The sequence below is a fragment of the Cheilinus undulatus genome, linkage group 23 (genome assembly GCF_018320785.1).
Source record: "Cheilinus undulatus linkage group 23, ASM1832078v1, whole genome shotgun sequence".
Lineage (NCBI taxonomy): Eukaryota > Metazoa > Chordata > Actinopteri > Labriformes > Labridae > Cheilinus > Cheilinus undulatus.
In genome coordinates, this window is record NC_054887.1 from 31,349,123 (window position 1) to 31,479,027 (window position 129,905).

At 40.7% G+C, this 129,905-nt stretch overlaps 4 protein-coding genes across 7 annotated transcripts; 1 reads left to right on the forward strand and 3 right to left on the reverse strand.

Moving 5' to 3' along the window:
• Positions 1-253: 253 nt before the first annotated feature.
• On the reverse strand, positions 254-66,136 carry shank3b (SH3 and multiple ankyrin repeat domains 3b). Of its 3 annotated transcripts, XM_041781284.1 has the most exons (26): positions 65,733-66,136; positions 38,511-38,682; positions 38,121-38,324; positions 33,977-34,048; positions 32,573-32,681; positions 32,111-32,262; positions 30,146-30,275; positions 29,911-29,948; positions 29,696-29,812; positions 29,466-29,543; positions 24,363-24,429; positions 24,003-24,222; positions 21,286-21,461; positions 21,087-21,200; positions 20,874-20,949; positions 18,591-18,673; positions 15,531-15,655; positions 15,280-15,412; positions 12,866-12,946; positions 9,726-9,856; positions 9,549-9,642; positions 8,815-9,420; positions 8,420-8,707; positions 4,767-6,063; positions 2,514-2,557; positions 1,862-1,967 (listed from the first exon to the last, which is right to left on the reverse strand). In XM_041781284.1, the coding sequence occupies exons 2-25, from the start codon at positions 38,676-38,678 to the stop codon at positions 2,527-2,529; spliced, it is 4,590 nt and encodes a 1,529-aa protein (XP_041637218.1). In that variant the 5' UTR covers positions 38,679-38,682; positions 65,733-66,136; the 3' UTR covers positions 1,862-1,967; positions 2,514-2,526. The 3 variants fall into 3 exon arrangements, with proteins under 3 accessions (XP_041637217.1, XP_041637216.1, XP_041637218.1); XM_041781283.1 differs by lacking the exon at positions 2,514-2,557 and having other exon boundaries at positions 254-1,967; positions 24,003-24,219; XM_041781282.1 differs by lacking the exon at positions 2,514-2,557 and having other exon boundaries at positions 254-1,967.
• A 32,144-nt stretch (positions 66,137-98,280) lies between these two features.
• On the reverse strand, positions 98,281-104,107 carry LOC121505596. 2 transcript variants are annotated; one of them, XM_041781050.1, is made up of 6 exons: positions 103,888-104,107; positions 103,050-103,209; positions 101,861-101,962; positions 101,299-101,424; positions 100,371-100,412; positions 98,281-98,668 (listed from the first exon to the last, which is right to left on the reverse strand). In XM_041781050.1, the coding sequence occupies exons 1-6, from the start codon at positions 104,073-104,075 to the stop codon at positions 98,570-98,572; spliced, it is 717 nt and encodes a 238-aa protein (XP_041636984.1). In that variant the 5' UTR covers positions 104,076-104,107; the 3' UTR covers positions 98,281-98,569. The 2 variants fall into 2 exon arrangements, with proteins under 2 accessions (XP_041636984.1, XP_041636983.1); XM_041781049.1 differs by having other exon boundaries at positions 103,050-103,212; positions 103,888-104,104.
• A 1,552-nt stretch (positions 104,108-105,659) lies between these two features.
• LOC121505783 (bestrophin-3-like) lies at positions 105,660-120,512 on the forward strand. The gene is made up of 14 exons (XM_041781336.1): positions 105,660-105,793; positions 105,875-106,037; positions 108,150-108,244; positions 109,738-109,825; positions 112,059-112,204; positions 112,696-112,850; positions 114,442-114,519; positions 114,609-114,761; positions 114,991-115,071; positions 116,120-116,271; positions 116,506-116,596; positions 116,860-116,978; positions 119,031-119,306; positions 119,454-120,512. The coding sequence occupies exons 2-14, from the start codon at positions 105,886-105,888 to the stop codon at positions 119,833-119,835; spliced, it is 1,968 nt and encodes a 655-aa protein (XP_041637270.1). The 5' UTR covers positions 105,660-105,793; positions 105,875-105,885; the 3' UTR covers positions 119,836-120,512.
• Positions 120,513-122,924: 2,412 nt separating this feature from the next.
• Positions 122,925-127,749, reverse strand: nots (nothepsin). Its single transcript, XM_041781337.1, has 9 exons — positions 127,665-127,749; positions 127,350-127,530; positions 126,844-126,961; positions 126,581-126,699; positions 124,261-124,460; positions 124,036-124,161; positions 123,703-123,847; positions 123,515-123,613; positions 122,925-123,279 (listed from the first exon to the last, which is right to left on the reverse strand). Exons 1-9 carry the CDS (start codon positions 127,724-127,726, stop codon positions 123,103-123,105), a joined length of 1,227 nt encoding a protein of 408 aa, XP_041637271.1. The 5' UTR covers positions 127,727-127,749; the 3' UTR covers positions 122,925-123,102.
• Positions 127,750-129,905: the final 2,156 nt, after the last annotated feature.

Below are 129,905 nucleotides of genomic sequence, written 5' to 3' on the forward strand. Positions count from 1 at the left end.
TAATATTACAAGAAAAAGTCCTAATATTACGAGTATAAAATATTACAAGAAAAACAGTCTGCCGCGGCGCCGCGGATTCTGATCATAATTTGATGCTGATGTGCCAAAAGATGAAGTATTTCCTTATTTGTGAAACCGAATAGTATAGCTTCATAAGATGCTCAACATTGCTCATTTTAACGGAGGCGGCGCCCCGGCAGACTGTCTTTCTTGTAATATTTTATTCGCGTAATATTATTACTTTATTCTCGTAATGTCAAACAAAAAAATTACATTTTTTTTTTCTCTTCATGTGGCCCTAATACTCCGTTGTAATGGGGACATTAGGTATTAACAGTTTAATATATGGCAACAGGGCTGTATGGCAACACAGGGGTTAGGGTTGTTGCCTTGCCTCACAGAAAGAAGGTTTCTGGTTCAGAGCCGGTCAGGATCTTTCGTTGCTGAGTTTGAATGTGTTGGTTCTCTCCAGGGACTCCGGCCTTCTCCCACAACCACAGACACACTCGTTAGGTTAATTGGTGGCTTTAAATTGACAGTAGTTGTGATTTTGAGTGTGCATGGCTGATGTCTCAAAATGTCAGCCCTGCAATTGACTGGCAGCCAATCTAGGGTAGACCATGCGTCTCGCCAAATGACAGCTGGGATAGGCTCCTCATACTCCCTAATGTATCTTTGTCTTTATTCTTCCACATAGGTTGGGTTCATTAAAGTAATCAAGTCAAATCAAATATCCTAACAAGTCTGTCAAATTGAGGAGTATTTATTATTGTTTAGGGAAGGATTCCAGCGTGACAGATCTTGTGTAATAGTAAGGCCACGGCTTGACATAGGGTCAGCTGACTGCTCTCTAAAGTCAAGTTGCTGCCAATCTGCACCTCCATTCAGATTCTAATTGTTGCTAATTAGACGCTCTTCAAGTTTGAAAACAGAAATGATGGTTTTTCTCAGGAAATGTTTAGGATTTCATGTTGTGTAGAAAAGCTCTATCATTTCAAAAGTTTTTAGTCCCTAAAGACAAAATGGCATGGGGATCAGCCAACCTAGGTTCCACTTAATGGCCAGTTTGGGGCTGAAAGTTTTTATGGTATGAACTTTGTGGTCTAGAGTAAATTAAACCAAGGTCAAACTAAATTTTCAAAGTCTACAATAAAGCCAGAACTTACACTGGACTCAGACTTTTGTGCTACAGGTGTATTAGGGTTGATCAAAGAGCTGATGAGCCAAAAATGTCACCAAGACCACTCAGAGAGCTTGGCTCCACGTTGGTAAAAAGGTCTAAAGATTGAGTCACTGCTAAGATATCCTAGTCAAAGAGATGGCCTAGTGTTATGAGGTCACAGTTCAGGATTTCTAGAGGTTATTGGGCACAGATGAGGGGTCAAGTGGAACCATCTAGAAGCTGTCTGAGTGCCCTCTCGATGTTGATCCGATGTCCCAGTCTGGTGACGCCCAGCTCCATGTAGTCGTCTTTGGCGAGGGCGGGAAGATGGGACCCTTCGATCTCATGCTCCTGGAAGCGCTGGCGGTGTTCGGCTAGGCCAATGCTCTCCAGCCAATCACCCACGTCATACTTATTCCACAAGTTGAGAGGCCGCTGCCTCCATGGCCGGAGAGCTAACAAGGGCCCGCTGAGGACTGGGGAGGGGCAGGGGGAGGCGTGAGGGGACGGCGAGGGTGAGCGGGACCTGGTTCTTGCGCTGGCACTTCGCATCACAAAACGGACTTCCTTCGGTTCTGAGGGGAGACTTAGACTGGACGACTTCAAGATGGTTAAACCTCGACCCGAGCTGAGGTCTGGCCTTTCAGAACCGGAGGAAGTGTGTCCCATTGGCCTTTCAGATGGGGAGGGAGAAGGGGAGGGGCTCCGGCGAGTGACAGGGTAGCGGCTTCCTGGTCGGACTGTGTAGCTGGCCCCGTATCCTCGCTGGGAGATTGTGTGGAGTTCACCAAGACTGGAGAACAACCTGCAACACAACAAACAGCATACAACTGACCTAGACATGCTTACCAAAGTCATCAGTTCATGTTTTTACTGATGGACTGTTCGCCAAGACTGTCCTGAGAGTTACTGATAAATATTGACGGACAGTCAGCACCCTGTACTTTTCAGGCACATGCAGTTTATCATGACAGACGACTGAACTGAACTCTTTTGATTTTATTTTTGGTTGTGCAACAGAAACCCTTGTTTCCAGTAGAAGTTATCATCTCTGTCTCAAGATGTCTGAAGTAGACTGCAGAATATTACTTAAGAAGTTGACAGGCACCAGTTGTATTGCTCCTTTAACAGTGCCATGCTTACCACGTGTTAAGAAAAGTAAGAGTTAAGAATCTCATCAGGTCAGTAGACCAGCCTATTTGGCTTCTTTTTACCAGATTAAAGGTTTTATTCCAAAAGTTAAGTGAAGATAATTTCAGACACTTAGTTGTTAGTCATCTGGGAAGAAGGTGCATGTTAGTAAGCTGTTAGCAGCTTAAAACATCCATTAGCAATAACAAGAAGTGTTTACCAGAGATAAAAACCTACGATTTACTCTCTCCTCTGTCCACACATCTGGAACAACACAAACAACATTTTCTGTTACAATCACACACACTCCTACTCAGTCAGTACATTTACATGCTCAGTAAAGTCAAGCTATTAGGATAGCTACTGGACTACACTGATTTAACTAAACTGCTGTCACCCCTGTATAGAAGTATGAAGGTGTACAGGAACACTAATCCATTATTTTTTTAAAAACACACAACATTTTTGATCTTATAAAGTTGGGAATTTTGGAGGAACCTAACTCAGAATTTTGAGTAAATTTACAGGACATTATAAAGTCGAAAATTCATGAGAAATGAAACCCAAAACACTTGTTGGATCAGAGTCGTCTTCTAGATACAGCCATCATGTTTTCTTCTAAATAGCCCCAGTTTACAGCCATGCCTCTTTAAATTAGATGCTTATGAGTTTAATTTAACTGGGCTGTCAACTGCAGAACTTGTCGAAGGCAAATGGCTCCATCTGGCATGATTCTCCTCTATGCAATTGGATATTTGTGACAAACCTGGGATGCCAGATAGACTGTTTCTTATATCCATTGTATGGATATATTTCACATTCATTTTGAAAAACTCCCATACAAAATGTTTGGGAAGGGCGGGGCTTCACAAAAAATTCTAGGAAGGTTATTGGACGGATGATCTGTCCATCACATTCATTATGGACCAATCAGAGCAACAAGTCAGAATGAGGTAGTAGGCATGTGCAACTACAGCAGTACCTGAGCTTGACAGGACAATAGCTTGTGAACAGATGAGCTTGTTGGTGGATAAAACTCATGCCTAGGCCAGTAGGGATGTGCAAAAACATCTTCTCCACCGAGAGAAGCTTTCGGTGTGGCTCTTTGCTCTTGTTTTTATAAAGAAATGTGGCCCACTTCTGAAAAACCTGCTACTGTACTACAGCTACATCCACGCTAGTCGCTACACCGGCGGCAGTCATTATATATACCTGCTTCCAGTACAACTAAACCCGGCCAGTAAATATCGCAAACTCATGCAGAAGCAGGTTGGGAGAAGAGCGATAAACATCTTTTCTGTCATGAAAAGCTTTCAGTGCTGTTCTTTGGTCTTTAATTCAGATAGAAATGTGGTCCAGTTCTGATTAAACTGGGGCTACACTATAGATACGTCCGAGCGAATCGCTACACTGGCAGCAGCCATTACTAATGGCTTCCAGCACTACGAAACTCATAGCTCCATAGCTATAGTCTGATACTCCTCGAATGATGCTGATTGGTCCAGTTTGTTCTCAGACCTGGCACAGTTGTTTCAGACTGGAGCTTTGCAGGATGGATTAGCCGGATGACGGACGTGGAATCTGGACAATCCATCTGCTTTGCAAGGTCAAAAATTCCAAGTAATGGTTCTTGTACATTTACGAGTTTTAAAAGTTGGAAATTTCAATTTTATCTTGCATAAGTTTACAACTTTTACACCAAAAACATGTCAAGTTTTTTGTTTGAAAATGAATGCATCCTCTCTATCTTTTTAATTATTTTTAGAGAAGCCCCGATATACCATCGTATACAAGCACCAGGGGAAAATCTAGTACAGGAAAAATATCTAGGCTCTAGGAACTACGCGGTGCAAAATCGATCCGGCCTACTTGATGGCCATGTCTGGCCCATGTATTTGAAACACAAGCACATGACCTAGTTAGATTTGATTAGATTTCTTTATTGTCATGGTACAAAACATACAATGGGATTCTGAAATTTTCTTCTGGTTGACCTTGCTTACAAGTTAGCAAACAGCTACCCAGTGATGTGTTTAACAGCTAAAATATGGGCGGTACACAGAAGGTCTGTACATTTCACACGTGCCCTATGCTCTACATTTATCAGCATAAACGTATTGCATGTCATCCCTCTAGTTTACAGAGATATCCGTGACTTGTGGCATGTTTTGCTTAGCATGTACACATTTCTTCTCTCAGTCAAAGCCAAGCAGAGAGGCTGCAGGGCATGCATAGAATACCCAGTCTAATTTAGGTCTGATTGAGGTGTATATATACAAGAGTTAGTCTATCTTCAACCACATGATGTAGGTGTTAGCCCCACTTTAAAAAACTCAATTTCAATCAGACTGGCATGTTTAGAAAGTCCAGTTTTAGTTCATTTTGATATTTCTAACTGCATGTAAACATACTGAGTGAAACTATTAAATCAGTATAACTGTAATAATTTAGAAAATAGAACAGTTCTACGTACCTGGCACCTCCTACTGGTGACCTCCGGCCTGGGTCCAGGGGACTTGGCTCCTCCCCGAGAGAGTGACTGTCTTTGTTGAGCAACTGCAGTCGGTTAGCAAGATCCAGTCCAGACCCTGCCCTACCACTCAGCTCCAGTGCTGACGCCGACCTGTTTGTCAGGTCTACAGCTGAACCAGATCCCTGACCTCCCAGTGCAGCTGGACGGCCTCCCCCTTCCTCTGGGCTGAGACCTCGTCGCTCATCCCCGCGGTCATCCCCACCGCCCCACAGCTTGGACCTCCTCTGGAACAGATAGCGCGGCTGACGGCCACCGCCACTGGTCGGGGAGGAACAGAGGGGGGAGGAGGGGGATGAGGAGGATGCAGCCGATGGGAGGAGCTCACTGTCCGAAGATTGCTTCAGCAGTGGGTCCCGTAGTGCAGAGCGGCCTCGGCCTATAGGGGAGCGAAGGCGTGGCTTGAGAGCTATTGGGGAGGTGGCAGGAGAGGAAGGGGAAGGTTGTGCAGCAGGAGGGGAGGTCGGGGAGGTTGGAGCTGGAGGGGAGGCCAAGGTTATGGAGGGTGGGAGCGAGCTAGGGGAGGTGCTTTCAAGGAGCCGCTCCTCTCCTCCCTCCTCATCATCTACTCGTCTAACCAGGGAGTCTGCACCCTCTCCTCCGCCTCCCTCCACTCCCCGTCGTGTAAATAAGGTGAGAGAGGATGGTGGAGGGGCGGGAGAAGTGGCAAAGGCTGGGGGTGGTGTTACTAAGCCAATTCTGCGGAGTTCCTCCCTTGTCTCCTCGTCGCTGGACGACAGTAATGCTGGAGGAAGAGTAACCGTGTAAGCCCCGCCGTCCTCCTCTGAGCTTCCCACCGTGAGACTGCGCCGCCGGTCAATCAGAGAAGGGTGAGTCTCGTTTGCCAGGGTTGGCAAGGGTGTGGGTCTCCAGCGCTCAGGAGAGGGACCAGCAGGTGAAGTCACTCCTCCCTCTGTTTCTGGACGCTCCACTTGTCCATCAGGGAATAAAGGCGGAGTTATACGTTTATGCCTCAGCTCTGGACTAGTCTGGGGAGTGGTGCGCTTGGTTCGCTGCTCAGGGCTTGTCTGAGGGGTGGTACGCTTGGATCTTGGCTCAGGGCTGCTCTGTGGGGTGGGGATAGGGGTGCGCTTGTGTCTACCCTCTGGACTTGCAGCTGGGGTGGGAATTGGTGTGGTGGAGGCAGAAACATGTTTGAGTCGAGGCTCTGGGCTTGGGGTGCGAGCAGTGAGGGCTCGTTCTCTCGCAGCAAGAGCCAGGGCGAGTGGAGATGAAGGGTCTGAAGAGAAAGGAGAAAACAATGTGGGAATTTGGGGTGAAGTATGTTCATGTTTCATTTGTTTAAAAAATTCAGGCACTGCTCTTGAGTTGATTTTCCAACATCTTGTAGGAGGTGTACATTACCTGTAGTGATTTCACATCATCTACTGCCCCTCTAAACAATGCAGAGCTACAAAGTCCTACCAGGGTTCTTCTTCTATTCTGAAGGGCAACTAAAGGCAGTGTTCCATAGTACTTCAATGCTGTGTCCTAGTACTCCTCCTACTTTGTGAATTAAGTCAAGGTAGGGTCCTAGGTTCTATTATTTTGTGGAGTAAACCAAGGGTGTGTCATAACGTCTCTTCCAGGCAATGTCCTGGCTTCTGATCTATTTTTAGGGGTACCCCAAGGCTGTGTTCTAGCTCCTCCTCCACTCGCTAAGTACCTCAAGACTATGTCCTAAGAACTGCTATTTCGTGGAGTACCTCAAGACTGTGGCCAAGATACTACTTTTTCATGAAGTACCTCGAGATTGTGTCCTAGGTCATACTATTTTGTGGAGTATCTCAAGGGTATGTCCTGGCTCCTCTCCTATTTTGTGGATTACCTCAAGCTTGTGTTCTTGATCTGACTAATTTGTGGAGTACCTCAAGGCATGCTCTTGCTTCTCTTCTTTTTGTGGAGAGCCCCAAGACTGTGTCCAGCTCATCTCCTATTGTGTGGAGTATCTCAAAGCTTTGTACAAGGCCTTTTTTTAATTTTTAGGAGTACCTCAAGGCTGTGTCCTAGTTCTCTTCTGTTTTGTGATGTACTGTGTGACTGTGTCCTGATTCCTCTCATTATGTGGAGTACTTCAAGGCTGTGTTCTAGCGTATCCTCTATTTTGAACAGCAAGGGAATGTCCTCTTCTTTTGTTATGAAGTCCCTCAAGATTGTGTCAAAACCCCTCCTCAAATCATTAGTACCTTAAGATTATGTCCTATAATGCTCCTTTATTTTGTGGTATACCTCAAGGCTCTGTCATAGCCCTTCTTCTATTATACTAAGTACCTCAAGTTTTTTTCTTTTTGTTGTTGAGCACATTAAGGGTATGTCCTTGCTTTTTGTCGACTCAGGGGAGTACCCCAAGGCTTTGGTCTAGTTCCTCCTCTATTTTGTTGAGTACCTAAAGGGTATGACCCTGCCCCGCTTCAATTTTATGGAGTTCTACAGAGTGCCTCCTAGCTTCTCTTCTGTTTTGTGAAGTACTGCAAGGCTGTGTCCTAGCTCTCCCTTTACTTTGTGTAGTACCTCAAGGCTGTGTAGTAGCTCCACTGCCATTTGGTGGAATACCTTAAGGCAGTGTCCTAGGTCCTCTCCTGTTTCTCGGAATAACTAACAGCTCTGCACAGGCTTCCTTTTCTTTTTTGTGGAGTACCTCAAGGCCATGTTCAAGATCTTCCTTCAACTGGAGATGTAATACAAGACCCTAACCTTAGTCATCCTATACTGTAAGGAACTGTTATATTATATTGCAATGTTAATCAATGCTTAATCATAGGTACTCAGTTGTGTGGTGTTACTCAGGGCTTGTACAAGACCCTCCTCCAGTTGCTGGTGTTCCTGGAGGCTATGCCATTGTCCTGTCCCTGGAGTACCTCAGGCACCACTCACTTTTGGTCCAGATGCCCTTTAGGGAGAGAGCTAACCTTCTGTCCTAAGCAAGTATTGCAATAATTTACATTCAGTACACTATTTTTTGGAGTTCCTTAGGGTTCTGTCCCGGCTCCTCTCTGGGTTGATGACCAAAGGACTCCGTCAGAAGAAGCCCATCCCTTAGAAGAGTTTCTTCATATTGTGTCAGGCACCGAGTGCCTTTTTATTTTGTGGTCTTCCAGGCCCCATCCTGGGTCTTCTTCGTATTTGTTTCTAAGCATGGTCCAAGGTCTTCCTCTGTTTTTGGAGTATTTCAATGTTTTACACATTCAAAAAATGTCTTTCATTTCTATGCAGATGAGACCAAACTTTACATGCCAACTCAAGGACCACAAAAAATAATTTGCTAAAACAATCAACCTGACACTCTTAGACAATAAAAAAGAGAAATATGGTTCTTACAAATTGCTAACCCAAGGTGGGAAATTAACTCACCTGGGACACCTTGGTGGAATAATGGCCTGAAGAGGTTCAACAAAGAGGTTTAATGATGTTGGTACCTCTTGGCCCAGGAACAATAGTACAGGGATTATCTGTAATTCCAACTTACTTACCCATCGACCAACTTTAGATTTAAACAGAAGTTATGCCTGAATCTTTCCCGAATCTTCCCAGAACTTGTTACCAACTTAAAAAGTATATCGACAATATCACAATAGATGGGGGGCTGCCAGACTGACCTAAAGGTTTCCCTGTCAGCGGATGGAGGAAGGTGTGAGGCGTTGGTGAGGGTGACAGGACCGGAGCTGGTGGGGGAAGCTCTCCAAGGTCGTCCATCGAGTGGCTCTGAGTCAAGAGAGGCGGAACCTGGTTTTCTGACCCAGAACCCTCCACAGACAGGAAGAGAGATGACCTGCGGCCCTGAACCCGAGCACGCTCCGACAGGACCTGCTGCTGGTACAGCTCCGCCCTACTTGGGGCTCCGGGGATTTCTAATTTTGAGGAATCGTGATCTTTCATTCCCAGTCCTGGAGAAAAAACATAAGGAGTTAGAGGAATAGAAGGAAAACAGCCTGTATGATTGAAATTACTTTCACAAGTATGGTAGGTTTTTGAAACCAAAGAGGATTCTAACCCTGCTCCTCAACAGGAAGCTGCTTCAACAAAGGTGACTTCCTCCTCTGTGGCTTTGACGGCGGAGCTTGCTGTCCAACATTAGCGTAAGGGTTTTCTATTGGCCGTCCCCGGCGGCGTGACAGTGGTGAGTGGCCAAGGGCGGGGCTAGTACTGTGAAGGGACAGGGTAGAGGTGTGCGTGGCAGTGTGAAGCGTGTGCGTGGCGGTGTGCGTGGCAGTGTGCAGCGTGTGCGTGGAGCCGTGTGCGTCAGTTTGTAACTGCGGCGGCATATCTTGCAGGATGATCATCGACCTCGCCTTCCTCTGTCGCTCGGCATGGGCGTGGCTCCTCGGTGGGGTATCAGAGATGTCCTGGAGCCTTGGCTCGGCCCCCGGCTTGAAGCTGGAGCGGGTCAGCCCATCACCTCTGGCTGGGGGAGGAGGGGGGAGGAAAGATGGTGGAGGGCCAGAGTCAAGGAGGAAGATGGAGGAGGTGGAGGAGGCAGAAGGAGGAGGAGGTGGAGCTGTTTGAGGAGGAGGGGGGATGAAGCTGTCCGTCAGCGAGGAGCTCCGTGGAAATCGACTTTCGTTGATTAGAGCCGTGATCCTGTCGTCTTCAGGTGTGCCTGTGGGGTAATTATTTATGCAGTCACATATTTACATTCTGTTTCTGTTTAACTGACATTAATTTGTGGAAGTCTTACTTTCACTTTGACATTTATTATTTGAATAACCAGATCCGTTGGAGTCTTACCAAAGCTTTTAGTTCTGGACATTCCCCTGGGTAAAGCCATTGTGCTCTTCTCTGGAGCTGAAGGAGGCACGAGACCCTGACGCTCAAACAAAGACTGAAAAAAAAAGAAGAACCATCAGATGTCTGAGAGGCATTACCTTACAACACAGTATTAAAGCTTTTAACAGTCTGTCTCACATTGATCTCAGCCTGTGTGATCCTGCGGCTTGTCGGTCTCTGTTTCACCGTTGCTGCTCTGAAGTCGTCCGTCGGGCGGGCCCTCAGAACGACCTCCTGCTGCCCCCCGGCTAACATCTCGTCCAGCTTCTCTGTAAGGAGGAGACACAGTAAAAAAAAACAACGTAAAGAAAAGTATGATCAGTGCAGGAGCACAAACTCAAGGCTGCACAGCATGACCACAACAGCAACATGACCAACTGTAAGTACACCATGGCAACAATACGACATCAGTTAGCAGGGCCGTAGCAACACTGAAGTCTGCAGATGGAGAGTATAAAGGTGCTGATTGTTTGCATTTATGTCTATGAAGTACAAATAAAGGAGCCCAATTCATTCTAGTTGGAGCCCTACCAACTCAAAGTCCAAGCATTTTAGCTTGAAAATGGCAAGATTTTATGGATTGTTTTCCGAATTCAGGTGTAATAAGAGTAAATTTAACTTTCTTAAAGGATCTGAAGGTGGTTTCAGGGCCAACAGCACAAACATGGACCCCTTTATTTAAAGGATTAAGCCTCAGAGTTATAGTACATTTACATGCACAGTTAAGTCAAGTTATGGTTAAAGCATGTCAAGGTCAACCCTTGTACTAGTACATGAGCTGCCAATTTATTGATAAAAGTTTGTTGTATGCACTACAAAAACCTCACAACAAAAACACAACTTTTAAGTTCTGCACATATTTGATGTATTCTGCACTTTAAATGGTGCAAATGGGATGAATGTTCTTCAGCTAGCTTATAGTGATATCAACAGCCAGACAACAAGGTGACTTTTGCAATGCTATACACTTTTGCTGTTCAACTTCACGGTAAAAGCCTGATGCAGAGATGGCAGAGCATGCTCTAAATACCTTGCCCAGCCTCGATTCTATTGTGGTACACACATGCAAGAGAGGAACAATCTCCTACTGCATCATCTACAGTAGGTGTATTAGCACGACTTTGAGAAATTCAGTTTAGTACTATTTCCATTCAGAAGACTTGGACTCACGCATGAGGCGATGGGTTTGCTGAGCAAGACAGTGCGGTGTTCCCGGTATCTGAGCATGCAGACAAAAGTCCAAGTCTTTTTGTCCTGGTTCCCCAGGTTAATTATACTTTTCTGAGCCTAGATGTCAACTGGTTTCCAGAGGCGCCAGTGGGACTCCTTTGCGACGACTTCTCTTCGGCGCATCTTTGAGTATCACTGGCAAAACCGTGCGTCTATGCTAACAATATATCAGGAGAGCGAGGGAAGGGTGCCTGATAAAGTAACAGCAGCTGTGCTTTTACAGGTACCTGGCGTGCTTTCCCATGCCTGATCCAGCTCACCACATACTCGATGCCCAGGACCCAGTGGGCTGGTCCAGATGCCGGGATGATGGCGTGCCTCATGGAGGAAGCAGCTTGGAAGATACCTGGAGAGATGGGGGCATGACCTTGGCACAGACCGGACGATGGCCATCAGGAGGCCAGAGCAGTATAGCACCAAGGTTGACGTGGTGAGATGCCAAACTGATGACGCACCATGACCACTATTCAACAAGACTGTAATTTCAGAGTCTTTCATCCATTTTCCATCTAGTTTGACACTCTTACCTGCCATCTATGACGTGTGTTGTGTGTTCTGGAGCTGGCCAATACGAATGAATTTGCTCCCTATCTCTGGATCGTCATGCACCAGAGTGACATCATAGAATTCCCTACACCTAATCTTTGTTTTCCCACCGAGATCTTCTGTTTACATAATGCAAAGCTAGCACGGCTACCTGGGCATTTTTTACATGTTCTCACATTTATAGTTGACATTCTATTTTAACAATATTCAGTCCATATGAACCTGGTGGAGCCAGGTCCAGTTCCATGGTGGTGCTTGTTGGTGGATAAATCTCATGCCGAGGGCTGCCAGGGGAAGTGCAAAAACATCTTCTCCACCAAGAAAAGATTTTAGCAGGTTCTTAGCTCACTATTTAATAAAGAAATGGGGTTTAGTTCTGACAAAATTGCAGCTGTACTTCAAGTTGGAGCTACACAGAAGGTGATTGGCCCAGTTCAGATATAACTGCCGCTATACTACAGCTACATCTGTGCTAATTGCTAAACAGGCTGCAGCCATTGCTATCGGCTTCTGGTACAACTAAACCCCGCCCATAGCTACCGCCTCAAATGACACTGATTGGTCTGATCATATCTGGCACATATGTTTCAGATTGGAGCTTTGTAAGATTGATTTGTCTGATGACGGACATGGAATCTGGACAATCCATCTGCTTTGCAAGGTTAACCCCATGGTACCCAGAAAGGGTTGCACTGCCCCTTAAAATCTATTGTTAGGACACCTCACAACCTCCCAGCAGAGAGTCTGGTATGTTTGAGTTTCCTTGCTGTCTTCTACGATTTGTTCTGTGACAGAGCAGGACGAACTGAAAGAAAAAAATGTTGGCAGGAAATAGCAGAGCAGTTCAGCAACCTGATGAGTAACTACCCTTAACATTAGTATCAAATTAGCATGGCATTCATCATAATATTTTAATAGACAAATTCAGAACAGTCTCTTCTTTCCAGGTGGAGTCTAGCCCCTCCCCTCTTCTTCCATCATCACACTGATCGAAAAAATTGTACCACCGTGTAGTCTACCATATTTGCCGGTCAAGTCATGGCACAGATTGGCTTCCTCTGGCATAGCAAACATCTTAACAGACAAAAACATCCTGCAAGCTGACCTCGGCTTAACACAATAGATTGACTTCCTCTACCTGCATGTTTTATGTACTATAATCAGAGAAATATCTCCGGTTAATCCTCCATCACTCATGTTCAGTGTCGCCAGCTACAGCCCCGGCTGTTACATCAATGCAACACAACTTACACCACTTAAAAAACATCATGACATCACTAAAACATCATGACATCACTACGACATCATGCCACGGGGCAAGCTTATTGGTCGCCGCAGTTTGACATCACATTTAAAATGCCAGTAGTAACATCATCGACCATCAGCATGTTGTGACTCACCGATGCGTCTCCTCCTGGCTGCAGACAAAGCAAAGGTCAACAACACACACTCCTACAGTTTGACTATACACTGCTCTATGTGTGCATGTTTGTTTGCTTTACCTATCTCCTCCAGGTCAGCGGTCATGGACTTGGATCGAAGTGTCAGCGAGGTGCTGGGAGCTCGTTTCGGTGGAGGAGGGGCTACAAGACAAGAGCCAATCAGATCACAGATCTAAAGTGAGCACAGATTAAATTTATGACTCTGGCCTTCTTATTTTGTTGATTATAACAAACAATATAAGTCAATCAGATAAATCAATCATACATAGAACAAGCTACAGTTCCAAAAAAGTTGGGATGTCATGGAAAATGTGAATAAAAGCAACACAAAGTGATTTGCATTTCATTTTCAACCCAAATCAATTAAATACAGCATAAAGCTAAGATATTTAATTCTAACTCACATTTTTTTGGAAATACATGCACATTCTGAATTTCATGCTTGCGACACATCCCAAATAGTTAGGACAGGGGCAAGGACAGGCTGAAAAGTGGTGGAATCCTCAAAAAAATGCCAGAAAATTCCCAATGGTAAGACTGTAATCAATGCAAAGTTCAAAAACAAGCCTTTGTGTTGGTGTGTGGGTGTATTAGTGCCCATAGCATGGGTCACTTCCACATCTGTGAAGGCAGCATTAACACTGAGTGGTAGAAACAAGTTTTGAAGCAACATGCTTCCATCCAGACAACATCTTATGCCGGGATGTCCCTACTTATTTCAGCGAGACAATGCCAAGTCACAGCCTTCTTTGAAGTCGTCGTGGTGTGGACCCACCTGTCAGCACCTGCTTCATCTATTAACATCATCCTTACTTCTATAATCATCACTGGCTCTGTTAATTTGAATCTAAAAACAATACTACTTTACTGCTATAATTATTAATATTGCATCGTTCTGCTTTCTATCAGTAATAACTGATATTACTAATTCTTCAAAATGGGAGATAAGTTCATGGCCATAAATTTGTTTTGAATCTGTTGTTTCTCTTGTCCCTCTCCTCTTCCTGCTTTTCTCCACCCCAACCCCTCCTTCTTCCCCTGTCCAGCCCCAGCGCAGCTCCAGTGAGGTCTGGTCTGCTCGACAGTCCTGCCCCTTAAGGAGCTAAATACTGCTCATGCTGTGCTCATGATGATTAATGCTGGTCTTTATTACTGTAGGCCACATCGGAGAGTGCTTTCTATATATCTATGCAAACACAGACTGATTGGTTGATTGACTGCTCCTGCCGAGTTACAACAGCATGGCTTCACTGTGAAAGAGGGCGGGGCCTTGACTGGCCTGCATGCAATCCATACCTGTCTCCCACTGAAAATGTACAGAGCAGTGTTAATTTTGGCAGCTGTTTTTAATTTTAGTCTTAGTTTTAGTCTTTAAATGAAATGAATTTTAGTTTTAGTCCCATTTTAGTCATTTTTACCCTTTTTAGTTTTAGTCTAGTTTTAGTCCATAAAAAGTCCTCACATTTTAGTCTTTACTTTTAGTCCAAGCATTTATTTTCTTGCCAAAATCTGGTACCAAATCATGTTAGTGTGTTCTCTGCACCCTGCCAAACCTGAGGTCCCTGCTTTCTACAGCTGAGAGGTAGAATAGATACAGATGCATTGTATTTTACAGATTTACCCACAGTGGAGAAATATCATGGATTTTGCGTGTCTGACGAAAACTACATTACATTTAAGTCTAGCTTTAGCCATTTTTACAAAAATTAAACTTAGTTTTTGTCAGTTTCAGTCATCACAGATCTACTTTTGTTAGTCTTAGTCTAGTTTTTGTCATGGAAAAAAAGGCTGTCGATGAATATTTTCAGTCATAGTTTTAGTTGACGAAATTAACACTGGTACAGAGCGTTATGAAGCACAAAATACAACAGAAACCCTCAGCCATTGAGCAAATAAAGATTTACATCAAGCAAGAATGGGAAGGAATTCAACTTTCTGTACTTCAACGATAAGTGTCGGCCTCCAGAGTGTTGCTGGGAAAAATGTGATATAATGCAGTGATAAGAATGCAGTCCAAACTTTTTTGGATAACATCACATTTGGAATGCTGTACATCTCCAAAAACAATACAGACTATCAGATTTATCTCTGAATATCTTTTATTGAATAAAGGCTGAAAATATTCAGTTTTTATTCATATATTACACACTGTCCCAACTTTTTTAGAACCACGGTTTCTTTATTTTGTGGGTTTTAGTTTAAGTCAATACTAACAATGCACAGACTAAGGACATCATTGATGGTATTGATAATAAATGATGATTATATAATGACATTTATTAAGCAGTGGAAGTAAGCAGTCGCCTCTTCTTGTCATGTTTTGTTATTGTTTTGGTTGAGAGCCCCCTGGTGGTTAAAACTGCATACCACATTTGATTTTTGGTAACACAGAAGTATGTTATCATGACTTTTAAAAATCCATGTTCCCTGTTGGCATTGAATGTAGTACATTAAAATAGACTGATGTTCTCTACCTTTCTTTCTGATCAGGTTGGTTTCAGATTTTCTTGAAACGGAGACGACCTTCATCAGCAGACGACTTCCTCCCTGACGGATCAGAGAGACGACCTGCCGGTGACCCACCTTCACCACGTCGGCTCCGTTCACCTGCGGAGAGAGAGACAGGAAGACAGAGAGGTGATATCAGATGATGAGAGGTGGATTTTTAAAGACACAAAAAATGCCTCAACTTCAATAATGCAACACAACAAAGTCAGGACTTTACCTCTATGAGGAAGTCTCCAGTCCTGAGCCCTGCCCTCCAGGCCACACCCCCTTGGTCTACTGACTCCAGATATTGCAGGGCGGGAAACGCAGGTGTCGGGGCGAACTCCTCGATTGGGGTCTCAGCTAGAAACAAATACACACAAGAAAACAACGGCTAGAAGATTAAACTTCCTCTAGATGTTTATAACAGCGGAGTCTCTCCAACATGACTGGAGTATGAACCACCTGCACAGGTGATGTGACCACAGGCACATTAGCCATAACTATAATGATATATGTGCAAGAGTACAAAACTCCATCAATCAATCAATCATTCAATCAAACTTTATTTATAAAGCGCTTTTCATACATAACATATAACTCAAAGTGCTTTACATAGACAAAATAAAAACATTCCCTCAAACCCACCCACCCCCACCTTTTGCTTAACATAGACAATTAGAGTCATTCCCTCACACCCACACACACGCAACCACCCTATCCCATTATGAACCACCCCACAGACAACAGTTACATGTGCACCCACTCACACACACTGTTTCACAAACACACACACACACACACACACACACACTAAAATAGTGGACATTAGGCTGAGTACAAGAGGCTGAGTACAGATGAACCAGTTGAGAAAGCACCATCAGAGGAGCCGTCTGCACCAGGAGCAGAGAGTCACCCACAGCTACAGGAACACCGACGCAGGACCCAGAGGAGGGATGAGGCAGAGACACCAAACCTCCACCAGGAACCCACGAGACAGACCCCTGCAGCCATAGCCGACCACCGCTCCTGGTGCAGAGGGCTCCATGACTTCAAGGACAGAAAATGTGACCGATCACCTCTCCAATCGTGGGAGGGCTTTATGATCATCAACTTAACGATAAGCTACATCTGCTGTAGTAACCACGAATCACAAGATTGCTCAAAGGTAATCAGATTAGCTTGCAAACTGGCCAGATGCTTGATACCAGAGCTGAAAGCCTGCTTGGGGATGGCCTCCCTTCCTCACCGCATCTAGGGGGTTTGGTTATAGAAAATAACAATTAGCAATTGCAAATAGCAATTGATTAGACGGGTGTTGGATGGTGCTGGTGTGACTTTCCAATTCATTCTGCAGAGCAAATTGCTCCCTCTCTAGTCAATCAGAGCAGCTCCACTGCCCACGCTCCAGTCCAGCACCGCCCCGCCCTGGAAGCACCACTCTGCTGCGCTTTGTTGGGGACACGCTACAGGTCTATTTTCAGCATTACTGTTAGAGAAGAGTTTTAATATTAATGTCATAGGTCATCTGACACCCACAATGCACCTCTCTGACACAATTTGCATCCCTAAAGTCCCGTTCAGACCAAAGATTTGCACAGTTAACAACGAGATTGTTTTAGAATGACACTTGTGATGGTCGCAGCCATCTTTACTGACCCGTTGTAGCTCAAAGCTGGCTTGTGTTGATGTTGCTTGCTATTCAGTTTGACAAATTGCAAAAAGCTTGATTTTGGATGTTGTAAGCAGATAATTGTGAAGTGAAAGAAGGAGGTTTGACAGGCTGTAACCGCCAACAAATATTTGTTAAAGTAGAAAATATTTCATGCTGTGAATTTTGGAAATAATTGCATTCATTTTCTGTTATTTTTTAGAAACTTCTACTGTCCCCTCCATCGTCTGTGCACATAAAGCAGGATTTGCAGCAGCATATGAGCAAATACATGAGAAAATAATGGTGTTAGGAGCTGAATTTGTCCATGGAAATAAATACTGTTATCAGCAGACAGTATCTTAGACTCTCTTGTGTTTATATGACAGTGAAGTTTTGCTGCCTGGGCGTCGGTTTAGCTCACCAGTCTCTGCGCATGTTTGGTGCATGTCTCCTACTCTCTGTCCAAAAAGCCTATAATATAATCTTAAAAAATCTGCCACACTACTGGGTAGATGACAAATCAAACAGTCACGAGCAGGAATCACACAGCAGTTAATGTGCAGTAGTGGAGAAACATCGCACACTTTAACTTTAATTTGAAAATGATGCATCGTGTCCTCCAGTTGCAGCAGGGTGAACAGGTCAGCTTTTCTAATGTTGCAGATCAGCTGTTTAAAGATCCACTAGTCCATGCCTGCACAAGCTTGAGCAAATCTTCAGCATGCAATTGACCTCATAAAAGAGCTGCTTTGTCAGCTGCAGCTTACTTTATATAAATGTTCTTTACATCTTCATGAACAGCAGATAGAGCATCATCTGAGAAAACACAGTCCTAGAACCGAGTCAGTATCTTCTTTAAGGGCTTTCCTTGATGACAACATGTCTTCCAGGGAGCATCAATTACCAAACGGGCATGTCTTTGACTGGAGGAGGGAGCTGAAGAGTCATATTACAGCCCACTCAAACATGAAAACTCCAAACAGAAAAGCTCTCGAAGATGGAAGGTTTGAACCAAAACTCTTCTTACTGTGAGACAAAAGTGCAGCTGTGACACTGCTGACCTGAAATCTGGTGAAGTCTGTTGTCTTGAAAAGTCCATTTTTAGTCTTTTTTGTGAGCTTGATGAGCGCTTACATGCATTCCTTAAACATGCCTACAAAGCCGCAGATGTGCAGGACCACTGAGGTTCGAACATTTGGATTTTGCCAGTTTGGCTCATGAGAATTATAGTTTTTTAAATGATGTCCAAACTAAAAAACTCTGATTAAACAGTACACTCGTGTGTTTCTGTGTTTAACAATCATTAAAGAAAGCTTTTAAAATTCAGAGTGCTCACAGAACCAGTGCATCCTCCCACACTTTTACTCCTTAACTCCTACAGAATTTCATCTTTGCTGAGATAAAGTCAGTTGTTGGTTTTTTTAAAACACCGAGCTGCATGTTGGAGCTCTGATAGGGAAACTGTGAGGCTCGGAGGATTCTTATGAAACAGCACAGCGAGGAGTTTTAAAGCTTTCTGCTTCCCCTCTGAAGACTTCACTCCATCTTAAATATCTTCCTTTTTTCTCAGCCCAACTCCTCCAAACACCCACCATTCCTCCATCCATCCATCCATCCATCCATCCACCCATCCATGCTTTCTACCTTTAGCTCCTCTGAGGACGAAGCCGAATCCCTCGCTCTCTCTCTTCTGCAGCACGGCTGTCTTTTCCTCGATCACGTAGTCACTGAAAAAACACACTTATCATTTTTCTGCAATTTATACATATGTAACAATAGTATGCATTTAAAAATAACAATGCAATCTAAACAGGTAGTAAATAGGCTAGAAGCACAGTGCTGCAGCTGGAACAGGCCTTAAAAATCCAGAGTTCATGACTGTAGTTTCAAAGGAATTCAGATCCACTACCATCATTATGAGCTGTTTTGAAAAAGTATTATGTGATTTAAGTGGCAAACTTTGCATGCAAAAAAATGCTTTAAAATATAAGACATGCAAAGAAACTCAAGGCTGGATTTGCTGCCAAGACCAAGACTGGCCCAACGTGGCCCCTGTTCTGCCTTTCAGACCAGCAGCGCTTCTTCGGGTTCTGGTTTTCAAACCTAATTTTTAACCAGCCAGTGTCTTCAAACTGAAAAAAGAAAATGGTTTGGAACCTGAAAAGTTGGTTCTCAGTTGGAGCCAAAATAGTTGGTTCTTCCTCGCAAACAGTGACATCATCAATGGGCGTGTCATATTCTAGGATGTGAAAACAAGTGGAAAACTCAGAAAAAAGTAGTCTGCTGAGGATACGAAATGTTCAGGTGAAGCTGGAGGGTAGAACAAGAAGAGCAAGTTAAACCCTGAACTTGGGAAACAGATGGTTCACCCGAAAGCCAGACCAAATAATCAATTAACTCAAAAAACTGAGGAAGGAAAGACTGGGGCAAAGTGGAGCTGGATGTGGTAATACATGTCCATCCTGTCCTTCTACTTTGGTGAACGTGGAATGGTTCACCAGAAAGTATCAAGGTTCTGACACTCCAGAACTGAGCCAGAGCCAGAACCGTGTCTGTCTGAAAGCACCAAATGTGGCCCCAACGTAGCCCAGAGCCAGATCTCCTCTGGTCAGACTTGAGAGGTTTCATAAATGTCAGACAAAGCAGCTTAGCTGCATTTTACCTTAGATTTTTTTTTTTTCCTATTTTTCTTGAAATAATGGTGCAGACCCACGGCACCACTTATGACCAGAGACGTGTTACCCAGCTCAAATGGTCACATTTCTCAGATTTAGTCAGTTCATGCCAAAGTTAATTTATAAAGCAGCTTAGGTTGACCAAAGTGCTCTACAGCCAAAAGACAATAAATTGATACAAGGAAAAATACCTAATAAAACACAAAATTAGAATTAAAAAACTTAAAGAATAAAACTGTTTAGAAAATATTAAGAACAAAGATAAAATCAGGAAATACATTTATTCCCTCGGTTGATCCCCTCAGGTGTGACAATGCAAGAGGTCATCCATTTAAAAATGTACTGATCTTGGCTTTGACCTGGGGACTCCAGAACATTCCCCTTGTCATCTTTAAATCATTTAAGTGTAGCTTTCTTTGTATGCTTCAGCTCATTGTCTTACTGGAAAATAAATCTCCCAAGCTGTAGTTCCTCCAGGATTTTCCCATACTCTGCCGCATTCATTTAACCCTCTACCTTTACAAGACATCCAGGGCTGGCTGCTGAGAAGCATCCCCACAGCATGATGCTGCCACCACTGTGCTTCACAGTGGGGATGGTGTGTTTTGGGGGATGTCAGTGGTTGGTGTCCGTCAAACATGGCGTCGTCTGATGCCCAAAAAGCTCCATTTTGGTCTCACCAAACCAAAGAACTTTCTTCTTCTTGACCATGGAGTCTCCCATATGCCTTTTGGTGAACTCTAGTCCAGATTGAATCTGAGTTTTCTTCAACAGTGTCTTTCTCTTTGCCACTCTCCCATAAAGCTCTGACTGGTGAAGAACCTGGCCAACAGTTATTGTCTGCAGAGTCTCTCCCATCTCAGCTGCTGAAGCTTGGAACTCCTTCAGAGGATGTTCAGAGCCTTGGAAATGTTTCTGTATCTATCCCCTGATGTAGACTTTTCAATAACCTTTTTTTCTGAGGTGCTCAGAGTGTTCTTTTGTCTTCATGGTGTAATGGTAACCAGGGATACTGATTAACCAGTTACTGGACCTTCTGGACACAGTGACCATGACTGATTTATAAAATCAAAAAGGGCATAAAACATCCAAGGGGGTCAATGCTTTTCATAGGCACTGTATGCAGAGTTACTTTTTACGTGTTCATTGGTTATTTAAGCAAGATAAACCAGAGTATAAGCAGTAATATTATTTCTATGAGGGTTAGTATCAATGTAAAGAACCTGCAAAGGATGTAATGATGGTGTTTTACCTGTAGGAGGTGTAGTTGTCATAGGATCCTACAGTATAATGTCTGAACAGTCTCTTGGTGCGGTCCTCCCTCGTTTCTAGAAAGTTCATGGACATACAGTTAATCATATTGAAATATAATACCACTTATATTAGCCACAGTCTTTAAAACTAATAAAAACATGTCCAGTGTTTTCTAGATAACTTTAAAAATGGTAAACTTGTGGTTATTTACCGAGTCTGGGGTCATATTGTCTCATCTGAACTTCCTCAACACATTCAGCAGGAAACCATCCAGTTCTTCCTTTAACGCTGCCCTCCCAGAATCCTCCTTCACCAATGGACAGGACTGTAGATCCACAACAGACAGGGTTACACTGAGCATTAGTTTTAATTTCATACAGATCGTGGTTTTATAATGACGACTGTGAGACCTTTGACTCTTTCCCCGCGGTGCAGCTGGATCTCTCCAGCCCCCTGTGGGACGTGGGAGCGGGTGGCGATGAAGGTACGTCCAGGTACGGCGCTGTACAGCCTCCTCTTTCTCATCTGGGGGGTTAAGGGAGGCGAGGAGGGGGGGCTGGTTTCAACATGGCCTCCACCGCTTGGGCTGCAGAGAGACAGATCAAAGATCATCTACCAAACTACACCTTCTCAAAGTCTTAATAAATTAAGAACTACGGACGCAAGCTCTGAAAATGTAAATACTGCTTAAACCACTCCAACAGGACTGTTACCAGCTTCAGTACAGCTGTTGTTGGATGTTCCCGCTTCAACTCATCATACTGCCAGTTAGAGCAGAAATGTTGCTAACAACAGCCATAATGTTTCAAATAACAGCTCCACTGTTGCCAACTACTTCTGATCTGATTCCAACAACTCCCGCCTACGGCCGATTTAAGACATCATATTGCCAAATGCAGAGTTTCTGCTGCCAACTAAAGCTGTAGTGTCACAAACTACAGCCATACTGTTGGCAACGAAAGCTGTACTGTTGCCAAATACGGCTGTAACACTGCCAACTGCAGCCATATTGTTTCAATACTTCAGTACAGTTACCATCGAAACAAGCAGTGTGTTTTCCAACAGCCAACTGTTTCCAACTGCATCAGAACCACTAAATCTATAGCCATACTGTTGTCATCAGTATCTGCAACTAAAGCCAGAACTAGGAAGCTACAGCCATACTGATGCCAACTCAAGAATTATTGTTGCCAAACAAAGCTATCCTGCTGCCAACAGAAGAAAAATATCACAAATTAAAAAATTACTGTTCAAATCTTCAGTCTTACTTTTTCCTTATTAATTCAAAATCAATCAACAGTCTCATTGTTGCCTACCACTGCCATACTGTTGCCAACTACAGTTGTACTGTTGCCAGCTACAGCCGTACTATTGCCAACTACAGCCATACTGTTACCAACTACAGCCAAACTGTTGCCAGCTACAGTTGTACTGTTGCCAACCACAGTTGTGCTGTTGCCAGCTACAGCCGTACTGTCAACTACATCCAAACTGTTGCCAGCTAGAGTTTTACTGTTGCCAGCTACAGCTATACTGTTACCAACTACAGTTGTACGGTTGCCAGCCACAGACGTACTGTTGCCAACTACAGCCATACTGTTACCAACTACAGCTGTACTGTTGCTAGCTACAGCCATACTGTTACCAACTACAGTTGTACGGTTGCCAGCTACAGCCATACTGTTGCCAACTACAGCCATACTGTTACCAACTACAGCTGTACTGTTGCCAGCTACAGCCATACTGTTGCCAACTACAGCCATACTTTTACCAACTACAGTTGTACTGTTGCCAGCTACAGCCATACTGTTTCCACAACAGCAATAATGTTGCCAACTACAGCCAAACTGTTGCCATCTACAGCTGTACTGTTGCTAGCTACAGCCAAACTGTTGCCAACTACAGTTGTACTGTTGCTAGCTACAGCCACACTGTTACCAACTACAGCTATACTTTCGTTGACAACAGTCTACCTGTTGCCAAGTACAGCTGTACCTTTGCTATACACACTCTGTTGCATAGTACATCCATTCTGTTGCCAGTCATTCTCCTACCAACTAAGATTGAACTGTTTATAAAATACCTGAACTATTGCCAACTACAGCCATAAGTTTTCCAACTACAGCATTCTTTTACCAGCTACATCTGTACAGTCACCATCTACAGCCAAAATTCTGCCAGCTACAGTCATACCATCGAAAACCTTAGCCATTCTGTTTTCATGTACAGCTATACTGTTACCTACTACAGCCATAATGTAACCATCAAAAGTCATACTTTTACTATCTACAGCCATACTTTTTCCATCTACAGCTATGCTTTTGCCAACTATAGCCATACTGTTGCCAACTACAGCCAGACTGTAGCTAACTACAGACTTACTGTTACCACCTACAGACATACGGTTACCATTTACAGTCATACTTTTGCCAACTACAGCCATACTGTTACCACTTACAGCAAAATTGTTATTAACTGCAGCCATACTGTTGCCTTACTGTTGCCAACAACATCCATACTGTTTCCAACTACTAACCCAGTGATGGCCGTACTGGTTTAAATACGGTCTTGCTGTTGCTATCTACAGCCCACTTCATACTGCACTGCCTCACAAACAAAGTCTTTGGTTGCCAAGAGAGGAAGTATTGTTGCCAACCAAAGACAATGCTGCCGTCTACAGCTGATACTCCAGCCACATTTCTGTCACTTTTTTCTGGCTTGCTGTTGCAGCGACAGCTTCACTCTGGCAAACTACTGTAGAAATGTAGCCATCTCAGCAGCGCTGTTGCCCAATAAAGTCAGATTGTTGCCAACTGTGGTTTTATTGTTTGAAATAAAAGTGTTACTGCAGCTAAACACTTGTGAACGGCCATACTGTTTCAAACAGCATTCTCCTTATTGCAAGCAACACCTGTACCATTCCAGTTAGACATACTGCCAACTCAAGTCAATCTTTCTGTCTTACCCTCACCAGTATGTATTTCATCTTTACCAGTAATAAGGCCAACTACACCAGTACTAATGTAGACCATTGGCCATAAAAGTAGACATTAGGATCTGATGTTTTAAACTCTGTGTAAATATTACATAACCTTATCTGTGTTTGTTTAGGTGTCTGTGTTCGTACCTGAGGCGGCGTGTGTGTCGTCGTAGCGAATGCGTGTGCGTGTCATGATGCGTCTCCAGGCTTTGGAGGGAGGGGCCAGGGGAGGAGGCGGGGCTTTCCAGAGCATTATCACTAGCTGAGCGAATCAAAGAGCGTGGTGAGGACAGACCGTTCCCAGCCGTCGTCCTGCTTACTCCTCGGCGCCGCTTTGTGTAGGATGGAGTTTCTCTAAAGGGAACTACTTAGACACATGAACACACAAATACACAAAGAGAAACGCACACAAACACACAAAGAGAGATTTAACATAGCCAGCTACAGTAACATGCACTATCACACAGACATCCTATTTAAATGTGTTTACACTTTGAGCCAACTCACCAACGTCAGAGGTTTTGTGGATCTTAATGATTTCTGCGAGATCAAAGTTCCCAGCAATTATCGCCACCTACACAGACACGCACACGACCACAGAGAGCGCTCATTTATTATCATAACACCAACAGATGGATCAGACATTGGGCTTTTATGCATATCCATTAAAAGGATGAGGCTGGCTTTGTGTTACACTTTTCGTATTGTGTTCTCTTTATGTGCTGACATTCCATCTGCCGCTCTCCATACAAAGCCCATTAAATCCTGCTGAATCCTTACAAATACCACATAAATATATAGAATTTAGCTTTTAAAAAGCTCAGTGAGTCCCTAAAAACCTTTCCTGAAGGAGAGGTTTTTATCAAATAAACAAGGGAACGTAAAGCATTAGTCAGGCACTGACTCAAACCCCAAGGATAAATCCATCCTAGTCTTTGAGTCAGACTGAAAACTGGCTCCACCAGTTTCTGTAACACTTCAATTCCCCAATACTCAGCTTTCAGGAGCACAAAGATTGACTAAATAAAAGATTTCTGCCACTTCAAAACTAAAAAGATCATTGCTTTAAATCAGTGGTTCTCAACTGCTGCCAACCGCGCATCTCAGTTTAATCAGATTTCTGTCTTTACAAAAAACAACTCTGGTTTCTGTCTGTTCATTCTGTTGACATCCACAAGTTAGCAGATTAGAGCCACACTGTTGCATTCAATATTCATAACATCCTCGACTATATTCTTGTTGATGCCAACAACATTGAAACTGAAGTCAACCCCACATTGTTGTCGACTTCAACCATACTGACGCAAACCACAGCCATAATGTTACCTACTACAGCAAAAAACCTTCACACTGTTTTGAACTGCATTCATACTGATGTAAACTACATTTATACTGTTGCAAACCACATTAATACTGTTGCTAACTACATCAAAACTGTTGCCAGCTACATTAAAACTGTTGCCAGCTACATTAAAACTGTTGCCAGCTACATTAAAACTGTTGCAAACTACATTCATACTGTAGCAAACAACATCCATACACTTTCAAACGTCATTTATACTGTTTTAAACTACAATCATACTATTTCAAACTATCTTAATACTAAGAAAAGCAATGAAAAAATTTCCTTTCATGATTTTAAAAAGGAGTAAAGTAAGGTATGTTATTTCATTTATCATGTTTGAGTTGTTGAAATTTCTTATTAAGAGGGATTTACCATAGACCAGTAGAGAACCACTGATTTAAATTATTATCTAACATATGACTGTACAAAAAAGTGCAACCACCAATCATTTCATCAGGTATACCTGTCAGCTGCTTGTTTAAGTGATTATCTAATCAGCCAATCACATGGCAGCAAACAGCTCATAAGGCTTGTAGAAAAGTTGAAGGTGATGTGCTAAAGTTTAAACCAAGCAACAGAATGGAAAAGAAAGGAGATTTACTGAATGTGCCATGGTTGCTGGTCTGAGTATTTCACAAACTGCTGATCCACTCAGATTTTCACACCATCACAACCATCTCCAGGGTTTACAGAGAATGGTGAGAAAAAGAGAAAAGGTCCAGTTACCCGGGAAAAAATGCCTCTTTGATAGCAGAGGTCAGAGGAAAATGACCGGACTGATTCAAGCTGAGAAAAAGGGCAAAAATAACTCCACTTGTCACAACCGAGGTATGCAGAGGAACGTCTCTGAATGCGCAGCACATCAAACTGTGAAGCTGCAGCAGCAGAAGACGACACTGGTGGCCAATCCTGCCAGCGTAGAACAGCACACTGAGAATAAAAGTCATAGAAGACTGGAACTATTTTGCCATAGCCTCAGTGACAGTAAATCTGTTGTCTTGAATATTTCAAATTCACTTTTTTTGCAGCTGCACTCTGTTTCAAATTAGTATTTTGCTATAAACTCTAACAGCAGAGCATCTGGAACGTGTGCAGGATTAGTGTCAGTGTAACTGTGTGCCTACGTTAAATAAATGCTGAATAATAAATAATATCGTTATGGCATAAATGATACCTGTCTATTCAAAATTATCAGTTTGAATTTATATGAATGACTGTTTTTGATAAGCATCAGCTTCCTTTCTTCTTTTGCTCTATAACTTTTCAAATCAACAAGGATATGCATGTCATGGCTCCCTCTGCTCCTCACTTAAATTAAAGTGAGAGCTGTGTTTGGTGGTAGGGGCAGAGCACACAGTGTACTATAAAGGAAAGTTTTTTTTTTCAGTGATCACATATGATGAAAAACTATAGACTAATAAATATAACACAGCATACATCACATGAATCATTTAACATCAATTATCTCGCTTTCTTGTGGGAAGATGGAAGCATGATTGAAATTAAAACTCAATTAACTGCAATTAGAGCCTCCATCATTTCTAATATTGAACTGATCTGAGTCCTCATCACTGTGAAGCAAAACAACTTGGTGAAAAAAACACAAACGTTTTATTTCTGCCTCCTAAAAAATGCAGAAACTGTCTGGTGTTTATTCCTTAAAGTTACATAACAGGTAGGGAAGGAATTGCTTTTCAAAAAAATAAAGAGCAGCTAATTGTAGGGTTCCACAAACAGACTAAAGTATTATTTGCACAGGATTAATATTACCTGTGGACCTCTGAAAACTTATGAATGATGTCAGAGTTTGGTGGGGTGCATTCACATGGGATAAATGGAGTCTGTAATGTTCTCAACATTTCTGAATGAAGCATAAGGATGCTGCATGGCTGCAGCATTGAAAATGCATGGAGTTTTAATTTCTAAAATTCATACAAAAAATGTTGTGCACATTGTGTTCTGCAGGGGATGTTTCCTGCACATTTCTTATGCATGCTGTTAATCAGAGTTCCTCATAGACAACATGCACTCAAGTGTTTTTTTCCTCCCTCGACATCTATATTTGAACAGTTTTAAATCTGTAGAAAGCTGTCCATGAATAGTAAAGTAGTGAAATATCTCCTCTGACTCTTCCATTATGTATTGAGGTCATGTAAGTCACCTGTGCGTATCTGCAGCCGATCTAACAGAGGAAGAGAGAAAGTCGAGCATCCCTCCCGTTGTCGTATGAGAATGGGGGACGTCTGAAGTTAAATACGTACCTCTCCGGTTACTTCTAACAGTTACTTCTATTCTGTGCTGTATAAATTTGGGATCATTATTCATCCACAACAGCCTTCCTCAGCTGTTTCAGCCTAACCACTGAATGTTGAACTACACATTTCCAATCATAAACTGTGTTATGCATGAAATGTACGGCTAAATAATACTGATATAAGATCAGGCACTTGCAAAGAGAGGCTGTAAGAAGCAGAGCAGAAGTGCTGTATGAAGAGAGCAGCAGTGCATGCTAATTTGGAGAGCAGAGTTTAAATGAAAAAGTTAGATAAAATAAAGTCTTTTTTTTACATAAGCTGGAATTAACAGAAAGAAAAGCATCATTCACAAACTATATGTGTCAAAACTTGTTAACAATCTCCTACACAGCCTCTACTATTTTACAATCATAAAAGGAGCAGAATAAGCCACACAGACTGCAGAAAATCATAATTACCACCCTAATAAAGATGCATTTAGCACAGGATTAGTAACCATGGACCTCTGTGTGCTGAAATATAGGTGGTAATTTGCCATGAAATTTTTACTCTGCAATACAAACACTGGTCGATTTGGACAGGATTGTTTTAGTGTATGTGTTTGGTAGCGAATGCCGCCTCCTTTTCGGTAGAGTGGCAAAGTGAAGTGGGACTAGTAGCAAGCATATAAGCGAGCAATTACGAAGCAGCGATACCTTAAAACCTTGTGTATGGAGGCGACCTTACGATGTATTAGAGTGGCGAGAGGAAAGGGGTGGAGCAAGAAACGCCACCCTAGGTTGCACTCTCCTGGCAGCTTTACAAATTTGTTGCGAACCACCATTAACTCAGAGAAGAAGAAGAAAAGAAAGTCCTATGGAGCTAAGTCCATGCCAAAAGTTTGTCTGGTTTAAAAAAAATTGATTGAAAAAACAATTTTGAAACTGGAAGTTTACGGTTTGATCCTGAATTAAAATTATTATTGCTATTATGAAAACATTTTCAATTTAAATATACCTCTGATTCAGCTCTGTAATTAATTTAATAAAATAACTTATTTTCATTTCTTACTCTTAAATATATTTCCATATTCGTCGTGTTTTATTTTTTTTAATTGCAGGTTTAATGTTTTCAGATTCAGATCTTTTTGTTTCACACTCAAATCTTCACATTCAGGTCATATTTTTTCAGGTTCAAACTTTTGGCGTTGGGGGCGTGGCCTCAACTGAGAATGGTGTGGAATCATGAGGGACAGCATAGCAAAGAAGGCTCTAAATACAGTTAAGAGTTTAAAATTAAAATAAATTATTTCATTAAAATAGTAACAGAGCTGAATCACGAGTATATTTAAATTGAAAAAAAAAAAGTTTCAGTTCAGTGTTTTTATTTTTTTAAATAAACGATCAAACTATAAACTTTCAGTTTCAATTTTTTTTTCAATTAAACATTTTTTTTCAATTTGAAATAAAAACTGGCATGGCTCCATAAAGCTAAATTTTAGGCTTTTATTGAAAAACGGTGCATATTTGTGAACCAGTCGAGTTATCAAGGACAATTTGAGCAACAACATGACACGTAAATCGAGACATACAGACAGACATGGCGCCATTATAGTAGTTAGATAACCAGAGGTCCCTAGGTAATCCTAATCACATGCGAATAGGGCATTATTCACTGAAAGGCAGAAACTGTAAATATTTTCCATGTTGTGATCAGCAGGATGCATGTGTTTATAATCTTCTGTTTCTTATTTTATTTTTCAATCATAACACTTGCAGGATAAAAGCGGTTCAAATGAGATTCTCAGGAGGAGGTCTGGACTCAGCCTTAGAGGTACAGAGGGTAGAGCCTCCTGAACTGGAACAGAGACTGGGAGCCAGGCCTTCTGGTCCAACATCAGTGCCTGACTTTATAAAAGCTCTACAGAATGAATGGGCACACATTCCTACAGAAACACTGTAGGATGCCTTCAAAGAAGAGTGGAGGCTGTTAGAGCTGCATATTAAAGTGTATATATTTGAATTCTTTTACCTGAAAGGCCGTCTGGTTGTTGTAGTTTTTGATGTCTTTATTTGCTCCTCTGAACAGCAGCACTCTGGCACAGCTGTCCTGCAGAAAACAACAGAAATGACACCATAACTTCCAACCTTTCTCCGTTAGAATGAAACTAAAACCACATGGACACTATCAAATAGAAATAATGTCACAGTAGCATGACTAAGCACAAAGATGTGTTGGATTTGTTGTTTTTGTTGTGTTACCTGGTTGTACAGAGCACACAGATGCAGAGCGGTGTTTCCCGACGCATTCTGGGAACTCATGTCCGCCCCGTAGAACAGCAGGTGCTCCAAGTGCTGCACGTTACCATAGCGACATGCCTGAATTCATACAAAAACACCCACAGAATCATCATGGTTTAGGGCCAGCGATTATCCCAGTGTATGTGTGAGGGTGTTTGTTTCAGTGTGTTTGTCACCTGGTGAATTTCCTGCCAGCCGTTCTCATCTGTCATCCCTGTAACCATGACAACAAGAGCGCTTTCAGTCAAGTGTTATTTCTCACAGAGACACAAACAGACATTAACAAATAACAAAAGCAGAAACACGCTAAAGTTTAAGGGTCGGCCGTGTTGTTATTATCACACAAACAGGTGTGGGAGGAACAATAGCAGCTGGATGTGAAACAGGATTGGGCCATGTGAGCCTCCGTACCGATGGTTGCGTGGTCCTGCAGCAGCAGCTCGCAGCAGTAGGGGGCGCCGCCCACGATGGCAGAGTGATAAAGAGGAGTGAGACCTCTGCTGTCCTTGTAGTCCGGAGACGCTCCGAGGTCCAGTAGAGTCTGGAAACACCCACAGAACAGAGAAACGCTGAGTGAGGACATTTAAAGAGGAGGACTGGTGATTAACAACCATAATTCCAAAAAAGTTGGGACACTGTGTAAGATGTAAACAAAAACAATCTCTTATAAACCAATATTTTATTCACAATAAAACATAAACAACATATCATATGATGAACTGAGACATTTCATGAAAACATTAGCTCATTTTGAATTTGATGGCAGCAAAATATCTCAAAAAAGTTGGGACAGGGCCATGTTTACCATTGCGTAGCATCCCCTCTTCTTTAAACAAAAGGCCTCAAAGGTAAGACCAGTTTCTGGACTTTAAGTGGAGGAATGTTGTCCCATTCTTGTCCAATGTAGAGTTCTAGCTGCTCAACAGTCCTGGGTCTTCTTTCATTTCTTATTCTTATGTTCCAAATGTCTTCTATTGGTGAAAGGTCTGGACTAGTAGAAGAGTTCAGAAACTAAACTCTTCTCCTGTGAAGCCATGCTGATGTGATGGATGTGGTATCTCCTTTCCTCTTTAGCCTCCAGCACTGGTTCCCAGTCTAGGGTCTGGGCCCCCCTGGGCAGGGTGCCAAAGATTTCAAGCAAGGCTTTTTCCTGTTTCAAGGTTGTCAAAATTAGATTTGGATATATTAACTAAATTGAATATAACCTATGTACTTACTGGATGGTTCATGAAAAGGTCGTTCTGTAGTGACAAATGTTAACAGGCCTGTTTTAGTGGGATTTTAACACTGAAAACATATAAAGTTGACACTACTTTTGGTCCTGGGGGGCTCACCATTTTTTATGAAACAAGCAGGGGGGTCCTCCGAGCAAAAAGCCTCAGAACAACTGATTTACAGGACACGGCATCCACAGTTTCCAGAAAGAACCTCAAATTTTTGATCCATCTGACCACGGAACAGTTTTCCATTCAGCCTTGGTCCATTGTAAATGAGCTTTGGCCCAGAGAAGATGGCGGTGTTTCTGGATCCTGTTCACATATGGCTTCTTGTTGACTTTAACTGTCATTTGTGGATGGTACGGCCAACTGGGTCAACCGACAATGATTTCTGGAAGTGTTCCTGAGCCCATGCAGTGATTTCAGTACAGAATCGTGTCTGTTTTGAATGCAGTGGCCCCTGAAGGCCCCTTCAGCCTCGTCCCACGCTCAGAGATTTCTCCAGATTCTCTGAATCTTTTGATGATTTTATGGACTGTAGATGGTAGAATATTTAAAGTCTTCCGAATTTTACATGGAGGAACATTTTCCTGAAATTGTTCCATAGTTTTGAGACATGCCTTTTGGCAGATTGATGAACCTCTGCCCATCTTTACTTCTAAAATGCTCCTTTTATACCCAGTCACATGACTGGCCTGCTGACAATTAACCCAATTAGCTGCAAAATGATCCTCCAGCTTTTTTCATTAGTACTGCTTACTTTTCAGCCTCAGATCATCAAAAGCCATCATATTTAAAATGAGCTTCTTGAAATGGTAAAATTTCTCAGTTTCAACATCTGATATGTTGTTTACATTTTATTGTGAAAAATATAGGATTGCATTCTTTTTTTAATTTACATTTTGCACAGTGTACCAACTATTTTGGAATTGGAGTTGTACGATCTGTTGCCCCTCAGATGCATGAATAGGACATACTTCCATCAGGGGTTCCTATAATGTTTTCTTGTTGCAGGTTGAATAAATGCAGTCATGTCTTTAGTTTCTGAACCTATAGATTGTTCAGACATGCGGCCTGTGTTCAATATTCTACGATGACTCATCAGGTAAAGGAATATAAGAATAAGACCACTATAGAAAAGAGCCGTGTTGTTCCTCACAGTGAGAGAGGTGCTGTTCCTGCAGAGGACGGCCCGGTGCAGAGCCGTGATCCCGTCCCGGGTCCTGAAGTCCAGGTGAGCTCCTCCATTGCGGAGGACTTTAATCAAATCGCAGCTCTCCTCCAGCTGGACGGCCAGAGTCAGAGGACACTCTGGGACACAAATAACCGAGACACGGAGGTTATTACTGCTCCAAAATAAGAACACATCACAGGAAATAAAAGAAATATGTGGGACTGAGGACACGGGGTCATGGCGGCGGTGATTCGACTAGGGATGTGGAGGTTTTAATTACCTGAGGAGGAATTTTAAGAACACAATTATGCATTCATTTACATAATGGCTTTTTAAAGGTTATTTTTGATGTTTGGCTCCAGAAATATATATTTAAAAAGTATCTTAAGAACAAAACGTATCATATTAGCATATTGTTTGGATATTTGTGCGTGTGTCTGTGCTCACCTCCACTGTCTGAGTCATGGAAGTTGGGGTCCAGGCCTTTTTCTAACCATTTTGAAACTTTCTCCACATTCTTCTGATGAACATGTTCCATAAAGCGCTTTAAGTTTGCCTGAAAAATGCATTTACTAAATTTAATACTTCAATTCAGCCTTTATTGTCATTGCACAAAAAGTACAACGAAATTATCCGTGCATCCTGAATGATTAAGATTAAAATACACAGATAAAAATAAATATAATAAAATAGGATATACATACACATCACTTTCATCTCCACACAGACATTAAATAAAATTCATAGAAAAATAATAAAACGATATAAAAAATAATTATGATAAGATAGATAATAACAGAGCATTAATGTGAAGAAAAAGTGCACCTCTAACAGCAAAATCTCTTTAATATACAAGTCAGAGTGGAAATTTCCTCCACTGAGGCGATTACTCTGAGAAAACATGGAATTCCTGTTTATTATCATGCACTTTAAAAGGCTTTGCATTTCCACTTCATGTGACCATACAAAGCCTTTAGATCAGGAGAGTCAAACTCAGTCACAGCAGGGGCCGGACTCTGAATTTAGGTCTAACCTGAGGGCCTAACAGGGTCAAGATTTAACCACAAACTATCATCTCATTTTCACCAGTGAAAAGTTATGGGGGAAAAAAACAAGTGAAATTTAAAAAGTCAAAATGCTAAGTCTAAGAGCTCAAACTGAGATTGAAAAATTAAATACATGAGTACAAAAAGTAAAAAGAAATTATTAAATTTATAAAAAATAATGTTTTTCAAGTAAATATATGAAAAAGAAAGTCAAAATAATGAGTTTAGAAGGTCAAAATATGAGTTCAAATCATAAATTTTGAGTCTAACAGATAGAAATATGAGATTAAAAGTCAAAGTTAGGAATTGGAAGGTTAAAACGTGATGAAATTTGAAATATTTAGTGAAAAAGGTCAAAATATGACTTAAAACTTAAAATTGTGAATCCAGAAGGTCAAAATGTGTGATAAAAGTTAAAATTGTGAATTGAAAAGGTTAAGATATGACATAAAAAGTCAAAATTGTAGGTTTAAGTCATAATTCTGAGATGCAATATTGAAAGTATGAGATGAAAACACAAATAATTTTTTTCCCCACATTCCTGATTTTTTTTCCGATAATTTTTACTCTTTTGTTTTTCTTTTTTTTTTATCACTAAGCAAGGATATATTAAATTATCAAGGTTAAATTTACATTTTTATGTAGGAAATCTGCAGACCTCATACTGGTGGGCCAGTTAAAATAAAAATATTATATCATCCTGCGGGCCGTATAACTGTACCACGGGCCAGATTTGGCCCCCGGGCCTTGAGTTTGACACCCCTGCTCTAGATGGGTAAGCATGTGAGTCTTTGAGTGTGTGTACCTTGGTGTGAAGCTTGGCCAGCTGTTTATCGTCCACGTAGCTCTGCGTGTAAACTCTCCTCTTATAACGAAACTGTAAAGAAAAGGTCAGAGGTTAGCGATGGTTTAAGTCTCTACTGCAGACTCTTACATATATAATCAGAGCAGTCAAACCATTAAATCCCATGAAAAGACCAAAACTGACAGAATTGCATGGATTATTTTGTGTTTGTCCAGATTTATCTGGACAATCAAGCATGCTCTGCACACTAAAAGCCCTCTCTTCAAATTTGAATATCAAAAAGATGTAAGACGGGACAAAGTCAAGCTTTATTTGGGATTTTTAGCAAATAAAGGTAAGATATAATGCACATACCCATCAGTGTGACATGTAAGACTGCATTCACAGTGTCCTTGTATTAAAACTGGCTATGTAGTGTTATTTAAGCCCAGCCAGCAGGTCCACGTGGGCCCCATATGGGCTATATGCAGGCTTCAATATGGGTCCCATGTGGATTTATCTGTGGGTTCCATGGTGACCCCACCTGTGATTGTCCATTTGAACTGCAAGTGTTGATCACCCCATAACAGACCCACATAGCACCCATCTAGTAGGACTAGGATCTATCTTGATGGTGGGGCCGCCATGGAACCCATGGACAAACCCACATGGGACCCATACTGCAGCACACATATAACCCATGTGGGGCCCACAAGGACATGCTGGCTGGGAGGAAGGTGTTCCCAAACTTTTCAGCCTGTGACCCCCAAAATAAGAGAGTCAGAGTCCCGGGACTCTAGTCGAAGCGATGTTTCCAAAGCATCATGTACAAATTTATATTTTAGGATTTTTTTGCACACGTTACTAACATTTAAGTGCAAATCTCACTGAATAACTAGTTTTATTCAAAATTGAATTAATTTTAAGAATAATTTCCACAATAATGGATAAGGTAAACCAATTTGAAATTTCTCTTTGTTCTTTTGAGTCATGTGACCCCTCTGCTGGCCCTGACCTCCACTTTGGAAACCACAAAATTTAAGGTGATCAATCTCACATAGCCAAAGCTTTTTTCCTTCACTCTGCACACACACCTGCACACGCAATTTCAGCTTTAGCTCATCAGGTAACTTGTTGATACAGGTCTTTACCAAAATAGACAATCAGTTGCAAGCTTATATGTAAATGCAAAATTAAATGGAATTAACTTCAAGCTGCAGTAATTTATTAAAATGTATAGATATTATCCAGTAATGGTAGGAGGTGATGCTGGGGTTTGCAGGCTCATGTTAGCATTACAGAAAAATAAATGCCAACTGCCGTTGCTTTAAGTTTTGTAATTGCTTTCACAGTTCTATGCTTTGTTGCTGCTTAATTGACCAATCAATTAATTATTTTATTTATCTTTACTTTTAATGTTTAAGTTATACCAGGATATTTTCCTTGTATATGATTGATTTCACCAAATTTACTCTTTTGCACATTTGATGACGATGTTGACCTAAGAAGGAAGCTAATTCAAAAGTTTGTTCTGTTGTTTTATGCGTCCAGGAGTTATGGGGCAAATGCAGAACTGTGCAGAACTTTCTGGCATGTTTGGGTCAAAAATTATGGCTGCAGTAGTATGGCGAGTGAGGAGGATTGATGTTACAATGTTACAATGTCATTTAGCAGACGCTTTTCTCCAAAGCGACGTACATTTGAGAGCAAGAACAACACAAGCAATGATCTAGACAAGAAGAAACAACATCAGTAAGTGCCATCAAGTGCTTCAGGTCCAATTGGACGCAAGTGCTGCCGTGTAGAGTTTAAGGCAGAGTACCTAAAATATACGTTGTTTATGTATTTTTTTTTTTTTTTTTTTTAGTTTTTTTTTTTTGTTATTAGACAGCAACAATGAATCAAGGAAAATGTGGGATCACTAATCGCCATTCATTAGACTTCACAACAACTATTTACCAAGTACCAAGTGCTGGATCATTCCCAAAGAGCTGGGAATCCCCATTGTGCTCTGGATGTCCTTGCACATCATCAGGGGATAAGGAAATAATCCAATGAAAAGATGAAAAAGTCCACACCTTTAGGGTGGAGTAAAGGGAGGATGTGGGGTCAGTATAGACTAGGGCAGTGGTTTTCAAACTTTTTTCGCCCAAGGCACACCTAAGGTTAAGCCAAAATCTCAAGGCACACCATATTCATATCAATACAAAATAGACCTCTTAAATAATATAACAGTCAAGGTGGGCCATAAGGGGGGAAAAAGGGGAGAGGTTTCTGGGGTCCAGACAACTGGTGGAGGCAGAAGTGGGCAAAAGGTGCCTGAAAGGTGGCAAAAATTGGTCAAAGTGATGATAAAACATGGCAAAATTGGGCAAAAAGTGGCAAAACATTTTGAACATGTCAAAAAAGGTGGCAAAAACGGCTTACAATTGGACAAAGGGGTTAAATGTTGTAAAAAGGTGGTTAAAATGGTTTTAAAGTGTTTTTATTTTTTAAAAAAGAGCAAAATTAGGCAAAAAAGTGGCCACAGAAAGGCAAAGTGAGTGAAAATTAGTAAGGTGGCAAAAATGGGTTGAAAGTGTCAAAAAGGTGACAAAATAGGTTACAAGTGGCAAAAAAGGGTCAAAGTTGCTAAAACTTGGTAAAAACTGATGAAAAAATTGGCAAAAAATGTCCAAATAATAGCAAAAGTAAGCAAAACTGTCACAAGGTAGCAAAAAAATGGTTAAATGTGGAAAAAGTTCCAAAAAAGTAGCAAAAAATGGGTCAAAAGTATTTTTAAAAAGTTGTAAAATTGCAAAAAAGCAGCAGAAATGGTTTAAGTTGACAAAATTAATGGCAAAATGGGTAGAAACACTGGTTAACTTGGTAAAAAGTAGTATGAAAAATGATCATTTCAACACCAATTTCAACTCAATAATAGCTCGCCAAATGAGCTAACTGTTAGCCAGGATGCTAGCACCAATGCTACTGAGCTAACACACATACACTGATATCATCAATAAATCACAGCTGGGGAGGGTCCATTCTCTGGGGTTTCTCAAGGGTCCAGCCAGATTTCCGAGGCACACCTAGATTTGTCTCAAGGCACACTAGTGTACCTTGCCACACCATTTGAGAACCACTGGCCTAGGGTACGTGAACCCCATGGTCATGCTGTGGATGTGCAAAGCGCTTGAAAACCACCGGTGGTTTCTGGAGATCAGCAAATATTAATCAGTATTACTGATTTATTAGTCTTGAATGTATCAGTTTAGGTTACCAACATCCTGGGTGATAAACTGATTTATCAAAAGCAAAATTTTGTGAATGAAGTTCCTGATTTTCTTCTCTGAAGTTAAACCAAAAGTTGATGCTACCTCTTTTATTTACACACTGTTCCTGTATACACAGTATTAAAAAAGGAAAACATGCTGCTGTTAACTTAAGAAGGCAAAAATGTTCAGATTGTGAGTGTTAATGTAAATGAACTACATACAGCATTTTTAGCATTGAAATGATAATCTCCACTTCAGCCCCTAAAGGACGCTCAGTTTATTTTTGTTGAATATTATTGTGAAATAAAAGCAAAACTTGTCATAGTTTATTTTTTTTGTTAGCAGTTTTTATGCAGAAAAGATTGAATAAAATCCTAAATTGAGTTTTGTGTTTAAAAAATAGAGTATTTATTTTTAGATTACATCACCAAGCCCTAAAATAACTTAATTTCACTGTTTCACTTATCAAAATATGTTCTCCATTTTCCATTTTATTATCTGTATCTCATAGGATACATTGCCAATTTAGAGTATAATTTTAACTCTATATTTCTTTAAAGTTTCTTGAAAAAGGGAACAAACGGAGCAATAGTAATCATTAATACTTGCAAACTGAATTCTTGCATGCATTTTGACCAGCGAGATTGCAAAGCCTGACTTTTCACTGATGAATTTATCAGTTAAAAAACAATTAAGAGTCAAACCAATAGAAATCAATGATTCAGAGCTTTATATCACTGATTTTCAAAAGAGTAAAAAGCCATAAATCAATGTGAGTGACTAAGAGCTAATCAGCCCTCAAGTATGGAAAAACATAAATGTGGTCTTTTCATAGGATTCATTAACAGATATAAACACAGAAAAACAGCGGATTGCCCCTTTACTATAACAGAGCTTCTATCCTGTACCTCCAGGTATGGGATGGGCGTGATGGGAGGGAGAGGATACTCCTTCAGCAGCCGCTCCTCGTCCAGAAACTTTCCGGCTCGGCCGTTGAACGCCGGCTGGAAGAGACCATAGTTCAAAACATCCGACAGAGACTGAGTCAACGTCACCAGAACCTTCTGCTTACTGGTCCAAACTGGTAACTCTGGGTCCAACCGCAAACACTTCTGAGAGGGTCAGAGACAGAGAGACAGACAGACAGAGAAAGAGACAGACGGACACAGACAGACACACACAGGTTTGTCCTGCTGATCCGTTCATTAGGTTCTGATTTAGAAATTCACTCAGCTGAGATCTACATTAGTATGTCGTCTGGGTATTGTCTTTTTTTTTTTTTTTTTTTTTTTTTTTACCGTCTGCTGAAGGTCCGGGATGCCGATGCGGACGACGATGCTGGTTCCGGAGGGCGTGTCATCTCCGTCGTCGTCCCTGGCAACAGCAGAGCCTGTCGGGTTGCCGTTTGTAACCGCCTGTTGCCGTTGGCGATCATGTTTGGTGTCAGCAGCCGGACTCAGAGGCATGTGGCTGAAACAGGAAACAGAAAGAAAGCTACGTGAGTAAAATCATACGTGTTTAAGGCTCTGGTATAATAGCCAGACGTGTGTGCATCATCACATCATTGTCTGGGGGCTAGTCCGGGATACGAACAGAATTACCAGCCTGGTCCTGGTGTTGCCAGAGCTTTGTTCTTGATTATTTCACAGTTGATGCTAATAAAAGCAGCGTTATCTTGCTTTTCTTCAACTTGGGGAAATTTGGGAACCAGTAAACACGACAAAATGACCCGTAATAGATTAATACAGGCCAACTACATCAGGAAAAACCTTTAAATTTATGACCAAAAATGCAATTTATAAAATGGATCCTCACAGGCAAAATCAGCCTAATTCAATCTCCTCTTGTACTGTCCACCGCAAAGCAGCACGCCATTTAACCCCCTCGCCCTGCTTCTATTTTCCTTTCTGTTGCTAGCGTTGGCGTAGACCAGTGGTTCTCAACCTTGAGGTCGGGACCCCCTTTGGGGTTGCGAGACAACTGAGAGGGGGTCGCCAGTTGCCTCTAAAAAACTATGAATATTTTTACAATTACACTGTTGCTGCTTTACACCAATATTGTCAAAATTTAAACCCCTTTTCATCATTTTTCCCACCAATTTTACCACATTTTAAAGTTTTAAACCCTTTCCACCACTATTTTTTTCCCGTTTTTGCCACTTCTAAGTCCAGTTTTGCCACTTAAGCTGAATGTTGTCTCTGTTGACCCATTATTGCTACTACTTACCCCTTTTAACCACTTTTTACACTCAAATTTTCCCATTTTAACCCCAATTTACCATTTGATATGCCCATTTTTGCTAGTTTAACCAATTTCTGACTTTATTTTCTTTCTCAGTTAACCAATTTTTGCCAAATTAATGCAATTTTAGCCACTTTAACTCATTTTTACCTTTATTTTGCCATTTTTATCTAATTTTTGCCACTCTAAACCATTTCTGCTACTTTTAAAATCCAATTTCACAACCGTTTCCACCATTTTTGCCATTATTAACCCACTGTAGCAGTTTTAAAAACATTTTTAATATGAATTATGAATATCACAGTTTAACTTTACAAAGGACCATGGTTTTGCTGGCCTTCATGGGCCCCCAGTTTGCCTGGGGGCCAGAAAGCTCTCCCTTTATCCCCCCTTTTAGACGGCCTTGTCTGCACATGACTATTCCAAATTGTGCATGGCTGTATTCAGCCACCTTCAGGTACAGTGGGGGTCCCCGGTCTCTGGCAACTGTATTTAAGGGGTCACGGGCTGAAAAGGTTGAGAACTCCTGGCTCAGACAAGGAAGGGAGACTGACGAGGTGCTGGGATTGTCCTACAGGATGGTTTTCTCAACTTTTTCTCTCCTTTTTTAAACTTTTAACCTTTTTGCCACTGTACAATCAAACCCTTACAGAGCTGCTAGCATGGCACTTAAGTTCATTTTAAATAATGCATACCCTAAAACAGGTCATTTTCTTGGAGGCATTTATTTTTTATTGGATAGGGAGATATCCTTGCATTATTAAAAAACATTAACAGCTGGGTGTTTGAGAGACACAGAGATAGATTAGCATGACTCTGACAGCCTCCCACAGACTTTTCTCACTGCCGACATTTTGCATTTTTGAAGGTGTAAGTAATAACAGCGATGATGGCTGCTCTCCATTAAGGTGCCCCGCTGCATAATAAAAAGTAACACCGCCATATTAATTTAATTAATTACACTTGTGATTTCCAGGAACACTGTGACAAAGGTCTGCTGACGACTCTCCAAAAAGCAGGCAGCTCTCTGCAGTTTCGTCTGAATATTATTCAGATTGTCTGCTGACTCCGACCTCCACCTTCTTCAACGCTAATAATGGCCCGCGGATGTTACATCACATCCTGTTTTTCCACCCCGAGTAAAATGTGCTCACACGCAGAGAAACATAAAACACACACAGAGGTGTGGAATCGCTCTGGAGGAAAGTTCAGCCTCCACTTTAACAGCAAGGCTTGAGATCCTACTGGAAGAGGAAGAGTATCAGGCTTCATGGGACCTCTGTAATACACACTCCAGTTCCTAAAATGCTGGGACATGGTGTAAGATGTGAAATAAAACAAGAAACAGTGATTTGCAAATCCTTTCAGACCTATTTTCAACTGAATGCCACACAAAGACAAGATATTTTTAAACCTCATTGCCTTCAGGGTTTGTTAGAAACTACGACTGCAAGCAGAACTGAAGGGTCCTTGCAACCTGGTGCATGTTTTCCTGTTTGGATTTGGCCATGGGTCCAAGAGGCTTTTTTGTAGGTCAGATGATGACCCATATGCAGACAAATAATCAGAAGCCTAGGCTGAATGATGTGCGGGGGCTGAATATTTAAAGGTAAAATTCCAAAAATTAGGGGCAGAAATGATGAATTGCCAGAAGGGAGTGCTGTGACAAAGTAATGACATTGATGTATGAATGTGTTCAGGATCAGTGTGCGATCATCCTTGTGAAGTTTGGTAATGATTGGCATAAGTATTAAAAACTTAAAAGGCATTATTGGTGTATTTTCACTGCAAAAAAAATGTAGAAAAAAGTAGTTTAGATTGGGCTCTGATAATGACCCCACCCTCCAGTAAAAACTCACAGTTTGCACAACTTTAGATCTCCAGGTTGTCTAGTTTGAGCAGAAAAATTCTGGAGTCAATCAGATGAAATCCCTCGGAGGAGTTATTTTAAATGTGTAAAGTGCCCATCAGTGAAAAATGCCAAGAAAATGCCAAAATTTGACCTTTAACTGTTTGTAGTGTGGTTCCTGTACTTTTCACAGGATGGCACCAAGAGACTTTTTTTTTCCTCCAATCATGACACATATGTGTACCAATTTTCATGCATGTAACTCTCACTTTTGGCACCCTACAGGAGCCACTGTAGGATGGAATTGCAAAGTTCCACCACCAGATGTCTATTTCTGCAGGGGGACAATTTTGCAAGAGTACCTTGATACAGACAAGATGGCCGACATACATCAATCCATACCAGAAGTCCATAGTCTAAGGTTAGACTTAGGCATCAAAATCCGAGTGGTTAGGTTCAGGGTAAGGCAGTGGGGAAGGTGATATATTTCAGATCCAGCACCAAGGGTTTGGCTTAGGTGCGTAAAAGACTGAAAAACACTGGCAGCTGAGTCCAACTAGAAGAAGAAATTTCTGCTTGGGACTTCCGGCATGGATTGGATGTATAGCGACGCCCATGTCAGCCATCTTGACTGCAGTTGGGTCCCTCTCCAATTTTGGAGAAAGTTAGGTGAGTTCTGGGGCATGTTAAGGCCCCCAAAACAGGCCCCGAATTGCTGAAAAGAGCAGATACAATAGGGGCCTCGCCGACCATAGGTCAGTGTTCGGGCCCTAATTATCAGGTATAAAAGCATCACGATAAATAATGCATTAAAAACCGTCATCACTCTATGATGGATATTACAACATGGGCTCAAGAAGACTTCAGAAAACCACCGTCAGTTAACACAGAACATCCCTGCATCTACAAATGTAAGTCAAGACTAAACCATGCAAAACCAAAGCCATACAACATCCAAGAGCCCCAGAGGGGAAAGGACCATGCAGACATATCAACGCAAAGTTTAAAAGCCACCTGTGATGATGTGTGGGTGTATTAGTTCCCATAGCATGGGTCACTTGCACATCTGTGAGGGCATTATTGATACTAAGTAGGTACATACAGGTTTGCTCCTGCTTCCATCCAGACAATGTCTTCTCCCTCTTTTATGTAAGATTATCTTTTGCGCATTTTTACCTTTTTTTTTCAGGACAGCTAAAGAAAGCATAACCAGCATCTAACGACTACATCTTTTTCGGTATGCTTATATCAGCAAGACAAGCGACAAGTTATAACAGCATGGCTTCACAATATAAGAGGGCGGGGCCTAGACTGGTTTGCATGCAGAAACACCTGACATGTAAGATAGACTGTTTGATATATAAACTGCACAGGTGTATTTCACATTCATCTGTGAAACCTTCCATAGAATGGGTTTGGGAAGGGAAGGATTTGTCAGAAAGTTCTAGGAAGGTGATTGGACGAACATTCTGTGGTCACTTTCATTATGGGCCAATCAGAGCGGAAGTTTTCTTCTTCGTTAGTTTTTTTTTTTGTTTGTTTTTTAAACTACGAACAGAGGACATCTAAGAAAACTCCAGAACACTAACCAGCATCTGAGCACTGATATAAGGGGATAAAACCTTTAATTTTGCACTCATCAGCACTCAGGTGTGAGGGATCAAGAATGACAAAATAAGAGAATTTTTAACTCTATTTCACTGCATTTTTATCAGTTCAACAATTCTGTATAATTACATGATATGCACAAATACGTGATTTAAATACGGTTGAGTATTAATCTAAACATGCAGAGTTTGATCTTAAAATAATGAAAAAAATGCTCTTTATATTTGAATCAAACTTAGTTTGAAAAAAATATCCTGCTTCAACAGCTTGATAAAATTATTTTTAAACTCATCTGAATGCATCCTTTCCATTCATTGTGTTCATAGCAAATTTAATATCAACTACTGGTGCTGAAAATAGAATTAAATCTTACTCTTTTGGGAGCATACCAAAGAACTGTGATTGTTTTTACAGTTAATCTTAGTTTGGATGTTACTGATATCTGTGTTGTCTGTGTTTGCACACAGCCCTGTAGTCTCGTGCCCTTATAAGGGCATAAAAAGAGCATTTATCCCTGCAAATTAGGAGAAACCTGCACATGCATTCAGCTTACAAGCACCTGACATTCCTCAAAACACAGGTGAGAATAGTTCAGCAGTTAATTCCCCCGTAGGTTCCTCTTAGAAACATCTGAGAAGGATTTTGGTGAATGAGGCTCAATATTCTTCACACAGCTTACAATAGATGCTTTCATTTCACTGCAACAGAGGTAGCAGAAGAACCAAGTAGTTACAAGAAAAATGCAGTTTTACAGCTCATGAACCACAGCATCACTTCAGTCTGTAATTCTCCACTAAAGTTCAGTTCAGGCTTGTGCAAGTTCAAAATCCTGTTTTGAAGATGCTATCAGGATAAATGAAATTAAAGTTTAGTCAATGACTATTTCCACATTTTTTAAAAGTCTAGATGCACTGCAGAGATGGCCTAGTCCGGTGTTCATCAACTGGAGGCCTGAGGGCCACATCAGGCCCCCTATGGCTTCCCATCCGGCCCCGAGAGGATTATTAAATTCAGACGATTTGAGAGGGCAAAATATTGTTTCCCTCTCTGTCCTGAGGTTTAAATAAAACCTTTAACCTGGGGGCTCATCAGACATGAAGCACACCAGCATTTCTTTAGCTTGGCATGGTAAACACATCCTTGTTATTGTTATCTTGATTAAAGTTGAGTTTTTTGGCATCATGTTTCCACATAAGACTCTTGTAGAGTGTAATTCCACCCCCAGAGAATCTGCACTGATCTGTTTCCTGCCTGTGGTTTTGGCCGATCACAACACAGCATTTAGCACCAAACTCAGTGATAGACATCAAGAGGGATCTATAAATATGAAGCTGAAATATCTCAATCACCCCCTTGTGGCTGGCTGCAGTATAGGCGACAGGGACTGGTCTCACTGTTAAAGGCGTAAAGATCAATTCATTTTGAAAGGAATTGTTTTTACGATTATGTGTTAAATAGATGAAAATATTGGTTTTATACAGTTTATTTCAATGTCCAGCCCCCACAGCGTTGCTGAAGAAAAAGCTGGCCCAAGTGAAAATGATGACCTCTGGCCTTGTGGTTGGGTTGCGGCCCCATGTAAGCAGGCGACCCCAGGTTCAATCCAGACCTGTGGCTCCTTTCCTGCATGTCTCACCTCTGCAACTCTCTCATCCCTGCTCCCGGCTCTATCCACTGTCCTCTAAAACAAAGCCCACACATAAATCTTTACAAAAATCTCTGGAATCATCCACATGAATTTAAAGACACTGTTTGCATATTAAGCTGTCATGCACTTTTAGTCAAAATTACAAACTAAAACTCACAATAGAAGTCCTAAATTGACCCAACTGTGCAGAAAATATTGCACACAGCATTTTAAGACTTTTGCATCAAATTTTCTCTCTCATCTTTTCCTGCATCTGATTAAAAAGTGAGCTCCACAGTGACAAAGACAATGACAATAATTGAGATGAAGGAAAAGAGTCTTGCTTTTTTAAAAGTTTCTGTTCAGACCTCACATATTTTTACACTTTTAATACTCCCACCACAACCTCTGCGTGTCGTGTCCCTGCTGTGCAGCTGGTGTTGTTCTCTATTTGGCGTGAGACGCTGATATTACTCATTAGACTATCATCTCTATTTATTACCATTTCAACTAATTAGCACTTGATTACCAGCCGTGCTAACCAAGCAGAACGGGACTGAAGTCAAAACTTAACGACGGCTTCAATCACAGCTGAGGATAAAAGAGCGAGCGATGCTGAGCAAGAGGGAGAGAGAGAGAGACAGAGAGAGAGAGAGAGAGAGAGAGAGAGAGAGAGAGAGAGAGAGAGAGAGAGAGAGAGAGAGAGAGAGAGAGAGAGAGAGAGAGAGAGAGAGAGAGAGAGAGAGAGAGAGAGAGAGAGAGAGAGAGAGAGAGAGAGAGAGAGAAAGAGAGGGAGAGAGAGAGAGAGAGAGAGGATGAGTTGTGAGTTGTCATAGAAACTGGAATAGCAGGGAATCCTGTGCTAACCTCGCAGTGTCACTCTGTGAGTGTGCTTGTGTGTGCGTGTTAAAAAAAGCCCCCTGATCTACATGCTCGCTGTTACCATGGCAACGCGGTTGAACAATTTTCGCAGTTCCTGTTTTAAAAACTAACAACCTACCTGCTGACTCTCTCTCTCTCTCTCTCTCTCTCTCTCTCTCTCTCTCTCTCTCTCTGTCCTGTCAGCCTCGCTCGGCCCTCTCAGGCCTCATCAAACAGCCGTCCACACTCTCTGGCACACTTCTGGGACACTTTTGGAGCGTTCACTGATAAATTAGCCATCGTTTGGAATCGATTTCTGATACAGAGATCAATAAAAAGATAGTAGGAGAGGCAGATGGGCTGCAGTCTGAGTTCAGAGACAGTTCAGATGTGAAGAGGCTCGAGTGTTTGGAGAGGGATCTCACCTCAGAGATGAGCCGCTCCGCAAGGACACTTGTGTGTTTTCAGTCAGCTATAACTCCTCATACACACCTGCAGGCCTCACAGATTACCTGGATATATCACAGCTTAGCGATGGGCAATACAGGGAGTTTTTAAGATGATACAAAATATGATGTAGGATGAAAATACAACACTAATTCCAAAACTATTCCATTCACAACAGACATCAAAACTGAGACGTTTTACCATTTCATGAAAAATATTAGCTCATTTTGAATTTGGAGGCATCTCAAAAAAGTACGGACAGGTCAAACAAAGGTTGGAAAAGCTTGGAGGAGCATTCTGCAACTGATCAGATTAATCTGCAACAGGTCAGACACGGGACAGGGCATGGCCGCCATAGAGGGGATAAAGGGGAGGGCTTTCAGTAAAACCGCTGTCCATTGTAAAGTTAATCCGGTATTATCCCATTTTATATTTTTCTAAAGATTTATTTTTGGCCTTTTTTGCCTCTATTGGGTGGGACGGTGGATGGGGTCGGGGGCGGGGGGTGGTGCCACGGGCCGGATTTGAGCCCGGGTTGCCTGCGTGTATGGCGTGCGCCTTAACCACTCGACTACCAGCGCGCCCCCATTTTATGTTTAACCTGATTAATAACCACTCTTATCAAAGTGACAATACATTAACTTTATTTATTCATGCTGGAGTACAATTAAGCCAAGAAGCCTGATAATAAAGTAGAAGGAACTGAAATAACTGTAAGGGAAAACAATTATATAATGGCAAAATAAAGAGACAGACATTGGAAGAAATGGTTAAAAGTAGCAAACATTGGTAGAAAAAAGTGGTGAAAAGTTGCAAAACTGTGTTAAAGGTGACAAAAGTTTGTTAAAAATGGTTTGAAAGTGGCAAAAATAGCTGCTTAAGTGATGAAAATGAGTTAAAAGGCACCACAACGTCGCAAAAATGTAAAAAGTGGTTAAAGAGCAGCAAAAATGTGTTAAAAGTGGCATTAATGGAAAACAAAAGGCAAAAAGTAGCAAAATGGGTGGAAAAATAGGGGAAAGCGGTAAAAAGTGGCAAGAATTGGTCATTAGTGAGACAAATTAGCAAAGTTGCACAAAACTGTGTTAAAAGTGTTGAAAATGACAGCTAAACTGATGGAAATAAGTTAGAAGGTACCAAAACTTGGCAAAAATCGTGAGGAAAAGTCATGAAGAGTGGTTAAAAAGCAACAAAAATTGGTTAAAAGGATTTAAAAAGGGCAAAAAAAATGGGTTGAGTGACAAACATTGATAAGAAAGTGGCAAAAAAAAGGTCAAAAGTGGTAAAAATGGCAGCTTAAGGTACAAAAAAGGGGTTGAAATAATAAAAAGCAGTTATAAAGTGACAAAAAATGCATCTTAACTAATAAAAGGGTTTTAAAAAGTAGACCGAGTTGGGTATAAGTGGTAAAAAAGGGTGGAGTAGTGGTACAAAGAGGCAAAATTTGACAAAATTGAAAAACTAGGCTAAAGTGTAATGAAAAAGGGGTCAAAAAGTGACATCAATAAATAATTTGAAAATCAGAACCCAAGAGGTACTTGATAACTGGGCCAAAGCTCATTTAAAATGGACTGAGGAATCATGGAAAACTGTTCTGTGGTCAGATGAATCAAATATGAAATTATTTTTGAAAACCAGACACCGTTTCCTGCAGACTAAAGAGGAGGGTAACCATCAGCTTGTCCTCCTGGCTCAGGTCTAAAGCCTGCGTCTCTGATGGTATGGGGTTGCATTAATGCCTATGGCGTGGGCAGCTCTAACATCTGGAAAGGAACTATCAATGCTGAAAAGTAGAGAGAGGTTTTAGAGCAACATATGCTCCCATCCAGACAACGTCTCTGTCAGGGAAGGCCTTGACTATTTCAGCAAGATGATGCTAAACCACATCTGGCCTGACTGCAGTCCAGATGCATGACCCAGGACTGTTGAGCAGCTAGAATCCTACATCAGACAAGAATGGGACAACATTCCTCTCCCAAAGCTCCGTGAAAAGAAGAGGGAATGCTACACAATGGTAAACATGGCCCTGTCCCAACTTTTTTGAGATGTGTTGCAGCTATCAAATAGAAAATGAGCTCATTGATTTTGGGTCCAGCTCTGGTGTTTATTTTGGATTCAAACCTCAGTGCAGGTTTTAAAAGGAGCTTTTCCACTCTAAACCATTAATCCCACAATCATTTCTGAAGAAGTTTCCCTGGAAAGACGAATGTTATTTTGGAGCTATTTATAGAGAAAAACAGAGACAGTAGTGGTTAATTATTCCACTTCAAAGTGATTAATTCTGATTAAATATTAACAGAAAAGACTCCAAGTCACAGCAAAGCAGGTCAGCTGCAGCAATGAGTAAGGAAGCGTTTGGTTGTCAATGAAGTCAAAGCTGATGCTGGAGAGAAAGCTGTTCAGCCCTGGCTGACTGGGGACTGATATTAAATCATAGGCAGTAAAACGCCCCAAAGAAACGCACAGGTTTGTTAAAACACCAGTAAAATAAAGTAAGACCTTTACCGCTGTCGATTCTGTCTACAATGCCACTTTAAACTTTCAGTCAGCATTTAACCACCAGCAAAACCTTGGAAAACCTTGAAACTGGCCCCAAAAGACTAAATGGATGCTGGTTTCCAGAGCCAGACATAATAACCATGAGGGTAAGAGTCTTTATATGTGTGAAATTAAGCTGAATGTCTACTTTAGTGTTCCTATTGTGTTTTATATCTGGTTATTATCTATAAACAGCACATTTATCATATATATTATATATATATATATATATATATATATATATATATATATAAATTCCCTGCAAATAAAGATGTGCTAAACGTTTAAGTAGCGTTCTCTTAACAACGCAAATGCAGAGATTTTAACATTCACTTGTTCCCCATAATCATAAAATAATAAGGGAATATTTACCAAATATTTTTTAACATAGTACACACCTCTGGCTCACCCGGGCAACACACAGACACACACACAGCGCTGACGCTGCTGTGATTAATTCAGAGCTAATCAAGTAGCCAGCATACACAAACATTCACACAAGAAGTTCCCTTTCCCCCCTCAACTATCACATAATCCTGCCAAAGCAGCTCAGCAGAAGAGTGAAAACATCTTTCCCAAATGAAAAGCTTACAGGGTTGTTTTATTCTTTGTCGTGCAGAAATGTGGCCCAATTCTGGTTAAACAGGGGCTAAAGCTATATCTGAGTATTTACAGCAGCCTTTAGAGGGCTTTCAGCAGAAGTAAACCCCGCCCACAGCGCAACTCTGTATGTATGGCTCTAGTTAACACAGTAGAGGCAGCCATTACTGCCAGCTTTCAGTACAAGCAAATGCAACTCTGTATTTTAAGGCTTATAAATTAATGTCACTCACTCAGTCAGTTACTTACAGACTTACTTATATTTACTCAGACACAGACATTGCCATGTGCAGTAATAACTGCTGTCTTTCTTTTATGCTAGCCAAAATATTCTGTATATACTGGTATATGTCATCTGTAATTAAGGACCTATATCAGTGGAAAACACAAGCCTGTATCAAATGTAAATATCAGCCTATAAAGGTTATAAATGTCTACAAATCTGAAAACACAAATTGGCCTAAATCGGCTACAGACATCAGCCTGTATCAGCTAAAATATGGGTCTTTATCTTCTGTAAATATTGGCCTTAATCAACTGTAAATACAAGTCAAACAGTGGCTTTAAAGTCAGGCCAATAAAGGTTCTTAATGTCAGCTTGTATTGCCATTAAATATTGGCCTGTATCCTCTGTTAATGTTGGCTTTTATTGGCTGTAAATATTAACCAATACCAATATTAAATATCTGCCTATATTGCAGAAAAATATTGTCCTATATTGGCCCTATATCTGCCAGTATTGTTAAAAAACATTGGCCTCTATCTGCTTTAAATATTGGCCTTTTCAGTTGTAAATACCTGCCTATATTGGTTGTAAATACCTGCATATATAGCCCATAAATACCCGCATGTATTGCCTATGAATATTGGCCCATATTGGCTAAAAATATGTCTATATTTCTGATAAATATTGGCCTATATCCTCTATTAATGTTGGCATTAAATATTGACCAGTATCAATTTCAAATATCTACCTATATTACCTATAAATATTTGCCTATATAGGATATAAATATCTGCCTATATTGCTGAAAAAACATTGGCCTCTATCGACTTTAAAACGTGGCCTCTTTAGCTGTAACTATAAGTCTATATTGGCTTTAAATACTGTCAATAAATATTGTCTTATACTGGCTGTAAATACCTGTCTACATTGCTAATAAATATTTGCCTCCATTGACTTTAAATATTGGCCTTTCTAGCTATACTTATTAGCCTATATTGGCTGTACATACCTGGCTAAATTGCCCATAAATAGTGGCCTTTATTGGCTGTAAATATCAGCCTATTTTACAGATAAATATTGACTCAACATTGGTCTTTTGCACTGTAAATATTGCCCATGATTGCTGTAAATATCAGCCTCTATCTGCTGTTATATGTACCCATATAATTTGTAAATATCGGCCAGTTTGAGCTGTATTGTCTACCTTTACTGTCTGTAAATATCAGCATCCACCAGCCACAAATGTTGGTACAACAGTGGCTGTAGATATAAGCTATTAAAGGCTGCAAATGTCTGCCTCAACTGGGAATAAACATTGGCATATCTCGTCTTTAGAAATAAGCCATTTAAGCATTAAATATTTGTGTATGTTGTCTGTGAATATTGTCTTTTATCAGCTGTAATATTGGCCTACGTCAGCTGTGAAAACATTTAAGCCTATAGAAGCTGTAAATATCAGCAAATAGTTGCTTAAATTTTGGCTTATAAAGGTTGTAAATGTCAGCCTATTAATTAGGAAATATCAGCATTTTGAATGTCCAACATGGTGCATCCCTAGTAATGTGCATCAGCGTTTGATTTTGCATGTTAATTTTTCTGCTAAGTAGTCTACTCTTAATTCTCTGGTGTCCGAGCGTCCTTGAAGGCACCGTCAGGGGCAGTTTTGAAAACAGTCCCTGTTCTCTGCTGCATTCAATCACAAAGATAATTCAATTTGGCCGAAGACGTCGATATCTCAAACACATTTTCAGCCTTTGGGAATGGATTTTCACAGCGTGCTGAAATGACCGAAAAAACACAGACGAGCAGAGCTGGCAGGACACAGGGAAGCAGCTCCCCGAAATGAATCACTTCCTTTCATTCAGCTGAGTAAAAGGCCGGTAATTGCAGCGATATTTAACGTTAACGCGTCACCCCGCAGAGGAATCCACGGCACACAGGACGACGTGTCAATCTTTGAAATGTTAGAGGACCAAAGGCGCAGAAATTACAGACTCATTCACTCCTTTTCCATCACGACTCGCTGCTATTCAGGGTCAAAGCACGCTGCAGAGTATCCCATCATGCACTGGGAGGAGATACTGGAGAGTTCAATTACAAGCATTCACTTTAACACCGGTGTTACTCGAATGCAGAGGCTCTGGTTTGAAACGTTTCATCCCTGCTCTTGTTTTGCTTCGACTGTATTTCCTTCATGTTGAGTCACACGGAGCCTCATTAAAGCTCCACTCCCACACACAAACACGTCTCCCTTCACATTAAAGCCGCTAAAAATCAGCACATAAGGCTGCATACATGGTTTGTTCAGGAGCGTTTCTTACATTAGCATCCTTACCGTGGACACATCATCAAACATTCTTGTTCTGGATGAATCTATAAACAGAAATCTGAAACAAATGAAAGAACTGGAGACAAAATATGAGATTTCTGATAGAAAGATTCTGCTTATAAAAGTTCTGACATAAATATTTTTTAAAAAAGAGTGAATTTTTTAAGTCAGTCTAACACACCTAAATTAATGGAGACAGATTCACTCTTGCACACGCACATCTAAATCTTACCTAAACTAGACGAGATCTTCTGCAGAGCTGCACAGTTTCCCCGCATTCGTGTCTGCATGTCCTGACTGTTCATATTTATGCTATTTTCACTCATTTGTATTCATTTTTGCTTGTTTTTTTTAAAGTGTTAGGAGTGTTTAAATTCAATAAAAACATGCAACATAAGATGAGTAAGTAATTGTGTTAACTAATTGGAATCTTAACATCATTTAAAGAAATTGTGCTAATGGTTTCTGCCATAATTGAGCAGCACTACCCTTAAATTGAGGTATGGTAAGCAAAATTGTAGAGCTGGCGGATTGTCCAGATTCCATGTCTATCAGGCAAATCCATCTTTAAGCTACAATGATTGCTCCAGGTCTGAAAACAGATCCGACCAATCAGCATTTGAGGAGGTGATAGCTATAGGCGGGGTCTAGTTGTACTGGTCGTCGGAATACAATGGCTGCTGTCAGTGTAGCATTTAGCTTCAGATGCTAATGCATCAGTTTCAACAGACACGGACAACATTTCTTTATGAAAACAAGAGCAAAGATTAGAAAACATGTTTTCGTTCTTTTAACCTGCTTCGGTATGAGTTTTATCCACCAACAAGCTCCACTGTTCATCAACTACGGCAGGGCCTGCCTGTCGAGCTCAGACTAGTTATGAAGCTGCACATGCTTCCTACCTCACTTTGCCTTGTCGTTCTGATTGGCCCGTCATTAATGTGACAGGATGGAATGTTCGTCCTTGCCAAACACTTTCTATAAGAGGTTTCCTAAATAAATGTGGAATATGTGCATGCAATTTATAATTCACACAGTTTATCTGGTGTTAGCTTTAGTCTACGCCCTTTTGGACGTGTTTTGTAACCTTGCAAAGCAGAATGATTTGCTAGACTCCATCTCTGTCATCAGAAAAATCCATCTTGAAAAGGTTCAATCCACAACGTTTGTGCCAAACCAGACATTGTTTGGGGTAGTAGCTGTGGACGGGGTTTAGTTGTACTCAACGCCGTTAGTAATGGCTGCCTCCAGTTCAGTGGTCAACCTTCAATGTAGCCTTGTTACTGCACCAGATATATTGTGGCATATTTGAGAAGGCTTTTATTTTGAAAGTCCAGATATATTGTGGGAACTCCAACTATCACTCGAAGGTCGAATATGTGTATGGTAACAGGAAGTTTCTAAATCATTTCAGTTGAAAGCTGGGCAGTTCTTTTCATCATTATTTCATTTTAAAGTTAGGCAGTTGCACAGTGAATGTGGCATATTTGAGAAGGCTTTTATTTCAAAATCTTACACACCTGTGGTCACGACACCTCACGAAGTGCATTGAGTTGCGAGGGCCTGTTATCGCTGCTTGCAGCTTTAATTGTTAAACTGACATTTTTAAGCTGGAGGAAATCTGCAGACCTCAAACCAGTGGGCCAGCCGTAATCAAAAATGTGATCTGATCTGGTGGGCCGGGTATAACTGTACAACTTCATGGCCCCTGGGCCTTGAGTTTGACACCCCTGCTTTAGACGGATGATCTGCCACTGTCTTCTGTGAGCTTTTAAAAAAAATTTTACCACTAATATGAGGACATAAAAATTGCATTCCTTTTCTGGCTCAGTTGTACACACCACAAAACTTTGGAAATCACTTCCTGCCCCCCGTCTGGAGTTGTCTGCCGTGACATGTGGCTGCAAAGCCAAGTTGCCAAGTTGCAGCAACGTGAGATAAACCTGTGACCCTGACAGGATCTCAGCAGCTGCAGGTTTCATCTCATCTTTGGTCTGATCTTGGCTTTATGGTACACATTGTGAACCAGATCTGGCTTTGCTGTAACTCTTCAAACTCTCTTCCTTTTCCTTTTTCTTCTGCTTCAGAGAGTTTAACAGTGACCCAGCTAGCTCAGACTGCTTCTGTTATCAGAGCTTTGCTTTTGATCATGTTGTGTAACAGAACAAAAGCTGATAGCTGCTTTATCATCACAGTTCACTACATTTGTTTTGACAGATCCTAACAGTAAACACAGAGCTCCACCAGCCGATTAGCTGCTAGTGTAATATTACTTTATGGCATCAGCACCCTCTGATGAAATAATGCAGAACCAATCTGAGATTTATGTCCACAAGGCTCCATTCTGTCCTTTTTCTCCTTCTGCAATCACATCAGCGTTTTTGGTTTTGATTTCCAGCCTTCAGTGGGTTTTTTCACTTCAGAAACACTTCAGATCCACCAATCAAAGCCTCCGAAACCTCCAATTTAAAACTTTGAAACAAAACCTCTCCTGCTCTGTCGGCTGAACTTCTGGGAACAAAGAGTCCACAAACTCATGGGTCAACATCCCGATCAATGTAACGAGCAAGTTCAGCAGTTCATCAGCCTCCCTCATCGCCGGCAACAAGCCAACAAACTTCATTAATCACTCCAACAAGCTCAGAGCTGTGGAGTTTTCCCGTCCTGTGTGGGTTCCTTTTAATCTTCACCTGTTCTCCGGCTTTGAACTAAGACGCTCGTCTCTGTCGGAGCAGAGGAAACACGGGAAAACATTTAAACCTTTTTTAATTCGAGGTTTTCATGCATGAGTGTGGGGAATAGCAGCTCATTAAATCAGAGCTTTTCGCTGTTGTTTGGTGGATTAACCTTCAAAATGAAAGCAAAAACAAAAGGCACGCCAACCCAGCGACAGCTGTTCAAACATAAATCTGTGACACAGACTGTCGTCAAAAGCTGGATGACACAGGAGTTTCTAGCAATGTTTGCAGACGTCTGCAAAGAAAGAGAACGGCCAGCCTATCAGAGAGCAAGTTTCTACCGACCTTTCTGCACGGCCAAAACATACAACCGCAAATCTCAGAGCGTACAGCACAGTCAACAAGTTTGTTTGTTCAAACAAACAGTTGTGTCCTTTAGCATTTCAAGAAAACTTTGAGCTGTAAGTCGAGGACATCCTTTAGACTGTTGATATAAAAATAAAGTCTCTATCAGTGATACTCAACGTGTGGCTCTGGATCCACATGTGGCTCTTTTATGTCTTAATTTGGAATATTATTCCCCCAGAAAACCTTAAAAAAGGGCCACATTCACCCATTTAAGCTGCCTTTGCTTTAAACACCACCTTTCCCTATTTTTGCCCATTATTGGAACTTCTTTTTCCCAATTTTTTCCCTTTTTCCCCATTTTTTTTGCCACTTTTTGCCCATTTAAGCTGTCTTTTGCCGCTAAGAACCCCTTTTTTCCATTTTTTGCCCATTTTTGCCACTTCTTTTTGACACATTTTCCCATCTTTGACACTTTTATCCCATTTTTGCCCATTTTCACCATTTTTTTTACAAATTTTTCCCATTTAAGCTACCTTTTGCCATTAAATACCACTTTTTATCCTACTTTTTGCTGAATTTGCCACCTCTTTTTAACAGTTTTTTTTTCATTTTTGCCACTTTTATCCAATTTTTGCCCCTTTTCACCATTTTTTCCACAATTTTTTGCCCAATTTAGCTACTTCTTTTAGCCACTTTTATCCCATTTTGTCCCTTTTCACCATTTTTTTCACAATTTTTTGCCCATTTAAGCTGCCTTTTTCCATTAAATACCAGTTTTTCCCTACTTTTTTGCCCATTTTTTACACTTCTTCTTACCATTTCTTCCTAATTTTTTCCCTTTGCCATTTTTTGCCCATTTAGACTGCCTTTTGCCATTAAATACCCCTTTTATCCCATTTTTGCCCCTTTTCACCATTTTTTCACAATTTTTGCCCATTTTTGCAACTTCCTTTAGCTACTTTTATCCCATTTTGTCCCTTTTACCATTTTTTTGCCCATTTAAGCAAACTTTGTCATTAAATACCATTTCTTTCCCTTTTTCTTTTTGCCCTATTTTGCCACTCTTGACTGCTTTTTGCTCATTTTTAGTCACTTTCCTCATTTTTGCGCCATATTTGGACCATTTTTGCACCTTTTAACTTATTTTAAATGCTACTTCAAGCCGTTTTTGCCACTTTCCACCATTTAGTTTGTGGCTTTTGCAAAGGTATTTTTCAACATTTTGGCTCTTTGGTTGAACAGGGTTGAGTAACACTGGTCTATATCAATCTTTCCAGGTAGTCTCTCTTTATCCCTACATTTTTGAGCTCCTGGATCCTGGATATCTTGTGGCTAGATAAGATGCTCTGTAATGTTTCCATCTCATTAAAGATCAAGCCTTAGTTCCTTCCTAAATGACTCTATTCAGGCTACTAGGAAAACCTGAAAAGACAGGAACAAGGGAGTCAACTGACTTTCTTTCCGAGCAGGTTAAGCTGCTCTTCTTGAAACTCCCTGCAGATGTCAGAGCTCCTGAGAACATGGTGCATTATGGTAGGACTCAGTGCAATGGGATGTATGGGATGCATATGATGGAATAAGAGATGATATGGCACGGTAAAATTATGGTTGTTCCGATACCGATACCAGTATCACAAATGCGTCCGATACTGCTTAAAATGCAGGTACTGGTACCAGCGAGTACAAGAGTTCATGCACCAATTTGATACCGTTTGGCTTAGCTTTATATTTTGCTTTGTTTCTTAATTATCTGTTTTAAAATTATACAAATATTTACAGAACAAACAGAGTCAGAGGTTGGGGTCGAATAAGTTCAGTTAATAGTGATTTTAATTTTTGCCATAATTGCCCAGCCCTAAGTGAATTGATTGGATTGGTGAGAGCCATTAACCACAAATGGAGAAAACTGTGAACAGTGTTGAACCTTCCCAGGAGTGCCTGTCCTGCTAAAATGACTCCAAGAGTGCTTCGAGGACTCATTCAGGAGGTCAGAAAAGAGCCATTATCCACAAATGTGGAAAACTTTGAACAGTGGTGAATCTTCCCAGGAGTGCCCGGCCTATCAATTGATTCCAAGAGTGTATGGACGACTCATCCAGGAGGTCCCAGCAGAGACCAGACCAACATCTAAAGAGCTGCAGGCCTCACTGACTCAGTTAAGGTCAGAGTTCATAATTCAACCATAAGAAAGAGACTGGGCAAAAATGGCATCCATAGGAGAGTTCCAAGGTCAAAACCACTGCTGACCAAAAAGAATACAAAGGCTCATAAATGACTAAAAACATCCTGATGATCCCCAAGACTTGGGGAAATATTCTGCGGGTTTTCCTGACTGTTTGGATTAAAGACAGTAAAACAAAACAGACTAAAGGTTGGATCCTGATGAAAATGTACACACTATTATGTAATCTGGGTCCAGATTTCTTTTGTTTTATTTCAACTCTAACAAAAAGAACTGTTTTACTCCTGAACCATGCACACAGGTCTTTCCCTCTCTAGGTCTTTCCTCCTTTTTTAATATTTGCCTTCCTCTTCTCGACCGTCCTTCCTCTCTTATTTCATCTCTCCTCCAGCAAAGACCAGACTCTTTGGCAGTCCACCTTTCACACTTCAATAAGCCAAACACTTCAGCTATGAGCAATCACAGCATAATTTCCCTGGAAAATGCAGCGTCTCTAGTTATCTCTCTGCCTGTTAATGTGAATGGGTCCTTCAGGTAATACTCAGTGGGAGCAGAAGCAGCGTTTGTGTTGTTCACAGTGGTTGTTTTCCTCCACTCTTCTCTGCAGAGTGCTCTGTTATGTAACGTCTCCTCAGGTTCGTTCGCAGGTTTCCTCCTCGACTGATCCGAATCAGGATGTTCGCTCTGATTTTGGCTCGGGATCATTGTCTTGTGGAGGGGGTGAAATTCTTGCTCAACGTGAGCAGAGGGAGGCTTCATCCTGAAATAACTCGGGGTCAACGTTTTGATCATTTCCCGTTTTTGTCCAGAGCAGAGCTGATGTCCACCCACACAGCCTGAACAATACAGCGGCTCCGTTCTCCATCAGGACATAGGATGAAAATTAAACACGCTGCCGCTACAGAAATCCAGAAATGTTTGCCTACACCTCCCAGCATCTGCCTTTATAAGACGAAGGTTTAGGTCATTTAAGATGACATAAAGCCTTTTAATCATCACTTAATATGGTTTTCAATTAAAAAGAGAATAATGACGTAAAGATTGTCTGTTAAATCACAAATCATATTAAAATTGCAGTATAAGTCAAAGTAATCACAGAGGTGTGAACAGAACCAAGCGCAAGTTTGGGACATGGTTGCAGGGCTGCCCACAGAATTTACCCAGAATCCCAGAGAATGGGCGGTCCTAGGTTGGGATTTATTGATATCAATGTATCAGATGGCTGAGCAGCATTGGTGCTAGCATCCTGGCTAACAGTTAGCTCATTTTAGAGCTGAAAAGAGTCTCAAACTATGATTGGGTTTTATTATTGACATTTGAATAACTTATCAATGCCACCTTTTAGCCCCCTTTCATCCTTTTCATTTTTGCACAATTTGTTTCCCCATAATCCTAATTTTGCATCTTTCAATCATTTCTTATTTTGACCTTTTTTTGCAACTTTTTTACAACTTTCACTACTTTAGCCACCTAAATTTAACACTTTTAACCCATTTTTGTTATGTTGACCATTTTGTCATTTAAAAACCCTTTTTTATAAACTTTAGCCAACCACTTTGTGCCAGTGTTAACCAATTTAGTTAGTAGTTAGCAGTTAGCAGCAAGAAAAATGCACTCTTTAGTTATATCTTTGACTTGTAGTGTTTTTCACAGTTAAGTTGACAACATGTGTTGAAACCTGTGAAAACAAAGAAGATGGATGGTCCAGGACACCTGTGAGAGAAAGAACAGGAAATTTCCAAGAGGTGAAAAGAAGACCTCAGTCTCAGCTGCAACTCCTGGCTAGCTTAAAACTGTCACAGAACACTGCCTGATCAACAGGAGACTACTGAATGCTACCTGCTGAGGTAGCATGGCGGCGCGTACAAACGCAGCGGCCCGGCGCTCTATCACTAGCAGCAAAAGGAGACTGAAAGGAGGAGGATGCCGAGCAGCACGACACCTACAGCCAGGTGGGGAGGAGGCAGAGATGGAATTGTGCAAAAAGGCGAAAGCGGGGCAAACAAGCCGGGCTGCAGGCTACACTTTTTTTTTTACCAATTTTTTCCCCTGTTAACCAATTTTTGTTTTATTTAACAATTTTCACTGCTGTAGCCACCCATTTTGACTTTTAACCCATATCGGAAATATTTAACTCATTGTTGCCACTTTATAACTCTTTTCACTACTTTAGCCACTACATTTTGAAAATTCAAACCCGTATTTGACACTTTGAAACTCAGTTTAGCTATTACAGCCATCCATTTTTAACACTTTGAACCAATTTTTGCCACTGTTAACTCAGTTTTGCCACTTTATGACCCTTTTTTATTTTAGCCACTCAATGTTGAGACTTTTAATCAATTTTGTCATTTTAAATCTTTTTTACTACTCAAACCATCAATTTTTGGCACTTTTAACCATTTTTTTATTAATAACTTACGTCTGCAACTTTATAACCACTAATATCTACTTTAGCCACCCAATGTTGAGTATTTTAACCCATTTTTGCGACTGTTTTGTCATTTTTGTCCCTTCTAAACCTGTATCAGCACTTTAGAAACCCATTCTTGACACTTCTAACCCATTTTGGTCACTGTTAACCAGTTTTTGCCCCTTTTTAACAACATTCACCACTTAGGTTGGCCATTTCTGTCACTTTTGACCCATTTTTGCCACTGGTAACTCAGTTTTTGTCACTTTAAGAATCCTGTTTAGCTACTTTAGCCACCCAAATTTAACACTTTCAACCCATTTTTTCCACTGTCAACCTATTTTTGCCACTTCATAACCCTTATTTACTACTTAAGCTGCCCCATGTTGAGACTTTTAACCTATTTTTGCCTCTGTTTTGTCATTTTTGTCTCTCTTTAACCCTGTTTCATTTCTAACCTATTCTTGTCACTATTAACCAATTTTTGGCACTTTTTTAACCATTTTCACCACTTAAGTTGCCCATTTTTATCACTTTTAACCAATTTATGCCACTTTTAACTCATTTTTTGCGGCTGTTCATCCTGTTTCATAACCTTTGACCCTCAACTTTGATACTTTTAACCTATTGTTGCCACTGCTAGCCAATTCTTGCCACTCTTTAACCACTTTTCACCTTTTCTGCCCATTTTTGCCTCTTGGTTGCCACTTTTATCCATTGTTTTGCCTCTTGTAACTTATTTTTGAAAATTTAACCCTTTCTGCAACTCTTAAACCACCTTCACCACTTATTTCACTATTTTTTCCACTTTCAACCAACTTTGCCAATTTTTCCCTTTGTTTTGCAATTCTTAAATAGTATTTATCTTAAAGTTGGATCAATTCCTTCTACTTTTTTTCTCTGGTATCTGGACATTTGTGCACATCATGGCTTATCTGTGAAATCTGCTATTATTTTACCAAATGGTTAAGTTAATGTGACCATCGTCACTGTTTACATTACAAACATCAAAGGTCATTCAAACTTTAAAATGATTATTTTTGGTTTCTTGATATTATTCAGGATGGATATAAGACACGGTTATCACAGCTTAACTTTACAATGGACCCTGATCCTCCTGACCTCCATGGGCCCCCATCTGCCTGGCCCCCCTCATGGTAGCCTTGGTTGTTGGTTTCTCATCCATGTCCACACAAAACACAAACTAATGTCCCCCAGTTGAAAATGAGAGTGGTTGCTGTGGTTCTGTCTTTGTCCTTTCTTCTTGGTAGGTTTAATGATGAAATCCATGATTTCTGCCACCTACTGTATCAGACTGATATTTACACTGGTGTACTCAGTCACGAAATGACAGCGCTCATGTAAATTCAGACCAGCGGGGGAGAGGGGGGGAGGGATCGTGCTCGGGCGTGGTACAAATCAATTGTTCTGATATTGTTCTGATACTGAATTGTTTGAAGTCAGTATTGTGAGCTTTCTCACCACATCCTGCAGCCCTCACTTAATAAAATATGTGAATAGACTGAGAAATCAGTTATTTGTGCTGCTGAAATCCCTGATAAAGCTTGAAAATGGAAATGAGGGAAAGGTTTTTATATGTAGGAAAAAAAGCTCCATTTAAATTCAAGGTAAAGTCAGACCCTGGACTTGAAAATCTACATTCTAGTTTATTAAAGTCTGAGTATGGAGGATAATACTTCTTGACTGTGGAGAAAAATGATGAAAAGCTGAGATATCTCGTCTCAGTCCTCGTGCATAATTGAAAAAGACAGAATGTTCCTTTATAGTGAGACGAGTGTCTGTGTTAGACAATGATCACAGTCTGGCTGCTGAACACACACGAGGTGATCAGGAAGAAAAATCAGCTTCACGCCGTGAAATGCAAATGCAGCATATCAGCGACAGAAGAAGTGAGAGAAATCTCCTTCAGAAAGACAGCGAGAAAGAACTGAGGAACATGGCGGCGTTTGATGGAGGAGCTGCGATGTTTGAAGTTTGAGATTTTCTGGAGGGCTGAGAACTGGACTGGACCAAGTAGTCGGGACGTTTGAAGTATTTTTACCACGTCATACATTCTTTAAATACAGGGCCTTACGCAAACATTCAACCCGTTTACCTCCTCTGTCTGCTCCTAGAGGACCTCATAGAAGACTTTAAAGAGGAGCTGAAAAACCCTGGTCCACTGAAAAGTTAAGCTGTGATAACCATATTTTATTTTTAACCTAATAGCCCCTCTTTTCAAAGCAACAACTATGAATTTTATCTATTTATGCTGTGGAGTATGGCCTTCAGTCAAAATGTACACCCATCTTCTTCAAAACACAAGAAACTCTTTTATTGGTGATGTTAACAATGTAAACATGCAGACTGAAGTAAAACTAAGGACAGACTTCAAAGCTAAGCAATGATGTGCACAAATGTAAGGATGCCAGAAAATAAAGTGGAAAAAGAAGGAGACAACTTTGATAGAAATAATCAAATAATTGTGAAAAAACGCAACAAAAGGAGCCAAAAAGTGGCGCTAGTGGGGAAAAAAGCAGCCCAAAAGACACACTACTGGGAAAAAAAAAGCAGCAAAAAGTGGCAATAATGGGAGAAAGGAAACCAAAAAGTGACACTAATGGGAAAAAACAGCTAAAAAGTGGCAATAATGTGAAAAACACAGCCAAAAAGTTGCGCCTGTGGCTCTATCATGCATGCCCCAGTTTCTACACTTTCCCCATTTATGAAATAAAGGCACAAAAAGCCCACCTCAAAAAAATAAGTAATTACTTTGTGTTTTCATTTAATATTTTCAATTCTGGATCTCACAATAAAAACTTAAACTTAAGATTCTGGCTCTATATTCAATATTTTGACCTTATTTATTCACAATTTTAAATCTTAGCCCATATTTGAACCTTTTTAAACATGATTTTGGCTTTTATCTCAAAATTTGACCTTTAAAACTCATGATTTTGAATTGCATCTTAGTTTTGACCTTTAAATTCAGGTTTTAGACTTTCAAACTCAACATTTGCCTTTTAAGACGTCATTTTGACTCTCAATTTTGTGTTTTTACCTTTTGGATTAATAAGTTAAACCTTTTATCTCACGTTGTGAGCCTTTAAACTCATCATTTAGATTTTTTTATCTCATAAACAATTATCATCAGTGCTGATGACAATGAGGTTGACAGTTTATGGTTAAATGATGACCCTGTTAGGCTCTCGGGTTAGACCTGATCTCAGAACCTGTTAGCCTGGATGCTAACACCAATGCTGCTTATCCAACACACATGCATTGATATCATCAATAAATCACAGCCCTCCACTGATCTGAGCTTTATGGCAGAGTGGATAGATGGAAGATTCTCCTCAGTGCAAAAAGAGTTTGTGAAGGAGAGCTCTCTGGTCTGAGAAACCAAGATATAACCGTCTGGCCTCAGTTCTAAATGTTATGTCTGAAGGAAACCAGGCACCGCTCACCACCTCAATACCATCCCAACAGTAAAGCAGGGTGGTGGCAGCATCATGCTGTGGGGGTGTTTCTCAGCAACAGGGACTGCTTAGGACCTCAGACTGGGCCGAAGGTTCACCTTTCAGCCTGACAATGACCCTAAGACCACGGCCAAGACAACACAGGAGTGGATTAGAGACAACTCTGTGAATGTCCTAGAGAGACCCAGCCAGATTCCTGATCTGAACCCGATCCAGCATCTCTGAAGACCTGAAAATGTTCGTCCACTAACCTGACTGAATTTAAAAGGATTTGCGAAGAAGAGTGGCAGAAAATCCCGCAATCCAGGACTTTGCTTTCAGCCTCTTGATGTAAAATAGTTTAGCTCTGTGTGTGCCAGTCTGGTATAAAGTTTGAACAACAATTAAGAAATGTCCAATAAGTCAAATTATCACTGTTATCTGGCATCAGCTCCAATAAAAAGCTGGAAAGAGTCCTCAAGTTTAATATGATAATTATGCTCTGCAAACTGACTCTTTGCTTAAAATACCAACCTTGCCACCATAATAACACAAAACAAAGCCCACACATGAGCAGAAATTGCCAAAAGCTGCTTCTCTTTGCTCCATTGTTTGTTTTTCTTTAAAATTTTCTAATAGAAGCATGTTGGAAAGTCATCTCTAGTCTAAAATAACTCAGCACGTTTCTCATTTAAAATACCAAGTAAATTTTATGCTGCTGAAGATGATGTGTAAGAGTGGTTTCATCACGTTTGAATGGAAGTAGATAAGCTAATTCACTTCTTCTTTAGAGCCGATAAAATGAGTCAAGGTTTCTGTAAGTCAGCCGGTGAGGAGTCATTTGTACTCGTGAGATTTAAAAACACTCCATAGACTTTCCGCAGCGAAGGCCATGCAGAAGAATGAGGAGGCAGAAACTCGCCTTAAATTAGGCGGTGGACAAAACAAAGTAAACAGTGTGATTGTCTGGAAGCTAAGAGGAACAGACTGCTGGCTTTGTTTGGTTTTTAAACATTTAGTTTGTACCTGCAGTGTTGGAGAGCTTCTTCAGTAAAGCAGAACAAGCACAGAGTTATGAAAAGAGTTATTGCTAGGTTTAACCGTAAAGTGAAACCTTAAGAAAATAGCAAAAGGCAAACAATTCTATCACTACATTTCAATCACTGCTGAGTGGACGTGTTCATAGCCGAGCATCAAGTGGTGTAAAAGTTAGAATGTGCCCTCTTGTATTTTATTCTTTGCACACTAATATGAAGTCATTGCAGAACGAGCTTACATAGAAAAAACACACCTCCGCAGTCTTCTCTCTGCATCTGCTTTCTGTTTTCTAAAGTAGAGGAGACAGTTTGTCTTGTCTTATAAACCAATCATGGTCAATATAATTTGGCAGTGACAGTCCAGTCACTGGTTAATCAGTATTAATGGCTACCATTACACCATGAAGACAAAATAACACTCCAAGCAACTCAGAAAAAATGTTATTGAAAAGTCTAAGTCAGGGGATGGAGACAGAAACATTTCCAAGGCTCTGAACATCCCCCAGAGTTCAGTTAAATCCATCATGAAGAAATGAAGGAATATGTCGCATGTGTAAATCTGCCTAGATCAGGTCGTCCTCACAAACGGAGTGAGCGTGCAAGAAGGAGACTAGTAAGAGAGGCCACCAAGACACCTATGACTACTCTGAAGGAGGTCCAAGCTTCAGCAGCTGAGATGGAGAGACTCTGCAGACAACAACTGTTGGCCAGGTTCTTCACCAGTCAGAGTTTTATGGCAAAGAGAAAGACACTGTTGAAGAAAACTCAGATTTAATCTGGACTAGAGTTCACCAAAAGGCATGTGGGAGACTCCATGGTCAAGAGGAAGAAGTTCTTGGTCTGAAGAGACCAAAATGGAGACAAGACGCCAAACACACAATCCCTACTGTGAAGCACAGTGGTGGCAGCATCATACTGTGGGGACGCTTCTCAGCAGCCGACCCTGGAAGGCCAATAAAGGTAGAGGGTAAAAAGAATACGGCAAAATATAAGGACATCCTGGAGGACAATCTTATTCAGCCTGCAAAAGAAGAGCAAGAGAGCTCGGGAGAAGATTTATTTTCCAGTAAGACAATGAGCCGAGGCGTACAGAGAAAACTACACAGAAATGTGACTGAGTCAAAGCCAAAACCTCGATCCAACACAGACTTTGTGACTGGACTTGAAAAAGGCAGTTCATGCCTGATCACCTTGAAACAGAATTGCAGCCAAATCTACTAAATACTGACTTGAAGGGGGTGAATATTTATGCAGTCAGTTAGTATTTTACATATTTATTTTTATTTCATTGACATTACTTTGTAGAAATCTGTCTGACGTTGACAGTAAAGATTTTTTTTTCCTTTTTTTTGTTTTTAACAAAAAAAGCCAAATTATTTGCACATTACAGATTTATAAAATCAATATAAGGTTGAAACATCTAAGGGTGTAGTTTCTTTCTGTTTCAAAGAGGCTATTTTGCATGGATTTGCCTGGAGAGGCTGGCGTGATCTTAGATGTACCTTGGGTTAAAAAACTACTTCCTTAGAGAAGTAGTCCCAGACTTTTCTCTTGAGACCCCTTTGGAAAATGAAAACATTTCCAAGGCCCTGGGATATGTTCTCCACATGCATGCGTAGGTTCTCTGTGGGTCAGACATGCTCGTTAGGTTAATTGGTGACTCTTAAGTGTGTGAGCGTGCCTTGTGGTGTTACTCTCTATGTGATGACTGGTGACAAGCCCAGGGTGAACCCGCCTATAACCCAGTGACAGCTGAATGACCCCAAACAGGATACTTGGTGTATCCATACAGATGGATGTCATGAGTCATTTTGTACATGCACTCCTGTACATTTCTTGATGTATAACAGTGTTAAACAGAGGCACATTGAAGCTGTATGCTGGCTCTAAGTCAGTCAATATGAACTTAAAATATTTGTTTCAAAATGCAAAATAGTTTAATTTTTAAAAAATGCAGTAAAGTCTGTGATTAATCCTGATTAACTCCTTAATCTGGAGAATGACCACTCTATAAAGTGTAACTGTTTTCAGTCCTAGAATAGATCTAGACTAGTTTAGCTCCAGGTAGGTGGACTCACCTATCGTCAGCAGTCCCATCAAACTTTTCCAATGGTCTTTACTGATTCCTGCTGGTCTCTTTTGGTCTCTCCTGGCTTGGTTCGATCCACTTTATGGAGCCTGGCTGCTTTGCTAGTCCGATTCTTGGTTGGTCTGGTTCTGCCTAGTTCTTGTCCAGCCTTGGGTGCCAGGTTCTCGAGTGTCTGATTGGTCTGACCTCAGCAGGATGGGTTTCAGAGATGGACTGTTGTAATCCTTGAGTAGATAAAGCAGTGAATGAGAACTTTCTGGAGAATTTCCCGTGGATGTTTTAGTTCCTCTTGGAGGATGAGCTGAATCCGCCGTACATGAGGAAGTCCTACAGTAAACGCGTTTGTAGTTTAACTGTAGTTTTCTTGTAGTAATCCTGCTGTAGTGAGAGGTCTCAGAGTTTCAGATTGTATTCTGGGTGCTGCCCTGCCCATCCTGTAGAAAGGGAGGAAAAGAGGGAGGAAGAGCGAGAGGAAGATAGGGAGGCGGGTGGGAGGTAAAGGAGAGGGAGTCCAGGATATGAAGGAGGGGGAGAAAAAAAAACATGTCAGAAGAGGAGTGTATGGAGATGTTTGAGTGTGTGGTTTAAATCAGAATTGGGTCAGACACGATAGCGTTTTGTGGAGGCCATTTCTGGTTCAGTTAGTTACACAATCAGAAGCTGTTTTACCGGTTATCATGGCAACAAGGGAGGAAAAAAAAGAGCCCTAAACCTTGTTTCTAACTGCTGCTATGCTGTATTATGTAAAGTTTTAAATATTGATCTGTGTTTCTATTCTCAGATGAGCCAGTGGGACTTGGTGCAGCAGATTAGAGGTGCTGTTAGCTGCAGTTAGCGGTTAGCATTCATGAACCTTGACCAGACCACTGTTGTGTCTGAAAGCAGAAAAACAGAGTTGAACTCAGAGATAACAGCTGGATGTTTTGTTAGGCTTAGGCTGCCACAGCACCACAGTTTTAAATTTCATTAAAGTTCTGAGAAAATCAAACAACATTGGTATCTGTTTTAAAACCACAGCGATAAAAATGAAGTTTAAGGCACCCACTATTAGGGACAGTAATGGCTTTATTACCAAAAAACTGCCAGCAAACCCCTGAACAGTGTTTTAACTTCACTGCCAGCACATCTATGCAATTTAGATGATGTTAAAATGTCTGCGTGCTGAATTTGGTGGATGTTTTTGAACTAGAGTAACTTATATCTCTGCTGATCCCAGAAATAACATGCATTATTTTAACCTGTAGAATCAAAAAGCATCCAAGTGTCCAGAATGTTGACAGCCTTAAAAGTTTGTTTGCAATTACTTGATCCAGATTGTCTGTTCAGGTGTCAGGAAGTAGGGGACAGTTATAAGGAATACATGGGAACAGAGGGAAGTTAGTACTTTACAGCTCTAAATGGACACTGCATATACAGTTGCAAGAAAAAGTTTGTGAACCCTTTGGGATTTCTTGGATTTCTGCATAAATTGGTCATAAAATGTGTTCTGATCTTCATCTAAGTCACAACAATAGACAAACACAGTCTGCTTAAACTAATACTGCACAAAAAATGATATGTTTTCATGTTTTTATTGAACAAAAACTTCCCGCAACTTTATCATAATTTTCTGCATACATTGTCTATAGTTCCTACAATAGATTTTTTCCACAGTTTAATCGATTTACCTGGCATGGAGGCGATTGATATCACAAACCTCTTAGCATCTAGTGTCGTCTAGGCAGACTTCTCAAGAGTCTAGCACTGAGCTACGAGGCTAGCTTAGCCCCTTTGATGTTTAAAAATTCCCTTTTTTTCCAAAACATGCTTTTAATTGAAAATGTCATGTATCTATCATCACTATCAACTGAATAAACCTTGCAAAGACATGCCATTCATGATCAAGCCTGTGCGATAGAATGAATCTTTAATGTGAGCCACTGTAGCTAGCTCCCATTTGAGTGCCAGTTTCCTTTCCTCTATCCTTTCTTGTTATTTAATCAACATTTAAAAAGCCAAACTGGCACCAAATCATAAGCCGTTTTGGGCAACCAGCTCTACTTTTTTGTCATATCGGCGTTTCATCCACATGGAAACAGTGCTTTTAGAGGCTGTAAATGCTACTTTTTGGAACCGGGTCCCCAGAGTGAACAAATCTGTAAACGCTTACCATTTTGTCTCCATGTGGACAGCCAACCATATCTTTCTTGAAACGACTGAACCCCTTTTCACTACTTTATCTGGCCATTTTCTCAACATTTCTGCCAGTCTTAACAGTTTATTTTTTATATTTGATAACAAGTGAATTTCTGTAAAAAAAAAAAAACAGTTAAAACTTTAAGTCATTCTAGAACTATTTCAATATTATTTTTTAAGCCAAAGGATACTTTTAAAAACCACAGCATCTGCTTTTCCTTCTTTTATGAATTTAATGATCTTCTGGGGGCCAGACGGGAAGCTTTGGGGGGGCTGATATGGCCCCCAGGCCGCCAGTTGATGATCAGTGGCCTATGGCGTGGGCAGCTTACACATCTGGAAAGGAACTATCAACGCTGAAAAGTAGAGAGAGGTTTTAGAGCAACATATACTTCCATCCAGACAACGTCTCTGTCAGGGATGGTCTTGAGTATTTGAGCAAGGCAATGCTAAACCACATACCACATCCATCACAACAGCATGGCTTCACAATAGAGCAGTCCAGGTGCCTGCAATCTAGAACTTTCATCAATACAAACATTTAGTTTAAGGTCATCTTTACTGATTTAGAGTCACAGCAGTTTTTAGCGTTAACAGCCAACTACTGGGGTGCTGGTTGCTAATTTAGCAGTTTGTAGAATTTTAGTTGCATGATGGGGTTAACCCGATAGATAAACCAAAGCTATGGTTAGCCGTTAGCTGCCTTTTAGGAGATGAATGGCTTTTAGTTTATTGCAGTAGTTGCAAACATTGGCAGAAAGCATTTACTCATTAGCTAGGTTCATTTTAGCAAACAGCCTCCGTCTCTCCAGGTAGATGTTTTTGCTGAGTTGGAGCTGTTAGCAATTAGATCACTGTTAGCATATCAAGAGCCAATTAGCAGCATGAGATCATCAGTCTCCTTGGAGCTAACTTTTGACTGTTTTAGCCAATTAGCAGAGCTTCATCAACTTTCTGCAGAGTCAGCCATTTTCATACTGGAACCAGCTATCAGCAACCAGCATGCTAGCCAGCTGGTGGGTCATTATAGCCAGGATGATACTACAGCAGCTTAGACAGCAGGAGGACATGTTGGAACAAGAGCGCTGAAAGAAAAAAAAAACTTGACAAAGATTGGAAGAACTTCCTGTGACTCGGGCTTCCTGTTTCCAGTCTGGGTTGCCAAGGAAACGGATGTTTGGCAGGAAAAGCTGAAAAGCTGGTCGACACTGATAACCCAGGGACACTCAGAACCATACAGCCACTGTGTGCCTTTGTGTGTGACACTCTTCAGTCTTTTAATTTTGAGTTAGGCCCATCCAGACTGTTTGTAGATCTACTCATATTCCCTCCAGAGTTTCCCGGTAGGTTCAGCAGATCCCAGTAAGACCATAATCTTATAGAAGCCCACATTTTTAAAACTTTAAGCTTCTAAAGACTCTGAAAGGTTAAAAATGCCATCAGGGTATGGAAAAAATATTCTGATTATCCAGTGTTAACTGTCTTTGCTTTAGAGTGTGGGTAGAGAAAGTATTTAATGCACTAAAAACACCTCTGCACTCAAAATAACAGCGTTGTACACTTCTCTAATTTAAGGAGGTGTGACACAAGCACAGATTTAGAGAATTCATGTCCCATTTATCAGCCGTTGTTTTTTAAAAGCAACTGAATCTGCAGGAAATGTTGAGGCTAAAATCGTGTTTATCTATGCCTACAGCATATATAGTCAAGGTAATATAGGAGACTTCCAGCTGTCAGCACGCAAGCAAACAGCCTACAGAGAACAAAAATGGGAAAAGAGGTTTCAGAAACCACTGGCAACAATTCTCTACTAGTTGTTACAAAGGAGGCCAGTCGGCACCTCTGGCAATCAGTCAACGTCGGGAGGACCAAGGACTCAAAGATTCTGACGTTCATCCACATGGTCGGCCACACCACCTCACCTGGTGAACCCACTGCAAAGCCATCTGCGGTGGATCTCATCCTCAGATAGTGGATCAATGGACTTTGCTGCAAAGGTAGGTGAACTGCTCTCAAACTTCTATGCTCTCACAAATAAAAATTCAATGGCAGCATACAAGGCACGGATTTTGTTTTGACCAAAGAGACGTGCATTCCCAATGTTTCAGCCTCCTCACTCAGCGAGTTAAGAGACCCCACAAGGGTCGCATAATCAGGAAAATCCAGATCAGTGATCTGGACATCACTAATGACACTCCACAGTTCACTGCCCGTTACCCGCCCAATTATACAGCCCATACAGGTACTGAAGGGCATAGCAGCAGAGAAATGAAGACAAACTGGATTCATCTGTTACTTTTTCTGAGAAAGCAGAAAGATCCAAACTCTGCTCTTACATGGTAAGATAGATCACAGACAACCTGAGCAAGAAAATACAGCCTCCAGGTGCTTCAAAGAGCTGACTGAATAACCAGCAAAAACGCCCATCTCTGCCTGGGGAGCTTTTGTTGTGAAGAGCTGCTTGACCTACATGAAGTGTGGACGACCCCTCTGGAAATTCAACTCATCGACAATCACAAAGAATGCTTGGATATGCTCGAAGGGGAAAGAAAACATTTTAAAACTGACAATTTGTGATGGTCTGCTAATGTTAAGTAGCTTTAAAGTTACCTAACAGCAAACTTACTAACATAATGTTGGTGTTGCTATTGTATAATGTTATCTAACTAGCATGAACATGGATGTAGCACTAACTGTGATCAAGTAAGGCAGATCAGAAAGATAAATATGTCTTTGTATTACATAGGACTGGGTGGTATTCATCATCTAATAACGTTAAAACCTCCCCCAAATTTTCCATGGTATACAGTTTTACAGCCAGGTGTTAAAAAAACACATTATACAGGTAAGCAGGTTGGTAAAGCACTTGCAAATGTGCCTGAGTAGTAGTTCTCTTGCAGAGCTCTCTTGAATAAGATTATCCTCCAGCGTTCTCCTATATTTTGCCACATTCATTATCCATAACATACTTCCAGGGCCGGCTGCCTAGAAGCATCCCCACAGCATGATGCTGCCATCACTATAAACCATTATTGCTTTATAAAGTTGGTAAAAGAGTAAAACGTCCAGGTGGGGGAATACATTTTACAGGCAATGTTTGTTGCTCTGAAACCTCTCTCTACTTTTCAGCATTGATAGTTCCTTTCCAGATGTGTAAGCACATGCCATAGGCACTAATGCAACCCCATACCATCAGAGATGCAGGCTTTAGACCTGAGCCAGGACAAGCTAGATGGTCTCTCTCCTCTTTAGTCTGCAGGACATGGTGTCTGTGATTTCAGATAGAATTTCAAATTGTGATTCGTCTGACCACAGAACAGTTTTCCATGTAGCCTCAGTCCATTTTAAATGAGCTTTGGACCAGAGAAGATGGCCATGTTTCTGGATCCTGTTCACACATGGCTTCTTGCAGAACGGTTAACCTCAGGCCTCGTTTATACAACAACGTTTTGCTTTGTTTTCCGTTTTCAAAAAGTTCCACGTTCAGACGGCAAAGTGGCAAACACCAAAAATGATGTAGTATACATGCCAGGCCAGTAGATTGCGGTGTGATTTTCGTGCCTGCACCAGATTCTGACTCGACCCATACGCCCTTCAACGGTGTATGGGTTGAGTCAGAATCTGGTGCAGGCATGAAATACATTTCTGCTGATCCAAGTGATGGTGAAGTAAATCAACACTTTGTTCGAGAAGCACAGTTAAATTCAAAAGAGTGAGGGGCACGAACAGTACACTGGTTTCAGCCATCTTTGTTTTGGGCTTCCTATCCGCGCATGTGTTCTAAGCCTACTCACGCATGGATATTTACTGCAGCCGCAGTGCGGATGTCTGTTTTCAGAAAGTGCCGGTTTCCCTGTTTACACAGAGACAGAGACGGGGGCATTTCGAAAAACTTCCACTCTGGAGCCCGTTTCCAAAAAGTTCAGTTTTCAGGCATCAAAACGCCATTTCCTTGTAAACAGCCAAAACGCTACAAAACTTTTGCGTTTTCACTCGAAAACATTGTCCTGTAAACGGAGCATCAGTCTTTCCTTACTTCTGAGAGATTATGCCTCTAGAAATGCTCTTCTATAACCAGAAAGTTACTAGCTGGGTTTCCATTACACTTGGAAATGTGCAAAATCAAAATGGCACAATAAAAAACTGGTAATGGAAACACCTGAATTTAAAAAAAACCCTAAATTATCTCTAAAAAGTTTTTACGCTTTCATGAGGAGGTTTTCAGGCGTTTTGATATAGAAATATATAAAGCAAAAGTGCAATGGAAACACTTTTTCCACATTTACAAGTCACGTGACATGACGTACGGTGTCACATGACCAGTCACTCCGAGACAACATGGCGCAGTACATGTAGACAGAAGAAGAGACGAGACTTTTCTTAACATCATACTTACACCCTTATATGTGGCTTTTGCCATACTTACGGACTTTACCTCTGAACTATCATCCGTTGCCTTCATCTTTTGTTCAAAATTATCAAGGCAACCACTGTAGATGTAACCAAAACCGTACCAACACACAACAGGTTTTGAGTGTCAAGCTTCCCTGCAGCGGATTCACGGCAGATGAGATTTTACGAGAATTGCAAGGCCTATGCCCAAAACTCCTTTCAATGGAAACGCATTCAAAGCGCAATCGTTCTTAATCGAAATTTAAGAAATATCGCTTTTATTTTGCGAAAAACTGTAATGGAAACCCAGCTACAGACAATTGGCCAACTAACATAAATGAACCTCCAGCTATCACTTACGTGTTGCTGCCATCAAATTCCAAACGAGCTAATATTTCTCATGAACTGGTAAAATGCCTCAGTTTTAACACTTAACATATTTATATTATATCACAAATAAAATATGGGTTATGTGATTTGACAATCATTGTTTTAATTTACATCTTACACAGCGTCCCAACTTTCTTGGAATTGTGGCTCAACATCCACAAAAGCTACTTCTTGGTACTGCCAAGCTCGCTTTCTGTGATGCAGTGAAATTGGTTCCTCATTTGCATCTTCCATGTTTGGGTTCTAACTCGATTCTCTCTGAATCTAAACCATTTTATCCTGATATGACTCTGAATCCTCGTTTCAGGTGAGCGCTGACTTGGATTTTAAGCGGCCAGATCACCTCCATGCTTCATTGTTCAGTGTGAACAGGATGTGTGTGTCCTAGAAATGTAGCTCCCTTGGCCATTACCATGGTAACCATTGGCGAGAGATGATAATACACACTGTATTATCAGCTCTCTCTGACACACACACTTTATCTTGTCAAGTTTCTCACATCACTGAGGAAACTAATAACTGATCTGCTGCAGTTTCCTTCCCTTCACTTTTCTTTAGAACAAGAGCTATAACAATAAAGCCAGAAAAACGCCCCCTAGAGGCTGGAATATCCATTCTAAACGTTCAAGTGCAGACTGATGAACAAGTTTGAAGTTTATTGGTTGTTTTATTCGACTTTGAGTCCTAAAATATCCTCCAAAATAAACGCTGTAATCATTGATTTTAATGCCCTCAAGCAGTCAGAAGAAATGCACTTCCACACTATGTTTACCTCATCTCTGGAGGGAAATTTCTGTCTTTTCATCTCTTTAATTCACTTCTATATTTACCAGCTAGTCTCCTAATTGTGTCAGTCTGCTGTTTGTTGCTTAGCTGGAATAATTAGGTGGACAGGGAGAAAACAGAGCCCCTTTTCAGGTGATTTATTCCCCTGGTAAACTTTTTCCTAATGAGTTTATCGTCCTAAGCTTCAGTTTGAAGTCTTCTTCAGTTCAGCATGATGTTCATTTAGTGAGATAAGGTCCTACTTAGACTCTAAGGATCAGTCCCACCACCACTTAGCCCCCCTATGTTTTGTCTGTTCACATTTAGTGTTCTTCTGAAATATAATCCCATTTCCCAAAAAGTTGGGGCACTGTGTAAATAAAAACAATGACTTTCAAATTTCAAAAACCCATATTTTATTTACAATAGAACATACACAACATATCAGATGCTGAAACTGAGGCATTTAACTTTATCATGAAAAATATTAGCTCGTTTTGGAATTTGATGGCAGCAACACATCTCAAAAAAGTAGGGACAGGGTCATGTTTGTTGTGTAGCATCCCCCTCTTCTGTTCACAACAGTCTGTAAACATCTGGAAAGTGATGAGACCAATAGAGGTTATGGGGAGGAATGTTGTCCCACTCTTGTCTGATGTGGGGTGCCAGCTGCTCAAAAGTCCTGGGTCTTCTTTGCTGGATCCAAATATTTCTACTGGTAAAATGTCTGGGCTGCAGCCCGGACTCTTCTTCTGTGAAGCCATGCTGTTGTGATGGATGTGGTATGTGGTTTAGCATTGTCTCGCCCAAATACTCAAGACCATTCCTGACAGAGACGTTGTCTGGATGGCTCTGAAACCACTCTCTACTTTTCAGCATTGATAGTTCCTTTCCAGATGTTAGAGCTGCCCACACCATAGGCACTAATGCAACCCCATACCATCAGAGATACAGGCTTTAGACCTGAGCCAGGAGAACAAGCTGGATGCTCCTTCTCCTCTTTAGTCTGCAGGACATGACGTCTAATGCTGGGCTTACACCAAAAGATTTTCACAGTCACAGACTAAAAACTGAAAGTCTTTAGTAAATTTTAGGAGTCTTACTGGAGTCACAGCGCGCTCCTGTCAGTTTAAGGTGGTAATCTGCGCTGTTTTATATCAGTCTTTTCCTAGTCTTGGACTTAGAATCATATCAAATGTGTTTGATATTATCACAAGTCGCAGTGACATAACACTATCAACAACCAATGGATGAGCTCTGACAAAACCGGAAACAGGAAACCTGCCGGTCAAAACAACCACAAAAGTGGCAGAGCGGCATTGACGAACAAGAAACACCATCAGTGAAACGTCGAAGGTCCTGACCAATATGGACGGTTCAGAAAGAGGAGCGGCTGGTGGAGCTGTGGGCAGATCAGTCCAGCCTGTCCCATGTGAATAGTCCAACATATCACAGGGCAAAATCAGCAAAAGGGCAGCAAAACCATGGTCCATTGTGAAGTTAAGCTGTGATAACCATGTTTTATATTTCACCTGAATAATAATCACTTTTATCAAAGCAACTAATATCTGTTTTTATTATTCATTTGTGCCGTAGTATAAAGCCATTTTACAGATGTAAATCCCTTTTCTTAAAAACAGAATTAAAATTGGTTAAAATGGCAACAAAAGGGTGTGGAAAAGGTGGTGAAATGGGATTTTAAAAGTAGCAGAAATGGGTTAGAAATGGATAAAAGTGGAAAAAAATAAGCAAATTGTAAAAAATTGGTCAAATGGTCCAAAGAAGTGGTAAAAAAAAGTGGTAGAAATCAGTAAAAGTGGCATAAATGGGTGGAAAATTCAATGAAATGGAATTTAGAAGTGGGAAAATTGGTTTGATTTGGCAAAAATGGGCTAACTGAGGCAGAAAGATGGGCAGAAATTTGCAGAAATGGGTTAGGCTGGTAAAAATGGTTGTAGAAAGTGGTCAAAAGGGTTAATAGTGTCAATAATGGGTCAACAGAGATAACAACAGAAGTGGCAAAAACAGAAACAAAGCAGTGGAATGGGTTTAAAATGGACAAAAATGAGTTTAGAGTGGCTAAAGTGTGTTAAAATTGGCAATAATTGGTGGGAAAAAGTGATGGAAAATAGTTCAAATGTGGCAAAATTGGTGTAAATTGAAAAGTGGGTAAAAGAGAGGCAAAAATGGTTCCAAATTGTGCAGAAATGTTTAAAAAAAGTGTCAAATAATAGTAACAAATTTGGATAGGAAAATAATCCTTTAAAAAATATTCATCATTTTTTTAAAGGCACCTGGCGACCCCATCTAAGTGTCTCGCGACCCCAAATGGGGTCCCGACCCCAATGTTGAGAACCAGTGGTCTAGTGTACCAAGAAATCTCATTCTTTTCATTTTTGGTGATTACTGTGTGAAAAAATGTCATTAATTATTTCAGTTCAGGTCTTAAAAGTCTTAAATTTGATTTATAAAAGCATGTAGGAACCTGTTTATTTGCATGAAACAGCTTTAAATATCATTTGATGGCATGGACAACTGTGTAGACAGAGTGATTTCTGGAAGTGTTCCTGAGCCCATGCACTGATATCCGGTACAAAATCCTGCCTGTTTTTAATGCAGTGGCCCCTGAGGGCCCCAAGATCACCAGCATCCAACACTGACCCTCAGCCTTGTCACTTGCTGATAGCGGGATATTCAAAGAACATTTTCTAAAATCGTTCCACTATTTTTAGACACAGTTTTTCCCAGAGTAGTGAACCTTTGCCTATCTTTACTTCTGAGACTCTGCTGCTCTAAAATGCTCCTTTTATACCCAGCCATGTTACTGACCTATTGCCAATTAACTTAATAAGTTGCAAAATGCTCTTGGTTTTCATTGGCACCACTTACTTTCTCAAGCCGTTTTTTTTTTTTTGCCCTGTCCCAACTTTTTTGAGATGCAATCAAATTCAAAATGAGCTAACACTTATCATGAGATGGCAAATGTCGCGATTTCAACATCTGATATGTTGTTAATGTTCTATTGTGAATAAAAAATGGGTTGATACGTTTTGAAAATCATTGTTTTTATTTACATCTTACATAGCGCCCCAACTTTTTTGGAAATGGGGTTTTATTTGTAGTTATAGTTCTAGTCGACAAAGTTAACACTGCTGTTGGGGATGGAGAAGTTCATGTGCTTTATCAAATCTTAAGAATTTAGTCAAGCTTTATTTCCTTTCCTGTGTCATCCTTTTGCCCAAATATGGTCGTTCCTGGCTGAGAAAAAGGCTAGCAGTGGCAAACGATGCCAAGAGGTAGTTCACAAATCAATGGGTGGCATTACAGACACTACAATGACTTCGATGTAGTGTCTGAGTAAGACAGCTGCTCTCTGTCATTCCTGAACACAAAAATAGGGCTTCCTGAGTGTTGTTAAATACCCTTAAGGTGTATCTTTAAACTTGCTTTGGAGGTTTTTTTGTAGTTTGTAACATAAAGCAGAAGTGTAGGCGCTCTGCCACAGAGCAGGAAGATGGGAAAAGATACAGAAGGTTGTCTGAGCTTGAGTCAGTCATGCCAGCAGAGATACTTTTTCATGCTCGAATGATTTTCTCTCCATATGGTCTGAACACATGCCATGCATCGTGGGAAATGCAGTCCTGAACCTGTGTTTTTTCCTCGTTTAGACCGAGGCCTGTCTCATTTTTTTCTCCGTGGAAGAGGCCGTTTAACCCCTGACCATCAACGCTGGAGGTTAAATCACTCAAGAAAACAGGCAGCTGTCACAGGACCCGGGGCTGGGATGGGGGGGGGGGGGGGGGGTCCCTTAGTGTGTTGCCATGACAACCAGGTGATGTTAAAGAGAGTAAGCGCTGCAGAAGAAGCAGCAGATCCACTTCCTCTTTGAAGTGTTTGAGCAGATCATCTCTTCAGATAGACGGTCTGAGACTACGGCCTACACACTCTCACTGCTGCTGCTTACATAACACAGACACATCGCACGCATGCACGCAGGATGGTACAGTGATGCTGGAGGAAACCGAAACAGGAAATAAAAGAGGCGAGAGAGAGCAAGAGAGCGAGAAAACGAACGCTTGAGGAGGAGGGATGGAGAAGAGAAAGAAGTGAGAGAAAGGGAGAAGCTGGTGGGATTAAGATTTAAGAGAAAATGGAGAAGAAATAAAAAGAGGAAAGAAAAGAAAAGATCAGATGAGGACAGGATCAATAAAAGATGAGGAGGGGGGGAGAAGGAGAGGGTTCACAAGGGGGAAAAGGAGGAAATAAACAGGAACTAAGCAGCAGGAAAAAGAGAGGAAGGAAAGGGAAGGGTTCTTGGTGGGAGGAGAGGCAAAGATAGCATCAGCGGAAGCAAAAGGAGAAATGAAAGAAAGAGAAAGAATAAGAGAAGAAGGGGAAATGAAAGACTAGGGAGGAGGAAAGAAACATTTTTAAAACTTCTCAACATAAAAAAGAAAATGCATGCAAAAGAGAGGAAGGAATAGGTCCAGATAGGAAAAGTCAGCATGAAGAGGGTAAGGTAAGCAGGAAAGGAAGTAAGGAAATGAGGAAAGGAGATGGCAATAAGGGAGGTAAAAAGAAGAGGAACAGATTCAAGGAGGAGAACAGAAAAGAGTTAAGTAATACAGATAGAAGAGAAGAGGAAGGTTTGAAGTGAGCAAGGAAATAGGAAAAATTAGATAGCAGGGTGGCAGAGGAAAGAAAAGACAGCAAGGAGAGGACAATAGGGATTAAGGAAAGGTGATTAATAAAAGAAAAAAATTTTGAAAGTTAGAGAACTGCTGCAGAAAAAGAAGGAGGGAAAGGAAAAGAAAGAAAGTAAATGAAAAGCAGGGAAAGGAAGGGGAAACCAGGGCACAGAAAGGAAAGAAAAGACAAGGAAAGCAGGAAAGGAAAGGAGGAAAGACAAGGAAAGGAAAGGAGGAAAGACAAGGAAAGGAAAGGAAAGGAAAAGAAAGGAAAAGAAAAGCAGAGAAAGGAAGGAAAGACAAGCAAAGGAAAGGAAAAGCAGGGAAAGAAAGGAAAGGGAGGAAAGGAAAGGAAAGGAATAGAAAAGGAAAGGAAAGGAAAGGGAAGAGAAAGGAAAGGCAGGGAAGGCAGGAAGGGCAGGAAAGCAGAGAAAAGGAAAGGAAAGAAAAAGTTGGGCACAGAAAGGAAAGGAAATTCAGGAAATGAACAGAAGGGAAAAGAAAAGCAGGAAAGGAAAAGAAAGGAAAGACAAGGAAAGGAAAAGCAGGGAAAGAAAGGAAAGGGAGAAAAGGAAAGGAAAGGTAAGGCAGGGAAGGCAGGGAAGCAGAGGAAAGGAAATGCAGGAAAGGAAAGGAAAAGAAAGGAAAGACAAGGAAAGGAAAGGAAAAGCGGGGAAAAGTGGGGAAAGGAAGGGAAAAGAAGGAAAGGAAAGGAAAAGCAGAAAAGGAAAGGAAAAGGAGGGAAAGGAAGAAAAGGAAAAACAAGGAAAGGAAAGAAAAAGCTGGGCACAGAAAGGAAAGGAACGAAAGGAAAAGCAGGGAAAGGAGGAAAAGGAAAGGAAAGGAAAAGCAGAAAAGGAAAGGAAAAGCAGGGAAAGGAAAGGAAAGGAAAGGAAAGGAAAGGAAAGACAAGGAAAGGAAAGAAAAAGCTGGGCACAGAAAGGAAAGGAAAGGAAAGGAAAAGCAGGGAAAGGAAGGGAAAGGAGGAAAAGGAAAGGAAAGGAAAGGAAAGGGATCTGGTTGGGCCAAGGCAATGAAAAGAGAGTAAATTAACCAAATGAAAAAAAAAGGAAATGACATGGTGCTTAGAGGATGAATGAGTTAAGAAATCTGAAGAGAGCAGAGGATATAAGACATAAAGCATGAGCCCTTTCTACTATGTGTGAGCCAAAACTGAAAATTTCCTGAAGTTTTCAGGGGGAGCTGCATGCACGATTACACTAAGACACATTTCCAACCAACGCTGTAGCTCAGCAGCATCCTAGTAAATCTGAGGTGTGAAGTCGGATCAGCTGATGTAAGAACGGAGCAGGAAATATTCAGGAAAATCACTGAGTGGGCAGGAGGAGGTAGCGACTCTGTGCACACAATCAAACCACTTCATTACCTTTCTGTTCCTCAGTATGTAATTCATTTCTCTACACTCAGTATCAATGTCACAGATTCACAAAGATGTCCTCTAGTCTGCTGCTTCGGCAGGTCTTTTTTTGACTGATATCTTATTAGTGCAAACATAAAAGCAGCCATGGAAAGGTACCGAGGAGCAAAGGAAGTGAGGCAGTGCTTCAGAGCTAGTAAGATACTAAAACAGCAAATAAGAGCTGGGACAGAACAGGGAGTTGGAGGAATTAAAAGAAGAAAGTGAAAGGAAAGGAGAGGAAGTGAAGAAAGCAAGGCAGAGAAAGGAAAGGAAAGACAAGGAAAGGAAAGGAAAGGAAAGGAAGAAAGGCAAGGCAAGGCAAAGAAAGGAAAGGAAAGACAAGAAAAGGAAAGGAAAGGAAAGGAAAGGAAGGGAAAGGAAAGGTAGAAAGGCAAGGCAAAGAAAAGAAAGGAAAGACAAATAAGGAAAAGAAGAAAGGCAAGGCAAGGAAAGAAAGGAAAGGAAAGGAAAGGAAAGGCAAGGTAAAGAAAGGAAAGGAAAGACAAGAAAAGGAAAGGAAAGGCAAAGAAAGGAAAGGAAAGACAAGAAAAGGAAAGGAAAGGAAGAAAGGCAAGGCATGGAAAGGAAAGGAAAGGAAAGACAAGGAAAGGAAAGAAAAGGAAAGGAAAGGAAGAAAGGCAAGGCAACAAAAGGAAAGGAAAGGAAAGACAAGGAAAGGAAAGGAAAGGAAAGGAAGAAAGGCAAGGCAAAGAAAGGAAAGGAAAGACAAGGAAAGTATAGGAAAGGAAGAAAGGCAAGGCAAAGAAAGGAAAAGAAAGACAAGAAAAGGAAAGGAAAGGAAGAAAGGCAAGGCAAAGAAAGGAAAGGAAAGGAAAAACAAGGAAAGGAAAGGAAGTGACGAAAGGCAAGGCAAAGAAAGGAAAGGAAAGGAAGGAAGAAAGGCAAGGCAAAGAAAGGAAAGGAAAGAAAAGAAAAGGAAAGGAAAGATAAGGAACGGCAAGGCAAGGAAAGGAAGTGAGAAAAGGCAAGGCAAGGAAAAAGTCAAGAAATGGAAACAAAAGGAAAGAAATGGCAAGGAAGTTGGGAAAGGCAAGGAAAGGAAAGACAAGGAAAGGAAAGGAAAGGAAAGGAACGGAAAGACAAGAAAAGGAAAGACAAGGAAGTGTGGAAAGGAAAGACAAGGAAGTGAGGTAATTCAAGGAGGGGCAAGGCAAGGCAGTGGGAAAAGGCAAGGCAAGGAAAAAGTCAAGAAATGGAAACAAAAGGAAAGGAAAGGCAAGGAAGTCAGGAAAGAAAAGGAACGGACAGGAAAGAAATGGAAAGGAAAAGTAGGAAAGGAAAGGAAAGGAAAGAAAGTGAAGGAAGGCAAGGCAAGAAAAGGAAAGGAAAAGAAAGACAAGGAAGTGAGCTAATGCAAGGAAGGGCAAGACAAAACAAAAGGCAAGGAAAGGAAGTGAGAAAAGGCAAGGCAAGGATAAAGTAAAGAAATTGAAACAAAAGGAAGGAAAGGCAAGGAAAGGAAAGACAAGGAAATGCAGAAAGGAAATGAATGGACCTGAAAGGGATGGAAAGGAAAAGTAGGAAAGGTAAGGAAAAGGAAGGAAAGGAAAGGAAAGGCAATGAAGTGAAGGAAGGAAAGGAAAGTGAGTGAAGAAAGTCAAGGAAAGTCAAGGACGCGAGGGAAGGAACAGAAAAGACTAGGACAGGAAAGAAAAGGAGGCGATATGAGAGAGCAACCACAGCAAGGGATGGAGCAACAGAGATCACAGAAATTGATAAGGACAAGTTGGACTGGATCGAGAAAAGGGAAAGGATAGAAACTAGGGATAAGGAAAGACTGGGAATGATGAAGGGGGAAATTACAGGCAAGTAAGGAGGTAAAAAGGGAAAATGACAGGATAAAGTGGAATTAAACCAAGACAAGAAGGGGACTTAAGTGTTCAAAGTAGATCATGTAAAGAGAAGAGAAAGGAGGACAGAAATGGAGCGCTAAAGGAGGCTAGGAAAGGAAACAAGGCAACAAGTAGCAGAGAAAAGGAATGCAGATGGAGGAGAAAGAAAAGAGAGTAAAGGAGGGTGCAAGGAAGCAAATGAGGTCAGAGACAAGTAGGAGGTAAGGAAATGAAAAGAAGGAAAGAGCAAGGAAAGGAAGTAAGGAAAAGCGATGACGGCAGGTAAAAAAAGGTAAAGTAGAAAATTGAGTCACGACTTTTAAAGTTACAGAGCAGCTGCAAGTGAGCGACATCCACGCACAGGCACTTGAACATGTCACCAAAACAACATTAGCTAAAGATGCTTTTAATTTAAGACCCAGAGCCGCAGAGACTCACCCAGAAGATCGCCGACTCGCTCTCCATGATGATAAACTGAAAAAAGAAAAAAAAGGAAGGACTGATGGAGAGAGGAGAGGAAGGAGAAGGAGGAGAGATGGAGGATGGGAAAAAAGAAGAAGAAGAAGAAGAGGAAGAAGAAGAAGGAGAAGAAGAGGAGGAGGTGTATCTGGAGACGAAAAGAGAGAGGAAGAAGAGAGGGAGAGAGAGAGAGAGGGAGAGGGAGAGAGAGAGGGAGGGAGAGGCAGGATGAGTGGAAGGCTGGTCGGTTCAGCCCACACACTGCTAGCATGACACACGCTCTCTGTAATGTGAGTGTGTGAGTGAGCGTGCACGTGAGAGTGCGCACGTTGTCTCCCACTCCAATGCGTGGGTTAGAAAACACACCTCTCTCTCCCTCTCTCTCTCGCGCTGTCAGAGAGAGAGAGAGAGGGGTAAGCAGCGTGGGTGTGGAGGAGCGGCCCCGTCGTTATGGCAACGATGCAATAGCAAAAAAAAAAAAGAGGGATACAGACACAGCATCCAAGCATCATCGCCGTCCAATCATGATGAACCCTGTTGCATTAAAAGGAGGAGGGAGGCGATAAAGAGGATAAATAAATTAGATACATTTCAGCTTTTAATGATGTTTTGCCATGAGTTAGGGCTCGTCCAATCACAGCACACGTGGCAAAGAGTCACATGACCCCTGCTTGAGGAGATGGAGAGGGTGTTTTCCACATGTGAGAATTTTTTCAGTCAGTCACAGAGACGAAGGAGGAAGGAGGAAGATGAGTGCCTGCTCAATCTGAAATCCTCTGCTTCTGTGCTACAATACAACAAACATGGCAATCAATAACTCAATATATCACTGTGTGGGTAGAAAAAGGCTTCAGTGTGCCAGGAAAAGCACTTTTCACCTAGCATTTACTTATAGGAATATGAATATTTTCATTCCAATCAGTGTTAAATTTCATCACAGTCATGCTAAAATCCACCTGATTGCATTTGAACAGCTGCAGGTGGGTCCATATCTTCCTGTTTTGTGCATTTTTTAAAATTTGCATAAGACATTTTGATTGCAAATACCAGCTTAAAGTGGTAATATAATGCCGGCGTGTTTTAAAGGTATGCCTTTGACTAAGCATTTCTCCTTCAAATCTCTAGAGTAAAACATACCTGCATGTTTCCACTTTGCTTTGCATTTACTGTGCCTGAACACTAGATGGCAGTAAAGGCCTGAGCACATGAAGGACAGCCTGAATAAACAGCACAGTTCGAAGAAATACCAGCCACAACTTTGCACAGTGAAATTACGATGCTGCTGTGAAAGCTTGCATCGACTCGCTTGCCACATGCTTGAATAAAAATAATCCTGAGCAATTTATTTGCACTTCCTTGGTGTGCAAGGATATTTGTCATATCACAGAACATGCAATATTTCCTTAACCTGAAATATGTCAAAATACCAATTTCTAGCAGCAGCAGGGACATTATCTTCTACACATCATGCAAACATTTAAGTGTCAATTTTTAGATTAGTTTCCAAAAAATCCTACTCACCTTATTTTTGTAAATAAATTGCATTAACATGATCATTACCTTCGTCATCATATCAGCAGCTACGGTGCCGTTTAGGAGGACGATGACAATGGCTGCCACTGATGTAGCATTTAGCTCAGATGTAGCTTAAGTATAGTGGCAGTTTTATGAGAACTGCAGCCTGTTGCACAAGTAACGTGTAAGCTCTGCCTTAAGTTATGGCGTTAAGTCCACACTAAACCCTATGCTGAAACTATTTAAGTTCTAACTGAAGTTGTGTCATTGTTCGAGGCGTAAGGTTGACCTTAACTAGTAGAGATTTATGTCCAAACTACCCAAAATATTGTGGCAAATATGACGCTTTCCTTTAATGTAACCTATTAAGCCGCGTGTACACTGTGCGATTTCAAGCCAACCATATGATGGTCGTGGCAGAATGTCATCTCATGCTGTGCGACTGAATCGTTTACAAAGCACGACCATCGCGCATGACCCGAGTGCTCACACTGTGCGACTAAAGTCGGTACAGACTGTGACAGAAATCCGCGGATTTTCCTTTTTTTTAAAGGCTCACACATTCGGGGTGAAGCGTCTCCAGTCATATTCTCTCTCTCTCCCCCCATATCTCTCCCGCTCTCTCTTTCTCCCTCTCCCACTATCTCTCCCTCTCCCGCTATCTCTCCCTGTGTGTGTGTGAAACAGGAAGCACCTCTGTCACCTTTGTCTGCAGCTGCTGCAGGTCAGCGGATTGGAATATTTCCTGCTTGTTTATTTACTTTATCATAGCTGGGTGCATCAGAAAGTGATTCCAGTCGTTGTTATGGTAATTTAGGACGTTGTCTGACCATTTACAAAGGAAAACAATCCCCCAGAGTTGCTTATGCTGCTCGCGTTTCTGCTCTGACTGTGAAGTGTCTGGAGTCATACAACCAAAATATCAAACGTGCCAGAAATCCTCACGACCAGTCAGGAGCTGATCATAAGTCAGGCCGTGGTCGGCTGTCGTAGCCCCCTGTACACAGCACGAGAAACGACATCCAATCCTACTGAAAGTCGCACGACTCCCTTTGGAGTCCTGTGACTTTCCTGCAATTTTCCTGTGATTTTCCTGCGATTCCGTGGCTGAATCGCAGGAAAATTTCACAGTGTACACCCGGCTTTAGTGAAAAGCATTTCTTAACCCAGTGTTTGCTAAAGATGCTAACGACTAAAATTAACGTATGCTAACTGCCGTTAATCCTCAAACAGTGTCAAGTGTAGATAAAAAATATGACAATGCATTTTGCATGTGTGAGTAGTGAAGCCTAAACCTAGGGCCAGTGTAAAATAACAACACCGACATCAAGTGGTGAAATGGCTAATAACACGAGATAATGTAAGAGTGGACGGCAGAAATTATCTCCGCTCATGGAAAACAACAGAGTTACTGATCATGGAGCACGCAGTGCTGGCACCAAATAGCCGGTAAAATCTTCAACTCCTCGTCACCCTCCAGGTTATCCCGTCTCTCAGAACTATCACTATGACAACCAATGGAGAGTGTAACCTCCGTCATAAGTAAGAACTTACATTCAAACTAGGCAACATTCGTTTTTTTACTCAGTGGTTTTTGTAAGACTCGGATCATTTTGTTAAAGGACTGAACGAAACGTGAGTAGAGGCGTGCTCTGATTATCGTGCCTGGCTTGAAATGCTTCCATGCTGTGATTTTTCAACACCTGGTTTAATACTGCAGAAAAAATTACGTAATGGTTTTGGAAAAACCTCACAGCTACTGCCTTCTACAGGTTGAAACCGCCCTCTGTAACTGAATTATTTTGGGAAAATATTCCACTGGCTGAGCTGGTGCTCTGTGACATATGTGGTTGGCCACATTCATGTAAGTAATAATAAAGAAAATCACTGAATCGGGCCTGTCCATGATGCCCTAAAGGCATTTGTTTTTAATTCCAGGGTATCTGAACCTCAGCTGAAACTCTGGGCTTTAGTAACTCTTCAACTTTACTGTGGCAAATGCAAAGACACAACCTACAATGTCATTCAAGTTTATCCTTTCCAGGACCTTCAACATTTCTAAAATAATGCAATTCATCTGTCAAGGCTTTTCCGTTCCTCTCGTTTATCCGAGAAAAACTTTCTTTCACTAATAAGGCTTTCTACTTATTGCATCATGGCGGGTAGGCACAATCCTTCTATTTGCAACCTTGGCTAAGAGTCTCAACCTTAAAACCCTCAGACTTCCTGGATTTGGTAAATGAGTCACTATGCAAACCAAGTCCGTCCCTCGTTCATTCTTCACCTTAAGTCCTTTATCCACAGGGACCTTTCCTCCATGCTGCTTTGTCAGATTTCATGAAAAGCACCTTCAACACCTCCGATTTTCTGAATTCAGTGCTGAACAGTATCCACTCTACCTGAGATGGGCAAAAAAATCCTCTGAACACTGGACTCACCAGAGAGAAATCACAGAACATCTTGTACTCTCTCAAGGAATCCTTACAAACTGATTCCCGCACTTGATTCGCAGCAAGAAGGGCTCTGAGACTTTTCGATTGTGTTCGGTCAAACTAATCCATGTTCCAAGCTCAGAAAAGAGAGATATGAGGAAAGTTTCACAATCTAATTTTCATCCTGGTTTCCAATTTCAAGCTCCACTTATTATGCGTGCTTGTTTCCACTGGTTTGCTCAAATATATAAAAGACTTTGCTCTTTAATTCTTTCTGAAATAACCAGCCAGCAGATAGTGATGTTTAAAGAGGCAAACATGGTGAGAAAGGTGTCCAACTTCCATCAGCTTACCCAGTTTTTATTCTATATTGTATTCAAGAGATTGGGTCCAAATTGCCTGATAGTCAGCGATGATTTGTTGACTTGGTCCAGCTCAGTTTGCAGCCTAGAGAAATGCATCAATTTATATTTGGCCCATCTACTGGTACCTACCTAACCCTCTACATTCAGGTTTCAGTGAGTATATCTCACATCTGTGGTTGAGTAGTGGAGTCGTATCTTGAAGTCATGTACAGGAAAAGTTTGGTTTTCAACTCATAACTGTTTAAGAACATTGTTTGGTAATGACAACATGGGTGCCAAAAGATTGCTTTTTCTCTTCCTTGATTTCTTTAAGGAAATTCTAACAGTGACATACTCACCACTGGTTAATAACCCTAACCCTCAAGCACCCATCTGATCTATAAAATGGGGGGAAAGTTGTACAGTCATGGACAAAAGTATTGGCACCCCTGGAATTTTTCCAGAAAATACACCAATTCTCCCAGAAATTGTTGCAATTACAAATGTTTTGGTATACATGTGTTTATTGCCTTTATGTGCATTGGAGCAACGCAAAATATCTGAAGAAAAAAGACAAAATTGACATAACTTTACACAAAACTCAAAAAATGGGCAAGACAAAATTGTTGGCACACTTTTAAAACTGTGGGTAAATCATTTTATTTCAAGCATGTGATACTCATTTAAACTCACCTGTGGCAGTAACAGGTGCTGGCAATCTAGAAATCACACCTGAAGCCAGTTAGAATGTATAAAAGTTGACTCAACCTTTGTGTTGTGTGCCTGTGTGTGTCACACCAAGCATGGAGAAGAGAAAGAAGAACCCAGGATGTCTGAGGACTTAAGAAGCAAAATTGTGGAAAAATATAAACAATCTCAAGGTTACAAAACCATCTCCAGAGAATTTGAAATCCCTTTGTCCACTGTGCGTAATATAATCAAGAAGTTTATAACCCAAGGAACTGTGGCTAATCTCCCTGGACATGGACGGAAGAGAAAAACTGACAAATGAATGCAACACAGGATAGTTGGAATGGTTGATAAACACCCTCAGTCAACTTCGACACAACTTCAGGCTGTCCTGCAGACTCAGGGTGCAAAAGTGTCAGCTGGGACCATACATGGTCATCTGAATGAGATGAAGCACTATGGCAAGAGACCTTGGAGAACCCCACTGCTGACAAAGAGACATAAAAAAGCCAGACTGGAGTTTGCAAAAATGTACCTGAGTAAGCCTCAATCCTTCTGGGAGAACATTTTGTGGGCAGATGAGGCTAAGGTAGAGCATTATCGAAAAGCACGTCATTCTACTGTTTATAGAAAATAGGATGAGGCCTACAAAGAAAAGACCACAGTACCTACAATCAAACATGGTGGAGGTTCAAGGATGTTTTGGGGTTATTTTGCTGCCTCTGGCACTGGGTGCCTTGACTGTGTGCAAGGAATCATAAAAATCTAGAGACTATCAAAAGATTTTGGACCGCAATGTAGGGCCTAGTTTCAGAAAGTTGGGTCTGTGTCAGAGGTCATGGGTGTTCCAGCAGGACAACGACCACAAATAATTTCGTCAATAATTTTGTCTGGCCCATTTCTTGAGTTCTGTGGAAAATTCTGTCAATTTTGTCTTTTTCTTCAGATTTTTTGTGTCGCTCCAATGCACATAAAGGAAATAAACATGTGTATGCCAAAAACATTTGTAATTGCAACAATTTCTGGGAGAAATGGGTGTATTTTCTGGAAAAATTCCAGGGGTTCCAAAACTTTCATCCATGACTGTAGGCTGTGTTAGGTCATACTCACATATATCTGAATCAAGTGACATAATCAGCAGAGAAATGTGGACGTTAAGCTGCAGAAACAACCACAGGAGGGCGGTGCTAGCGCTGCTAACATTGGCCACATGCTCCAAACCATCTTCACGCCATTTACCAACAGTTTCTGTGACCCCGTTAAATAAATGGAGCTCCATTTCGACTGTTCCCAGAGTATTATGACTTGATTCTTGTTTGCTGAAAGAAGTTATGATTTGAATTTAATTAGATGTGAAATGATTTGCCTATCATGAGTAATTAGCCAGCTTCATGATTAAAGTGGGATTCATTATTAGTTGGAACAAGAATAACCAGCCGGTTGAACTAAATATGATTTTTATAAATTCATGCTAGAATTCCTGGTCAGGCAGCCACCTGCCACAAACACCTACTGTAGCTCTGGTTAACGACTACTGCCTGGGGATGCAAGTGCGTAAACAGTTAAATTTTTTTTCATCAAATTAGCCGGCACGGCAAATTGCCCCCTCCGGAAGGTGAGTGATGTCTTTGCCCCAAGGAGTTCAAGTATCTCAGAGTCTTGGTAGAATGGACTTGAGATTGACAGGCTGATCAGTGCAGCGTCAGCAGTTTTGCAGGCGCTGTACCTTACCATCATGGTGAAGAGGGAGTTGAGCCGAAAGGCAAAGCTTTTGATTTACCGGTCAATCTATGTCCCAACCCTCACCTAGGGTCATAAACTCTGGGTAATGACCGAAATGATGAGATCGTGGATACAAGCAGTCCAAATGAGATTCCTTAGGAGGGCGGCTAGGCTCGGGAGCATCTCGAAGTAGAACTGCTTCTCCGATACATCTAAAGGAGCCAGTTGAGGTGGTCCGGACATCTGATCAGGATGCCTCCTGGGCGTCTTCCTGTGGGCACATCATACTGGAGAGAGACCCAAAGGCAGACCCAGAACTTGCTGGAGGATTATATATCCCATCTGACCTGGGAGTGCCTTGGAATCTCTCAGGAGAGACCTCTCACAAATGATGGATGGATGGATGGATATTTAGGAGTTGGTTAAACTAATTACCTATCATTTCTTACAAACACGGGCATGAAATCCCGCTTTATAAGGCTTTTTTAAACTGTAATGAACCTCCCGCCGCTAGAAGTTGTTGTAGCTTCAGTGAATAGCTGCTGCCTTCCTGTCTGAGCTCTCCACGTCATAAACGTAGACATTAGAAGCTAAGCAGTTAGCCTGTAGTACGAACAGCGCGGTATGGAAGTAAAGTGGTATGTAAGCTGTCAAGGGTTGTATTTTCTTCTCTTTAGACTAGTCAGCTAAACACAATTAAACCATGGGAAACATCCCCTCTACTGCTATGCCATAATGCTCTTAAACCCGGATGTAAACAAGCACAGTGAAGGGAAAGCATTGTTAGCATTGGTAGGAGCAGTGCCGTTTGACAGTTTTGATCTAAAAAAACAGAGAATAAGTTGTCTTTAGGTTGTGTCTGGCTATACTTCGGTAGAACAAATTTAACCAGAGCAATGTATGACTACATAACAGCACAGATATGTGGACTTTTACCTGCAAGAAGGATCTGTTTCCTCAGTGTTTTCTTAAATGAAATTGAACAAAAACTGAATTAAAATTTCTCTTTAACTCTCTTTTCTCTTTTTAGTGGGTCACAGAGCTACAACGGCGCCACTGACGAGGAAAAGTTAACTTTTGGGGATATTTAGCGAAAGAAATTTGCATAAAATCACAGTTCCTTTAAGCAAGCATTAACCTTTTTACTTCCTAACGTACTCACCCAATGGCGGGAGCAATAATGTCATGGACTTACACTGGAAAGGATGATAAATTAACCCCAAAAGGTCAAAGTAGTCCGCTGTTGACATACTATTCCTGCGTGAACTAGCAGTTCTCCCGTGATCTCTTCCTGTTGATCAGGGTTGCATGCCGCGGTGCTGCGCTCTAGACTCGCTTTCAGTGGGCAAGGTCGCTTGCCTATAGGTCGGACCTAACCCACGGCACTTCGGTGCGCAGCGCACTCATCCTTTGTGGAAATTGTGGGTAAGTGTCAGCAAGAATATTATCTGTGAGCCTCCCCTCCCCTTCCAAAACGAAAAGTTTAAAAAGCTTTAAAGAAAATATTGTGTTTTTATAACAATGAAAATGTAGTGCAACTAATAAAAAGTCATCAGACAATATGCATCTTAACTGAACATATTGGTATCAGAAGGTTGTCAGTCTATCTAATTCTAAGGTTTGGAATTAAAGTCAGGATGTAGAAACTACAGTCAAAACAGCTCATACTTCAAGGAAATTGTCCAAATAACTCCTCCACCACCAAGTAAAAGCATATATGGATGATATTCTCTTAGAAGCCTTTTCTCAAGCTTGTTTCAAAGCCTCTTTCCCAACTACCGCATTAGATTTAGAGATACATGCAGCATCCAAGGTTCAGCTGGAAGTCATGGCTGTAATTGTTTGAACTGCCACTTCATCTGTATGAGACAAACAATCGTCTCAGCGCTGTGAGGGAGTGATCCCACACGGTGGATGAAACATCAGCAGAAAATAAACCCTTTATCTGCGGATTCCCTCCTCTATAAATCTGCTGCAGACACCGCCCACTGTGACTGAGAGAACATGAACAAAATCTGTTTATTTAACAGTGAGAACAGATGGAGTCTAAATGTCACCGATGGAGTCAACCAGCAGACTGTGTGATACGGTTAGTTCTAATACTCGAACGCAGGTATTAAAACATGGTTGTAACACTGACAGATAGGGAAAAGTTGGAACTTTAGATGTGCAGAAGCATAGTTTTGAATCTCTACCTGGAATATAACTCTTTTCGAGTGGTTTCGTCTGCACACACAGCACGGAGAGGCAAGAGGCTGTTTTCCTGAAAGCAGGCGTCCTGGTTCAAGCTTAATGTGTGGCTCCTTCCCCCTTCAAACACAATCCACTATCCTGTCCTCTAAATAAAGGCATAAAAAGGCCAGGAATAAATCTTTAAAAATACAGATTAAATATTTAACTTTAGTTTAATTTTTAACTTTACCCAGGGAGAGTTCTTGATTTAGATTGACTGATCTGATTTACTTTAAGTAACTGGTTGATGGAAAATGCTGCAGCCTTCCATGCAAACGCTCTGAAATCCCAGGGAGCTCCTGAATGCAGCTTAGAAGTCCTGCTTCCTGATCCGAGTATGGCTACTTGCCTGGTTGTACCGGTCCTAGCTAACATCTGAGAGGCTGTAGATCTGTGTGGTTGCCATCAGCCACAAAGACTGTTTTTACGGTTCATTTTCATGTGTCTTGCGACTTCTCTACTCACTCCTGCCTTCTGTGGTTGCACACTGCCCTGCAGTCTCGTGCCCTTATGTGGGTGTAAAAGGGTCATGTCCTGATGCTAAGTCCGGGTTTGAGGTTGCAGCAGGCTAAGCAAGTCCACCCAGACATCCCTTTCATTTTTCAGACATTTTTCTGGTTCTTCCTGGGGGGATTCTGACATGTTCCCAGGCCAGATCAGATGTATAATCCCTCCAGTGAGTCCTGGGTCTACTCCGGGGTCTCTGATGTGTCCTGAAGACCACTTGGAGGCGACCAGGAGACATCCTTATCAGATGCCTGAACCACCTCAACTGGCTCTTTTTGAGGTTAAGGAGCAGCAGATTTACTTGGAGATCTCTTTGAATGTCCAAGCTCGCTTCTCGCCCTATCTCTAAGGCTGAGTCCAGACTGCTTGAATCCACAATCCGATTCTTTCAGTCATTACCCAAAGCTCATGACCATAAGTTAGGGTTGGAACGAAGATTGACCGGTAAATTGAGAATTCTGCCTTGCAGCTCAGCTCCGTCTTCACTACGACAGCGCGGTACTGATGATGCTGCACCACTCTTCCTGCCAATCTCGCGATCCATTCACCCTGAGATATTTGAACTCCTTCACTTGGGCCAAAGACACCCTCTCCACCTTGACAGAGCAATCCGTCATTTTCCAGGAGAGAACCATGCCCTCGGACTTGGATGGGTTGACCCGTCCACTTCACACACAAACTGCCCCAGTACCTGCTGGAGGTTCCCAGCAGAAGAAGCCAACAGAACCACGTCAAAAGCAGAGATGGAATTCTGATGTTACCTAACTGAAAACTAGGGTTGTTCCAATTCCAATACCACCATCGGAAATATGTCCAATACGGCTTAAAATGCAGATATTGACATTGGCGAGTACACAAGTTTATGCACTGATCCGATACTGTTTAGTTTAGCTTTATATTTCGCTTCATTTAGCCATGCTAACTGTTAGTGCTATAAACCAGAAATTAATTCTTCTTCGCTGCTGGAAAACACGTCATGCACAGGCTACCGTTTTAGAGCAGCAAAGAAGCAAAGGGCCCACTGCAGCAGCAAAGAATGGTAGCTGCGTTAAAAGTTTTTTTCTGAATGTGATTGTTAAAATGCATTCCAGACTGGCGCTGTCGTACACAACAAGAAGTGACACAGTTTAGCTGTTGTGCTTTTGCACTGACACTATCAATGCCTTTGAATCCCTTGCAGCAGCATTTTCAGCGAGCCTGGAGCTGACTTTTGGGGACTTTAATTATTAGAGCCACACCAGTAAACGCAACATTGAACGTCTTTTTTATCCATTTAATTGAATTATGATCATTTATTACTGCTAGCTTGAAAGCTTAATAGAATGCTAACCGCCATACTGTGTACTCTTTGTAAAGGTCTGTCAGTTGCAGGCTGTTAAATTATCACATCATTCTGCCCAGATAGAGTATGATACAGAGACAGCCTGTGATGCAGCTCCCTGTATTATTGTTATTTTAATTTTTAGGAGTAAAACTCAATAATCATCAAAAAAAATAACTCTAGGGTCACAGAGATGCTGTACATTATTCTATTTGTTGAGTCAAATATAGGTCTAAAATAATTTGCTACTCTGCACAATCAGTCCAGAAAGTTCACACTGGTATCGGATCAGTACTTGGTATCGGCTGGTACCCAACACCTGCTATCGTAATAGTATCGGGAAGGAAAAATAGTATCGTATCATCCCTACTGAAAACCCATCTCCCCTCGTCTACACCTCGAGATCCTGTCCATGAAAATCCCAACCAGAATTGGACATAAAATAAAATCTAACCAGTTCATCTTTGAGTCAGAGTAGACATTTCTGCAAAGTTTAACAGAAATCAAAGTTCTTGATCCATCACATTTGAAGGACGGAGCTAGACAGAGGTGCATGGAAAGACAAGACAAAACTTGAATGCCTCCAGCCTCAGCTAACACCAGTGCAGCCCCATAAAAGCTAGATAGAATCAGTCTGATCCAGGCACAGATACTTCATACTATGTCCACAGGGGGACAAAATCCCCATGAAATGGAAGATCCTCTCAGCTGCTTTAAATAAAATATTTAAGACTTCATATTGATGCTATTTGGCAAAATATCTTGAGGACATTTGACTGTTTCAATTCAAGTGTCTTTTTATATTTTCACTGTAATCCAGCACAAACTCAACCCGGCACCAGATTTAAGAAAGTCCTGATCTTTTAGTTTCTATCTGTTATCTCTATTCTAATCAAAGGTTTTAGCATATTAGGAAAGTTTCATCCTCATAACAATAAGATTTGATTGCATGATCATATACAGAAATATCATCCTTTTTTTTCTTTTTAACTTCCTTTTAATTTAATTCCTTTTAATGCAATGTCAGGATCTGATCCTGCTTTTAGTTTAAGACTTTGCACAATTCCAAAAAGACTGTGGTGGTTAATATACTAAACAGGAAAAAACAGAAAACTCATTTAAAGCTTCAACCCAATTAATGTTAGAGTACTACAAAAATCACACAATTAACTCATTGAGTGCCAGCCTTTTTATAAAATGGAAAGTGGCTTGTGCCAGCGTTTTTGGCCATTTTCAGTCATCTTTCAAGACCCACAGAATATTTTGTACTATCACTCTGAAAACATCAAATAGCTCAATTGAAAGAAGAAACTCCCTTTTTCATCATGGAAAAAAAGTTTGTTTGCACCTTGTTTCGTCTTTGATTTATCTGAAGTTGAATAGAGGCTAGTTTCACCAAAAAGACCACTTTTTTCTAGAAAGCTTAGAAAAATGCATTTTTGTTAAAGAGAGTCTGTCAAGCTAAACAGTGATTTGAATTTTATAATTTTGCCTTCAATGACATAAAAGACATCTGAAAATTGTATTACAAATGTTTTTTTATTGTAAAATAAATAACAATGCTTCCAGTCACTGTCATGCCATTCACACTCTAGAACTGGACGGCCTCCAAGTGACCCCCTATACTGCCTGTAAATTATAGAAGTAATATAATAGCTATATAATATGTTTTATATATGATGTATAATCTATAATATAGAATTTTTTGGTTCTTACCTCTTTTTCTGCCAACAGACGGTGTTATAGAGCTGCATGGGGCTTGCTCTTCTCTCAAGTCTGCTTCTGAAACCACAGGAGCATGAGTGATGGTTTCATTTGATAAATTTGTCTGAATAATCAGTGGGTTTCTAATGTTAACTTACCTCCATCGCCCTAGGATGGAGAACAAGATCTGCTCCGCTCACTTGGCAGCCATTCCTCAGAGTCTGGGTCGGAAAAGTCCGTCTCTGAAGTGTCGTCGCTGTATGCATCCAGCTGGCGAGCGTCTGCCTTTCTTCTCCAATGCACAGGGGAGACCTGGCGTCATTCTTTAGCCTCTTGGCTGGCATAGGCAGATGAATGAACGCGCTGATCCCTGGATTCACTGTCATTAAGTTCAGTGTTGGTTTCAGTGAGTGAGCAATTTCTCAGGCAAAAGTTTAAAGTTTCTTCCAGCGTCTATTTTAGAACTTTTAGCTTAGATTACCTCCGTAACAATCGCTCTGCTCTTTGACCCCAGGGTCTCCACCTCTGATCTTTTTGATCTACCGTCTCTTCCGTGTTCTGACTACATATCCCAGAAGCCCCAGAATTACTCACAGGGAGCGTGAGAGTGCCCCCTTGTGCCAGCCGGAAAAACACTTTGACGTATATATACATCAATGGCACTCAAGCGTTGGCTTTTAAATGATGTACATATATGTCAATGGCACTTAATGAGTTAAAGAAACGTATCATTTCCTAAAGTTTTCAGACGGTTGTGTTATTAAGAAATGAGCTATAAGGATGATAAAATTTTGTGCTTTGTCATTAATTTCTGCTGTAAAGTCGGACATTTTAACAATGGACCTTATCAGGACTGACTCACTTTAGGACGCAGCCTCTAGTGGACACTAAAGGAACTGCATCTTCCCCCCCCTGTGCTCCAGCCTCACCTTTTCAGCACATATTTCTAAGCTGTGGATCCTGAGTAAATGTTGTATTGTGGGTCTAATGAACAGCTACTGGCTGTGATTTGAGCCTGGATAATTTGTCCCAGCATGTTTTTATTACTCATTTTCAATTCTGAATCCAGTTCACACGTCTGACAGGATTTTTTTTCTTAAAAATGACTCACTGCTTGGATGGCTGTCACTGCAGCCACGCACACAGAAAAATCACCATTGCCAAAAGAAATACAAGACAACTGAATATTAATGGATGTGCACATTATATCAACAGAAACGGTGATTTAAATATATATAGATATCTATGGTCTATTTGAAGCCTTCTGGATATTGTAGTCATGTTCATGCATTTTTAATATTTCCTCTCACTCATCTCTGTGCTGTAGCTGCTGCACATCAATTTCCCTCAGGATGGAAATGTTCTATATCATCTTATGGTACAAACTAGGGAGTGCTGCTCTATTACTGCCTGTTGAAGGGTTACAGTGCCCTCTGCTGGACTGGAGGAGGCTCATTTCTGATTGTTTTACCCTTTGAATGAAAATGGGAGAAAAATGCAAGTCAAAGATTGTCAAAACTCATCAACCCATAATTGATTCACTAAAGAACATAAAAATCAAATCTGAGAGGGACATTGTACCATTTCATGAAAAATATTAGCTCATTTTGAATTTGATGGCAGCAACACATCTCAAAAAACTAGAGACGGGGCAACAAGTAAGTCATAGCTGGAGGAGCTTTTGTAACTTATGAGAGCATTTAGAGAGGCAGAGTCTCCCTGAGCTTACACATCTAGAAACGAACTATCAGTGCTGAAAAAGGCAGTTCATTACCTGGACTCTATCTCTTTTCATTGGTACCACTTACTTTCTCAAGCTGTTTTTTTTTTGCCCTGTCCAATCTTTTTTTGAGATGCAATCAAATTAAAAATGAGCTACTTTTCATGAAATGGTAAAATGTCTCAATTTTAACATCTGATGTGTTGTTAATGTTCTATTGTGAATAAAAAATGGGTTGATACGTCTTGAAAATGATTGTTTTTATTTACATCTTACACATTGCTCTGCAATCTTTAGACACAGTATTTAACAGGTTGGTGAACCCCTTCCCATGTTGTGACTTGAGGGACTCTGCCTGTAAAATGCTCCTTTAATACCCAGTCATGTTTATCAAAATGCTCCTCCAGCTGTTTTTCATTGGTACTAACTTTTCCAGCCTTTTGTTGGCCCCGTCCCCACTTTTAACCTCTGCCAAGGAGGTTATGTGATCGGGTGGGTTTGTTCGTCAGATTGTTAGCAACATAACTCAAAAAGCTGTGGACAGATTTTCAGGAAATTTTCAGGAAACGGCAGAAATGGCACAAGGAAGAACTAATCCGGATCACCATCTGGATCCAGGAATTTTTGAAAGGATTCTTTACTATTGGGAGATAGGGCTAATGGCGAAGGTCTTCGCTGTTACCACTTTACACCAGGAGATGGCGGACATGAGTAGCTTCAATCCCAGCAGCATGTTTTTGGTGTGTTTCTATTCAAAGTTTTGGAGTTTATAGAGTTTGACAAACGCACATCCGGTCGAGGAGACGAGTCGGAACGTAACAGAGAGAAAGACAGCGAATTGTAGCAAGAATACTCACAATGCTGGGAGGAATAGAGGAATATTCGCCCTCTGCCATGACTTTCAGTCGTCCGGTGAGACCATGGGTGCTTCCGCCATGACAGTCCACCGGTAGCGAAGCCAATGCTTTGCCTCACCATGTCTCCACCCCACTGGGGAGGGAATAATCCGGATCACTGTCTGGATCCAGGAATGGGTTTAAAGGATTCTTCACTATTGGTAGTTAGGGCTAATGACGGAGGTCTGCGCACTCTGTGTGCTTTTCTAGTTTGAGATGTGTTGCTGCCAGCAAATCAAAATCAGCTGATATTTTTCATCGAATCTTAAAATGTCTCAGTTTCAACATCTGTTTTTTATGTTCTATTGTCTATAAAATATGGGATTTGCAGTTTGCAAATCAATTACTTTTAACAAGGTGCCCCAACTTTTTTGGAAATGGAGTTTTAGATCAATAGATGCTTTATTAATCGGGATTTTTCCTCATGCACTCTACACATGTAAGATCATGAAATCAGATGTTCAGTGGTCATGAGAAATTCAAACTGCATCATTGTTCGACCACAGACATACGTCTGGTGGGTTTTTCCTCTTATGAGGTTATTGAGGTCTGCTGGGAAAGATAAAAGTTTCACACTGAGCTGAGTATTTGTTTTCTGGGATTTACATTTTAATTTCAGGCCAAACACCCAGATGTAGTGTTTCCATAATAACCATCCACCTGGCAGCGATTAAACCCCATTTAGCAAGAGTATCTGAGGTGTGTTCAGGTGTCACGCTTTTAGAAAATCCACCTCAACAAGCTCCAGGTGCAGACTAATGGATCTCTCTGCCTCCAAATAGCTGATATTTTTCTCCTCTGTGACATCCATTTCTCCTCAGTTTTGAAAGAAGTCTTCCTTCTACACTCATGATCCAGTTTCTACCTGTATGTGCCCGCTCCTGAGGTTAGAACTCCTACAAAATAAAATATTCAAGGATCATTAATATCAGAGGATTTCATGAATCTAGCAGAGGTGCCTAAGAAGCTTTCTACAGATAGAAATTTAAGAAAAACTTAGATATTAGTCAAAGAGGCCCATTGACATTCCCCTCTGGGTTTGAAGAGGATTTTTGAATCTCAGCTCCATTAGAAATGCCATTCCCACGTATCTGTGAAAGGCTGATCCTCAAAGCCCACACGAGCAGACTTTGAGGTGCGTTCCCACAGTGCACCAGTCCTTTATAGTGGCGTCTCACAGTGGGATCATGAGGCCTGAGGGGCTCTGTTGTGGACTTCTCAACAGCTCATTAAGAACTATGTGAGGAAATCCTTTTTCATCGCAAAACACCGCCACACTTCACTTTAAATCCACACATGAACCAGCTTTTTTGATACAACGGTTTATTTAGAAAAGGAACGACTTTGACACATCATTTCTGACATACAGGGAAAGTTAGCGACATTTCATAGAAACTATAAACACGGACAACGAATCAGATAATCTGACTATAGTGCAAATGCTACAGGTTGTTTTGGTTAGTGGATATTCTGCTTATATTGGGAAGTTTTAGCTCTCTAAACTCAGCATTGAAGTCAGCTTTGCTGTTTGGTCTCTTATCAAACTCTTGCCCAAACACCTTCCTGTTACTTTCTGTTCTTTCTGCAGATGTGCGTTTGTTTTATGTCTCTTTCTGTCCCTTGAGAATCAGATCCATGTACGCTCCAGTCACCAGACTCTCCTTTGAGACGCCAAGCTTCTCCATCAGATCCTCAGCAATCTAAAAAAAAAAAAAAATCGAAGTGTATAAAAGAGGAGATTTAAAGGACATAAAAACCTGGAGAATACAAACCGAACAGACACTTTAAACGGTCTGGTTTCTTTACCCTGGAGCTGCCGATTATTTAACAAAAACTCCACGTTATGGTCTTATTGTAGTGTCTTGTTTCTACTTTTGTGATGTGTGGGGTGTATAAAATGCTGCCTTTTTATTATCATTATGGTCATATGACAAAGCAGGAGGTACCAGGCCTTTATTTGAAATAGACCTATATTAGAGGAAAGTCTCTTTGTGATGCCTTTAATCAGAACTTTCCCAATCCTCAGTCTGCTGCGGATCAATTTTTACCTGAAAATCTTCAAAAAACCCTTCTACAACCATCACATGTGTGATAACTTATATATTTACCTTTTTTTATCATGTTTTTGTCTCATAAATGTTAATGAAAATTCTTTGCTTTCAGTTATTTTGGGATACGTTTGTGGCATCACTGCAATTTTTTATTTTAAGATTTATTTTTGGGTTTTTTTTATGCCTTTATTGACAAAGGAGGACAGTGGACAGAATTGGAAAACAGCGAGAGCTGGGGAGAGACATGTGGCAAAGTGCCACAGACCGGATTTGAACCCGGGCCAACTGCACACACAGGGCGTGCCTTAAACTACTAAGCCACCTGCGCCCCCACTGCCTTTTTTTTTTGTGAAATTGGGCACCATTAATGTTTCTAAAGACACAGATAAATTCTTTAATCCAGGGAGTGAGCAGCATAGTACACAGGTTAACAGTGTCACTAGAAGTTCCAACACCACTTAAACCGTCACACCGGGTCTGTACGTCAGTCAAAATATTTTGGATCTGCTAGGGTTAAATTTATAAATACAAGCAAGCACTCATATCTTCTTAAATCTGTGTTAAATTGACCACTTTCTGGCTTTTTTGGGAGTATGAAATCAGTTTTAATCACAGCTGTTGTAGAGAAAATTGCAGAAAAGTGTTTAAAGAGCCTGCAGTGTTCAATAAGGCATTTCAAACACAGCTGCTGCCACCTGGTGGCCATTTGGCATCACTACTATCAAGGTCAGATTACTACTTTAACACAAATACGGGTACAATGACTGAAATAGAGTTTAAAAAAATCAAAAGTCATCCAGGACGCAAAATTTAACACCTTAGCCAGTTGAAGAATAAAAAGACATTGTCAGGTCTTTTTGTACTTTTATGTGTTGGTTCTAAGGCAACTCAGTTTCCAAATATGTAAAAGAAAATCAATTTATCAGCTTAAAAAGCAAAACAATTTTCTTCATTTCAAATTCAGTGTTACCATGTTATATTTTTTTTTCTAAATAGCTGGTGAAATGCTTTTGGACAGTGAATTAAATCAGAATATTTTGATGAAATATACAATTAAATTGCTTCTACAGCTGTTTAAATGACACAAATATGACGACAACATTTCCATACAGAAATGATGAAAACACGTTTGTGCAATCTAAACAGTGTGCTACAAATTTTGGTCATTAAATACAACAAGTTCTCCAACACCGGCGGACCTTGGACTTCTATTTTTGCTGCTATGTTATTTAAACAGGCACTGCTATTGTTTGATTTTTACAACTTTCAAATAAAAGTTTAAATTATTTTATTATCATACCCAGAGAATTAAAAATGCAGCTTTTGGCAAATTAGAATAATAAAAACGTACCTGCTGTCCCTCCTCCACAGTTTGCTCTGGACGCATCACAACCTGCAGAAATGAACGTAAACGTGTTATTTAATTGTTGAATTTAAAATTTCAATGAACTCTGGATGAGTTTTTCTCACATTTACTCACACCTGTTAGTCTCTGAGGACGACTCAACTTTCCCTCTGAGGAGATTTCCAGCTCAGTAACTTTCTCTCTCTGTCTGTTCCACAGGGAAATCTCAACTTGCTTTAAATAGGCTGTTCTCAAAGACCATAGTGACATTAAGCTGCAAAGAACGGGGACTCGTGGAGGACATTTTCAGTTTCTAAGGGAGAAATGCTGTGTTTCTTTAGAAGCAGGTTGATTTAAAGTGGTTGCAGAAAGGCTACGCTTTTCTTTAAGGTACATAGAACCAGAGCGTTATATATATTTCTTTCTTGTGTGAGGTTTTATTTCTTTTTCCTCATCTTTTTTTGCCTGTGTTTGTTTGTGTCTATGCCTCCAACCCTGTGAAAGCAAATGCTGTCCGTCCACACTGCCTTGGCCGTTCTTGGGAACAGAAAATCTCCAGAAGACTCTTCATACTTTGCACAACTGTCCACGCGGACTGAGGGTTACACAGATTACATTGTGGAGGTTAAAGGTCAAGGTCACCAGGCCAGCCTTTGTTTATTTAATTTCTACAATACACACACACACACACACACACAGAGGAGACAACTGGATAGCCGGCAAGGCATTCAACTGCCAAACTGTAGTTCCAGTTTATCATTTAAGTGGTGAGGATTAGATCTCAAATTAAGCTTTCTTCTTCCTCTTAACTGGTCTTTACTGGTTTACTATATAATACTCTGTTGCATTCTGTTGTTTGTCACTGGGCAAACTCCATTAAAAATGAAGTAACTAAGATTAAAATGCACTCCAGTTAAAGTGTTCTTTGTGTTACCTCCAGCTCCATGTAGTTCCCCAGTCCTTCAACTTCGTCCAGGTGAACTCTGGTCTGACCAATCAGGAACAGTCGTCGCTCCTTTTTCACCTCACCTTTGACTCCAAGAGCGTCTGACAGCACGGCCTGCACAAAACCAAACACACAGTATTCAGATCCAGAAACAGTACTTTAACCGTTTAGACCTACAGCTGCCTGAAACACACTCTGATGGTTTTTTTTTTTTTTTTAAACCTCCCAAGGGTACAGACTTTTAACGTCTGCCAAAATCCTTATTTCTCATCCTCTGTGGCTTTAACTTTAAAAGTCATTACATTTTCTTCATGTTAAGTAAATTATCAACTAACTGCAAAAATAAGAAAAAGTTGAGTAAAAGTTATGATTCAATCTGTTCCATTTTTATACTATTGGAAAAACAAACATACTCCTCATCCTCACAACAACAACAGAAGTCAGGATAGTAGCCAGACTGGTTAAGAACCTTTAACATAAGAGGCACAAATTATCTAGGTATTGGGCTTCTTAAAACCACACGAAAAACACAAAGAGTTTGGTGTTTTACCCTCAGACTGGGCGGGTCGTTGGTCGGGCTGATGGAGTATCGGGACAGTTTGGGTCCATCAGTGTCAGGGCGCTCGTAGAAAATCAGCTGGCCTGATTTATTCTGAGAAATAAACAAAACAGCATAAACTATTATGTAAAATAGATCTACTGTAAAAGATGTTTAATTTAGCAATACTTCTTTTAGAGTTTTTCCTTTTTATATATATAAACAATGATTGGAAAACAACATTTGCTTTTTTTCTTTAACTCTCCTCACTCTGCAGAGCTTGTTAGCCTCTTTACTAAGCAGAGGGAGCTGTTCATTAATAATATCCACATCCATGTTTTAAATGTGTTGTGCCCCATGTCTGTCTCTTTCAAAATAAAAGCCAGCAAAATCATGGTCCATTGTACTTATCAAAGAAAATATTTTTAAGTCATTTGTGTAGAAAGAAGCCCTCTTAAAAAGTAAATCCTTTTGTCAAAAACAGAATTAAAAATATGTTAAAAATAGCTAAAATGGGTTAATAATGGCAAATAATGGTGGGAAAGGTGGGAAAATTAGATTTTAAAAGTAGCAGAAACGGGTTAGAAATACCAAAATTTAGATAAAAGTGGTAAAAAATAACCAAAAAATGGCAAAAATGTGTATAAGTGGCAAAAATGGGCATATTAAATGGGAAAAGGGGATTCAAAAGTGGCTGAAATGGTGTTAAAGTGGCATAAATACGTGGAAATTTGGTGAAATGGGATGAAAATTGACATAAACAGGCAAAAAAGGGTTCACTGAGGCAGAAATAGTCAGAAACTGGCAAAAATGGGCTTTTCAAATAGTGAAATGTGGCTTAAAAAGTGGTAAAAGGGTTTAATAGTGGCAATAACGTGTCAACAGAGCCAACAATCGGCAGAGAGTTGCAAGATATGGTTAGAAAACAGGCAGAAAAAAAGTGGTGGAAAGGGTTTAAAAATGACCAAAAAAAGTTTCAAAAATACGCTAAAATTGGTGGGAAAAAGTGATAAAATTTGGTTACAATTTGGCAAAACTAGTGTAACGTGGCAACAGTGTAATTCAAAAATGTTGTTAATTTTTTAAGGCATCTGGAGACCCTCTCTCAGTGTCTCGCGACCCCAGTTGGGGTCCCGACCCCAGCATTGAGAACCCCTGCTATACACAATCAAAAACAGAAACAATCCAGACTCTGAGTTACCATGAAGTCTCGTAGCTTCAGTCGGCCCTGGCTGCAGTTGAAGAATGTGTCATGCTGTCTGATGATCGTGCCCTCTGATTGGCTGAGCTGGGCGGCCTTCTCTGCAAACTTGGTAGGATCGCTCACTTTGGCTTTGATTTCCACGTTGGAAGGCATGGCTCTACTGAGCATGTGCAGAAGAGATGCAAAGTTAAACAGGTTCATTCATACAGCTATGAAGGGTTCTGTTAATAAGTCCCTTAAATTTTCTTTTCTGATTTTTATCTCTACAGACACATTCTTTTTGGCCCAGCAAACTCTGTCCAAGTAGTACCAATGATTAGTTTTGGAAGGAGATGGAAGAGTAGAATGGTTTACACCGTGTCACCAGTTAAACCATGACACCAGTAAAATGCTAAAAAGGTGACATGAGGTAAAGTCCTGGCTGTGTCTGTAGCTTCTGAGACCTAAAATAATAATGAAAATGTATTCCAGTCTCTTATAGTCATTTAAAATGTGACTTATTATTAAAATTATATTTCTATATTATTCAGTTACTGTGAATGATAAAGTGCTAGTCTTGGGCACTTACTTAGATTAAAACTAGCAGCAATATAGCCAGAAAAGTCATGATTTTTCCTAATAAAATACAGGATCCACAGTAAATACAGTGTGTACAGAGATAGAGGCTAACTACATGGCTACACAGCTAACTGATGGCACCACATCAAAGCTAGCATGAATAACTGCCACCTCCAACAGCCAAGCAAAACAAACATGGCGGACAGCTAACAGCAGCACTAACGGCTGCACAAAACACTATATTTGATGTTTGTAGTTGTAAAAGTTGTTCTATTACCTGTTTGCTGTCTTGTTCTTGTAACTGCTGTCTGTGTGGATCACCGCACTTGATTTTACCGCGAAACTGCTCCTGTGGGGAGGAGCGGCAGCAGTAACGGTCTGGGAGCAGCTGAACACAGTCAGAGGGAGCCGGTAGACGAAGCTAAACTGATCAGAGATCAGCGCTGAGTGGCGGGAGAGCCACATTAATTCAGGGGCTGCTCCTCATGGAGGTCTACGGAAACGAAGGAGAGGATTACTCTGCGCCTGCGCAGAGGATACAGAGCAAAAGGAAATGAGGACATCTTACTCCACTTCATTTCATTTGGAAACAAAATTTCAAGTTCATTAAAATACAAAGAAATAAGCATTATTAGTAAGGAAAGTTTTGAAAGTGTATACAATAGAATTAAAAATGTAGTCACTGCCAGAAATGACACAACAGCAAGGACATTCACGTTACTGGGACGATATAAGAGCAATAATAGTAAACAAGACGTCTCACTCCGTTTAATTTCCTCAGCACCAAAATAGAAGTTTGTACGTTGCCGTGACTAAAGATGCCGTGTGTAAAATTGAGAATATCCACATCAAACAACTTGTAGAAGTGGGTCAACAGAGGCAAAATATGACAGAAATTATGACAAAAATCGGTTACAAGTGACAAAATGGGTAAGAATTGGCAAAAACCACAGAAATGATGGCAAAAATTGTTTACAAGTAGCAAAAAGGCAGCAGATATTAGGGCAAAATGGGATAGAAGTGGAAAAAAACAGCAGAAATAATTGTTAAAGGGTGCTACATATAGAAAAAATGGGTAAGAAGTGGCAAAACTGGCAGGAATAATTGCAAAAAATTGGTACAAGTGGCAAAAATGGGTAAGTGGCAAATACCAGCAGAAATAATAGGTTACAAGTGGCAAAAGAATCACACAGGGACAGAAAAGAAGGTGAAAGTGGATTTTTAAAGTGGCCAAAATGGGTTAACAGAGGCAAAAAATATAGACAGTGGCAAAAATTTGCAGGACAAGGGTCACAATTGACAAAAATTTGGTTAAAAGTGCTTAAAATCAGCACATCAATGGGTGAAATGCAGTCGAAAATGGCAAAACTTGGCACAAACATTTGTGAAAAGGGGTTGAAAAATGAATTAGCAGATGAAACGACAGGTGGGAATGGCAAAAATGTGTGGAAAAGGTGAAAAAACAATGTTGTGAAAGCTGGTTTAAATTTGGAAAAAAGGTCAAAAGAGGCAAAAATGGAAGAAGGGGCCTGACTGTCAGTCCTTACAGATGGGGCTTCTTTAGGGGGGTTTCCTACTGTCATTGCAACTTTTGCACACCACTGCCTTGGCCTGATCTATTTTCACTCTCTGCAAGAAAAGAAAGACAATAGCTCGCAAAAAAAAAGGTTCAAAAAGTCCTTTACATGCCACTTAATGCCTCTTAATGTCTCTTACAAAGACAAAACTTTTTATTGTATTTTTTCTAAATCAAAGGTCTTTAATTCTGCTGTGAGTTGACCAAAATAACACAACTGATGACATGATTTAAGCACAAGACTCAATGCTTTCCTATTTGTGTCTTCTGTGATTTGTTGGCCCTGAGTTGTGACATCAGTGTTTCTGTTTATACGTGTTGACCTCACTGCTATATCTATGCCAGCACACACGGCTGAAACATGACTACATTTAGCTCACCAGATCATCAATGCAGCTCTGGACCTGACTGTCTGCTGCCTGGCATTACTGGGCAACAGGACAGCATCACAGAGAGAGAGAGAGGGAGAGGGAGAGGGGGGAGAGAGAAGGAGAGGGGAGAGACAGAAGGAGAGTGGGCTGGTTGGCATTTGGCAGAAGCGAATCAGGGAAGAAGAAGCCTGATGGAAAGAGCCGGCGAGGAAACACAAAGACGTCTGTGACTCTCTGTGAGTAAAACCAGTTTAGAATTATAATCCAGAGTTATTCATGTGCAGAGGAAGAATATGTAATCCACGTGTCTGTGTTAGGTGGCGTCAGGATGACGGTCACATACTCCAGTAAAGTGGCGAACGCCACCTTCTTTGGTTTCCACGGGCTGCTGCTGCGATGGCGGGGGAGCATCTACAAGCTGCTGTACAGAGAGTTCATCCTGTTTGTGCTGCTCTACACACTCCTCAGTGTGGTTTACAGGTCACACACTCACACAAATACACACAAACACACAACCGTGGAGGATCTACACCTGTATGCTTCAGCTAACTACTAACAGTAGACAGTACAGGACTCTGCAGGCTGGTGAAGAGACCTGTAGAGGGGAAAGTGGTCAAAGTTAAAAAGGGGCTACTGCATTAATCAATGAGACTATTGATAAATGATTTATTGCAAACTATTTTAGTTAAATGGCCATTTAATGATGAACAAGGCCGCCCATAAGGGGGAATAAAAAGGGGAGCACTTCTGGGGCCCTGCCAAACTGGGGGACCATGAAGGTCAGGAAGGTCATGGTCCATTGTAAAGTTAAGCTGTGATAACCATATTTTATATTTAACCTTAATAATAACCACTCTAATTAAAGCAACAAAAATGACTTGCATGTATTTATCCATGCTGTAGTACAGTATAGGCAAAATGTAAACTCCTTTTCTTAAAACAGAATGACATGTTTTTTCATGTTAAAATTGAACAAAAGCATTTGGAAAGTAATGTTTGATTTCATAGGTAGGCCATGATGTGCTCAAACTTCAGACTTCCAGAGAATAAAGCAGAAGGAACTGAAACAACTCTGAGGGAAAATTAATTTGATAATAGCAAAAGATGGGGTTAAGAGTGGCAAAAATTTGTGTAAAAAAAAAAACAAGAGGTGAAATGTGGCAACAGTGGCAAACATGGGTTAACAGTGAGACATAAAAATGGGATAACGGCAGCAAAAATGGGCTAAGTAAGAAAATAGGGGCATAGATAGGCAAAATAATCCTGAAAAGTGGTTTAAAGTATAAAAAGCTAACATTAAGTGACAAAAATGGGTAAAAGTAGTGAAAAAGAAGGGAAAATGGAATAAAGACACAATATTTGATGACAGCAGCAAAAATTGGCTTATAGAGAATAAAGGGCAAAAATGGGTGGAAAAGAATGGTGAAAAGTGGTTAAAAAGTAGCATAAATGAGGTTTATGGTGGGCATAATAGGAAAAAGATGGCAAAAATGGCTGTCCAAGATTGTGAAATGGGGTTAAAAGTAGCAAAAATTGACAGAAAAAGTTGTGAAAGTAGTTAAAGAATGGCAAAAATGGTTTAAAAGAGAATAATGGGATAACAGTGGAAAAAATAGGTTAAGAAAGAAAACAAGAGGCAGGAAAATGGTGAAAAAGTGGCACCAATAGTTTAAAAAGTGGCAGAATTGGTTAAAAGAGACAAACATGGGATAACAGCAGCAAAAAATGGGCTAAGAAAGACAAGAAAGGGGAAAACTGGGTGGAAAAGAAGGGTGAAAAGCAGGTAAAAAGTGGCAAAAATGTATAGTTAGTGGCACTGATAGGCAAAAATGTCAAAAACGAGCTCAAAGTGGCAACAAAGGGTTACGTGGGAAAAAATATGCAAAAAGTTCAAGCATTTATAGCTTCTTACTGCAGTGGCATGTATTGTCATCATCAACAGTTGACAGCCTTTGTAGGCCAGCTTGGCAGACATTTCCATGGTAACCAGAGACCCCACCAGTCAGAGACGTTGCTTTGACTTTCAAGGATTGTGGGTATTGTAATTTTTTTGGCTGAGTTTGGGAAATAAGGGGATAATTTTCTGTTTAAGTTGTGTGATATTTTAAGTTTTTTTTTTTTTTGGTCATTTTGGCCCACTAAATTAAAGTGAGCCCTTCCTGACTACTTTTAAAGTAATTTTAGGGTTAAGGGTAGGTGTTAGGGGTAGGGGTTAGGGGTTAGGTGGAGTGCCGCAAGGGGCACGGGCTCTTGGGGACAGTACTAAAACAATACTAATCTCTTAAAACCTAGGATAGTTGCTGAAAGCCCCAGAGGGTTAGAGTTAGGGGAAAATACCACCTAATTACTAGAGAATTACCACAATATTACAAGAAATGAATTATAATTGATACATTATTACTGGGTAAATAATTTCTTATTATATATTATTCTCTCTTATATAACCAGAAATTACTAGATAATTACACTAACTATACATAGATTTAAAACCCAACACTACAGCATATTAAAACCTCATGCTTTCTACTGAAGTATAATGCTTGTATAAATATATTTTATAAGTTTTGTATATGTATTTCCTCTGTGTTGCAGACTTTTCCTCACTGAAGAACAGAAGAGGTTGTTTGAGAAACTCTCCATGTACTGTGATAAATACGCCGAGCAGATTCCTGTCACCTTCGTCTTAGGTACGTCTCACTGTTACTAATGATTGTATTAAGGAGACATACATCACCTTAAAGGCCAGTCTCAGTACTGCAGCACTGCCAGTGCCTTTGTGTAATTTATGCAGTGTTTGGGTACCACCAACATCCTAAAGATGTACGATTTAGACCTCACATAGAGCCCGATGACCATCCCACTGAAAGATAAGATGATTACAGTGAGCTACATCTCATTATCATTCCTGATTCCCTCCACCAACAGACCCATAATACTTAGCAGACCTGTCAGATTCAGAGGATGTGTTGTTACGAATAATCACAGGTGGAGTGGCGCTAACATTAGTCCTCTAAGAACGCGGCTTAACAGACGACACATGACGGCTGTGTTTGGTTGATATATGGAAACATAAGCCTCGGCACACTGCTAGAAAACAACAATGCTTTTATTTTATTTACATTTCAGACAGCGCCCCACCTTTTTTGGATTTGGGGTTGCAGTAGCTCTCTGCTAACTTATCTTGGGAGGGGCCGTTCTACCTTTAATAAGGATCTTCTTACACTGAAGTAAGCTGAAAGCAGAAAAATTCAAAGTTCATAATAGCTTAACGCTAATAGCTAAAAGCTAACTGTGTGTCCTGCCTGAGCAGAGGGACAAACCAAGTGTTTGGTTGCCTCATTAGCCGGCTGCTAATGGAAACAGATCATTATAGAGCTGACAGACTAAAAGCAGGAAGAGTGTTTGTGTATCTGATATCCACTCTCACTCAGAAAACACTCAGTAACTACACGAGTACAAGGTTTTTATGATTATCCATGTATTTCACCATGAAACAACAGCATGCCTCATAAATCATTTATCAAATTTGTCCATATGACAGTAAAATAAGCCATTAATCATGTCAGTGTGAAGTAAATTTATTCAACAGATCAACCGTTTTAACAGAATAAACTCACACCAAAAAATATTAGCAGTATTTCACTACAGTTGGCACTAAACTCATGCTAACGTTGACATTTTGGGAAGTTTATCAGCTAACAGCAGTAAGATTATCTCAATATAGGCTCCAACACAAAAATTAGTTCTCCATGTTTAATGCAAATAAGCCTATTATATTTTAAATTTGCCGTTGTAGTTAGATTGTTTTACCCCTTTTAACAGAACCAGCTCTGTTCCAATGCTACGATGTTTAGCTTATAGCTGTAAGCTAACTTGATCTATTTCTCTAAAGAAGTATCAGTGACAGTTATAGCAGCAGTATAGTAGCCATAACAATCAGTGAAAGTACTATTTCTAAGAAGAAATGCCAGTGTTTTTATATATTTTTTGAATTTCATAAGTAGTAGCTAGTAATGGCAAATTAAGCTAACGTCACAAGCTAAACTGGCTTCTTTTGAAGTCAAATTTTTCCTTTATAACATATTTTAACACTTATTTCTTTGGCAAACACAAGTAGTTTTACTACATTTTCATTCATTTAAGAAAAGAAGAAAAGATTTAATACCTGTCTGTGTTTTAGGTTTTTACGTCACCCTGGTGGTGAATCGATGGTGGAATCAGTTTGTTAACCTGCCCTGGCCTGACCGACTCATGTTGCTCATCTCCAGGTACTTTTCACATGCTTCAGTTTACTCCATTAAGTTTGGTAAAAATGACTCTGAATTCACTATAAATAAGGGCTCTGGTTCTTTTCACAAGACTAAGTTCTAGGGTTACATCAGCTGAACTACCGGTATGTTAGGTAGGAACATGTGGGCCCCATACAGGTTTTATGCAGATGGGTCCCATGTGGATTTGACCATGGGATCCATGGTGACCCCACCTGTGATTACCGATGTGGACCTCTCCCAGTACGGGACCCATAAAGGCCCCAATTTAGGTAGACGTCCACACAGGCATCACATTTTTGGCCACCATGGAACCTGTGGACAAATCCACCTGGGACACATATTTTCAGCCTATATTTTTGACTATTTTGATGCCTATTTTTCGCCACCTGGAACCCATTTTTGTCACTTTTTAACCATTTTTTGTCAATTTTTAACTGCTTTTCAACATTTTTTATTCCCTTTTTTATCCTTGTTGCGTTTCATAGCCCAGCTTTACATCATTATCTAATTTTTGTCAGTTTTTTCCACTTTTAACCCATTTTTGCCTCTTATCATTATTTTATTGCTATTTACTAACCGATTTTTACTATTTTAGACACTGATTTTTGCCACCTTTTGCATTGCTTTTTGCCAGTGTTTTCTTACCACTTTTATCCCCTTTTCATCATGTATTGCCACTTGTATCTCTTTTTTTGTCTCTTTCACCAAATTTTTACCACTTCAAACTAATTTTTGCTACTTTTTAACCCCTTTTCACTATTTAGACGCCCGTTTTTGCCTCTTTATTTTGCATATTTTTGCCTCTAACCCCTTGTTGACACTTTTAACCACTTTTTTGTCTCTTTTTGCCACTTTAAGGACATTTGGCCACTTTTTAACTGCTTTTCACCATTTCTTTCACCCATTTTCCCCATTTTTTGCCTTTTCATAGTCCATTTTTGCTCCTGTTATTCAATTTAGTATATTTAACCCATTTTGCCACTTTTTGTCAACTTGTATCTATTTTTACTCCTCTTTAACTGCTTTTCACCATTCTTTCATACATTTTTGCCCCTACTTGCCTTTCATTTCCATTTTTGATGCTATTATCTCATTTCTGTCTCTTTCAACCCATTTTGCCACTCTCATCCCTTTTCACAAATTTGTCCACCAACTTTTTTCCACCTTTAACACATTTTTTCCCTATCATCATCATTTACTTTCGACCTTTTAATTCTATTTACTAACCGATTTTTACTATTTTAGACACTGATTTTAGACACTGATTTTTGCCACTTGTTGCATTGCTTGTTGCCATTTTTTTTACCACTTTTATCCCTTTTCATAATGTATTGCCACTTTTATCTCATTTTTGTCTCTTTCAACAAATTTTGCTACTTTTTAACCCCTTTTCACTATTCAGATGCCCGTTTATGCCACTTTATTTGCATATTTTTGCCTCTAACCCCTTGTTGACACTTTTAACCACTTTTTTTGCCTCTTTTTGACACTTTTTAGACATTTGGCCACTTTTTAACTGCTTTTCACCATTTCTTTCACCCATTTTCCCTTTTCTTTCCCTTTAAAGTTCTTTTTTGCCCCTGTTATTCAATTTAGTATTTTTAACCCATTTTGCCACTTTTTGTCAACTTGTATCTATTTTTGCACCTCTTTAACTGCTTTTCACCATTCTTTTATACATTTTTGCCCCTACTTGCCTTTCATTTCCATTGCTTTCCATTTTTGATGCTGTTATCTCATTTTTGTCTCTTTTAACCCATTTTGCCACTCTCATTCCTTTTCACAAATTTTTCTACCAATTTTTCACACTTTTAACCCAGTTTTGCCCATTTTCTATGTTTTTTGTTTTGTTTTTTTGGTCTCTTTTCCCATTGTTAAATTAATTTCCCCTGGCAGCCTGACTCCAGTGGAGTCTAACATTACTTTCTAATTGGTTTAGTTGAATGGTAACATTAACAAAACAAGCCAATTTTCTTTTATCAAAAATGGTTTTACAGTTTGAAAACGTCCATACTGTAAAACAGCATAAATATGAAATGATTGAACATAAACTTTTCTACTCACATCCGTTCAAAATCATGAATAAATCGTACCACAAACCCATCACTGTGAATCATATTGTATCGGGAGTTGAGTCTGTTGTACGTCCCTAGAGCTGACAGACAGCTCATATGTATCAGCACTGATTTGCTGCCTATAATTGTATTTGTTGTCCTGTTTCTTCCTCCAGCTGTGTTCAGGGTAAAGATGAATATGGCCGCCTGCTTCGCCGGACAATGGTTCGCTACGTGAACCTGACATCGCTCCTCATCTTCCGCTCTGTCAGCACCGCCGTCTGCAAACGCTTCCCGACCATGGACCACGTTGTTGAGGCAGGTGAGAATCATAAAGTTAGGGTTTTAAAATGCCTTTACATTTCAGAATATGACAATTTAAAGAAATATCTCAAGCATGGATTTCAGGGTCTTGTACTCAGGAATAGCCCTGTTTAACCTTGACAGTAGAACAAGGGTTGCACACTTCTTTCTTTCTGCATGCTGCTTCTGATTTGTCCACTCTGTGACAGATGGAGTTAAGCTCCTCTGGCTGTGCCTTCTTCCTCCTGTTACCGTCTAATATGACCCCAGGGGTTGGCTCATTATTAGCCAATTAGAGCTGCCAGAGAGCAGAGCAAATAACAAGGATGTTCGGTAGATATTTGAGGCTTTGGTTGGAGTTTAAGCGGACAAATAATCAGTCCATGCATTTTTGGTTTCTAGCATTGCTACACTAATAGCTGTAAGAAGAAGATCTTCTAATTTTGCAGGGTTTGTAGTTTTGCAATGAGCTCAGTTTTATTGTCTGCCTGTTTATTTTCCATCCTGCAGGTTTCATGACTCCAGAGGAGAGAAAGCTGTTCGAGAACGTCCCCTCGCCTCACCTGAAGTACTGGATCCCCACCGTCTGGTTCACTAATTTGGCATCCAAAGCTCGACAGGAGGGGCGCATCCAAGACAGCATCGACCTGCAGAATATTCTCACAGTGGGCCGTTACAAAACTATCTCAAAATACGATAATACTGACTAAAAGTCTAATATTTTGTCAGTTACTTGAGCTCTAATGAGTCAATTAACAAACACTTGCACAGGTTTCCTCAGCATTTATTCTCTAACTTTCACAACCACAATCACAGGGAAGACTGCAGACTAGACTCTTGTCCAGGAGGTCATCTTTGTTACCCTCCACGAGGAGAAAAAATCTGGAATATCTGGAAGTCTAACTTTATGAAGAGTAAAAGCTTAAGTGCTCTTATTTATGCATAATCTCATCATACTTCTCCCAATATTGCAAATGTATTCCCAGGATATTAGGATTTTAATCTGCAAAAACAAACACTTTTCTTGCAAGAAAAACCCCTGCTTATTTCTAATGTGACCTTTATTTGATGTTCTTTATTTTTCTGCTGATCTGTACAGTTGTGGAACTTGGTAATAATGGGAAAATGGGTTAAAATAGACAGAAATGGTAACAGTGACTGAAATAGGCCAAGGAAGGCAAAAATGGACAATATTTGTGGGAAAAAGTGGTGAAAGTTATAAAAGAGTGGCAAGAAATGTGTTAAAAGAGACAGAGATTGTTAACAGTGGCAACAATGGGTTAAGAAAGATAAAAAGGAGCAAAAATGGGTAGTAAGGGTGGTGAAAAACGGTTAAAAAGTGGCAAAAATGGGTTAAAAGTGGCAAAAACATGGAAAATGGGCATCTTAAATAGTCAAAAGGTAGCTTAAATGTTTAGAAGTGGTAAAGCGGGTTATAAGAAGCTATAAATGGCAAAAAAAATAGGGAAATAAGGGTTAAAAGGGATAAAGAAGGGATAGCAGTTGCTGAAATGGGCCATGGCAGACAAAGATGGACAAAATGGCTGAAAAGTGGTTAAAAAGTTGCGAAAAAGATGGCACAAAGTGGAAAAAAGAGGCAAAAATATGCAATAAGTGACAAAAGTGGGTGAAAAATGACCAAAAATTGGTGTCTAAAATAGTGAAAATGGTTAAAACAGTAGCCTTTATTCTCTGGTTCAGTTCACACAACCACAATCACGGGGAAGATTGCAGACTGGACTCTCGTCAAAGAGGTCATCTTTGTCACCCTCCACAAGGACTAATGAATCTAGAATAGCTGGAAATCTAACTTTATGAAGAGTAAAAGCTTAAGTGCTCTTGTTTATGCATAATCTCCTCATACTTCTCCTAATATTGCAAATGTATTCCCAAGATTTTAGGACTTTTATCTGCAAAAACGAACACTTGTCTTGCAAGAAAAAGACCTGCTTATTTCTAATGTGACCTTTATTCTCAGCACACAACAGCTGAGTAATTATTTTTCCCTCTTTGCACCTGGAGCAGGCTGGTGTGAAAGATTATTCATAGAAGTTTCCCATTACGTATTTCAGTCAGAGAGAAAAGGGCAGTGAGGAAACCGCAGTCTTCAGAGTCTTAATCCTTCTTAGAGAGTGACTGCATGAAGCAGACATGTAGGTAATGTGACACTCAGGACTGTTTACCAATCAGGAAGTTGTTTTTATGGAGACTGGTGCCAAACCTTTGACCTCCCTGGACGTCTCTCTGTGTCTGCAGGAGATGAACAAGTTCAGGACTTGGTGTGCGACTCTGTTTGGCTACGACTGGGTCGGCATCCCTCTGGTTTACACTCAGGTCTGTCACTCTGCAGAGATATCCCAATCAGAGCTCTCTGAGAGAACGAGGAGGGTCAGTGAAGTCTCTGTGTCTGTTTCCCTACACAGGTCGTCACTCTGGCTGTCTACACCTTCTTCTTCGCTTGTCTGATCGGTCGCCAGTTTCTCGATCCAGACCAGCATTTCAACGGCCACGAGCTCGACCTCTACGTCCCCGTCTTCACCCTGCTGCAGTTCTTCTTCTATGCTGGCTGGCTAAAGGTGCAAAAAACACTTAATGTGCAAAGTGTGCAATGGCAGCTAAAGAGGTGAAGACATTTTAGGGAGAAAGCCAAGGCAGTGGTCTACTGCTGCACCCAGTGGCTAATAGGGACTCTTTCCTCCAGTGGGGCCCAGGATAGTCAGCCCAGTTACCCCCTCTCTCCATGAGTCACGCCATAACAGGTAAACTGTACCTGAACCCACCTATGTTTTATGCTCTTATTATTAGGTAGCCGAGCAGCTGATCAACCCGTTTGGAGAGGACGACGACGACTTTGAAGCCAACTGGATCATTGACAGGAACCTCCAGGTCAGCAGCCAATCACAGAGCTAGTATCCTTAAAAACTCTTATTTTACAGTCGTACTGTCTAGTCGAAATAAAAAGGATGAAAAGTCAAATTGATCAAATAGAAAGTAAAAATCATGAGTTTAAAATTCAAAATGTGAGATAAAATTAAAAATCATGAGTTTAAAGGTCAAAATTGGACTAAGAATCAAAGTTAGAAGTAAAAAAAGGTCAAAATATGAGATAAAAAGTCAAAATTTTGAGTTTAAAACGTCAAGATATGACTTCAAATTTAAGATTGTGAATCTAAAAGGTCAAAACATGAGACAAAATTCTAAATCGTGAGTTTAAAAAGTCAAAATATGGGATTAAAAGTCAAAGTTAGGAATTTGAAAGGTCAAAATATGAGATAAAATTCAAAACCATAAGTTTAAAGATCAAAAGTTTGGACTAAGAATCAGCGTTAAGAGTTTGAAAGGTCAAAATATGAGATAAAAAGTCAAAATTTTGAGTTTAAAACGTCAAGATATGACTTCAAATTTAAGAATCTTAAAGGTCAAAATATGAGACAAAATGATAAAGCGTGAGTTTGAAAGGTCTAAATATGGGATTAAAAGTCAAAGTTAGGAGTTTAAATATGAGATTAAATTTGAAATCATGATCTTGAAAATTCAAAATATGACTTGAAATTTAAAATTGAATCTATAACTTCACAATATGAGATAAAAAGTCAAAATCCTAATTTATGTCATAATTTTGAGATGCAAATTTAAAATATTAAATGAAAACACAAATTCCTTACTTTCTATCTTATCCTTTTTACTCTTTGCTTTTTCACATTTTTATGACGTAAGTATATTTTAAATCTCCAAGGCTAAATTTACATTTCTAAACTGGAGGAAATCTGCAGACCTCAGACCTGCGGGTCAGTTCTAATGAAAACAGGAAATGAACTTGTGGGCTGGGTAAAACTGCACCATGGGTCGGATTTGGCCCCGGGGCCTTGAGTTTGACACCCCTGCTCTAAATGCATGTCTAATGTACTCACCTCCTGTTTACCTGTCCCTGCAGGTGTCTCTGCTGGCTGTAGATGAGATGCACATGAACCTTCCTCAGATGACCAAAGATATGTACTGGAATGACAGCGAGGCTCGGCCGCCGTACACGCTGGCTGCTGCCGACTACTGCATCCCATCATTCCTCGGCTCCACCACTGACATGGGGTCATTAAGTCATTTTTTACAACTTACACATCAGCAAATATAACACCTTAACGATCAATTTAGGGCCAAATATACCACCCTTATTAATTTATTGATGAATCAGTGTTTGTGTGGTTCACTTTTATATGTTTTGGGATACTTTTAGGCTTGCTATCCCCATCAGACTGCATGTTTTATAATCAAACTGGCTTGCATTTGGTCCAAATGGCACAACTCTTGTTCTTGTCTTTTCAGACTTTCTGACATCCTGCAGTTTGATGAAGTTGATGTTAGCGACAGCCGACCACGGCACCCAGAGACGGTTCTGACTTTACGCCAGGAATCGGTAAGGCAGCACTTTTATACAATAACCAATAACAAAATAGTTTTGGGTTTTGTTGTTTTATGACTCTTCAAACCTTAGAGTCATTCATCCTTTTCAGTGGAGAGAAACTCATTTTCGATCTATAAAAAACCATGAAGTTTAAGCTTGGTTATGCCAAATATTTCATGAAACCAATGTTCAGCACACTTTAGACAAAAAAATCTATGTATTTTGTGTGTGACTGACGTACCTATTTCTTCAATCTCCCTTTCTTATGTGTGCAGGTTCTGGGTCGAGTCCGCCGGTTGCTAAGTGTCCAGGAGCCTCCTGATCTTCGACCTCCACGCCCCATCTTCAAACGACACAGCAGTGATGCAACAGGGGGCTTCTTCCCAGACTTAAGGTTCACGTCTGTCCAATTTTCACTGGTTTAGGTTATCATGTTGAACAGTTTCAGCTGGTGTGCAAGTACTAGACGACTTAAACAACGGGTCTGACTACAACACAATAAATAGCTTTTAAATACACCATGCAGTGTAAAGGCTGGAAACATTCAATCTGAAAGTGTTCCACAGGGATCAGTTGGTCCCTATTTCATTTACTACCTCAATCTATAATTTTGTTCCTTCTGTAGAAGACTGAAATATTCACCTCTATGCAGACAATATTATTCTATATTTTTCTGCTGATCTGTACAGTTGTGGAAATTGGTTACAACAGGAAAAAAATGGGAAAATGGGTTAAAAAAGACAGAAATTGAATAACAGTGGGTGATATGGGCCATGGAAGGCAAAAATGGACAATATTGGTGGGAAATGGGGGAAAAGTGGTAAAAGAGTGGCAAGAAATGTGTTAAAAGAGACAGAAATTGTTAACTGCAGCAACAATGGGTTAAGACAGACAAAAAGGGGCAAAATGGGTGGAAAGAGTGGTGAAAAGCAGTGAAAAAGTGGTAAAAAAATGGGTTAAAAAAGACAGAAATGGAATAACAGTGGCTGAAATGGGCCATGGAAGACAAAAATGGACAATATTGGTGGTAAAGAGGGGAGAAAAGTGGTTAACAAGTGGCAAGAAATGTGTTAAAGAGACAAAAATTGTTAACAGCAGCAGCAATGGGTTAAGAAAGAGTTGAAAGGGTGGTGAAAAATTGGTTAAAAAGTGGCAAAAATTTATTAAAAGTGGTAAAAACATGGGAAAAATGGGCATCTCAAATATTCAATAGGTAGTTAAAATGTTTAGAAGTGGTAAAATGGGTTATACAAGTCTATAAATGGCACAGGAGAGTAGGGAAATAGGGGTTATGCTTGTTTATTTATTTATTTTTCCGTTTATTTGTTAGGGACAATACATAAGCATTACTGCATTTAATCACAGTGCAACCGATGCAATGTATAAAAGACATCTAGCCATGGCTAATTTGCAGTCCTAAAGATAGTTATAAGTTAAGTTATAAGAGATAAAGATGGGATAACAGTGGAAATGGGCCATGGAGGGCAAAAATGGACAAAATGGCTGAAAAGCGGATAAAAATTTGCAAAAAGATGGTGGAAAGTGGCAAAAAGAGGCAAAAAGAGGCAAAAATATGCAATTGGTGACAAAAATGGGTTTTAGGGGGGGAAAAAATGACCAAATATTGGTGTCTAAAATAGTGAAAAGGTTAAAAAAAATAGCCAAATAGGTTAAAACAGTCAAACACTTGTTCAATGGGGAAAAGAAATTGGCAAAAATGGACAGATATAGTGATGAAAAGGGGTCCAAGAAATGGTTTGAATAACTATTGTGACTGGGTTAATCAGGAGCCTCACCAATTCTGTGGGCAGGCCTGGCCAGAGAGATTGATTTTAAAAGTCTACAGAAATTCACACTTAGTGGTCGCAGTACTGAAAGGGTTATTTTATAGATATAGAATAGCCAGCTGGATGAATCTTGTACATTTAAACGCTATACAGTAAATCTCATTGACAAACTTTGACAGAAACTTGAGTTTCTGTGCATAAATAGATCTAACTTTCCTTCTAAGTGCAGGAAAAGTGTGGTTAAAGCCATCTTGTTGTGAGTGCTGGATTATGGTGATTGTATCTACAGACATGCTTTCAGCTTATCAATCTGAGATTCATAACACCAATCACTGTGTTCTGACTTCTCTGGCAAAGAGACATGATAAACACTATTATGTTTTAATCAATAAATCCCTGATTGGATGCACACCAACTTATGCAACTTCTACATGGTAATTTAATTCTTTACGGGGGAAAAAGCCTTCGAAACCTTTCTGGCCCCATGTGAAATACAGCCCTAAGCTGATTTTAATGTTACGGTTGAAGCTATCCTTATGTCTGTTTTGAAAATTGGTAAAGATTTGAAAATCCTCTAGTGTGCCTCCAGCCCTATTTGGCTGCATAGTTTTCATCTGGTTCAACTGGAAATTCATGATATTCTCCATCAATCTGTCCAGGAGCTACCCAGGCCTAGCCAAAATGCACCCACCCTCCCCTTTGGCCATGCCTCCTTCTACCAAGGACACCCTGTCCACGGTCAAGGAGGTCAGCAGCAACCCTCCATCCACTGAAGGCTCACCCTCAGCTGTTTTCCCACGATTCGTCGTCAGCCCGCCTTTGACTGGGGGCACCCGTCATATCGTGGATCCTTCTGGCAACGGTGAAGCAGCAAAACCTCAGAATGGACTGGATCCATCCTCCACTGAGGAGATACCAGGCTTGGAAACCACAAGGTAAATCACTGGTTTTAATAACCTCTAACTCTTCTGCGTTTTTGTCAAGGTCCATCTGTCATGAAACAAACTTTAAAGCAATTACAGGCAGTTACTTTTTTAGAAATATACCTGTCTTCTTTCTTAAATCTATCCTTCCTTGTCCAGAGCTGGCTCCTTGGTCTGTTGTTCCCCAACACAACTGGGCCCCAAGGAATTCCGCTGGACGACACAAACTATCCAGAATCCCCCACAGACTCGACCACGTGGACGCCAGTTCTCCTTCCAGTTCTCCAGACAGTCCTCTAAGGCCTCGGTCCGCAGCCTACCAAGTCCTACAGGTCTAGGAAGACGGAGACGTGGCCTAGCTCGATTCAAATCCAGACGATCGCCCGGACCTAATACGGAAACTTTGCAGATTCCTGACCTCGAGTACGACCAAGATTTCCAAGGAACGGCAGGGACTGAGGACGACAGCAAGGATGGATCCAATGGCAATGAAGACGTCAAGAACTCTGATTCCCAGTCTCAGAGCTCAGAAACTAAATAAGAACCACCTACAGTAACAAACCACTGCCAAAAATGAGCCGATCTGCATGCTGGTGTTGACTTTACTCAATGGATGATTTCCAACTTTGACTGGGTGGGTTCAACTGATTGTTTAGAAAGGGAATCTTCTGCTTTTTCACTGGAGACATTATGGATATTGCAACCAATGTACTTTGTGTGGTAGGCAGACACCTGCCATGAAAGAAAGTTTATGCCTGACTGAGTGAAACAAGCTACCACGAGTTGACCTTTTGTGGGCTTGAATTACTGATGAAAGATTAGAAGAACTTCAAAGAAAAAAAAAACACCAAAACTTAGCTCTGGTGACTGGAAAAGTACTCAGGAATACAGACTGGACTTACAACAATTGTAGAACATCTTTTCTAGCAGTAACTCTTCTGTGTTTGTGTATTACACTTAATATTATCTGTTTGTTTTATTGCTGCTGATAATACACCAAAAACTGTGCTAATAAACATGTGTCAACTACCTATCAACAGTAAGAAAGGTTTCCAACAAGTCAACCCATTAGGGTTGAAATAGCCCGCCCACAAATATGCCATTAGCATCCATACAGTGCCTATGAAAGGTACCCATCCCCTTGGATATTTTACACTTTATTTTAAAAACCAGTCAAAGTGTGGTCAATATAATTTGTCTTTTTTATTTTAACCTCTACCTTTACAAGCCTGCCAGGGCTGAGAAGCATCCCAACAGCATGATGCTGCCACCACCATGCTTCACAGTGGGGATGGTGTGTTTGTGGTGATGTCAGTGTTTGGTGTCTGCCTCATCAGACCAAAGAACTTTCTTCCTCTTGACCATGGAGTCTCCCACATGCCTTCTGGTGAACTCTAGTCCAGATTGAGTTTTCTTCAACAGTGTCTTTCTCTTTGCCACTCTCCCATAAAGCTCTGACTGGTGAAGAACCCGGCCAACAGTTGTTGTCTGTTGTTGTCCTTCAGAGTAGTAATAGGTGTCTTGGTGGCCTCGTCACTAGTCTCCTTCTTGCATGCTCACTCAAGCTGGGTTTCCATCACAGTTTTTCGCAAAATAAAAGCGATATTTCTTAAATTTCGATTAAGTACAATTGCGATTTGAATGCATTTCCATTGATGGGAGTTTTGGGCATAGGCCTTGCAATTCTCATAAAATCTCCTGTGAATCCGCTGCAGGGAAGCTTGATGCTCAAAACATGTTGCGTGTTGGTATGGTTTTGGTTACATCTACGGCGGTTGCCTTGATAATTTTGAACAAAGACGAAGGCAACGGATGATAGTTCAGAGGTAAAGTCCGTATGTATGGCAAAAGTCATGTATAAGGGTAGAAGTATGATGTTAAGAAAAGTCTCGTCTCTTCTTCTGTCCACACGTACCGCACCATGTTGTCTCGGAGTGACTGGTCATGTGACACCGTACGTCACGTCCCGTGACTTGTAAATGTGGAAAAAGTGTTTCCATTACACTTTTGCGATATATTTCTATATCTAAACGCCTGAAAAACCTCCTCATGAATGCGTAAAAACATTTTAGCGATATTTTAGGGTTTTTTCGAAATTCAGGTGTTTCCATTACCAGTTTTTTATTGCGCTATTTTGATTTTGCGAATTTCCAAGTATAATGGAAACTCAGCTACTGTTTGTGAGGACGGCCTGATCTAGGCAGATTTACACATGTGACATATTCCTTCATTTCTTCATGATGGATTTAACTGAACTCTGGGGGATGTTCAGAGCCTTGGAAATGTTTTTGTATCCATCCCCTTACCTAAAGTTTTCAATAACCTTTTCTCTGAGTTGCTTGAAGTGTTCTTTTGTCTTCAGGGTGTAATGATAGCTAGGAATACTGATTAACCAGTGGCTGGACCTTCCAGGCACAGGAGTCTTTATACTACAATCACTGAGACACATTCACTGCAACCAGGTGATTTCAGTTTCACTAATTGTTAGACTATTGGGAGTCACTTATTCCAATGGTTCTCAACTTTTCCAGCCCAGGACCCCAAAAATAAAGGTGCAAGAGACTGGGGACCCCCACTGTACCTGAAGGTGACTGAACAGCCATGCACAATCTAGAATCTTGGGCAGACAAGGCCGCCCATATGGGGGGATAAAGGGGAGAACTTTAATCTGAAAAATAACCACTCTTACCGAAGAAGCAAGTATACTTTTTTATCCATTTGTGTGGTAGGTAGCCTTCTTGAAAATGGGTTCAAATTGTTTTTGTTAAAAACAAAAATAAAATGGGTTAAAAATGGCAAATAATGGTGGGAAAGGTGGTGAAATTGGATTTTAAAAGTGACAGACATTGGTTAGAAGTGGCAAAAATGTGATAAAATTGGCAAAAAAAATAAGCAAAAAAGTGGCAAAATTGGTTAAAGTGGATAAAATGGGCATAGATAGTGGTAAGGGGAAATAAAAAATGGCTGAACTGACTTTAAGTTGGCCAAAATGGGTAGAAAATTTGGTGAAATGGGATGAAAAATTATTTAAAAATTGGCAGAAAGGGTAAACTAAGACAGAAAAACGGGCAGAAACGGGTTAAACTGGTAAAAATGTGTAAATCAAATAGTGAAATGTCGTTGAAATAGGCATAAAATGTGGTAAAAGTGGTTAATAGAAGTAATAACAGGTCAGCAGAGCCAACAATAGGTGTAAAGTGGCAAGACTTGGTTTAGAAGTGGCAAAAACAGGCAGAAAAAAACTGTTGGAAAGGGTTTGAAATTGAAAAAATGGGTTTTAAGTGGCAAAAATATATTAAAATTGGTAAACAGTGGTGGGAAAAAGTGATAAAAACAGGTTAAAATTTAGCAAAATTGGTGTAAAGTGGCAACAGTGTAATTTAAAAAATATTCTTAGTTCCTTTAAGGCATCTGGTGACCCCCTCTCAGTGTCTCGCAACCCCAAATGGGGTCCCAACCCCAAGGTTGAGAACCACTGACTTATTCAACATTACATATTTTTATTTAATTGACATTACTTGGTAGAAATCAGTTTTCCCATTGACATTAAAGAGTTTTTTGTCCAAAAAAAAACAAAAACAAATAATATTGACCGCTGTCTAGGAGCATCCCTACAGCATGATGCTGCCATCACATCATGGTTGATTCATAAAACCAATAAAAGGACAAAACATCCATAGGGGTGAGTACTTTCTATAGTTACTGTGCTTTTTCCATTTGCATTGTTTCCATTACAAGAATTACAAAATGCTGTCAAGGTCTTTACATTTTACATTATTTATTGATCAGTTGCCATTGAACCATTTGGTTATTCTTGAGCTGGGTGCTTAGCGAGGGCAAATCCAACCCGGTCCTGTCCTCTGTCAAATATGCTATAAAACTGAGTCAGAAACACATCTCCCAGAATCCACAGGGGGCCTTCGGGAGTTACGATGTCGACGGCCTGGAAACCACTGAAGCACAGCTCCCTGTCTCCAAGCATCTCCTAGAGACAGAATGAGAAAAAATCCATATTGTTTTAACAATTAGAGGAATTTCAGTATTATACTGTGTGCTTTCTGTTCAAGTCCATTTAACTGGCCGTGTAAATCAGACAAACGACTGAATGAGTTGTCTTTGTTAATCTACAGTCCCAGGGCCCAGTACATACAAATGTACCAGCTGGCAACTGCTAAGCAAAGTCAATCTAAGAGAGGCAATAACTGGACAGAATGACAAACCTTCCTAACGTATTGTTCAGCAGTAAGTGTGTACTCTTTTCCACCAAGGAGAAATGTCACATGAGGCAAACTGGACAATCTGGCACAGTCGAGAAGGAACTGCAGGGGAAATTTTGAAGAATATTTCATTGAATGGAAGTCTAAGCATCACTGATGAATGCTTGATTTTTTTTAAAGAGATTGCTTACCTCTCCTATGTTTGTTGGACTTGCTCCAATTAGCTGCTGAAGGTTGAGGATGTCATTGGTTGGTCCGGCGATGAGGGAGGTTCCAGTATCAACTATGGCCTGGCAACTCTGGGGACAGAATGAACTCATGCCTTGCACTGCAATGCTGAAATTAACAGAGACGTTTTTCAGTTACAGTTCCACCCTAACTGTCTGCATGCACTCCAAACACAGTTAACTGATGTGACCCAACAAGTATGGGAGTTGAAGCCCAACTCAGGAAAGGCTTAAATTTTTGGTTACATTAAAACTAATCAACTGGTGAAGAAGAATCAAAATATAGAAGTGTTAAACCTGTCCATCTTGATCTGCCAGTATGCCTTGGCAGTCACAGGAAGCCAGTTAATTGGTCCAGTGTAATACATCTCGTCTGTTCCGCCCAGCAACAGTTCACCAACTGGGTCGCTTTCAGAGGTTCTCCTGCATGGACAAAAATCAGCAAAACGCAGTTGCCATTGCGGTGCCATTTGTTGGTCTGAAAAATATCCTTGAACCTTGCTAGTCCTCCATTTGTCTCACCTGCTGAGGTAGAAAGAGAAGATGGGTTCCTCTACGGCCTTCTGTGCCATCAGGTTGTCAAAAACGGGGTTCCCAAGGATCTCTGCCAGGGATGGGTAACCCAACCCAAGAACACCGTCAAATTTGGCCATTACAAAAGCAGCACCAGGCTCGTAGACCGACTCCCCAAACTCTTGGTTTAGGGCGGTCAGACCCCCAACCTGGAACAGAGGATTTCAAAAAATAAAGTTGACAGTGCAGATCAGTAAATTATATTTTGTCGGGAAGGGTTAGGGTAATGGGAAACGTGGGTAATATCAGACAGTCCCATATTAATGCAGTAGAGATGTATGTCATGCATCCAAGTTTGCCAGTTTGTTTTTTGTTTTTTTGTTTTGTTTTTTTGTTTTGTTTTTTTAGTTTTCTGGATTTAAAGGCTCCCATCTGATAATGCCACCGTATTGCATCCAATGTGTCAAGGAGGGATTTGTGGCCAGTGATGGTAAAATTGTCTTGAAAAAGCAATCTTGTCTGTCAATAAGGTAAACATTTACCCCCGATTTGGATTTAAAAAAGCTTGTTGCCTAAAGCAGGGGTTCTCAACGTCAGGTCGGGACCCCATTGGGGGTCTCGAGACACTGAGGGGGGTCTCCAGATGGCTTAAAAAAACTAGGACTATTTTTAAATTTGCACTGTTGCCGCTTTACACCAATTTTTCCCAATTTCAACCCTTTGTCATCACTTTTTTCCCACCAATTTTGCCAACTTAAAGACATTTTCATCACTGAAAACCCATTTTTTGTCAATTTTAAACCCTTTCCACCACTTTTTATCTGCCTGTTTTTGCCACTTCTAAAGCAAGTCTTGCCACTCTCCACCTATTGTTGGCTCTGTTTACCCATTATTGCCACTATTATTCCCTCTTTACCACTTTTTATGCCACATTTCACAATTTGATATGCCCATTTTTTGGCCAGTTTAACCCATTTTAGCTATTTTTAATGTATGTAATTCTATTTTAAACAACAGGATTAACATTTTTAAGAGGACAACTTACTGCACAAATTAATGAAAAAGATATATGTGTTTGTTTGATAAGAGTGGTTATGAATCAGGTTAAATTTAAAATACCACAGCTTAAGTTTACAATGGACCATGATTTTGCTCGCCCTCAGTTTGGCTGGGCCATTTCTTCCCCCCTTAAGGCCCATTTATGCTCAATGTTAAATACGAATCCGGATACAGACTGAGCCTTCTGTCCCTACTCCGCGTTCATTTCGTCCGTATTTCTGCACGTTTCCATAAAGCTTACGGATACGGGCCAAACGGAGCAGTACCACCGGAAACCATGGGGGCAGTGTTGCTGTCACTACCCGGCACGTAGCTCTAGTGAGACACGAAGAAGGAATAACAATGGTGGAACTTTCTGAGGAAAAGTTGTGCGAGTTGGCCTCCTACAACGCTGCCTCTATTTTTGTCTTTTATGCAGGAGGTACATTATCAGTACCTCCTCCACAGCCACCATGTTTGTTTTTGAGTCTGTTGTTGTCATTAACTTTTGACTCGCAGTGACGGTAACATCGTTTGAAAAGGACGTATGCATTTCGTATGAACAGGGAGTATAAATGGGCCTTTATGGACGGCCTTGTCTCCACATGCCTATTCTTGAATGTTCATGGCTATGTTCATCCACCTTCAGTAACAGCAAGGGTCCCCGGTCTCTGGCACCTTTATTTTAGGGGTCGTTGGCTGAAAAGGTTGAGAACCCCTGACCTAAAGAAACACAGACTGTGCGTAATACAGGCTGTGTGTAATACAGGCTGTGTGTAATACGGTACGCCTCTGCGCAGGTAGCCATCAGATTGTGAAACGCTGTTGACACATTCAAAGACAGTCACCTTTGTTTTGTTATTACTAGTGATATGTAAAACAAGTGAAATTAAAGACTGACAGCTCAACATGGTGGACAATATGTTTTTTGCTTGTCTTACAACTGGCTTTGGTGCGAGTTTGCAGATAGTTATAGTCAGGGTTTGGTAGTACTGTAAGCCCGTCTACAATGGCTGGGGTGTCCAGTTCATACTGCCCACATACACGTGAATCTGTTATGTTAGGGTAGGCATTAAAAAAAAACAGTGTACTGGGTGAGACTGGGTAGATCAAGCGCCAGTCCTCATAGCACTGGTCTTTTTGTTTTGCTACCTTGGCTCCAATAACCAGTGTTGGTCTGCATCTGTAAGCTTTGCAAGAACTGTCCACTGGGATTCCTGAGCATCACCCTATAAATGCAGTTCTTTTGCAACCTGAAACAATGATGTAAGTAGAATATGTGAGGATGGACCTTCACTGTGTCTCGAGCCATGACTCCCAGCAGGTGTCCGGATCCGTAGTTAATCCCAAACATCCGACCATCGTGATGAAATGAAGTTGACTCAAATGCCCTGAAACGTCTGTGCTGAGCTGTGGAAACACACAAACACCAACAGATAGACCTTGGACATTTTATCACAGCCATGCTGTCATGGTGACCTGACCTACAAACACAAACTCTTGGCTGAACTGTGTGTTCTGCAGGGTCTTGTGAGTCGTGTTATGTGTAGGTACCACAGGCTTGGCTGACACAGTAGGATGATGGCACCCAGAGATCAGATGATCCGGTGTCAAAAACCACAGAGAAGTTCTGCTCTGGAGACCCCAAACTGATTTCACCATAGTACTGAGCCTGAAACAGCAATAACACCCCAAAAACTTGAAAAGATCCATCACTGTAGTTGACAGATTCATCCTGAGAAATTGACAACAGTGACCTCTAGAGGAAGTTTATATCACTGCAACAATGTCAAAATAAGTTGTAAAGAAGAATTGATTAATTTTGCTTATCAGCTCTTTTATTGATCATATTACTTCATTGAGTAATGCAGCATTACACACAGCCTGTGGGTAATTACCCACAGGCTGTGTGTAATACTGCATCCCTCAGCCCTGTTTGTTGTCAGATTATGAAGAGCAGTCACACTAAGGGCTGTAAAGAAGGCTGTAGAATCACAATAGACAAATTCTACTGATGTGAAAGATTTTTTCCCATCAGCTTTAGAAAGATTTGTTCTTACGTCCATGAAATTGTAGATCTTCTCGCTGTAGCGTCCGAGCCGCAGAGATGGTGTGCCAGGCGGGTAGCATTGAGCGTAGCGTCGGCTGAACATGTCAGGATGGTGGTCCTTCAGGAACTCTCGCAGCAGGCCTTCAGCACGCAGCTGGGAACGAGTCGAGGGCATCCGCCTCAAAGGGACCCTGAGGGGAATCATTTCGAGCTGAACTTTCATGGCTAATTTGGGGGCCTTTGCTGGAAGTAGGATCATATAATGAAACCAAGAGCTGCCAGGTTTAATGAGACTGGTTTTAGTTTAATGACGTATTTCTCCTACCTGACCAGTGCCGAGCTCGTCCATGTCCAAACCAACTGCAGCAACAACACAAACCTCCACATGTTTGTCTCTGTGAGTCCGTCTGTGTCAGACTGGTATTTGGCAAACAAGAGGAGTTTATCAGGATTCACTGCTGATCTGATTGGATAAGAGAGAAAGCCCTTTTTTTCCATAGTCTCTACTTTTAACCCATTTTTGCCTCTTTTAACCAATTTTGTGCCTCTTGTGGCATATTTTTGCACCTTTGGATGCCTTTTCATTATTTAAGATATCAATTTTGCTATTAAGTCTGACTTTCAACCCATTCTTGCCACTTTCAAACCATTTTGGCTACTTTTTAAAAGCTTTTCACCATTTTCCACCAATTTTTGCCACTGTTATTTCAGTTTAATTTTCCAACCTATTGTTGCCACTTCTTACCATTTTTTCCACACATTTTTGCACCTTTTGCCTTTCCAAGCCAATTTTTGCTATTGTTATCCCATCTTTATGTTTGACCCATTTCTCCACTATTTGAACACTTTTTTCAGCCATTTTTCACTTTCACTTTTGTTGAAATCTTCGGATGAAAAAGATAATAACATGGCAAAATGTCACTCATAAAGCTTGTGTTTTACTGCTCATTTCAGTGAGGGATGCCGTATTATGCACAGGCTGTGCGTAATACGGTACGCCTCTGCACAGATTGTCATCAGATTGTGAAGCGCTGTTGACACATTCAAAGACAGTCAGCTATGTTTTGTATTACTAGTGAAATATAAAACAAGTGAAATTAAAGAGAACAAATGGGGATGACTGGCTGCTCAATATGACTTGAGTACAAAAATTTAAAAAAAAAAAGGATGGGTGCTCTTGGGGAACAGAGGTAAATAATGTCCACTATAAAAGACAAAACCAGGCATTCTTAAGAAACGTGTTTTCACATTTTTGCCATTTTTATTGCAACTTTTTACCAATGTTTGCCACTTTTTTAATCCCATTTAGCCCATTTAAAGGTGTAGTGTGTAATATTTAGCCTAGTAGCATTTAGTAAAACAAACAAACTTGGTTAAATGAAACATGATGTCTATAGGTAGTTCTATCCTAATTAGTGTTCCACCTGAAAAAAATGTGTGTGTTTTTTTTTTTTTTTTATATTAACTCAGAATAAGCAATCTATTCATACATGGGGAGGGTCCCCTCCATGGGCGCCGCCATCTTGAATTATTGCATTTAGCATGTTTCTCTGGTGAAAACTGTGGCAACCAGTGGAATTTAAAAAAAACAAGTGTATCTGTTATTTGGTCACTTCTGTGGCGCCATAGAAACATGCACAAGGCAAAAATTCAAGATGGCAGCGCCCATGGAGGGGACCCTCCCCATGTATGAAATAATGCTTATTCTGAGTTGAAATAAAAAAAATGTTGCCCATTTTAGTCACATTCACTCTGTTGTTGCCACCTTTTTGCCACTTTTGGAACATTTTTTGCCACCTGTAACCCATTTATTGTCATTTACTCTTTTTTGCTACTTTCTGACCCTTTTCCCACCTTTTCCTCCCCATTTTCACTCATATCTGTTGCTTTTATAATTTTTTTTTTTTTTTTTACCATTTTTGCCAACTTTACTTATTGTCACCACTTAGATTGGGGCTCTTGCAAAGCTGTTTTTCAACAATTTGGCTCTTTGGTTGAGTAACACTGGTCCACAATGTCTTGGTCTGCTGAAGCATTAAGATCGGCCTTCACTGGAGATAAGGGGCAGAAGAACTGCCCCATACCGTTATCCCTCCTCCACCAAATTTCACAGCTGAAACAATGCTATAGACAGGTGAGTCCACCTGTACAGTGATCAGGGGTGTAGCTGGGGATTTAGGGTCCCTGGAGAGAAAATTACACAGGGCCCCCTGTAGGTGGCCAGCCAAACAAAAACGAATCATTTTGATCCACTTATGGAATATAAATAACATAAAACACTATTTCGTAATACTCTTTGAGGAGACATTAAATACTTTAATGAGAAAAGCATGTTTTTGAGGAACACTGGGAGTAAAAAATGTGTAATATGCAACAGTAGTGCAAAAACAAATTAAGTGTAACCCACTCATGCATCTAAACTTTTAGCTTTAAATTTTATTTGTTTTTGTGTTTTTGTGTTTTTGTGTTTTTTATTATTCGTGTCTTCACTGGCTGTCCTGTTCAGACTGAAGCCAATCCAGGCTTCACCTTCCTCTTCATGGAGCTTCACCCTGGACTGGTTGTC

Excerpts from the sequence above, each read along its gene's own strand:
- shank3b (XM_041781282.1), bottom strand. The coding sequence starts at position 38,678 with ATGCCTCTGAGTCCGGCTGCTGACACCAAACATGATCGCCAACGGCAA. Across the intron at positions 38,325-38,510 it reads TCCCGGACCTTCAGCAGACG|AAGTGTTTGCGGTTGGACCC; the intron begins GTAAAAAAAAAA and ends TGACCCTCTCAG. Across the intron at positions 15,656-18,590 it reads CGTCCTCAGAGGAGCTAAAG|CTGAGACCCCAATCGAGGAG; the intron begins GTAGAAAGCATG and ends ATTTGTTTCTAG.
- LOC121505596 (XM_041781049.1), bottom strand. The coding sequence starts at position 104,075 with ATGTGGCTCTCCCGCCACTCAGCGCTGATCTCTGATCAGTTTAGCTTC. Across the intron at positions 103,213-103,887 it reads AAGAACAAGACAGCAAACAG|TAGAGCCATGCCTTCCAACG; the intron begins GTAATAGAACAA and ends GCACATGCTCAG. Across the intron at positions 101,425-101,860 it reads ACGACCCGCCCAGTCTGAGG|GCCGTGCTGTCAGACGCTCT; the intron begins GTAAAACACCAA and ends GGTTTTGTGCAG.
- LOC121505783 (XM_041781336.1), top strand. The coding sequence starts at position 105,886 with ATGACGGTCACATACTCCAGTAAAGTGGCGAACGCCACCTTCTTTGGT. Across the intron at positions 109,826-112,058 it reads CTCATGTTGCTCATCTCCAG|CTGTGTTCAGGGTAAAGATG; the intron begins GTACTTTTCACA and ends TTCTTCCTCCAG. Across the intron at positions 112,851-114,441 it reads ACCTGCAGAATATTCTCACA|GAGATGAACAAGTTCAGGAC; the intron begins GTGGGCCGTTAC and ends CTGTGTCTGCAG.
- nots (XM_041781337.1), bottom strand. The coding sequence starts at position 127,726 with ATGTGGAGGTTTGTGTTGTTGCTGCAGTTGGTTTGGACATGGACGAGC. Across the intron at positions 123,614-123,702 it reads GTCCAACAAACATAGGAGAG|TTCCTTCTCGACTGTGCCAG; the intron begins GTAAGCAATCTC and ends TTTCCCCTGCAG. Across the intron at positions 123,280-123,514 it reads CTGAACAATACGTTAGGAAG|GAGATGCTTGGAGACAGGGA; the intron begins GTTTGTCATTCT and ends TTCTGTCTCTAG.